This window comes from Limanda limanda, chromosome 17 (genome assembly GCF_963576545.1).
Source record: "Limanda limanda chromosome 17, fLimLim1.1, whole genome shotgun sequence".
In the NCBI taxonomy this organism is placed as follows: Eukaryota; Metazoa; Chordata; class Actinopteri; order Pleuronectiformes; family Pleuronectidae; genus Limanda; species Limanda limanda.
In genome coordinates this window covers 12,339,456-12,480,850 of record NC_083652.1, presented here as the reverse complement: position 1 = coordinate 12,480,850, position 141,395 = coordinate 12,339,456, and the positions used below count along the sequence as shown (strand labels likewise).

At 46.3% G+C, this 141,395-nt stretch overlaps 10 protein-coding genes and 1 pseudogene across 11 annotated transcripts in view; 3 read left to right on the top strand and 8 right to left on the bottom strand.

Annotated features, from left to right (window-relative positions):
- ddx39ab (DEAD (Asp-Glu-Ala-Asp) box polypeptide 39Ab) overlaps positions 1–5,302 on the bottom strand; it is a 5,428-nt gene extending 126 nt beyond the window's left edge. Inside the window, exons 1-10 of one of the 2 annotated variants that reach the window (XM_061089464.1) lie at positions 5,239–5,302; positions 3,825–4,041; positions 3,050–3,177; positions 2,122–2,398; positions 1,917–2,035; positions 1,688–1,819; positions 1,372–1,481; positions 1,087–1,231; positions 852–999; positions 1–541 (exon numbers count right to left, since the gene is read on the bottom strand). The exon at positions 1–541 is cut by the window's left edge and continues 126 nt beyond it. In XM_061089464.1, the coding sequence (XP_060945447.1) occupies positions 525–541; positions 852–999; positions 1,087–1,231; positions 1,372–1,481; positions 1,688–1,819; positions 1,917–2,035; positions 2,122–2,398; positions 3,050–3,177; positions 3,825–4,041; positions 5,239–5,286 (1,341 nt within the window). In that variant the 5' untranslated portion in view covers positions 5,287–5,302 and the 3' untranslated portion in view covers positions 1–524. The remainder of the gene's footprint in view (positions 542–851; positions 1,000–1,086; positions 1,232–1,371; positions 1,482–1,687; positions 1,820–1,916; positions 2,036–2,121; positions 2,399–3,049; positions 3,178–3,824; positions 4,042–5,238) is intronic. The other variant, XM_061089465.1, reaches the window with a different exon arrangement.
- A 976-nt stretch (positions 5,303–6,278) lies between these two features.
- si:ch211-106h11.1 (volume-regulated anion channel subunit LRRC8D) lies at positions 6,279–9,356 on the bottom strand. Its single transcript, XM_061089353.1, has 5 exons — positions 9,015–9,356; positions 8,350–8,928; positions 8,011–8,261; positions 7,543–7,920; positions 6,279–7,401 (listed from the first exon to the last, which is right to left on the bottom strand). Exons 1-5 carry the CDS (start codon positions 9,354–9,356, stop codon positions 6,279–6,281), a joined length of 2,673 nt encoding a protein of 890 aa, XP_060945336.1.
- Positions 9,357–15,444: 6,088 nt separating this feature from the next.
- Positions 15,445–17,605, top strand: LOC133023656 (zinc finger protein Gfi-1b-like). The gene is made up of 5 exons (XM_061090730.1): positions 15,445–15,691; positions 15,900–16,057; positions 16,775–16,897; positions 16,992–17,157; positions 17,409–17,605. Exons 1-5 carry the CDS (start codon positions 15,445–15,447, stop codon positions 17,603–17,605), a joined length of 891 nt encoding a protein of 296 aa, XP_060946713.1.
- A 2,344-nt stretch (positions 17,606–19,949) lies between these two features.
- engl (endoglin, like) lies at positions 19,950–32,703 on the bottom strand. The gene is given in 16 exon segments (XM_061090729.1): positions 19,950–20,062; positions 21,198–21,299; positions 21,376–21,520; positions 21,915–22,409; positions 22,528–22,767; positions 22,882–22,965; positions 23,908–24,063; positions 24,181–24,347; positions 24,544–24,736; positions 25,216–25,360; positions 25,452–25,623; positions 25,710–25,884; positions 26,040–26,177; positions 26,459–26,670; positions 32,224–32,330; positions 32,624–32,703. Coding segments are annotated over 16 exon segments (2,724 nt in total).
- Positions 31,993–44,646, bottom strand: pkn1b (protein kinase N1b). Its single transcript, XM_061089723.1, has 22 exons — positions 44,274–44,646; positions 41,840–42,140; positions 40,852–40,997; positions 40,628–40,748; positions 39,806–39,951; positions 39,498–39,711; positions 39,222–39,416; positions 38,992–39,101; positions 38,464–38,607; positions 38,134–38,209; positions 37,850–37,985; positions 37,513–37,603; positions 36,434–36,519; positions 35,923–35,995; positions 34,682–34,773; positions 34,404–34,580; positions 34,198–34,260; positions 34,031–34,107; positions 33,730–33,872; positions 33,538–33,645; positions 33,324–33,404; positions 31,993–33,075 (listed from the first exon to the last, which is right to left on the bottom strand). Exons 1-22 carry the CDS (start codon positions 44,361–44,363, stop codon positions 32,872–32,874), a joined length of 2,874 nt encoding a protein of 957 aa, XP_060945706.1. The 5' UTR covers positions 44,364–44,646; the 3' UTR covers positions 31,993–32,871.
- An 18,408-nt stretch (positions 44,647–63,054) lies between these two features.
- On the bottom strand, positions 63,055–93,366 carry prr36b (proline rich 36b). Its single transcript, XM_061089979.1, has 5 exons — positions 93,249–93,366; positions 76,859–77,598; positions 76,429–76,510; positions 67,513–67,736; positions 63,055–67,307 (listed from the first exon to the last, which is right to left on the bottom strand). The coding sequence occupies exons 2-5, from the start codon at positions 77,490–77,492 to the stop codon at positions 64,327–64,329; spliced, it is 3,921 nt and encodes a 1,306-aa protein (XP_060945962.1). The 5' UTR covers positions 77,493–77,598; positions 93,249–93,366; the 3' UTR covers positions 63,055–64,326.
- LOC133022992 (uridine-cytidine kinase-like 1) lies at positions 85,087–87,075 on the bottom strand (annotated as a pseudogene).
- A 5,663-nt stretch (positions 93,367–99,029) lies between the features above and the next one.
- On the bottom strand, positions 99,030–107,046 carry LOC133023152 (mucolipin-1-like). Its single transcript, XM_061090112.1, has 14 exons — positions 106,904–107,046; positions 105,405–105,658; positions 105,119–105,280; positions 104,403–104,559; positions 103,894–103,969; positions 103,699–103,795; positions 103,292–103,391; positions 103,060–103,166; positions 102,500–102,649; positions 102,285–102,386; positions 102,066–102,188; positions 101,530–101,736; positions 101,096–101,237; positions 99,030–100,999 (listed from the first exon to the last, which is right to left on the bottom strand). The coding sequence occupies exons 1-13, from the start codon at positions 106,944–106,946 to the stop codon at positions 101,103–101,105; spliced, it is 1,713 nt and encodes a 570-aa protein (XP_060946095.1). The 5' UTR covers positions 106,947–107,046; the 3' UTR covers positions 99,030–100,999; positions 101,096–101,102.
- Positions 107,047–108,071: 1,025 nt separating this feature from the next.
- On the bottom strand, positions 108,072–109,651 carry trappc5 (trafficking protein particle complex subunit 5). Its single transcript, XM_061089728.1, has 3 exons — positions 109,587–109,651; positions 108,821–109,096; positions 108,072–108,734 (listed from the first exon to the last, which is right to left on the bottom strand). The coding sequence occupies exons 2-3, from the start codon at positions 109,088–109,090 to the stop codon at positions 108,438–108,440; spliced, it is 567 nt and encodes a 188-aa protein (XP_060945711.1). The 5' UTR covers positions 109,091–109,096; positions 109,587–109,651; the 3' UTR covers positions 108,072–108,437.
- A 1,638-nt stretch (positions 109,652–111,289) lies between these two features.
- On the top strand, positions 111,290–114,685 carry pglyrp6 (peptidoglycan recognition protein 6). The gene is made up of 5 exons (XM_061090216.1): positions 111,290–111,390; positions 112,308–113,120; positions 113,198–113,408; positions 113,937–114,231; positions 114,602–114,685. The coding sequence occupies exons 1-5, from the start codon at positions 111,321–111,323 to the stop codon at positions 114,617–114,619; spliced, it is 1,407 nt and encodes a 468-aa protein (XP_060946199.1). The 5' UTR covers positions 111,290–111,320; the 3' UTR covers positions 114,620–114,685.
- A 1,398-nt stretch (positions 114,686–116,083) lies between these two features.
- wizb (WIZ zinc finger b) lies at positions 116,084–133,161 on the top strand. Its single transcript, XM_061090215.1, has 16 exons — positions 116,084–116,173; positions 116,254–116,446; positions 116,649–116,724; positions 117,361–117,506; positions 117,618–119,090; positions 120,262–120,696; positions 121,705–122,100; positions 124,836–124,991; positions 125,616–126,155; positions 126,248–126,700; positions 127,060–127,566; positions 128,225–128,782; positions 128,862–129,073; positions 130,665–130,914; positions 131,945–132,110; positions 132,807–133,161. The coding sequence occupies exons 1-16, from the start codon at positions 116,084–116,086 to the stop codon at positions 133,159–133,161; spliced, it is 6,006 nt and encodes a 2,001-aa protein (XP_060946198.1).
- The last annotated feature ends 8,234 nt before the right edge of the window (positions 133,162–141,395 follow it).

Here is a 141,395-nt window from a genome sequence, read left to right as displayed (position 1 = left end):
TGATAACTTAGTCGGAGGCATTAAATTGGGAAGTCAGAGAGCGAGCTGCCATATGAGCCATAAATGTGTCGTGGTCCTATGTTACCTACAGGACTACTGGGTTCTTTTCTAAATCTCATTTTGTGTTTCAATGGGGAGAAAAAGGAAACGACTCTATACAGTCTAGTCTTTTACATTGAAAGGGGGGGGGGCTGAAATTGCTTTTATGTTCCTTTGAACTTCTCGAACTGCTCCAGACTAAGATCGATGAAAATGTGGTAGAGTCAAGAATAGCCTCGCAAGAGACCACAATAGTAAAAATGGCGTTTTATAAAAAGTTTTAATTTCATCGAGCATAAAACAAACAATAAAAGACAAATTAAAAATCGACCATACCCCCCCCCCCTCCCCAAAACTGACAGTAAAAACAAAATGTTTGGTGAACAAGGGAACGCATAAAACGTTCAAATCAACAGTGAAGAACGACGAATTCCAAATCAACCTCAGGATCCATGGAGAGAAGACGTGCCGCTGGGCTGGAGGACTCATCTGGACTGCTCGACTGCGGGGGGGGGGGGGCAGAGGAAAGACACCGAGTGAACACGTGAGACAGAGAGACAGCTGAGCATACCGACGCTTCACCGGCAGGTTTAACATGTAGGGGATTGGATTTGATGAGGGCAGCTGTTACATGGCAGCACCAACTGCCTTCGCTAGCTGCCAAATGACTCTTTAAAGTTTTATTGGACCAGCTGATTATCTGTGGCGGCTTTGAACTCACTTAATCCACAAATCAAATCCCTTAAAAGTTCAACTACAATCAAGTCATCAAGCATCGCTGCAATTCAGCAGCCATTTGGAAGTGGACTTACTGTAAGAGGAGATGTCGATCTCCTCCGGCAGCTCGGCCACGTTGACCTCGAAGCGGTCCTGCACGTCGTTCAGAATCTTGGCGTCGGTCTCGTCGGACACGAAGGTGATGGCCAGGCCTTTGGTTCCGAACCTACCAGCACGGGCGACCTACGGGGTAGAGAGTTAACACGTTAGACTATAACGTCCCTCGGGATGGGACAGATAGAGGGGACCGAAAGTGCAGCGATGTCTCACCCTGTGCAAATAGGTGTCGGAGTCCTCGGGCATGTCGTAGTTGAAGACGATGTTGACTCGCTCGATGTCCATCCCTCGTCCGAACAGGTTAGTTGCCACCAAGATCCGCCTCTGGAAGTCCTTGAATTGCTGATAGCGAGACAGCCTGAGTGTGGAGAGGAAGGGGGGGGGGGGGGGGGCAGAGTCAGAGAGGGGATCATCAACAGCTGCTCTGGCTTTACTGAAACATTGATTTGTCCAGTTCACTTGTGAAGCCGTGTGCCATCAGAGCACTGGGGGTCTCACCTCTCCTCCTGAGCCATTCCCCTGTGGATGGCGATGGCCGGGAAATTCTGTTCCACCAGAAGCTGAGAGAGAGCGATGCACCGCTGGACTGACTTGACAAAGATCACCACCTAGAGGCCAAGCAAGGGTATTATAATGTGCCACTTGAGAGTACGCAACTTTTATCAATATACAACATTTATAGTTCCATTGTAGAGAACTATGTGTAAATCTTTCAAAGCACAAGCCAACAACTGGGATTCCTTCAGACTTTGAAGTTGGGATTTTACACCAGTCTTATAATTTATGGCAGATTGAAATGATCCAACTCTGTTACCTGGTTGAACTCCAACACGTCGAGGAGGTCGAAGAGCTTTCGGTTCTTCTCACTGTCCTTCAGCTTGCAGTAGTACTGTTGCAGGCCGTGAAGTGTGAGTTTGGTCTCGTCGTCCACAAACACTTCCATGGGCTGCACAGGAGGTGGAGGTTCAGTCATTAGTCAAAACACATAATAAAAAGTGGAATTAAACATGAACAGTGGCTTTGATGCTTCATCTTTTACTTACATCCTGCATGAATTTGCGGCACACTGGTCGGATCTCCTTGCTCAGAGTTGCACTGAACATCATGACCTGCTTCTCGTGGGGTGTGATCCTGAAGATGTCCTGAACGTCACGCCTCATGTCTGCCACACAAAAAGACGACAGATTCAATAACGACTTCGAAAGAACACCCCAGTAAAACCAAGATGAAAAGGTCTTAAGAACACACCTAGCTGCTCCAGCATTTTGTCGCACTCATCCAGGACAAAATGTTTCACGTTCTTCAGGTTGAGGGTCTTGTTGCGGATGAGAGCGAGGATGCGACCGGGCGTTCCGACCACGATGTGAGGGCAGTTCTTCTTCAGGACATCCTCGTCCTTCTTGATGGCCATGCCGCCGAAGAACACCGCTGCTTTAACCGTGGGCATGTACTTGGAGAAGCGCTCATACTCTTTGCTGATCTGGAAGGCCAGCTCTCGGGTGTGGCACATGACTAACACAGACACCTGGGGATCACAAACAAAAAAACTCAGCATCTAAATACATTTTCTTTACAAGAAAGTCAATTTCAAATAATTCAATGAAATGGAAAGATTTGGACCATCTAAAAATGCCACAAGATTCAAAATCAAACAGTCTAACATTTGATCTGTGCTTTCTAGGGCTGCCACTAAGGACAATTTTTCCATCGATTAATCGGTCGACTATTTTATCGATTAGTCGATGAATCTAAACGACTAATTTTCCTTCGAAAAAAAATCAAATTGACCATTTCATTTCAGTTAATTTTATTTTGACAACAAACTGTATGTCATCGTATAATGCAGCACTAAACAAAGGCTCATATATTAAAGTACCAAACTGTAGGTTTAAACTAGCAACTCCAACGTGATAAAATAAAAAAGAGGGCTTGTAAGTTAAGTCAGCAGTGAAACTCTTAAAAAAAAAAAATCAAAGTTTCTATTTAACCCCTTATCAAAATAACAAAGTAAGGTCTGCATATTAAACAAAGTGCAACATGTTTAAAGTATAAGAAACAATGGTGTCCAGCTCAAAATCCGACTGAAACGTCAGTTAGACATGTGTGTTGTAATGTAAGAATGTCCACATGTTCTGGACTCAGGCTATGACCAGGCTTGATGATGTCTTGAACTAACCTGTCCGTCGACAGGCTCAATCTGCTGCAGCGTGGCGAGCACAAACACGGCTGTCTTGCCCATACCAGACTTGGCTTGACACAGGATGTCCATGCCCAGTATGGCTTGTGGGATGCACTCATGCTGGACTGTATGGAAAAAAGAACAGATTTAGGAAGGTTCCCTCTCATGGACAAAGCAGGAAGGATTTCAAGCAACAAGAAAAACATTGTGCTTGTTTTGAAACAGTTTGCATTTGACGAGACAGGAGGTCCAAATGCAAACAGTCAATGAAGCCAACAACAATGGCGACATTTACAGAAAATAAATACATCATATGAGCTATTACTGTACACTAAGCCTTCTAATAAGGGCAGAAACTATGATACATTATAGTCATCCAGTACTTGTGTCCTCATTAAATAGCTTATAGCTGTATATTTTGTTAGCCTTCTCTCTAACTGTGTATGTACACCGAGTGCAATTAACACTGGAGTCAAATTCCTAGTACGTGTGCATATACATGACAAATACAGCTGAGCCTTCAAATAACCACAAGAGTGAAAAGGTCGGCATCAGGAGGTTCATATGAAACACGGGTCCCACTGAGCAGTTCACAGTTAAATGATTTATACTAAACATTAATGCAAAGATTTCAGTCTGGGACTTCTGCGAGTGTGCGATATCGCTTCAGTCCTACTTCTAAAAAACACAGAAGCCGTACATCTCCCCAGCTGGACAACCGGGGGGGCTCAAAGGTCAGGGACTCAAACCCATGCCACCATGTTCCTCTCACCTTCAGATGGATGCTCAAACCCACAGTCGATGATGGCTCGCAGCAGCTCTGGCTTGAGCAGGAAGTCCCTGAAGCCGGAGCTGTGGATGGAGACGTAGGAGCCCTTCACCTCCTTCTTGCCGACGGGGGCGGCGCTCTCAGGCGCTCCTTGTGGCTCCTCATCCTCCTCGTAGTCGAGCAGCTCGTTGTCAACGTCGTTCTCTGCCATTTTATCTGTCTGGTACACAAGACAAAAAGTCAGGGTTTGAACTTTAGCAGTGATTATACATCAGCTGCATAACTACTCCGGTTCCACTGTGTACTTTAAACACATTTATACAAGTGGTTTGAGCAAAGGGTCAAAGTGATGAGTAAGTTCAAAGATAAGGATAAATATGGAAGTTAACACGTCTGCTCCCGAAACTAAGTTTTAAAATAAAATGGTGGATCGTAAAGCGTGATCAAGGACAATAGAACTTGTCAAAACAAGAGTGTTCACTTACTAGTACTAAAAATAACTTCCTGATTCATTCATCACTGCTCCTCCTTAATTTCTTTAAGACTATTATGTACACATACTTTAATCATTGACACACCTTCAGATCTTACAAAGTTTCTTATCAATGTAGTTACACTTGTTTCGCTGATGTTCTCGGTTTCACTTTGTCCTTAGAAACGATCACATGTAACTCTGAGGTTTAAAGTTTGTTTTTATCCTGTAAGTAGTTTGTTGTTGGTAGTTTCTCATGTTTAATGTTAGCGAACAAAGGAGCTCGAGCCTGATTAAGTCCCTTGACACAAATTATGTTTTGTCTCACGGGCTACACAACAAATCGTCATCGATTGATAAACCGATGAAAAACAGCGTTGTGCGCATCAGATCAATGATCATTAGCTAGCTAAGCACAAATCTAGCGGGAGAAACGAACGTAGCCAAGTCTGAGTTACGGTGAGTTTTCTGTGAGTGAAATGTAAAAACACACAAAGCTTGGATGGACCTAGCATAACCGGTTAGCTGAATCCCTATTGTGTTGCGTAACGGATGCTAACGTGGCATGCTAACGTGCGCATCATCTCCGGGAACCTACTGATGCTAACGAGTTATTACTAAGAACAATAGAAATACAATTTAGACGGATATTTGATAGGATGCGTCGGTGGGAATACGACAAAGCTGCAAATTTACCGAGTGAATGCGAAGAAGAAGAAGAACAGTCGCTTGGCTAAGCTAGCGGATCCTAAGCTATCGGATGCTAATCTACAAAACGCTAGCTAGCTCCCGGTAGCAGCCGCACAGGGAAACAATGGAGGAAGCTACTTCCTTGTGGAGAAGCTGCTTTGTTAACGAATATAAGATCAAAGCTCGAGGTGACGAAACAAAACTTCTTCAAAGTCCCTGGATGTAAGAATTCAAATCGCGGTTCGACGCGCTCACCTTGTCGGCGTTAGCTTGTCCTGCAGCAGCTTCAGATCCGAACCGCATGCGAGGCCTCACTTGGTTTATACCAGCGGCCGGAAGTCCCGCCTCCGCCGCCTTCCGCCCTCCTGATTGGTGGACTCGCGTGACGATTTGAAAGCACGCCCGGCGATTGGTCAGAACCGGTTCCGCAGTCCGGAAAAAAGCGGGACGCGTCGGTGTGACGCTGTACGGCAGCCCGCGATGGTCAAATGTCGATTAATAATCCAGGATATAAATGAAATGTCTGATGTTTTTTGCTGAAACACACAGAAACAAAATACTGGAAACTGGAATCAGCTGAGGCAATAAAGAAAGTAAATTGTTTATTCTAATGCAGTGTGCCCAACTTCTTTTAACTGGTTATTCCACTTTATGCTCATCAGGACAACCCGTTAAAAAATATTAATCAATGATAACAAATCAGTTTCTCACATTTTACTGAAACAATTTGCTGAGTCAATAATACAAATATATACATATATATTCTAATGCATTGAATCACTGCAAACTGGTTATTCCACTTCATGCTCATCAGGACAACCCCTTAACAAATATTAATCAATAAAAAAAAGTCAAAGTCGTTAAGTTTCCGATATTTTTGCTGAAACACACAGAACAAAAATAGTTGGAAGCAGCTAAATCAAAAATGTAAAGACAAAAATCATATTCATTGTACGCAGCTTCCTTGAATCGCTGTAAACTGGTTATTCTACCTCAGGCGTAAACCAGGACAAACCCTTTAAACATATTCTGGTGTGGAACCTGTCTTTTGTCTTCTAGTGAAAAGACAGCAGCTCATTTCTGTCCAGGCTCCAAAATTCATGACCTTCTTTGTAAAGTGGCCTGAGATAATGTTTATTATGATTTGGCGCTACAAGGCTATTGTGTTAGATGAACCAGGACAGGAAAACTGTGCAATCAAAAGCAATGTGATGGTAAATATAAATTATATAACTACAGAAAGACGCCTGACAGAAGATTAACAGTGTTAGGATACTATTAAGGACCAATTAAACTTATATCTGTGATTCCAGAGCGGAAGAGAAGCTCCACTGTGTGGGACAGAAATATGGGAAGCTGTCCGACTCTGGACGGGAACGATCCCCAGAGTGTTCATCGGAGGTGGAGCAGGAACGGCTCAGGAAGTCCCTGACACTGGGAGGCAACGAAAGAAACAGCCAGTCCTCCACCAGTAGACCCCCTCTGTGCAGGCCGGTGCAGCAGCCCAGTTCAGCAGGCAGCTCCTGCAGAATGTTGGTACGCAAGTCCAACCTGCACAGCTTATTTAAACCCGCAATCCCACAAGGTAAAGAACTAAGACAATTGCGAGCCACGTTTAGGATGCGCAGCTCCAGACAACCGCTGAAGAGCTCAGGGGGAAGGTTCTCCAGCCGGTTCCCACTGAGATCCAGCTCTGTGAGCAGCTGCAGGGACTTTATCTCTGCAGGCAGCCCCTCCAGTAGGTTGCCTGCCAACAGGAGCCTGCGAAGGAGGCGCAGAGTGAAGAGGGCTGAGGGAAGGCTCTGGAGCTGGTTGTTAGACAGGTCCAGGAGCTCAAGGCCCCGGAGCACACCGACACTAGCCGGCAGCACCACAACACGGTTATAGGCAAGTCTGAGGCAAGAGAGACGCCGTAGATGAGCCAGACTGAGCAGCTCCTCCAGAGTCCTCAGGTTATTGTGCTGCAGGTCGAGTGTCCGCAGCTTGGTCAGAGACAGAAGTGCAGAGGGCAAACGCTGCAGCTGGCAGTCCTGCAGCAGCAGCTCCGTCAGGTCGAGCATTCGCTTCAGGCCTGTGAGAACCAGCAGCCTGGTGCCCTCGTTGTGGATCTCCAGCCTCACCAAGCTGCCTGCCACCTCACACACCTCCGCAGGGATCCGCTGCAGCATGCCTCGAATCACCAGCACACGGAGGTGACGCAGCCGGCAGAGGCTGCCCAGTGCCCAGCTGCGGCCGACCCCACCTTCACTGCTCAGGCGACCCGAGAGGTGGAGCTCGTGCAGGCTGCGGAGGGAGAAGACCCAGCTGGGGATCTCTGAGGCCTGAGTGAAGGTGAGGTGGAAGCTCTCCAGACGTTCCTGGAGGACTCCAAGTGCACTGGGATCCACAGCTGCTGTGCAGTGGTAGAGGTGGAGCTCTCTGTCGTGGGAACAGCAATATAAAGTATGTCATGACACAGAAATACTTGTTTGTACTGTTAAACTGCTTTAGAAATAACTTTTGATTTGCTGTGCATTGTTTAAAATTTGTGAAGCCCGACTACACCACTGCACATCTCACCTGAGGGACGTCATGTTGGCTACCTGGGCAGTGAACCTGGCCTCCTTGATGAGCTCCAGTTTGAGAACCTGGAGCTGGCTGAGGGTAAAGAGGGCTGGAGGAAGGCGAGGAAGAGCCACCAGCTGCAGCCTGGAGCAGCCGTCTTCATCCACGCTCGTCATGGCTCGAAGCTTCTCCTCCCCCCAACGCTGCTCCAAGCTCTCCTCCAGCAGCCGGCTCTCACCGACCGGCGACAGAAACATGGAGAGACGCTGGACCAGCAAAGAGTCATACTGGTCCAGCATGTGTAACAGAAAGGCCAGGTCGTTCCTCAGGTCCGGGACGTCTCTCAGGGAGCACAGCTCTTTCAGGGAGTGGAAGGAGTACTGTCGTAAAGAGCTCAAAAGGCACAGACAGAAACATGATAAGAACCATACTATGGTTTGTAGACTCACATCACACAGCTTTAAGGGTTTTATATCTGCTCACCTGTGTAAGATCCAGATGAGGGTGTAGACGCTGAGAAGGCCGTACAGCCCCAGCAGAGCCAGGTAGGCCACCAGCAGCTTGCGTAGAAGTGAGGAGAGCACGTGGATACAGTCGAAGGCAGCGTAGCCTACCAGCTCCTGCTCCTCAGGGCGACACGTGTGCGTGAAGGACAAGTTGCCGAGAAGAGGGATTGTGTAACTCAAGATCAGAGTCACCATCAGCAGTTTGAACATCGTCTGAGCCAAGTAGACCTGAAAGAGAGAAGAAGGTCACAGATAAAGAAGAACGTATATGATCTATAGATCTACTACAGATCATCCAGACTAGAGGATCTCTCACCTTGTAGATGACAGCTGAGCTTTCACAGTGGGACCGGAATTTCCTGACCCGTTCGAACAGCGCCCTGGCCTGTTCCCCATCACTCTTATCCAGACTGATCTCCTGCCGGGGACTGTCAACCACGACCGACGGCTTGGGACCAGGAGAGCCCCCCCGGGAGGGGAGGGACCCTGACGACATGGTGGAGGCACAGGAGAGCGTGGAGGGACACGGAGAGGGAGGGACGGCCGAGGACACGCTCTCTGACCTCCTCAGCGTTGGGCTGTCTGTGCCTGAGTCTGTGATGGAGCGTCTCGTGCGGGTCACTGGAGTCGAGGATGAAGAGGGAGGAGGTCGGGGAGGCTGTCTCTCCGCCTCCTTTTCCCAGACGTTCTCCTGCCGGGCGGCGTGCGACAGGGCTTGAGACGTCCAGGGCGACTCGCAGCACTTTGCCAGTATGGCCAGGAAGTGCTCGATGCGGGCGGAGGTGCGGGGGAAGTGGAGCCAGAAGGAGCCGCTGGCGAGCAGCACCAGAGACTGCAGCAGGGCCATGTAGGGGAAGAAGCGGGAGCACAACGGCAAGGCCTCGTGGTAGCACACCTGGACATAAGGTAGGTTATTATTAAATCTTCTCATCAGACGTGTGCAGTTACACACACAATACGTGTTAATGAGTGTTACAGTACCTGGCTGATGTACACGTACTGCTGATAGACCAGATGAGTGCTTCGACCTCTGGGTGCAGAGTGAAGGTCGTCAGGTTCGATCTCCATCGGCTGCTCTGACGATGGAGTCGTAGCCACGGTGTCGCGAGTTGAGAAACTGCGACTGCTGGTGTTTGCAGGGACAGACGGATCCACGGGAAGGCACACCACTCGGTCCCTGGACAGCTGCTCGGTGCAGGTCAGGACAGACGTCATCAGCATCAGCACCACCAGGTAATCCATGAAGACCTCCCACCAGGGCTTCAGCAGCTTGGAGCGGTTCTGCTGCTGGTTGAGAGGAACCAGCTCCGACAGGGAGAACATGGCGACCTCTGGTTCTTTCAGAGACGACTTGAGGAGATGGTGAAGAAAAGTCTGAGCCGTGCACATAGAGTACTGACGTATAAATATAAGTTTAATGCAAGAGCAATTATCAACATGTTAATATTCTGTTTCACATGTGATACTAGTTATCGAATAGGTGATCTACAAAGCAGAGTTTTCTCATTTTAAAGGCCCCAAAAGATTCTTATTCGTATTTTCTTATTAATATTTATGAACATTTTGGTCCTGCACACGTCATTTGTTTCATTTATTTCACAAAAGATTTCTGTATTTGTGTTCAGTCCTTTCTTTTGAACAATGTCACGTTAACAGGGTTTATCAATAAGAAACTGAACTGAAGTGAGTGGTTGAAAGACTGGAAAAGTGTGTATGTATGTATATGTATTTAATTACCATTAATATTTCGAGTTTAACCAAAAGACAGCTCTGGGGTTGTTTGCACCCACACAGCCTTGATGACAGGAAGAGTTTCAGCTGGGATTTAGATTATTAAACTCTTTTAAACTCTTAAATCAATATTTACTGTTCAATAGAAACACTTCACTACTTGGCTAAAATGTTAATGTGAAAAAAAGCCCAGTTGGATTTTCACCTACCTCGAGGAAATCACTTTTCTCCCCCGAGCAGCTCAGTTCATTCCAGCGCCGTCCGGTTCCTCTGTGAAGAACTTCTCCGGTCAACACTCAGCTTTCTGAGGGTTGCCATGGCAATGGAGGATGTGTGGCCCAGGAATCTAATTCAGCACGAGAGGCCCGTTCGAGACCCAGCGAGGGAACGTGTGCAGCATTTAACTCCTTCACAACTGAATCACTGGAAAACAAGAATCACATTCACAGGAAAAATTTAATAAATACTTACTATGCAGAAAGTCACTGGAGCTCATTATACCTTATTTTCATAATATAATAAATATAATAAATTTGCTGCTAAATTGTATTTTGGTTCCACTGCTTTTACTTCTCTCTCGTGCAAGATGATTGGGTTTTCCCACGCACACAAATGACTTCGCTATGTCCAATAATGTCCAGCAGGGGTCGCTGGAGTTTAAGTTTTGTGTTACTCTGCATAGCAATGAGGGGATGTGTGTGTCTGCAGGAAACAAGGTTTGTTTCCCTAGAGGTTAAAGATGCAGAGATTGGTATAAAAAATTTTAAATGAAAAAGGTGTCGTTACTCAATGTGTGTGTGTGTGTGTGTGTGTGTGTGTGTGTGTGTGTGTGTGTGTGTGTGTGTGTGTGTGTGTGTTTTCGTGTGTGTGTTAGGGTCATATGTCAGTGTCAATGTTTATTTTCTTGTGTATCTGGGTCAAAAAGAATCTGGAGCAAAGACTCAAACTGACAGTGAACCACAGAGTGATCCTCACTGCACAGCTGGTGTGTGTAGTCATTGTGCGTTTGGTGGTCTATTGTCCCAGAAGAAGAAATTCAGTTTCACAACATCGTACTTTCACGTTCACGCCGACAAACAAACAGAGCAACAGGTGACAGGTGAATCTCAGCAGCAACGCAAACAGTCAAATCGATCTTTACAACTTAAAGATTCATTTGAAAGTAAATAAGATGAAGATGTGCTTGTGATCGTTGCTCTTCACCAAGTTTTTTTTTCAAGTTGGCATCACAGTTTCTCGATGTCACTGCAAGGAGTGAAACTTGATTGAACTGTTTGCAAACACTTTCAGGGAAATAATGTGACTTTATATTTAGACAGCGTGGCTGTGGTGGGGCTCGGCATTACGAGAGGCCAATATCTTATCTTCAACCTCGGTGTCAAGGTTCTGCTGCGAAAAGGCCTGCGGCTTCACACCTTCTCAACTGCTACACACACACACACACACACACACACACGCTAACACCATGGCCATAGGCAGGGATGTTCAGGGTGGGGCGGTGTTATGTGACAGGATTCACACGTTGATGTCGAGATAAAACTTCCCCACCTTGTCACAGACCTCAGCGCATGAAATTTGGAACCTCTGAGGAGCCGGGTTAGAAGATGCATACCCACGTTCGGTGCTACCGATGCAACTTTCTGATTTACGCTATAAAAGACTGTAAAATGTTCGCAGAAGAGAAGTTAGCAGTTTGTTCACTTCGGAGAAAGACGTCAGACGAGAAATTTGTGTGAAATCAGTCACGTGTTTAAATCTAGTTGTGCTTGTTTAGACTCTATGAATATGGATGACTCGACAGATCCCCAAAAGTGAAGCCAAAGCGTTTTTGATCGCCCCCTGGTGGCTGGCTGCAGGGTAGATCCTAAACCTCGTCTCCTCCCTGTTAACGGACGGAACCTGAACCAAACTAAAAAGTCAAAGTACATTATACGTCACTCTAATGTATGTTGGAGTTTCCAGTAGAGACATTTCAGACATGAACTCGGCACAATGGGGTCGGGAGTTTCTCTGGGAATTTGACTTTCATATAGGAGGAACGCAGCAGCAGGAGATCTGGGGTAAGATCAGGGCTTTAGTCTGGTTTGATTGTTGATCTTAAGGCATCTGACTGGACATTAAGGTAAATACAACCACTACAGTGTCACATATTGAACATTTGTTTACTATTGAGGCTTCTTCTTACATATTCAGACTCTCACGACATATGCCACCACCACTAATGTTGCCAGGCAGTTGCCGTCCTGGGTACTGTGTCACTCTGTGGTTCTCACGCCCGCTTACCTTTCTCTAACCCCACGTTCTCAAAATGTTACAGATCTGGCTGCGTGTTTGTGCATGACCACCAATATCTCTCTCTGTCTCTCTGTCTCTCTCTCTCTCTCGCTATATATACGAAGATAACTTTGATGGAAAACCCTGCAGGTTGGTTTGAATCTGTGAATGATTGAAAAGAGAAGGCGGAAGTGATAAGACGTAACACGAAGAGAAAAACCCTGGCTTCCTGTTCAGTTGGAGGCTCAGGCCGAGCGGAGAGAGCTTGTGGCTTTGCTTTTGAACATGACCCTGTGATACAGAGAGCAGGTACAGTCCACAGTTCCCACGGCGATAGATGGTTGTAATTATTAAATTGTGCCTTTCTTCTCTGCTGCCACCGTTTCTCCTTTGCTATATTGGGAAATCTAGATGTGCAAACTAAACATGACCAACATACAAATCTCACTACGCCCTCAGACTTGATTCCCTTTGCCTCAGCGGCCGTGTGCCGTCCGTAAACTTTGCTCTTCTGCCAACCACAGTGACACAACTGGGTGGGTGGGGGCAGACTGGTGAAGACAGATAGAGAAGTTGGCCGTGAGAAAGTGGCTTCATCTGTCGAGTTCCCAAACTGAAACCACTGCACCTCTGCCGCTACACAGATAAACAGCAGAGAGCAGAGGCTGCGGCCTGATAATGTGTAGTCTCTCATTACCTGGTCATTGGATGATGTAATCGGACGTGCTGTGAAACACCTACATGGTCACGAAAACACACACGCACACCGAGAAAGTATACTAAAAGGTAGATATTCAGCAGGATGTCAGTAAATGTCACCCAGATGTTCATTTAATTTCAAGTCCTCCCTGGTTAGGTGTGATTTCAACGCAAGACTCAAACCAGAACTAATACCCCCCCCCCCCCCCCCACACACACACACACACACACACACACACACACTCCTGAGTTTCAGGTTCCTAGAAAGACACCTTTCTGTCACCAGGAGGGAACAAGAAGCCCCTGAACCCCCCGGAATACAAGTGAAGCCCAAAGCCACCGAAGCCACGAGCCCGTCTCGGCTCCCTGCTCTTGTCTCGGCTGCTCTCCCTGACAGACCCTGGAAAAGGTTGCGAGCCCCCCACCACATCGACCACAGGCCCCCCCGACGCTCCTCTCCTCGTGCACATCAAGGCGAACGCAGCTCCGTCTCATGCAGCTTTTACCAGGAGTCAAATGACATGTCTGCGAACATACAGCCACATTGAGAGATGCCTTGGTTTCAGTTTGTACGGTTTGATTTCAATCTGAATTCAGATTCTCGCCCGTTTGTATGAAAACAGCTGCAAAACAACCGATTCCTGAAGAAATAGTTTATCCCTCTTAGTTCCTCCCATGAGGAAAAGTGTCAGTGGAATCCTCTTGATGAGGTTTCTGTGATTTCACTGGACTCCGTTGTCCTCACATCAAAATATGACCCCATGAGTTGTCGAAGCAGCAAATTGTGATCAAATAACTACAATTAATGTTCTATCCTATGTTCTAAGTTGTTGTCACATCCTGCAATTACTTCAGTTCATCAGAGTTTTGTGTTTTATGGTTACATAGAGGTATGATTACTTCAAACAAAGTAATGTTGAGCTTTTAATGACTGATTTTGAATGGATGCAGTTAGACTTCATGTCTTTTTAGAATGATTCTGTACTTTTATTTTTTATCTGTGTATTTTGTTTGAGGTTTTAGGATTAAAATCGATTCCTGATCTCAATAAAGGCTGAAGATGATTTATCAGTAGCTTTACGTGTGTTGTTAGTTAATAAAATATTAATTTATACATAGTTAAAAGGATTAGGGACAATGGAAACGGTATGACAAACATTCTGTAAAACACATATAAATAAAATCTATTAAATCATCTACAGATTGTTGGTAAAAGTTTTAAAGGACCATTACGTGATTAATGACTTTTTCTGTCGACACTCGAAGTTTAGGGAAGTCATGAATCATCGCAACACTCTGTCCTGTTTTCTTTACAAATGACTGAATACTTGAAGTTGAATAATTTCAGAATACAAATTAATTCTTGGTTAAAATAATTCTAGATGGTTTATTTTCATAAGAACTGGTAATTATAAGAAATACTATAAAAATCGATCATTTAAATTATTTTAAAAGAACATAGAGGATTGAACAGTTAATATTTAGACTTGTAACAGATTTTTATTATCAAACTACTACTCTTGACTTCAGATTTATATCTTCCTTTTTTCCGAGCTTGTATTGTAAATAAAATACTGTTGATATGAATATTTTCAGCCTCTTCCTGGTTAAAAGTTCGACGGGTTGTAATTTGAGGTGAAATGTGGTGAAAAGGTCACTCACGCAGATGTAGATGTGTAGGATGGTTGGTACCACGTGAAATTCAAAATTTCCGACTGATGCTCAGTGTGTGTATGTGTGTGTCCACCTACACAGGCAGTCACCAGAGTAGTGAACACAGCAGTGACACAGGCATTTTAACCTCTCACTCAATAACCTGAACATCGGTGATGTGACACTTTTTTTCAAAGTGGGTCCGGAACTGAAAATATAGAGTCGACCATATATCTCCTCCCATGCCTCAAGTCCCACAATCCTCAGCACCCGCTCGAAATCAAATCAAATCTCTTTGTGTCATGTCATCAGTCGATGGGTGTGAGAAAGAGAAAAGAGGACGTTGTCGGCAGCAAAGACCCAAGAAACACCGAGGTAAGAGGACCAAGGCAGCTGGAGTCCAACTGTTTATCATGATTACATTTAATTTATATGTTTTTCAGACTTTTCTATGTCTTATGTAACTAAAATGTGGGAAATTGTCTTAACTTTAACTTGACACCATGAAGGAAATCATCTCAGAGAAGGAGATTCATGAATGAATCATCTTAATTTGTAAGAAAGTCTGAGATACATTTGGGAAAATTTAACTTTTCATCTGAAGCGTAGTTTATTCTCTCGTGTATTCAATTTCCTTTCTTGATGATTTAATATCATGTCAATCAAAGAATCTTTATGCTAGCACTTAATATTTAAATACTAAACAACTCTTAATAAATACTTTATTTACTCGCTGGCAATGTGGAAATAAAGATTTTAATTTTGTATTATTATGCCACTGCTCTAATCTGATTGTTTAGAATGAAATTGAAGTTTAGAAAGCAGTTGAGTTGACAGCCCCCCATCAGGGTGGTCCTCAGTGAAACCCTCAGTCTGCAGGTGTCAGGCTGCATTTGTTCAGGAAACCTCAAGCTTTGGCATCGTAACTGAACATGAACCTGCAGGTGTGTGGAGCTCAGTGAGCTGCATGAGAGACGCCTCTGGCTCCTGCAGGTTTCTGTTCTCTGGAGGGTTTTCACCTCCTCTCCCTCTCTCCAGTCGCCCTCCTGCTGAGATGCCGCGGTCCTTCCTCGTCAGGAGCAAACGGACTCATGTCCTCAGCTCGTACAGGGTCAGACATCAGTCCCAGTCCTGGTCCCACACTGATGATCAGGCCCTGCAGCCAGTAGGGGGACAGGACAGGGGGCGTCCTGCCAGTCCCTCCACCTCAGGGGTCACAGACTTTGTGGCTGATGCTTCACCGTTGGATGGGATGGACGTCCAGTTCCACGGTGGCTCCACACACGATTCCTCTACTGCAGGTACCAGACAATCTCCTTTACAATGTTTGTTATAATGACATTTATCTGAGACCACAGGAAGTGTGCAGTTATGATGTTAGGAAGACAGAGGCCTCGAGTTATCTGAGGAATCAGTTTAGTAAATAAGGGTGCAACTTAAATTTCTTCTTTTACATTAAATATCTCAAAAGGCAGAGAAAACAGATCTTGTTATCATGTGTTATTCCAGCGAAAGTCCCCGAAGGGACAAGAGACGCCGCTCATCCCGTCTCCATGTGGCCGTCTGAGAGAGAGAGGGAGCTGGAGAAACTGGTCTTCATGCTCCTCAGCCACACGGCACACGTTGACCTGAAATCCCCCGTCAGCCAGTGTCCGCTCTGTGAAAAGGTACGACTCCGTCTATATCCACTCAAACCTCAACAACTACAAATGGAACATGCATGAGTGAAATCTATCAGAAAGTTCAGATTCAAAAGGAGGACAAGTGCAAATGTGTGTTTTAACAAGATAAAGAAATAAGAAAGTTCATTAAAAGTTAAATCTAGCTTCATTAAACTGCTGAAGTGTTGTAATTTGTATTGATGCATCTTAACATATTATCTTAGTGTTTTTAATGACCGACTGTCTCAAGGTTGTGTACTTCCGATTTATTATAAAATGTTATATATGTAACTGTCCTGCCTGACTCACGATGGAATTTTAAAACAAACATTAAAAACGTTTTAAGAACTATTATTAAGACTTAAGACTTAACTTTAGAGCTTTATTTAATAAAAAACAAAGCTGTTTCACTTAAATGTGTTAAATCAAGATATGTGACCACAACATGTTGAAAAATATATAAAATATTGTATATTTTTATCAAATATAAAATAAATATGAGAAATCTAAATATCCTCCATGTTCCTCTTAAGTTTTGGATATCATCAACATGTTTTCTACGTCCACATTAAAAAATAAAGTTGAAAATGGTTGTCTTAGTTAACTCTACTGCCCCCAAGAGGCCAACGATAACTTATAACTGCTTTAAACAAACAATATATTTGTTTATGTGAGCTTTTATATAACAAATATTGAACTGTTTTGTTCCTTTTCTCTCCTCAGCCTCTTTCAGAACTTCACCTTCGCAACATCTTCTCGTTCCCGTTGACATCATCCCCCATGACCTCTGACCTCAGCCACGTGCCCTTTGGGTTCACTGCACTCAGCAGCTATGGTCGAGCGAAGGTACAGTGAGAGAGAGATAGAGGATGATCCATGGTTGTTTTTTCAGCTCAAACAATGTCTAAGTCTGTGTGTGTGTCTGTGTGTGAATATCCAGGAGCGTAGCTTTGGCTGCAAGGTGTGTGGCAAAGTGTTCAAGCGCTCGTCCACGCTCTCCACGCACCTCCTCATCCACTGGGACACGCGGCCTTACCCGTGCCAGTACTGTGGAAAACGCTTCCACCAGAAGTCCGACATGAAGAAACACACCTTCATTCACACGGGTGAGTCAACGCAACGGCAGACACACAAACAACAACGTAGGCGGTGTGGCCAGGGGGGTAGAGTGGTCGTTCAATCCCCACTTTTCCCCATCTGCATGCCGAAGTGTCCTTGGCAAGATACTGAACCCCTAAATGGCCCCTAAGAGATGTTGAGTTTACTAATTGTAAGTCGTTTTGGACATGTAATGTAACAACGCAAACAGCGACACACAACAGCTAACGTGCCCCTGGTCCTCCTCCTCCTCCTGCAGGTGAGAAGCCACACGTGTGCAAGGTGTGTGGTAAAGGATTCAGCCAGAGCTCCAACCTCATCACCCACAGCAGGAAGCACAGCAGCCAGCAGCCGTTCAGCTGCAGCCGCTGCAGCAGCAGCTTCCAGCGCAGGGTGGACCTGCAGCGCCACCAGGAGGCGCAGTGCGGATATGACAACATGTACAGCTTGAGCTGAGGCTGGGTGGAGAGGAGACTGTAAATAATATCTCTATCGTTTATGAACCGTAGAAGCCAAGATAACACACTGACTGGGAATGTGCACGATTAAAAACTGTTCTGTAAAACTGCTCTGGTTTGTTTGACTTCTTTAAATCAGAGCTTTTCGCTCGAAAACTACATGACAATAATAAGAAGACTGTCAAACACAGGGTCTATATGAATAATCTTGGTATATATTTGTAAATGAAAGATTTCATGTCCGCTTACAAACTGTAATTTGAGGTTGAATATCCCTATTAATGAATGTGATTGACCAACGTCTCATCTGTTCATCTCTCAAACCAATTTGTGCCAAAGAAATTCCCACAAGGTATTTATAAGATTGAGACAGATGTGATATCACAGTGACCTTTGACCTTTGACCACCACCTCTCAGCTGGTCATTGAGTCCATGTGATGGACGGACGGGCGGACAGCGTGGAGGCGTTGAAATAATGTCATGTCCCAGGAAACTCATAACTCATAAATGGATTATTTCCCCAGTATGTTTCTGGGCAACAGAGCTTTAAGATCAAATGCCATCCAGTGTAATTTGCAGAAACAATTTTCCTCAGAAAGTTGGGCAAGAGCGATTGTGTGAGTGTGTGTCTGTGTGTGTGTCTGTGATAAATGTCAGCCGGGCTCCAAACAGAGTTCACTAATGATGACTGTTCAGACTGATGCTCAGAACAAGAGGCTTATTTTAAAAAATTATTTCAAGAAACAGAAGGTTTCCGACCGTGGACGTGTGAACTCTCAGTTCTGTTTCTATAGAGCATTCAGTGGATGTGACATCACAGATCAAATATGCACTGAGCAGGATTTTGGGCTTGAAGGAGACAATCACACTTTTAGCATCTTTCTGATATTTTTCCATTTTGAAAAGGCCAAATCATAATTTACTATAAATACAACAGATGTACCTCCTTTGTTTTACTTGAGTCGTGTGATTTGCGGGTGAAAGACAAAGTGGATTCACGGCTCCGAGTTCAAAACCTTTTATTTGACACATCAACACAAAGACGTGGTTTTGATTTCCAGCTGATTCACGGTTATAACACAAATATTTCAAAAGACTCTTCTTGACACAGTCACCTCTCGAGTCCTGTGAGTGTTCCTCCTCTGAAGCTGGTGACTCTGTGGTTTGTGTTAGAATCGAGTCCCCCCCCCCCCCCCCCCCCTCGCTGCCACTCTCTAAATGACTCGCTGCAGAAAACCGCGCACAATCTTTCACTCTGAATAAAACACTTGACTTGTCATGAAGCTGCTGCAGGATGGTTTCGGTCTTTGTGTGTTTCTGCTGCACAGACGCACTGTTCACACCTCTGTCCCAGTTCCCCCCCCCCCCCCCCCTCCGACTTGCAGGAGGAAAACCTGAGACGGAAATAAAAGAATCAAACTGCTCTGAGCTGCAGTATCTGGTTCATCGGGGGGGAAATCTGCAGGTGCACGATTCGCGCTGATAGATTTTCTGGAGCCGTTTGTTGTGCATGTGACCACAACTGTTTATTTTAATGCACAGCTTTAACATCCTGGTGGCAGATATTGTTTAGTTTCACTCTGCAAGCTGATGTGTGTAGTTTAAAGAAGCAGCAGATTTACTTTGACAGAAACTTTACAAGCATTTTGCCGATTTAACCAACAACAAAATGTTTTTCGTTCTACTCAAAACTTATTTCAGCAGCAGAGTCACAAACAGAATTGGAACAAAAATATAAAAATACACAAGATATTAACCACATACACCAACACACAAGTCATTAAGAATATTACGTATTGCACATCAAATACTTTTAAGTAACAGTATCATAACAAACACACAAGTAAGACATGTAAACATAAACTGGTTTGAATGAAGCATCACTAAAATGCTTTGATCTCCAGTTTCATACTCAAGGTTTTTGTTGCAACAAAGAATTCTAAAGAGCATCTGTCGGGTAAAATGTGAAAGTTTATAAAACTGAAACTGTTGGGTGCAGTTTGACGTTTGGCCTCCAGGTTCCTGCTCGTCGGTCAAAACCTATAACCTGCTTTAGAACGAGTGAAATATTTTACCCTGCTTGGTCTCACCAGTGTTCAGGAACCCTTCTTCTTCATCTTTGTTCAGTCCATCTCCTGTGTCCTCCTCTTCCTCTTCAACTAGGGTCCATCTCTCCTTCTTCTTCCTAATCCCACAGAGCACTTAAGAACATAAAGTCCTCACTCCATCATCTTACCTTTCAAGCTCTTTGGGCTATTAAATCATTATGAATATTGTAATAATGGCTGAACTGTGTGTTTTAAAAAGGGAGATATGACAGATGTGATGCAGCTTCTCACCTCTACACGGAGCTGGAGGACTGATCAGACGGCAGCGGTGGATTCCAGGTGTTGTGATCTCCGTGAGTCTGGTCTGTTAATGGACCTTCTCCTCCAAGTGAGGTCGGAGCTTTGGCTTCAGTAAACACACAAATGTAAAGTATCATGTATATTATTCATGTAGATTATGTGGATCGGTGGATAAGATAAATTCCCAAATTGCCCCAAAACCTCAACGATTCCTCTAAAACAGGGGTGTCCAAACTACGGCCCGCGGGCCAACTGCGGCCCGCCATCCATTTTTAATTGGCCCGCATCAATGTCTAAAAATATAATGTATAAAAAAATAAAAAAAATATATTTATTTTTTTTTGAAACTCAAAATTTAGTAGTGCTCAAATGGCACTTACTTAAAGCACTTCGTTTTGCTTTATGGGGACAGGCTTTGTCGACAGGGGAGAGGCGGGTGCATGCTTCTGCGTTTTCAGAGACACGCAAGAAGGGGCACGCAAGAGCCCCTTGCGTGCTTGCGTGCCCCTTCTTTCATGCTTGCGTGCGTTCACCAATTTTTGTAACTATACGACAAAGCTACGCAAGCCTCACGCAGCCCTCAAGGCTGTGATTGGTCCGCTAACTACATCCTTTCCAGAGTAATATTTCCGGTTTCATGCCCCATAATACCGGCAGAAACCAAGGAAGATTTAGAAGAACGGATATGGACCAAATAGAAGAGCACTTGGCAGAAGAGATCTGAAAGTATGACCACTTGTTTAACCCGTCACTGACTAAATACAAGGACACGCAGATGACCTGCAATTCCTGGAAGGAGATCTCGGCTGATGTCGGTTTGCAGGTCGACGAGTGTACGAAGCTGTGTAGAAAGATCAGGGACAAATTTGTCCTCCAGAAAAAGTAATAAACAGTCGACAAAGACTGCCACACACAAAGAAGGTGTCTCTAAGGTTGTCTTTGACAAAAAACGTTACTCCACGTAGTGGTCTGGCGGTGAATTGCTTTGCTGACTTGCTAGCTGTCCCTCAGAACGCCACCATGCCACGCCGCCCTGAGCAACGCAACTGTAAACAGTCCACTCCAGGGCAGGGGGGCGTGGCGGCGTGAGTGGCCCAGTCCTTGGTATTTTTTTCTGTATGTGGCCCTCGGGACAAAAAGTTTGGACACCCCTGCTCTAAAATTTCAAGTGCCACAGTTTTAATAAAAAAGTTTCATGGGTTCAGTCACTACATGAATCCGAAGGAAGCTGATTTCATTACCTCTGTAGTTGTAGATGCACCACAGCCCCCCCATCAGGCTGACCCCCATCACAAAGGCTGCGAACACGACGCCCATCACTGGTCCCGTCTGCACCATAGAGTCTACACGGGGGGGTCAGAGCTGATAAACCATCTGAACAGGAAAAAGGAGGACGGAATCAACCTGGAAGACACTCACTGCTGTCCTCGGGCCCCGGACTCGCCACAGGGGACACACTCAGTCTCTTGGTCCTCGGGCCAGCAGGGGGTCTCAGCTGCTTGGGGACCAGCGAGCTGATGGACTGGGTGACGACCATCGGCCGGGACAAGGTCCTGATCTCACACTGAGCAGGAGGAGAGAGAGGTGAATGAATTCTGGGATCCATAACACCAGTGGCACCAGTTGCAGGGATGGACTGGGAAAGGGCCACATTTTAAGGGATCAGGGGTCGGATCCAGATGTTTTACTTTCTTTAACATTGCGTGATTGGACATTTTTCAAATAATTTGTCGTTTTTCTCTGAGAATAATTAATGGATCTTTATGAATAAAATCTTATTTAGAGGACTGATATTTATGAATCAATAAAAATACAGATCTAATGAATTTAAAAGAGGTTTCACGAGGAGAGTGTTGCCTCCTGGTGGAGGTTTGTTCTCGTTTCTCTTCCTGCATTTGATATGAATCTTGATCCTGTGACTGTTTTTTGAGATATAAGTGTGCGATGTGTTTGTGTACCTGGTGTTTGGGGGCCTTGGACACCAGAGCAGGAATACGCAGTCCGTCCTGACACACCCTCTCTGCCGGTTCCTTCACGGCTTCACCCCTGGTGGAGTCGGAGCTGCACATGTTCAGGCTGCAGTGGAGGAACTGGATGGAGTCGTTGTGAACCGGTCGCAGGATGAAGCTGAACCTCAGCGGCCGTGTCTCCTCCTCTGCTGCCGTGTCGCTGCCGCTCTCCTCCCACCTCCCCGGAGCTTCTCTTCTCCGTCTCTCAGATTCGTGCCGGGTCGAGCTCTTCTTCATCCTCTCCATCTCTTCCAGTTCTCCCGCATCACCCTCTTCCTCCTCCTCCTCTTCATCTCTTGCCTCTGCGCTGAGGGTGAGCGAGGGGTCGGAGGAGCAGCCCTCGCTGATGATGGTCCAGAAAGGGGATTTTTTGGGGTCTGACAGAGGAGAGACGATACACGACCTCACCTCCACAGCGTCTGGGAGGGGCCCTTTAGCTGAAATCTGCAGAATGACAAACAACCAAACACAGACGAAGATTTTCCTGATGTTGGGAACGCATCTGAGTCGTATTAGTGTCTGAAAACGGCTTGTGATGGTTATTACTCGAACATTTACCGACCTCCACATAGACGCGGTGGCCTGCCGTGACGACACAGGGGCCGATCCGCTTCTGATCGTAATCCTCAGTGACAAAAAGTCTCAGAGTCAGTACCGGCCCAGGTCTGTGTCTGGGGACCGGGAGGAGGCCCAGAGCTGGATCCGGCCCTCCTGGTTCCCCCGGTGCCCAGTGGACGAGTCCGGCTTGAGGAGTGTTTGCCTCCGGACCAGCGACACTGGGAACAGCAGCCAGACAGCTGAACTGAGGAGAAACACAGGATATCAGATGCTGAAAAACATAGAAACAAGAATAATAGAGATGTTTATGAGATTTATGAGGCAGATCTACACTCAAACATGCACAGGGATGTCTCACGTGGATGCCCAGTGGACCTTTGGACTTCCTCTCCGTGTCATTGAGGGCAACAAGCGTCTGAGGTTGGTCCCTCCACAGGATCATCTGGGCAGGAACGAGGGGAAAGATTCAAATAAGGATTCATCATGTGGAAATAGGTTCAGATTAAAGGTTAAAATGAAAAGCAGCGTTCTCTATTACACCTGGTGGAGGTGGGAAGAGACAAGGTTCAGATACTTTGTTACTGTACTTTTTTCCGGTATCTGTACTTTACTTGAGTATTTGTTCTACTTTCTGCTCTTCAAAACAGGCTTGTTACTTTTGTTTTAATGCATTTTATCAGTTTGTTTTGATTTTTGCATCCTTGAGTGCCGGCTGGTGTTTCATCACATTCACCTGTTGTTCGCACACTTTGCCTTTTCTCCGAATCCTTCCTGTAATATCCAGCCTCTGACTCACTTGATTTGCTTTGTGCAGGTTCCTGTATTCAGGCCCGAGTGGAGCAGTGTGACGGTCGTGATGACCTGGGTCACAGGTCTCCGCCCGGGAAACTTTCACTCAGCACAGTTTTAAGTGTCCATTATGTGCCGCCTGGTTTTCTCTTTTCTCTCGCCGCCGTCAGATGAAAGTGTGAACTTGTTAGGATTCAGATGATTTTCCATCTTAAAGCTACATTCACTCTGTTCCTGTCGTTTCCTTCTTGTCATGCAGCTTCTCTTAGTCTCTCTGCCTCGGTTTGTTTTTGGGTAAATATTAATTAACTACTGGAAGGATTTCCACTAAACTTGGTGGAAAGAGGTGGAGACAGAGAAGAATATACATATTCACCATATTTACAGGGAATATTTAATGGATCTAAATTAAATAAATATCTAGGCGACTAAATTCTATGAGTGAGCAGCTTGATTCAATTTAGGAGATAGTTGGTTTGTGGTCGCCTTACATATGAACTGCTAGAATAACATTTGGATGAAAAGTCATAAGTAGTAAGATATAGAAAGAACTATGAGCCCGATACTGTGTTTGTGCTCAAAGATCTGCTCTCACCATGTTGGTGTACTGCACCCCTCTGGGATGTCCCAGGAACAGACCCTCAGTCCCACAGGAAATGACTGGGAACACCAACAGGAAATGACTCCCGTTGGACTGAGCCTGGCACGTCGGGTCCTGCAGAGTCACGGTTGCCACGGGGACGGACAAGGTCTGAAAACACAGAGCTAACGTCAGAGCTTCAAACTCAATAAATCGTCGGCATCACAAGAGACTTGCATCAATCAGTGACTAATGAAAACCACTGAAACTGATCCTGAGTGCGAGGACCTGCAGGATGCGTCGGTCCACGGTCACACTGAGGCGTCCATCCTCACACTGCACCGTGAAACTCTCTCGTCCTCCTGCTCCGTCTCCACCGTTCAGCCACTGCCTCAGCCTGCGCTCCCTGGCCCAGGGAGGCCTCATCACCAGGGGAGTCCTCACTGCAAGGACGTCTGTGGACGCAGAGACACGCAGAGACAATAAACACTTCACTACGCTTCATTCAACATGTACTTTATCTGTGCATGGACATATTCTGCTCTCATGTCTCACAGGGGACAAAGGGAATCTGAAGGAAAGTGGGTTAGAACACAAACGATCAGTCGACTCACACTGCGACGGAAACAAGAGACACAACGGGGTCCTGACCTGTCCCGCCCCCAGCCAGCTGGACCACAAAGCGATTGGCCAGGTCAGCCTCCGTGAAGGAGGTCACATGGGTGTAGCCGCTCTCATTGGCCCAGACGAGAAGGTCGGACACGATGGACAGGTCAGAGTTCAGGGTGCTGGACAGGGTCAGGTTCGGCTCGGGGGGGAACGGTGGGGACACACTGTTGGACGACTGGGGAGAGACACAGAGGACGGACAAAAACAAGATGTGTGACATGGGAAAAACATGAAGAAGACATCACTGTCTGGTGATGATCTCAGGACAAATATAAGTTAAGTCTTTTAAATGGGTCATGAGCACATACTTTTATTTTTAAAAGTCCTTCCTTAAACAGGAGAGTTCACGAAACAGAAGTAAATGACTTATTTGCTGGGAACTATTTTAAAACATGGGTTTTTATAATAATGTGTTTAACTCTTGAGTATTTACAGCAGCAGGACAGGACCTTAGGGACTGAGTCAAACAAACTGTCATGAAGGAACTCGTCACCCAGTGAAAGAAAGAGGCTCGAGATGTGTTTCTATATTTTTGGACAACAATAGAGTTTATTGCACAAAGGAATAATCAGTATGTGGTAGAATCACACCAGCCAGTAGTTAGTTAAAGTATATTTTGGTACTGGAATAGCATTTTAGAGATATGATCCCTACATGAACGGAGATGTGACCCTGGACACCACGAGCAGCGATGGCCCAGTGGACGGGAACCGAGCTGCTGAGGATCAGCACAATGTCCTGCGCCCTGCTGTTGGCCACCGGGGGCAGGAGCGAGACGACCACCTCCACCTGCAGAGACCTGGAGGAGATGAAGAGAGGCAACGAGATGGAACTTCTAATTTATCTTGGTCATACACATCCGCTATGAGCAGGAAGCTGCAGGTTCTCACCCACAGAGTCCTGATCCTGCCGAGTGGAGCTTGATCACGTGGACCGCAGGGTTGATGCCAGCGGCTGGAGGGGGGGAGCAGCCCTGCACCTCCTGAGGCTGCAGGTCAGAGGTCAGGTAGTTGGGTGAGAGGAACGTGGACTGGAGCTGGCACACGGGAGGTAAAGTTAGATCTGTGATTCGCACACAAAAGCAAAAGAGGTGAGTGGTAACGTTCAGGACTTCTACTGCAGGTGTGTTCCCAGTGATGGAGGCTCACCCTCTCCCAGGCGGATGTAGACCCGGTTGCCTTGTGTTGTGTGCGTTAGAGATGACACGTTGCCGTGGTGCGTCAGGGCCCAGCGGTGCAGCGCACCCGGACGGAACGGTAACGGATGCACCACGTGGACGAGCAGATGCAGCGAGCGGGACTGAACGCTGGAGTTTGCGGACACCTAGCAGACGAGGTGGAAGGAAGGATCTGAAGACTTTAACTGAACAGCAGCTGTTAGCAAAGACAACAGGATCAGTGACACTTGATTCTCCTCGTTGTGTTCTACACCGGCAGCTGAGGCTTAGGCCCGTGGTTTTCACCTGGAAGGAGACTGACCTGCACGTGCACGGGCAGATCGGTCGGGAGTCTCTCGGCCTCCAGCCACCAGCAGACCGGCAGCTTGGAGCTGAGCAGCAGGTGCAGAGTTCTGACAGGTGACGGAGACAGAGACAAAGGCTTCAGCAGCACCGTCACCTGGAAACACCAGAGGAGAGATGGGCAGTGCGGTTGAAATCACATCTATTTACATAGGTCATAGGTCAGATGAGGACATTTAAGTGCTCATTTAACTGGGTCCACACCAGAATGTAATGGTTTCTTCTCACAAACTGTAAATAAAGACAATGCGTCCAGAACTGAAGCCGAAACATCTCTGACACAAACGTTGCCATCTTCCACTCAGCTGTCAATCATGATGCTTGACCTTGTTTTTATAGCATCAAATAACTAATTAAAACCAAACTTAATGGAAAAGCACGTTAGCGTGTTGATGTTTCTGGACTCTGGCTCGTTACCTTGTTTCCAGGGCTGTTGCTCGACCTCCTCACTGCGACCACATGAGTCTCCTTGTCTCCTCGCTCTCGAGCAGCACAACCTGGACCCGCCTCAAACGTCTCCAGCAGACCCTGAACAGGGTGCAGCCCCCCCACCGGGCCGGCCGCGTAGCAGCGCAGCTCTGCAGCCTGAGCTGAGGAGCAAACAGCAGAGGTTTCATGAAACATCAGCACAGGAAGACACTCTGAGAAAAGCTGCTGTGTTCCTTTATACAAGTGGAGTTTAGGATCAATGCTCTGCTTCAAGATAGAGACACAAACATGTGTGTGTTCACTGTCTCCTCCTCTGTCTGAGCTGCAGGTTACACAACAGTCTGATGGGAGCAGACTAATCCCTGCCCGAGGACACGGAGACAAATCTTTGTCATATGTTTCCACTTTCGTTCTGACAGTTTTAAACTCGTCGTCTTCCCTCTTGAAAGACACTCCTCGCTTTTCTGAAATGATAAAACTGGTGTTGACCTGATGTTCTGGTCGAGAGCAGAAGCAGAAAGCACAGAATCCGTCCAGTCGCTGACATCATGACCATCTCAGCACCAGACCCAACGGGACAGGATCCACTGCAGCAGTGAGACAGACACACTATCAGAAAATCACTTAAATATTCAGCTCATTAAAGCTGCAACAGTAAGTTGATTATTCCTCCTTAATTTATAACAAGTTGTAAATACTGTATTTTTACATATTTTCTTATCCAGCTTCTTTTTATATATTCTATTACAATAGCAATTTATAGGTTAATAAGGTAGTTAAACATTAGTTGAGATTGAAGCTTGGAAAAAGAAAAAAATAGAGGTGATGTTGATAAACAAATGTCTTCATAAAGAAAATATTATGACATAAACAGTCCAAACAATAACATCCACAGTGTTGTAGGTCCGAAAGCATCTGTCTCTTTTAACTATGAAAATAACATATATATATATAATTCAAACAGAGTTAAATCATGCACCATAATATATTTACAGCCTATTGAAATAAGACATGCAAAAAGAAAACAGAAGGCAACTTTATAATAAGGAATATTCAACCATAAAGTACATAATCATATACTTATTATCTGTATAATTACATAAATGTAGAGCGGAAAGTTTCCTCTGATTCACACGAGTGTAGATTTGTCTGAGTGGAGATATTCTGAGGAAACATTGAACTCACCTCAGAGGAAACTCGCTGCTCCAGCTGTGGCTCCAGATTCAAACATCACTTCCTAAACTCTCTCACACGCACGAACACGCACGGTGATCAATCTGAACCACGCAGAAAAGAAACACGCAACCCTCCGCTGCGTGTCTCCTCCATCCAGTGCTGAGAGGTTTTCCTTTAAATTCACTTTTACGCACGGAGCGACTGCGGGGGTAGGAGGTGGGGGGGAGTAAAGGGGCAATTAAAGGGGGCGAGGGGAGGGACTGAGGGATGGTGTGACACAGTGGAGAGAGAGAGGAGAAATAAAAGACCCGCAGGCGGAGGAGGAGGGAAATATTCACCCCACTCACCTCAACAGACATTATAGTGACGTAGATGAAAGATAATGATAAATGAAAACTCATTAAACAACAAAAGATATTTATTGATACATATTTTAGTTATTTTGACTACAGAAGTTGACATAACTTTGAAGTTATAATGAAAAGTATCACTCTTTCAACACACGTGCAGTGTTATTCAGCCTCCAGCTTAAGGACTTTTTGAAGCATCCATTAGCTTTTATAACTTTTAATAAAAGTTTTCGGTAAGTGCTGACAAGCTTCTTACACGTCTCGATCGGAAATGATCTTTGCCCATTCTTCACGTGCAAAAACCTCGAGCTCAGTGATACTTGATGGATTCCGTGCTGCAGCTGCCTTATTTAAATCCCACCAAAGACTTTCAATTGGATTTAAATCTAGTGACTGAAAAGGTCACTCCAGGACGTTCCAGGATCTTTTTCTCAACCAAGCTTTGGTGGACTGGGAGGTGGGCTTGGGATCATTGTCTTGTTGGAAAGTCCAATGATCACCAAGGTTTAATTTTTCAACAGAAGGCATCACATTCCTCTTTAAACTGGCCTGGTATTTCCGGGAATCCATGATGCCATGTACACCATCCAAACTCTGTCGTCTTATCCAGATTCCTCCTGGCATATTCTAGTCATCTTTCGATGTTCCTTGTTGGTCAAGAGCTGAGTGCGTCTTGGAGTCCGGCCATGGAGTCCTTGTTTATTCAGTGCACGTCTTATAGTTGCCACTGACGCACTTGTACCAGCCTTCATCAGGTCGTCCTGTAGGTGCCTTGCAGTCACACAGGGTTTCTCTGAGTTTTTTTGACTAAGTTGCTGAAGGCCCTTGATGAAATGTTGGGCTTTCTTCCCCGGCCAGGCTCCATAAGTTTTAAACTTCCTTATAATGCTACCAATGGTGCCTCTTGGAATATTACATTATATACTCAAGGCCCTTCAGTTGTGATGAAATAATCTCCCCTCTCAGCTTTGGTGGAAGGCCCTTTGTCTTTCCCATGATGCAACTCACCTTGAATACAGAAACTTTTTTGCCGTTTACGCTTATTCACATTTTCCTGTTTAACGAATAGTAACAATCTGTAGTTATGGAGCAACACCATCATTCAGTCTGAGTCATATTTGTGTCCATCAGACAAATTAAGGTCCAGTATTCACATTCTCTGTTAATAAGGACGGACGACTTCCTGCCACTGTGCAGAAACGAAGCCGCCACAGGCCCTCGACCAATCAGGAGTCAGTCTCAGCTGTCAATCAAGACGTTTCTCCACATTTCTATGACATCAAATAACGGAAAAATCGATTTGATGTGTGTTTTACATTTTAGTTTAGTCCATGTCCCATCTACTAATATGGAGGAGGTGGGTTTTACGACATGTACCGCAGCCAGCCACCAGGGGGTGAACGAGACACTGCTAGGTAACTGTCTCACCTCAAAATGTTCGATGATCAGCTTTAAACAGTTTAATCACGACGAGATGTGATATCGTGAACGTTTGTTATAATTCAGACGGTTTCCTGTGAACGTGCAGGACAGAAAACCAGATGAAGGTTTGGACCTGGACACATTAGATTTATCTGAGTGGAGATATTCTGAGGAAACATTGAACTCACCTCAGAGGAAACTCGCTGCTCCAGCTGTGGCTCCAGATTCAAAACCCAACATCACTTCCTAAACTCTCTCACACGCACCAACACGCACCGTGATCATCCTGAACCACGCAGGAAAGAAAAGAAAAGTGTCTCCTCCATCCAGTGGTGAGAGGTTTTCCTTTAAATTCACTTTTACGCACGGAGCGGCTGCGGGGGCAGGGGATGGAGGGAGAGTGGGGGGAGTAAAGGGGCAATTAAAGGGGGCGAGGGGAGGGACTGAGGGATGGTGTGACACAGTGGAGAGAGAGAGAGAGGAGGAATAAAAGACTCTGGAAACGTCTCCAACTGTAGATGGCTGCAGGCGGAGGAGGAGGAGGGATGGAGGAGGAGGGATGGAGGAGGAGGAGGAGGAGGAGGAGGAGGAGGAGGAGGAGGAGGAGGAGGAGGAGGAGGAGGAGGAGGAGGAGGGTGGAGCTCAGGGGTTTGATTGACTGGTGAAATGAGGATGAAGATCATCATCATCTTCTCCATGTTTGAGCCCTTGAGTTTATAAGTATGCAACAGATGAGACATGAAGAAAATCAATAAAACCAAGTTACAAAGGGTTTTCTCATTTTAAACCTCCTTGCTGTTTACGTTTATTTACGATTTCCTGTTTATCGAAACGTAACATTCTGTAGTTATGGAGCAACACCATCATTCAGTCGGAGTCATATTTGTGTCCATCTGGCAAATTTAGGTCCAGTATTCACATTCTCTGTTGACAAGGACCGACGACTTCCTGCCACTGTGCAGAGATGAAGCCGCCATAGGCCCTCGACCAATCAGGAGTCAGTCTCAGCTTTCAATCAGGACGTTTCTCCATGTTGTATGACATCAAATAACAAATTAAAACGAAACTAACGGAAAAAATAGCACTTGATCATACATCTGTGGGACGAGAAAGAATTAAAGTGCGAAAAAATAGTTTTGATGTTTGCTTTTACATTTTAGTTTTGTCCATGTCCCGTCTACTAATATGGAGAATGAGGGGTTTACGACATGTACCACAGCCAGCCACCAGGGGGTGAACGAGACACTGCTGGGTAGCTGTCTCTCCTCAAGAAGTCCGATGATCAGCTTTAAACAGTTTAATCACAATGAGATGTGATATCGTGAACGTTTGTTATAATTCAGACGGTTTCCTGTGAACGTGCAGGACAGAAAACCAGATGAAGATTTGGACCTGGACAAGTTCTCCAAGGAAAGATGATGGGGAAATGCAGGACGTAGGATTTTTAGGAGATTGAATTACGAAGTCAGGACGTCTCAGTTTGGACCTTTTTGTCTGTGTCAGTGCATCAAGTTCGACCCCCCCCCTGTGCGCAGTGATTCAGAGAAAATTGTTTTTCCTTTTAGACAGAGAGCGATTTGAAACATTTTGCTGATGGAACCAAATTGCACTCCTGTTTTTTCTGTAAAGCACATCTGCTTTTTTAAATGAAAAATTACCACTCATCATTTCTGCACAATCATGCTTTTAAAGACTATTTTTAGTGTGTGTGTTTTGTGCATGCTTTACTTCTTCATATCTTAATTGCCAGATTCCCTCCATAAATATTTCCAATAATCCTTTCAGCCATGAACGGTTCAGGACGTCATTATCAACAGCAGCTGGGACCAGACCTGCTCTGCATGACTCTTCATTCTCAAGCACTTTCCCGAACATCATCGACCTCCTGCTGCAGAACCAGTGGTTTGAATCCCTCCTGTTAAATATAACCTGTTTGCCTGAGTTCGGAGAAACCACATGAGGCAGCGGCTGCAGCTCCGGCCTGAGCTCGGTGATCTGGGGTCAGTGGAACCGTCTGTAGCTCCACACCGGTCACGTGTGTTGTTAAAGGTCAAATTAAGTGCAGCGTTGAATTTGGTGCGATTTAGACATGAGATAAATTCAATTTGAACTCTGTGGACTGAGCAGCTCACTTCCTGAAGGTCACTTTTATAATTTCAGATAGAAAACTGCACCTGGCATCACCACAGGATCAGGAACCAGCTCATTCAGACACTTTGAATCTGCCAGAGCGAGAAGGAGAATAAAAGATTTGCTTCCGCTCGAGTCTGAGGACATTTGCAGATTTTTAACTTTTGGTCCTGATGATGCAAAACCACACATTTCCCAATCGTCTGTCCTCCAGACTCACAATCAGATCAACTCACAAAACACATCATTCACTTCCTGTGGAAGAAAAATGATTTTCAGACGTCGGCCACGTCACAGTTTCTGCTCTGAAATGGTCCTGAACGTGAAAATACAGATTTAAATAATAATAAATAAATAAAGCAACCAATGACGAGAGAGGCTCACCGCCTGTGTGTTGGTTTCACATCTTTACTGAGTCACAGTTCCAACACGTTTCACCAGCAAATGACAGATGGAGAAAACAGACGAGGGACAAAACAAAAAAAACCAAGAATCACAAAAACAGAACAAAATCTGTAAAAGCTTGTTGTCATTGAAAAATGTAACTGTTTAAAAATCAGTGTTGTGCTGAAAGACAGAAAGAGACGAGGACGATGGCGTTGTAAGTCAGATCCAGACGCACAAACGTGAACCCACACAGGAAGCGTCTCTCTGTCCTCTGGCTCCCCCGTGTGCTCAGGACCAGGCGATGCACGAGTGCGGCTGACACGTTCATGACGGAGACGAGGACACAGCGAGACACACTGAGCAGCAACACACAGCAGAGACAAGGGGACAAGGGAATATGGGAAAGACACAAACTGCTTCCTGTCAGAATCCTTGTGTGGTTCCGAGGCTCGTGAAGCGTTTCAGTACAATCACCGCTCCACCGTGTCCCAGCGTCCTTCATCTCATCTTCCATTTTTTTTTTTACATAATCTGGATTATCTCCTGTCATCATCGCGACTTCCTCCTCCTCTAAAAGCCACTCCAGATAATCTGGAGGTCAGCAGATCCGTGACACCGCGAATGTGTGTGACAAACGACCAGACTCCACTGATCCTCGTTCTCACTCGGCCCGTCCTCCATCCCGTCCTCCATCCCGTCCTCAATCCCGTCCTCCATCCCGTCCTCCATCCCCTCGCAAACACAGACACAGAGAGAGAGAGAGAGAGAGAAAGAGAGAGGAGTGTTCCTCGCCGCCATCCAGCTCCACTCCACAGAGTCGGCCTTCACGTCTCCTCTCAGAGTCTGTGGGCGCCGGCAGTGGGCAGCTCCTCACCCGACGACCCCTGACCCCTGAATTTAACAGAGGTCGGAGATGTAATCAAAGTCCTTGAAGAAGTCCTGTTCTTTGCGGGACAGCGTGCGGCGCTCTCTGGGCGGCGTGAGGGTTGGAGGCTCGGCCGTGAACTCCGCGTCGAAATTGCTGACGTCTTCTTTTCCCGCGATGGTCGGGACGAACGGCGGCGGGACTTTCCTGTGAAGAAGAGCGTCCCAGTCCAGACCCTGGAGGACAGATTCAGATTAGTATTAATATTAAAGGAGCAACATGTGAGAACTGCTCAACTCTAATATATTAGATAATAAAATTCACTCAGGCTTTTATCAAGATGTAGATTTCCTCAATTTTAAAGAAGAAAATGGTTGTTTCTCCACATTATGTTCATATATATATATATAAAATAAGTTTTATCATTAACCTTGAACTCAGTTTCCTTTAACAATTAGAAAAGCTTCACAAAGTTCACACTCACCCTGAAAAAAGGTTGTTTCTTCACATCTTCAGCATCTTTTTCTCCGGAGCCCAGACGCCTCTCAGGATTCCTCCTCAACAACTGGGAGCAGAGAAACAAGCACAAGCTGCAGAAAACAGGTTTCAACTCAAATAAACAACTTCCATTCTCACGTTTCTAACATATGAAGGATGTGAAAACGGAAGGAAACCAGGAGCCCAGAGTCGAGTCTCACCCGTCTCATGACCCCAATGGCCTCGGTGGAGAGGAAGCGTGGGTAACGCACTTCATCGTTCACTATGCTGTCGAAAACCTCCTCCTCATCGTCACCGGGGAACGGAGACTGAGACAAAGAGACACGTTACAAAATAAAATAAAACAAAGGCCACTGTGACCTTGACCTTCGATGAACAGCATCTCCTCTCACCTCTCCGACCAGCATCTCGTAGACCAGCACCCCGAGGCCCCACCAGTCCACTGCTCTGGTGTAGGACGTGTCCGTCAGCACCTCAGGGGCCAGGAACTCAGGGGTCCCACAGAAGGTGCTGGTCCTGTCCCCAAATCCCATACCTCAGAAAGACAAAGACAAAGGAGGACAAGGTGAGCTGAAGTGTGAGGACGGAGGATTATTGACCGAGCGGCTGATGAGAGACGTATAATGAATAATGCAAAGCAAGAAAGTTTGTTAATGTACAGAACCTGGTGTTGAATAAATAATGGACACTCACCTTCTTTGCAGAGCCCAAAGTCTGCGATCTTCACAAAACCCTCGGTGTCCAGCAGCAGGTTGTCCAGCTTCAGATCCCTGAGGAGGACAAGAAAACCGGTTTCACACCAGATCCGGAGTCTAGAGAAAAGTGTGTGTGTGTGAGTTGGAGACGGTGCGACGACTCACCGATACACAATCTTATGGTCGTGAAGGAACTGAAGACCCAGCACCACACAGGCCGAGTAGAACCTGTCACACACACGACCAGCGGAGACACACGCTGTTAAATAGTCACGCTTAAGACACCAAATAGATTGTGTGAGCATAAACACAAGTGTGGAGCTTTCCAAGAAAACACACACACACACAGACAACTGTGTGAGACAACTCACACAGCACGCGGCTCAGAAAAGACGTCAGCATGTATGTGCATCATGAGGTCTCCTCCTGCCGTGTACTCCATGACAAAACACACATGTTCTGGTGTCTGGAAACATGCAAACAGGTTGACCAGGAAGGGATGGTGCGAGCCGTTGACGGCCTCAAAGATCCGCTTCTCACACATCAGACTGGAGACAGACAGAGGGGGGGGACGATGAGACAGGAAGTTTACAGAACGTGAATGAACTGTGCAGCGGAGACTGGAGGTCACAGAGTGTCGGGACGTCACCTTTCGACCTCGTCCCGAGCAACGATGTCTCCCTTCTTCAGGGCTTTGATGGCGTAGAGGCCGCTGGTCCGTCTGTACTCCGACAGCAGCACCTGCAGAGTCGGGCCAACGGCGAAGTTAGTAAAATGTAAAGGGAGGAATCACGACAAAAGATAATGACCCTCCTCTATCCAGCCATCTTCTATCTCTCCCAACTGACGGCCGATTTATAGTCGTATTTTACGCAGGCACGCAAGCCGCAAGAGCCCCTTGCGTGTCTCTTGCGGCTTAAGTGCGTCCGCCAATTTTTCTTACTATACGACAAAGCTACGTAAGCCTCACGCAGCCCGCAAGGCTGTGATTGGTCTGCTAACTACATCCTTTCCGGAGTCGCATTTCCGGTTTCATGCCCGGAACCGGCGGAAACCACGGAAGATTTAGAAGAACGAATATGGACCAAATAGAAGAGCGCTTGGCAGAAGAGATCTGAAACTATGACAACTAGTATAACCCATCACTGACTGGCGGATTTGTCCGGCAGAAAAAGGCTATGAGAAGAAGCCGTGGCGATGTTAATAAACAGTCGACGACGACTGCCACAAACGAAGAAGACGTCTCTAAGGCCGTCTTTGACAAAAAACGTTACTCCGCCTAGTGTTCTGGCGGCGAATTGCCTTGCAACACGCGCAACCCTTGGGAAACAAACCAAAACGAGTCCGTCGATGCAACAGCTTGGCCAGCCGCAGTTGCAGTCGCAGTACTATAATTCGGCCTTAAAACGACCTTTTCATATCTTATTCTGCAGAATGGGTTTATTAATGTTTTCTCGAGGCAAAACACTGTCATCACTGTTTTCCTGCTGATCTCCTGAGGTCAACATTTGCCTCTTTAGCTGCTCAACGCTCCTCTGAGCTCAGCAGCTCGTCTGAACCTGACTCTGTTTGGTGCTGAGACCAGTAAATCGCTCTGAACCTGGGGTTGAGATTGTGTGTGAAATCAGAGACGATGATGTAACTGTATCTGAGGCGACTCCAGCCCACAGAGAAGCTGAAAGGTTCCGGAGCACTCACTCGGTTAACTCTGGTTGAAAAGAGGAAACTCTGGGTTTATCAGAACTTCCTCAAAAACAACAGCAGCTAAAAGCCCTCGGAGAAAATCACATCACAATCATGTGATTTTTAAACATTTTGCTGAGAAGAAGAGAGTTGTGAGGAAGCAGAGCTGCTTTTTATCATCTTGTGAGGACAATAGAAGACGGATACCTTTCCAAAGTGTCCCCTGCCGAGCACGGCCATCAGCTTGAAGTCCTGCAGGCCGACCGGGCCTCTGCTGGCTCTGAGCAGCAAAGATTACAGACAGATTAGTGCAACGCAACATAAGAGGCCGGAGAAAAGCACATTCTGTCCGTGTGGGACAAATCCACAACCTCTGAAAGGTCGGGTTCTGCTATGATTAAAGTTCATCGTCTTTTATTTGTGTTTCTGCACCAAAGATTTCTCGCCATCTGCCACATTAATGAATTCACGACTAGAAAAACAGGTTCTACCACAGGAGCATGTGTGTGCGTGGGAGTGTTTCTGGTGTCAAGCTGTGTCGGCCATATTGCAAAAAGAAGAGCTCAGGTGTGTCTGCATGTGTGTGTGTGTTACAGTGTGTGTGTGTGTGTGTGTTACTGTGTGTGTGTTACAGTGTGTGTGTGTGTGTGTGTGTGTGTTACTGTGTGTGTGTGTGTGTGTGTGTTACAGTGTGTGTGTGTGAGACGGATCCGTGCACCTGCGTAAAGAATTCTGTGACAGCGATCTGCTCCGCTGCTCGTGCACAGGGACATCCTGTGGGGGCGTGGCCTCGATGACCTGTTCCTGTGGGGGGGGAGTTAGAACATCAGTAACATGGAGGAGAAACAACAACAGACACGAGGACAAAAACATTTGTCAACATCTGGAACGACCTTCAGTAAAAGCAGTAAAGCAGACACTGAAGCTCATCAGCTGACCCCCCCCGAGCCTCGCCCCCCCCCCCCCCTGTTCCCTCCTCACTGCTAATTAGTTCTCTAAAAAACATCATCAGTAATTAATCCCATAATACTTCAACCCAGTCAGACCATCTGCCACAGGCCGCCCCCCCCCCCCCCATGCTCCAGTTCTCTGTCTCCAAAATTCAAATGTGCTTTATTGGCATGAACAGAATTAAACAGTGTTCAGCTGCAGCTTGTTGCACGTGTGAGGATTCATTATGTGTTTTTATTTTATTAAAAAATAATAGATTTAGTGTTGAATTCTGTTTCTTCCACTTCTATAACCTCTAAATAAAATATTCATTGTCCATGAACTAATAAGTTTTTTTATCTTTATATATTTCACCCAAAACAAATCTTCTAACTTGCATTGATTTCTAAAATACGATTTCTAAATAATTTTTTAAAATGTTCTTTATCCCACATTTCTTTGTCAGTTTCACTCGTCTCCTCATTTCCTCCTCCTCTTTTTCCCTCTCTCTCTTTTAACGACACCTCTCTCTCTCCATTGCAGATTGTGTGATTCACACTCGGTAACAAACAAGGATTTGCTCTCGACTAAATTAAATCTCTCCTCCATCCACTTAAGTCTCTAAATCTGTCTCCCTGAGTTTTCACTTCTCTAATTATTCTTCCTCCTCTTCTGTCTCTCTCTCCGGCTGTCCGGCTCGTCTTAGATTTCCCTGCAGCTCACAGAGCGGTGGCCTGTGAGCACAGAGGCTGCAGGTAGGAAGTGAGCCGAGCGGTAACATGATCCTGTAGAGATGCTCATCTCTCCCCCCCACCGCCCGCCCCCCCGGCCTCTGTCTGCTCTCCTTCCTGTTCCCATCCCACTCACCGAGGTGGCTGGGGCGTCCACCACGTCTCCCCTGGTCTCGGGTTTGGGAGGCGAGTCGCTGCCCAGAGTCAGCTTCTCCACGGAGATTTCTCTGCAAAGCAAACAAAGACTAAACTGAGAGAAGAGAATAGGAGTCTGTGTCGCTGCAGAGAAACAAATAAGATGCTGACATGAAGAAAAAGGACTCGGGCCATGGAAGAGGAATGTGAATGAAGGGAAACTAGGGAATGTTCTGTATTTATAAAACACTTTCTGCACATAAATACTACTCGTAGGTTTGTGGGTCCTGAATGTACGACTATACAGTAAACACTTGAATGTTCTTCAGGTCACATACCCAGAGCTTCGTGTGTTGCTGGAGAAACTGGGCGTGTAGGCCGGGGCGTTGCTTCCACTGGGGATGGCGTTCCTCAGCAGGCGGACCCAGGTGGCGATGTCCACGTTCATCTGCCGAGCGCGGAGGAAGGCGTTGCCTGCAACACACACACAACACACAGACACACACACAACACACACAGAGAGGACTGTAATGTACAGATTGAAACCAGGAGGTGACTTGTTCATGTTTGCAGGGAGGACTGGGAATGGATCTCTATTTGCGTCTTCTCCTGGTGAACATACCGTGTTGTTTGGAGAAAACCTTCTTCTGCCTCTGGAGCCGTCGGCCTCTCTCTATTACTGGGTTGAAGAAAATCACCTGAAACAAAAATCACAAATATGTTGAATTGACAAAACTGAAACAGAAGTAAATGTAGATCTGAGATGAAAAATATACATAGTCTCTGTTCTATCTGTGGATAAACAGACTATCAGGAGCTAAGAATGATTCCTGATGTATTATTATTATTATCAAACAACACTATTAGAAGCCCCTTGTGTTGCCTGTGTGTGTGTGCGTGTGTGTGTGTGTGTGTGTGTGCGTGTGTGTGTGTGTGTGTGTGTGTCCTGCACCTCGGCCAGCAGCAGCCCCTGAGGCTCCAGCTCCAGCTGAACTCGGTGTTTTTGGTTGTCCAGGAAGTCTTCCAGCTTCAGGTACTTCAGAGCGCACAGGGAGCGATAATCTCTCCAGTACACAGCGATCTCCATCTCTCTGGACTAATTACACACAACATGGTATACTCACTGGTCACAGCATCAATCTTTGAGGTTTTAAAACTGGAAGTAGTTTAGTTTCAGGGTTATAATAACAGAAAGAGTTTTAGAAAACATATATACTTTAAAGGACAACTCTTATTGACGTACATTATCATTAACATTATGAACAATATCCACATTTGTGTGATTAGTAAACAAACTCACACAGTATGTAGTTTAGACATTTCCTGAATATTTACTTTTTTACAGGGACTTGGTGCTTTTTCTCTTCTCTTTTCACAATAAAGCAGCTCATTACTCTGGTGTTCTGTGTGTTAATGTTTCGTTCTCACGTGCAGAACCTCAGGAACATTTCAGGAAACAACCTGGACTTAAGAATCTTACCCTCTCCAGCTCTACAGTGAAGGTATGATCCCAGGCCTGTTCTCCAACCGTTCTCCAAGCTGTCTGACCCACCACTGTGTTCTCCAGCTTCAGCACCGCGCTCACCTCCGCTGTAAAACACACACACACACACACACACACACACACACACACACACACACATCAGAAATGAGCCTCTTTATGGATGAAATGTAATATCAGAACAGTCCATTGAGGGTGTGTGTACACACTGGAGAGCTCGTCGGTCTTGCCCGGGATCTTGAGGCTCATGCTGCTGGTGCTGCGGCTGTAGAGGCCGCTCAGTTTGAAGGAGGAACGTCCGTCTCCAAGAGAGTGAGACGGGAGAACCACCGGGTTCCCTCTGCTGCGCCCGGGGATGACCTCCAGCAGCCCGACCACGCCCAGGAGATGCACCTGAAGAGTTCCTGGAAAGAACCAAAGTAAAGATATTAAAGCTGATGCTTGGTGGTCAAGGACGGAGACATGTGGAGGTTTCTCTGTCGAACCTGTGAGAGGCGACGGCTTCATCAGGGTGCTGTACTGGTTGTGGACGTAGGGGGTGCTGTGCCGGGAGCTGAAGGCCGAGGACGACGCCAGCACCAGCTCCTCCTTGATGAGGCAGGCCTTGGGATGATCCTCCGGCAGCTCCTGCAGCCGCTGCTCCAGAGAACACCGGAGCAGGTCGAGCCGCTGGGACGACTCGCTCAGACCACACTGAGCCTAAAGGAATCACACACACACACATAATGATGGAAGAATCAGAAACAGAAGACTTATCATATCTTAAATATCTGCCACATCTCCGAGCTCGCACCTCAGCCATGGCCTTCTTGTCCTGGACCTTCCCTGCACCCAGCAGCCGCAGCATGTTCTTGGCGCCCTCGGCCATGGCGTGGTCGACCCGGTAGTGATGCCACAGCTCCTCCACACGGAGCTCCACCCCGCACATGTCCGGCTTACCTGGTAAACAGAGACGGTTTTAGTCATGTGACATGCGAGCGACAGCAGCAGAGAAGATGTAAAGAGAAGATATGTGAACCACAGTGATACAAAAATACTGATTATAGTGGTTTTAAAGCACGGGGTGATGGGAGGACGTGTGGAGAATAACATGAACATTATCCGTACATCGCTTAAATCAGTAAGTTCTGTTGCTGCAGCTCTTTCTCTGAGCTCTTGTTCTCCCTCGCTGCTTATTCTCTCTTTCATCTCCGTCTCCGTCCGTCCTCTCTCTTCTCTCTGTCTCAGTCCTCTCAGTCTCACTCCCTTCCTGGCTCCCCGCATCTGACCTGCCTCCTCTCTAACCTCTGGTAAATGAGCCGTGGCTTTTAGTTGTTGGGCAACATCAAGGGGAAGCAGGAACATCAATACAACTCTAACCTGGTCTGTAATGGACAATGTGTGTGTGTGTGTGTGTGTGTGTGTGTGTGTGTGTGTGTGTGTGTGTGTGTGTGTGTGTGTGTGTGTGTGTGTGTGTGTGTGTGTGTGTGTGACTGGAAGCCTCTACACTGTTAAGTTCTAAAGAAAAATTGATCCATCACCACCTGCATCATAAAATATGCAGTGTTTAGAGGATGAGAGTGGCAGGTGGGATGAAAGAGAGGGAGAGCATGAAACACAAAGGAACGAGTGATACTCTGGTTGTCCTCCGACTGCTCCGTGGCCTGCATGGCCTTCCGGACCTGCATGCGGATGATGTCGATCTTTGTCTTGCTGTCCTGCAGCATCTGCTGAGCCGTCTGGAGGAACTTCTTGTCCTGGAGAACAGGAGGAGACGAGGGGAAGAGTGAAGCAGGACAGATCGAATGTTACAGAATCAGCCGATGGAGTAATGTGGAAGTGCTGTTGGGAGCCGAGTACCTTAGTTCCTCCATTCAAATAGATTGGAATCATGTTTTCCGCCCCTTGTTTGACCTTCAGCTCGATGTTGAGCTGCCGCTCCAGGGCTGCGATGCGGTGCTGGGTGGCCGACGTGCGACTGACCGAGCCCGGGGACCGAGGGGAATCTGGGGGAGAGGAGTCAGGGGTTGGTCAGAGAACAGGATACAGATTCTCAGGTGGATCATAAAGCTCATGACCAGTGATTTTAAATCGATAAAACATGAGTGTGTCGGTGCGCGCGGCGACCGTCACCGCAATAATGAACTGTCCTGTTGACACGTGTTATCTGTATAAATGTTGTCTGTGTGTGTTACGTGTCTGTGGTATGTATACAATCTGTTGTATTATTAGTAGGCTATGCCTTCATGGAACAGCTGTGTGTAAATATGTTGCCGGTTATGTTACCAGCCATATGGAGTTTTAGTGTTTAAGCTGATTAAAGCTATGAAGCTGGCCTTACCTGGGACACCCCTGTGTTTAATGGTATATTGGAATGTTCCAATTGTAAGGGGTGTGGTTAGTCCCATTTAAGCTGGGCTGTTCATTGAGTCTGGGAGGCCGGACATGGGAAGACGAGAGTCTAGGAGAGCTGCTGTTATAGGGACGTAAGTCTGAGAGCTCTCCATTTTAAGTGTTTGCTTAAACAGTATATTGTTATTGGAATTATTTATTTTGGCCACTGTGCCTATTTATTTTCTTATTTCGAAGTGTTTGTTTTTTTGCTCTTTTGTTTTATTTTATATTTACTTTCATAATTCTGCCTTGTCGGCCTTACTTTGTGGGAATAATAAAATCCCCTCTTCTACCTGAATCCCCAAGTACTCCTGAGAGTTATTTACACCGAGCTCAGCCGCTCATATACATACCTACCTTTAACAATGAGATAAAACATGCAAAACCACTGATTTATCAATACTGTGGTGTAAACGAGCACAAGATGTCATGAAGGTGGTTGTGGATGAACTACCTTCGTTGTCATCAGGGCCTTTCACCACGATGTGTGCGTCCAGCTCCTGCAGCTGAGTGTGCAGCGACTCCAGCTTCCGCTTGGAGCTGCGGAGCTGCGAGTCCACCTGCTGGGCGTTCCTCTTGTCGGTGGTGGCTCGGCGCAGGTTCTCCGCACCCTCCTTGATCTTCAGCTCCTTGCGGATCTCCCGGCGGATCCTCTCGCGGTGCTCGTCCAGCCGCTGCTGCACACTGGAGTCGGAGAAGTCGGAGTTCTGGTCCAGACCGAGCTGCTGCAGCACCGACAGCCCACCTGGGTCGCTCTGAGGAGAGAGGAGAGAGGGCGAGAGGGTTAAAGGAGGAGGAGGAGGAATCAATGAGTAGATATTACAAATATGAAAGTTCAAATGTGTATGAAGAGAAACGGATTCAAAGGTGACACCTCCAGCTGAGAGGTTACGACCTGCCGAGCCGGGACAGGTCACCTCGCAGAGTGAAGCATTCTGGGAGGAAAACAGGAGGAAACAGCGCGTGGAAGCTGCTGAGCTGCGACTGTGAGGCAGCGTGAAGAGCTGAGTGCTCACATCAGCTCTCTGCTGATCAACACTAATCAGATCAGAGCGGATTAGAACTGCATTAATACCGACTGAAATCAATCAGGCTCCTGTCGGCCTCTGGACGGGTCACAAGGAAACACACACACACACAGACTTTATCTGAAAAAGAATCAAGTTTCATCCCAACACACTTGTGAATCCATTTATCTACAAACTGGGATTTCTGCTATAAGAAGACAAGTGAATCACAATTACAGATGTTAGGACTGCAGTTGTACTTTTTTGCTGTCTGTGTCTGTCTGTGTGTGTGAGTGTGTGTGTGTTTGTATATGCTGTGTATGTATATGTAAATGTATGCAGATCAAGTACATGGTTGGTGGAGCAGTTATCTGCTGGATGGCGATTGGCTGCCGGGCAGAGATGTTGCTGTAAGAAAGTGGAAGAGGAGGAAGAGAATAAACGTGTGGGACGAGCTGAAGTGATTAAAGCTCGTGTCTGTGTCCGATGAGTCAGAATCAGCAGTCGGTGACTTAATGGTTAAGACACATGTCGCAAAACCACAATGTCCACACCTGGATTCCTGCCTCGGGGGAACGTGTGTTACGTGTCTCTTTCTCTGCCCTTGTTTATATGAAGAATAAAAGGGAAAACGCTCAAATAAATACAGAAATAAGACCTAAAAATCACATTATCATCTCATAATAAATCACATGAAAAACTGCTTTTAGCAATAAGTCTTTCCTGATGTCACGAATAACCATCACTTGTCACGCACAACCAGACAAGGGACAAAAATAAAGTGAACCCTGACAACAGCAGCATGCAACAGGCCTTTAAAGGCACAGTACATAGATTTTACCAACAGCAACATAAGAAAAGCCCAAACTATATATTAATATCAAGCCTCTGGAGGTTTAACACGTGATTTATCGACCTCAGATCAGTGAAATGTTTATGAAAAGTTTAAAACCACAACCACTTCACTCAGGAGCAAAAATCTTGTGATATTTATTGTGATAATTATGGATAATCTTTGCCCAGATCATCCAGACGAGCAGAGAACCACATATATTCTCCACCAACTTTATTGAAAAGGCCTTGAAAGCCGACCTTAAATGTCATGCGTTCATTTAATGTTGTGACATTAGATCTAATTGAACACACACACACACACACACACACACACACACACACACACACAGACACACACACACAGGGTATAATGACGGGGGTGCTCAGGCCCTTTCACTGCAGCGTGCAGCCAGCCGTCCAGCTTAGCAGATCTGATTACAACTTCTTAGGTCTGTGTGTCCGTCCAGCGACATGCAGGCCGGGGCCACAGCTCTGCTCCCATTAAAGCCATAATCCATCTGCAACACAATACAGCACCACGCTCGGCCACGGCCCGAGCAGCCGAGCAAACGACCGACGGATCTGAACTGCTGCTTCGATTCAGTGTTATGTCAGCGCACAACTCTGAAGTAAATCAACTAAACGTGTTTCTGTGTTGTTTTCCTCAACGAAGAAACTCATCACAACATCTTTCAACAACTTGTGGAAGTCCTGAGTCGTTGATCGAGGCAGCAGAGCCCAGCAGCAGCAGCAGCGACAGGAAGGGAGAGTTTGTGCCGTGACGCACTCTCGTTCAACACAATACAACTGAATCCCGGGTGTTTTACAACAAAGAGCCTCTGGAGCAAGAGGAGTAAGACGACTCGCACCGCGGAGACAAATCACGACAGCACACGGGAATAAAACCTCACGAGTGATTCACAGCCACACAGATGTGTTCAACAGGAAGTGAACGAGGAAGCTGACAGAAAAGAGAAGGGCTGCAGTGATGGATGGGGAAGAGAAGAGGCGGCCATGTTGAGGCCTGCGTCGGCTGCAGTTTCCTACCCATGACTCAGAGTCACTCTGCTCAGTGGCTACCGGGGAATCGACTGTTCGATCCCCGGGCAGCTCCTCCAGTGCGTCCTCACTGGCCATGGTGGGCCTCCCGCTGGTGTCACGCCCGGGCCCCCTCCTTTCCTCTGTCCCCTATCTCACACAAACACACACTATCATACACACACTATCATACACACACTAACGCAGAGCGATTCTTCCTGCCTCATCAAAATCCAGGATGTCCTCTACCGCCAGGAATCAAAAGCCGGTGTAAATTCAGAGCAAGTGAACGTGGCAGAGGAAGAGAGAGCGGCGTGCACCGATCTCCACCCCGCTGCTTCCTGTTCTGCTCTCGGCCAGAGAGAGACGTCATGCGACAGACGTGCACACACATGGAGGAAGCTTCTGTAAGTGAGAGAGCTCACAGACACCAGCTTCCTGCTACCGGGTTTCCAAAGCTGTTGTGAAAGATTGTGGTGATGTAAAAGGAGATGATCAGACCAAGTACAGCAGATCAGTGTGTGTGTGTGTGTGTGTGTTTGTGTGTGCACATGCAAAACAGTGCATGTCTGCATAATTGTGCAGAATTATTTGTGTTATTAACCTGCAGGTCTGAGGTTTTATTAAAGTGCACTAAAAGTGGTGAATTGAGAAATTAGAGAAGAGGTTAAAGGTCAAACATCCTCACGATGCAGAAGTGAAACCGAAGTGTCCTGAATGTTTCCATGTTGCACATTTGAAGCCAAATTCTGCGCATGAAGCGATTGGAGGACGGAGGTTCCACTGATACACAAGCTTGACCAATCACAATCTGTCAATCGTGTCCCATACACTAACATGGTGGAGGCAGGATTTATGAGCTTTCCTGCAGCCGGCTACCAGGGTTGGTTGAGACGCCATGGATTCACATGACGTCCGTCTTTATTTACGGTCTGAAGATGCGTCTCAATTCATGGGCTGCACCCCCCCCCGAAGAAACCACACCTCCAGTGGGCGGATCCTTCCTGGTCCATCTTATCGCGGGGTGCATTTGCGTTTTGCTGACAAATGTCCAACAGGGACGAGCTGATGCTGGCCTCGTCCTCCTGGCCGTCTGTCCCCTTCCTGTCAGTGAGACACACACACGCCCACGGGGGGGTCACTGACCTCCGACCCCTCACTGTGTGGCAGATGGCTCTCGCTGGCTCCCTATCTGTATCTGTGGTGCCATGCAAACAGGATTCATGCTCGTAGACAGCGAAGCACAGCCTAGTTCTTCTAACTCACTCACACTCCTACTGGGGAATAGGAAGTGAAATAACATGAAGTTAGGCCAGCAAATGCAAAAATACAGGCAGCTGCTCGTTCTGCTCTTCGTTTTAATAAAACACAAACGCTGGGTGTATCTTTGAGCAATTAAATATTTTCCTTACCGAGCAGCTCGGCCTCGTGGAGCCTCCTGAGGGATGCAGAGCGGCGGCTGCAGAGATAACAGCCCCCATGCATCCATACTGTCGCTCACCTTCACAGATACGGGTCAGCGCTCGTCTTCATCAGCTCGAGTCTGAACGAGTCAAACGATGAAGACGGGCTGTAGCGACGCCTAGTTCACTGAGTTCAGTCAAACTGCTCTGACCACAGGATCAGGAACTAACTTCACTTCACTTTATACAAATGAGCCTTAAAGTCACAGTCTGTGCCTCATATCTGCGTAAATGTCTGCAAATATGACATTCTGCACAGTAAACAATGCAGAAAATCTTAATTTACTTTTAGATTTTACATAAAAACGTGTTTACTTTCTTAATTTAAGTTCTATATATTTGATTTGTATGCATTTCTTTTTAATTACAGTTTATTATGAAACGTCAGCTGCCTTAACAAACAGAAACCATCAATGAGAAATCTTTTTAGTTTGGTCCATGTCCCACCAGACAACATGGAGGAGGCAGGATTCATGAGCTATACTCCAACCAGCCACCAGGTGACTCATCATTAAATAATGTCACGTTGATTATTGATCTCACATCTCTTGTATAATCTCACACCCTCCATCCCCCCCCGCCCCAAGTGTATGTGCTCCTCGTTCCACATTGACACATTTCCTCTCGCTCCCTCTTTTCTGCATGATATTATCAATCCGTCACAGATCATCTGCTCGGTGTCTGGTTGTCAGACTTCAGCCCGGAGCCGGCGGCCGGTGACACAAAGCCTCAAATCCCTTTGATTGAGTTTGAACGGCCCGTCAGCTGCGCCTGGGCCTAAAAATAGAGATGGAGTCTTTTCTGCTGGGGTAGAGAGACGGTCGGGGGGGGATTTCTAACTCATCCATCCACCTACCCACTCACCAACAACTGCAAATGACACAAAGCGATAATAATGATTAATAAAGACTGGGCTGGGGACTTTTAACCTGATTGTTAACTTGCTGCCGAATATAGACGTCATTTCATGAATGTGGCCTCAGCCAGATATCGAGTGGAGGGGATTTTATCAATACTTCAGCCTGTGTAGATATGGCCCTTTTTTGTTGTTGTTGTCTTGAAGTGTCACGTTGTGTTTCAAGGTGCAGAGACAAACGTGACCCGAGGACCGAGGTCGTTAAAGGAAGTGACATCGTCAGGAGGCAGGAAAGAGACTGTGGGTTATCAGGAGAGGAAACCAAACAGAAAGGAAAAGAGAAAAAGGGAATTTAAGAGGTCACATTTCCCTTAATAGTGCCATGCATCACAATAACAACGTGTGTGTGTGTGTGTGTGTGTGTGTGTGTGTGTGTGTGTGTGTGTGCGTGTGTTACAGTGTGATACGCAGCTTGTGAAGAGAGAGAAAGAGAGAGAAGTTGGGAGAATCGATGTGAGTTTGAAATTCCCCTCACATCCTGATGTCTCCACACTCTGCACGCTGTGGACTGATCTGGGTTAAAGGGGGTGGCTTGGAGTTTGCGGCGGGTTGGGAGAAAGTGAATTCCAATTAATCTCTCTGAGCACACACTCACACACACAGGACTCGTACACATGAATTAGACAGCAGTGTAAGACTGTTGTCTGGATGTTGTGATGACTAACAGGAGGAAACGTTGCAGATCTGAGAGACGAGTTAACTCAAGATCTGCACAACACATATGTGACTCCAGCCGTCTTAGCTTAGCATAATCTTAGTTTAGCATGAAGTCTGGACACAGAAGGAGACAATTAGAATCATTTGACTCGTGTGAACTCGGACTGTAAACACGGAGGAGAGTATTCTCCTGGATATCCAAGAGGTTCATTCAACGATAGCCAATGGGCTCCCAGATCAGTTCCAAGGTAACACAACCTACACACAACACCTCCATCATTAATGAACCATCTTATATTTGCTTCGTTTAATCCGCACTTGAAACAAAGCGACAGATTCTAACAACAACCAGTCGACTCTGTCCCTCTCTGAACGAGTTAACAGTTCACACACTGTACCTTGGACTGTGTGCGTTTCCTGCTAATCCCTAAAATCCCTCATATTCCAGAGAACATTCTCTTGCCAAATCTCCTTTTGCCGTTTTCCAGTGCATCACGGCTGTATGTGCCTGCTCTGTGCAGCCAGAGCGTCATGAAGCACCACGTGCACCAGGGTAGACCATTTCTCCCAGTCTGGGTAAACAGGAGAAGGACTGTCCTGAGGGTGAGGTGAGAAAGAGTGAACTGTGTGTGTGTGTGTGTCAGTGCACATCTGTCTGGGGCAGTGTGCATGTGTGTGTGTGTGTGTGTGTGTGTGTGTGTGTGTGTTTGTGTGTGTGTGTGTCCGCTCCACAGCTGTAGGAGGAGCACATCAGCATGAATGGCATCTTTGTGAAAGGGTCGATCTTCTCAAGAGACTTCAGTAAACACTGTAAACGTGTTTGTGTTCCCAGCTTTGTCCTTTGTGAACCCGGCTGCAACAAACAGCCGCTGTGTGCCGGCTGCTGAGGAATCAGGCCAAATAAAGCCCCAGTGAGAAAAGCTCTGCTGTGCACACACTTAATCTGCCTCTGTCATGCATGTAACACCAGCTCCAGACATACGGGACAAGTGAAGGACACCGAAAGGATATTGCACGACGAGTGGGGAAAACGTTTTTTTGAAGCCAGTGCAATCACCTGCATTTTGAACTGTAAAGAGGGACTTGAATCCAGCAGACATCACCCACTGTTCTCTGAAGTGGGCCAGCACGCACCACCTGCATATATGAGCAGTGAACAAAGTTGTTGACCTACAACAGTCAACCTGGATTAGTCTGTAAGGAATGAGGCTTTTCGTGGCTTTACAGGAGAAGCCACTTTAACCAATCGCTTCCTGATGTGCTGGATTTAATGGTTCCAGTTTGGGAAGGTGGGTGCAGGAGAGGAAACATCCATCTGCTTTCTGCAGCTCATCCAGAGTTGGTTGATGGTGGCAGCAAACGCTCCCCTCGAATTGCCAGTGGTGTGTGGGTTGTGTTTTGGGATCCTGAGGTGTTTCCAGACCAAAAGAGATTCACCTCTGTTCAAATTCAAAAGCTGCTTCGTTTAGAAGCTGCATTCGAAGAGCGATCGCATTTCAAAGATCCTGTGAAACATAGGCCAGAGAACTGCGCCCTTCCTTAGTATCTACAGTAGCTATGGAACCGTAGGACAATCTGTCTACGCAAATACAGAAGACGACAAGGCCATCTTATTTTTGTTTTGGCCTTTGCAAACTACTTGATCTAACAATACCATAACTTTGTAGACCAAGCAGATCAAGCTCTCTGAAGTACTTGAGAAAATGCTCTAGTTTCTCCAGCTGTGTTTGAGTTCTACCCCCAGATGTCCAAAGGAAGGCGTCATTCAAACAGTGACTATACTCTGAGTTCTTTTTGGTTGTTTGGACGCCTCTATATCGAGGTAACTCATTCTGTTTGCAAACCACGACCCAAAAGCTCTGTGTGAGATCAGCAGGTCACCAGGGGAGGCCGGTCGTCAGGCTGCCTCACGGCCTGAGCAGATTACACAGAGTTACAAACCCTCGGCTTGGATGAAGTGGAAGTCAGGCTCAGGGAATAGCTGGAACCAAGGTGTCCCGACTCCTGGCTTTGAGAACATCACCTCCCTGGGGGAATGATGTGCAGTTCAAATCAGAAAGTAGGGTGAGCTGCATTAAGACAGAAACTTGATCGTAATCGCTGAATGTTTGATAACCAGCTTTTTTTCATGTGTCTGTTAGCAGCTTGGCAGCGTGAGGCACACGGCGCTCAGTGCGATGATGTCTGCTGAGAGCGCCGCTCTGTGAGGGAATGGTTGAGCAGCCATGGCGGTAATGGACGTGGAAAGCAGATTAAAAATGATTATGACAGAAAGGCTGAGGGGGGATAAGAGGTCCATTCCATAAAGCAGATGATTATCCCTCTTTACTGATGCCGTTGATTACGATAGCAGAGCATTAATAATCACGAAGACGAGACGAGGGAAAACACAAACGTTAACAGATTCGTGTTGTTTTTTAAAACAGTGCGAGGAAAACAGGAGGCCAGTGGGAAAGGGAAGATGTGTTCAGGTCACAGGAGGCGTGACTCGTCTGCAGATATTAAAACCAGGGGATATTATGTTCTTTTTAATTGTCTCGCTCCTCATTTAGGTTTGTGCTGCTGAATATTTCACTTGTTGTTCCAGTAAAACGCCCGAAGTCAACAACGTGTTCGGTCGTCCTTGTGTTCAGTCTGAATCTTTGTGACTTTTCCACCGTGTCTGTGAGTCCCAGCCTCGAGCTCAGTGATGCTACGGACTATATATAGATGTTTAGACGTCACATAAAAAAGGATGAAGACAAACTGTGTTAATAAAACTTCCCGTGAAGAGTCAGCAGCTGCAGGAACAACAGGTCCCGTAGCGAATGGACGAGTTGCACTGAACTCACTGAAGAAGTCTCGTCTCTCTTCTCCTCTGGACTTTCCCTCTGCAGACGCTTCATCCCGTCTCATTAGACACTTTACACTCCTCCTGTTACAACTCTCAGAATCTCTCCCACATTGTGAACGGAGGGTGAAAAAAAACGCCACAAAACAAAGCACCAGGCTGATGCCTTCGATTCAATTCATCCACGGAGACGTTAATAACAATAGCTGCAGTTTGGGTTACGTTCGGAGGGGAGGCCTCCTCGTGGGGCTTCCCTGTTTCCATCTCTGCAGGTAACAACAATAGCTCCAGTGTCGAGGGCATTAACTGGGCCCATGAAGCTCCAGGTCTGTTCTCCCCTTAAACCCAACACCGCTGCAGAGGCACAACACGCAGGCTATCACATGACCCCTGTGCAGCGGCGGGAGGACTCATCTCCACGGCCTCAGGTTGTAAACACACTCAGGTCACATTTCTCTTGACTTAAGTTTCTCACAGAACAGCTTCACCCTCACATGCTGATATAAGGAGACTGTGGTGGAGGTATGTGCTACACCGAGTTTTGAAATCTACGATCTGTTGCACCATTTTCTCTAGCTTGTCCTTCTTAGCAACACATTCTTTCAATCCTGTAATACCAGCAATCCCTCAAAGCTCTAAAACACTCACACAACCAGCTTAGAAAAGGCCAAAACACAGATGGACACGAGGAACCAGTCGGACTCGCAGTGAGCTGGTCTCTGTGGGGTTGAGGTGGTTTCCTCCTCGGTCGTGGTATCAGTGAAGAGCTCTGGACGCCCGGTGGGTGATGGGCACGGAGCAGCTGTTCACACTGGGCAGCTGAAGGGAATCAGGCCAGTGGACTGTCCCACAAACACTAGACAGACATGGATCACCACTTGAAGGGAACTCTACATTTCTGACGTTTCAGCCTCTATCTGCTCCCTGATGAGTTGGAACCTCGGGGGTGAGACCCACCGATTGGTTTTATTGACCAGTGCCGTAGGTGCATTGAAGCTGTTAATGCAGCAGTTGCATGTTTTTCCACTGGTTTCTGTGAGAGACAGATTTCTGCAGACACAGTTTAATCCTGGATTCAAGCGGGAGGGTCTGGATGTTGGGGGCTTGTGTGTGTGTGTGTTACAATGCTTCCCTCTTAGGGGGTCAGACACACAAGTCTGCAGCCTCTTAATCCTATTATTTCCATCGCAGTGGCAGCTGGAGACACAAATTAATGTGAGTGTGATTCAAGACATCATTGTGCGTCCTCACACACGCGAGACCATCGACAGATCCTCGGCTGCTTTTAAACGAGCGTGCTCAGAAAGTCCTCAGACGCCATTAAAGAAATGGAGCGAGCTGCTTCCACTCGCCGTGGCGATCGATAAAAAAGTCATCTGCAGTTCGCCCATGCAGAGGCGGAGGCTGCTCTGACTTGCAGGACTCTCGCAGACGATAATGACAGGAAACCAACAAGAATAAAGAATTCATGAGAGGTCGGCCGCGGAGCGAGCAGCTACCTCAGAGTGGAGGTTGTGTTGTCAGCTGAGCGGAGGCTTGATTTACACACCTGAGCTCCAGAAGCAGGGCCAGAAAAATTAAACAGGCCTACAATCAATGAATTTGTCAGCAGGGAGAGAGACGACAGGAAGGGACCGACAGCTGAGCTGCATTCTACACCGATGGACTCTTTCTGTGATTATAATGATAATTACTTTTTATCAAGACGACAAGGGAGGGAGAGAAGCTCCACATCCAGAAGGTCGAGTGTCGGTGCAGCGTCGTAAAATTAAGAGAAGAGGGCGATCGAGTTCAATCCTCAGGCCGCGGTGCCTCGCTGCTCTTTGACAGGCCCCGCCCATCGTCGTTACCAACGTGACCCCTTGATCTCAATCCTCTGTCTGCTGCTCGGCTGCCGTGACGACTGAACCCTCGTCTTCATCATCAGAGGGAAGAAGAACGACCAAACTGTAGGAGTGCAGCTCAAGTGATTGCAGAGGATTTACAGATCACATCTAGTATAGCAGTAGGTTTTTGTTTGGAAACAGGAAACGCTCAAATAAAAGTTCTGTTATCAAGTGGGTCAGCAATGCTTGTGATTGATTATCGTAATAATAATAAAAGGTAACCTAACTCTCTAATGATATTATCACTCAAGCTACATCATTTTTGACTAAATCAAGGACGTCAACTAATTTTCTCTCCATTATTTCAGTTTTATATGATTGAAGATGACCCTTTTTAAAACTCAACAGGACCTGAAGCTGCAGCTCACCCACATCAGCTGTTCCTGTGGATCCTCGTGCCCCCACACACACACACACACACACACAAACACACACACACACACATCGTAGCTTTCCAGGAAACGCTTCAGGCTCATTCCCACTTCGGGGAAACTGCAAAATGTGAAAGAAGCGGTGTCACGGAGTCAAACTGGTCGTATAAAGGAGGGAGTGTGAAAAACAAACTCATATTGGACTTCACAACACTTTGTTTCATGTCCTCACGTGTGTTGCTGGAGCAACTGAAGTTAAAGTGGGAGGAGTTAGTGACCACAGAGCCATGTGCACGCTCCTGACCCGGACAGAAACCGGAACTCAAACCCTCCCACCTCCCACAACGCCGTCCATGACTCACCCGCTACGACCTGAGGGCGCCACCGAGTCTCAAATGGAAAAATTCTGTCACGTATTTAGGGGAAAACAGAGCTTTTGTCAAGGTTATTGTGGAGAAACCGTGTTTGTCTGCTTTTAGAAACATTAAAAATACCCCTGACTGTGTTTTGTCTGTATTGATTGTATTATGTATAACTCAGATTCCTGCTGCTCAGATGTGAAGAAACAACCGGGGCCTGGGTTGTAGATGCATGCAGGCGTAAATTAAAAGCCACTCCCTAGTGAGTAGAGGAACATCTCACATCAAGGAAGTCCCAAGGTCAAAATGGAGGACACGTCCAAAGGTGGTTGAGAATGAGAACTCAGATCCACACGGACATGGTGGCGGTCGGCAAACAGCAGAAGAAGACAGCTGTGACAGAGGAAGCCAACCCGAGCCACAGAAACATCAGGTCCAAGCAGCTGAGATACGAGTTCCTCAGACCTCCAGGCCTGTGGTGGAGGACCTGAGCTGGAAGCAGGAAACTGTCCACATGGCCTCAGTCCTCGCTGAGTCACAAACGTGGGAAACTCTCCGTCTGCTCAGTGCGAGCGTTCGCGGCAGCAGAGCCGACCGCACGTCTTCACGGGTCCGTGTGAGAATGTGGTGAGTGTTGAGTTTGACGGCTCCGGGCGTTTGGTCGGCTCGTGAGCTTCGATAACAAGATGCTCCTGTGTTCCTCTGTGGGAACTGCAGGACAGAGGCAGGAGATCTGAGGCCTAATGGGCAGCTTCAGTTTGCACCATCACCACACCCCCACCCACACAGCTCCATCCCACACATCCTCACCTCTGCAGACGTCCACTCACCTCAAGGTGTTTACCTCAGGGAATTCATGTGGATAAATGCACCACTTTTAATCTAAAATCGTTTGTGATCGTCTGATTTCAAATGTTGCTATGCAGCATGTTCCAGTTGTCATGGAGTCAGGTGGGAATGTTCATTTAAACCAGTCATATAAATAGATATCTCTGCATTTTTGCAAATGTTTGGTTGCACCACCAGACCTGTGTCAGGTGGTGAAGTTCAAAATACTTTAAAACATGAATTAATTTGTCGTTGACACATTTGTCACATCTTTACTTGTCAGGTGGTTAAATGTTAAAATATAAAACTTACTGTACTGATTAATTTTATTTGTGTGATTAATTATCCATCTTTAAATGTAAATTTGGAAGCTTAAGATACTGAATACCTGGACGATATAAAGCAGTAAATAGAAAACACTACATTTGGAAACGTATTAAACAAATGAGATTCAGTTAAACACACATTTTTTAATTGAAAAAAGTGTTTTAATACTTTTCTAGAACATGTATGTGTCATTGAGCCTCATCTATACTACATATAGTACTTTATACTAGACATCTGTACTACATAGAGTACTTTATACTTCATACACTCGCAGCAGTTGTTAAACTCACCTGTAGCCCGTTGTTAGCCATCAGCAGCCTGGGCTCAGCCAATCAGGAGAAGGGAGGAGGCTCCAGGTGAGTGGAGGTGTCACAGGATCATGTCCGGAGCTCAGATCCTCCGGAGGTTCTCTCACAGATCACAGGCTCCCGGAACTCGAGCTCTCTGCCGGGCTGAGTGTGGACATGGAGCCGGTGGAGCAGGTGAGCAGAGCCGGGAGGAGGAAGAGGAGGAGACCGTCACCTGGCTCCGGGAGACTGATCTTCATCCTTCACCTTCATCCTCTCGTCCTTCATCCTCTCGTCCTCATCCTCTTCTCCGCCGGGACTCAGCTCCGGTGCAGCAGCGGGACTCCGAGGACTCGTTCCCCGGCGGCAAGGCTCCTCTCTCCCGCTCGGCTCTGCGGAAAACCTCCGACTGATGGAGGAGGAAACAAGTGTCCGGATAAACCTCCGTCACTGCGGCGGGACTTCCGACTGGGACCTTCACAATAAAACTGAGCTGCAGGGAAAGAAAAACCTCCACTGTTACTATTTATGATCTGGATCCAGATGTGGTTGTTTGAAGGAATAATAATGATAATATTAAATGTATAAATTATAATAGAAATTATAACAATAATAAGAATTATTATATTAATAATAATGCTAAAGAATGACAAAATAGTTTGTTTATAGAGGACTTTTCAAAGCCCACATTACAAGGTGGTTTAAAATAATAATAATAATTGTTGATAAACTAATAGTTAAGGTTGAGGTCTTGATTTAATCTGTAATTGTGCATTTTTTTTTATTTCTCAATTATTTCAATGTTTAATGCTTTTGTTTGTTGTTTATTCTATGTTTCTTATATTTAGTTAGATATTCCTTTATGTCATTTTACACCTGTTCTGCACTTTGACCAGCGATGGTCGTTTGAAACGTATGTAAATAAACTTTGACTTGATGATGAGACCTCACTGCCTCAGCTGACATACCTGGTCGTTTCAGGGTCTCCGGTTCCAAACTGCAGAAGCTCGTTCCCCTTTGGATCTGTAGGATCTTTCAGCTGCTGGAACAGACAGAGTTCAGTCTGAGGACCTGAAGGTTTGTGCTGTTTGGTTCTAAACGGTCAGAGATGTAGTTTGCACAGAGACCATGGAGAACCTCATCAGTCAAACCTTAAAATCAGTGTGAGCCAGTGTGAAGAGACTGAAACAGGTGATGTGATTGTTGTTGCTGTGTTTAGTGTATAAGTCTGGCAGCTGAGTTCTGAATATCCAGCTCAGCGTTGGACCAGAACCTCACTGGCCCATCGAGGTTCTTGACCCTCTCCGGATGTTTTATATGAATTATCAGAATAATGTGTGCTGTGACAACTGACAAAGCCCATTCCTTTATTTGGCAGGAAAGATGCATGCTTTTATGTTGAAGCCGATGATCTTCTTCCTGTGCTGGTGCCGTGGCTTTGTACAGGAAACCAGCAGCTGCAGAGAATCCCCAGTTTGAGACCTGTTGATCCACATCCACACTTTATTCATCATGTAGATTCCCTGTGTTTAATGCAGATGCAGCTTCCTGGTGAGATGGAGACACACAGAACTATGTGTCTTCTGCACATCACATCATGAGGTGAGATAAGGTGAGATGTGTATTAATTCACTTTCCTCTGACTCTTGCATTTGTTCTGTTCTGCAGAGTCACAGAGGAAATCCAACATGCAGAGAACTGCACACACATAAATGAATGAATGAATGAATGAATGAAAGGCCTCATTGCAGCAGGAAGGATTTAGTTCTGCAGTAACAGTATCACCACTGTATCTCCAGGACTTCTCACAGATGTGATGGAGGCATGTGCAGGGAGAGCCCCCCCCCCCCCTACAAACATCTATTCATCACACTGTTAGTGAAGTCAACAGCCACAGAGCTGTTTGCAGAATTCAGACAGTGTTTGTCCCTAAGGAGCAGGGACGCTGGAGGTCAGGGTTCAAACTGAGAGGAAGTCAATAACCTCATATTGAATCCAGCTCTGAAGTAAAATGCATGAATTCTGTGTACATTTTTACACAACACTCAGCAAACCTGCTTTCAGGAAGTTAAAGAAATCCGAGAAATCTAAATGTAACCCCCTGAAATCCCTTCAGTGCATCAGAAAACATCAAGGAAATTAAACACTGAAACAAATATTGAATCAAAAAAGGCCCCACTGCTTTTTAACTCTCTAAATGTTGCTGTAAAACCTATGAAATGTTTTTTTTTAATGATTTGTTTCATCCAATATAAGTACACACGGACTAAACACTGTTTTTTGATAATGAGATGTATTTTTTAAACACTTAGACCTGCAAAAGATTAAATTATCTGCACACAAAAATGATCTTTTAGAGTAAAATTCAGACACAATAAAGAGGTAATGGTTAAAAATAGGTTCAATCTTTTTATGAATATTAGAATGTATGATAGGGTGGCACAGTGGTACAGTGGTCAGCACTGTCACAATAAGCAGGTTCTCGGTTGCTATGGAGTTCTGTGGTTCTCCCTGTGTCTGTGTGTGAGTGCTCTCTGCTGGTTCTCCAGGTTCCTCCCACAGTCCAGACACCTGCAGGTTCATGAGACTCTGACTCGTTGTTTCTCTCTCTCTTTGTGTTTTTCCTGTGATTCTCTGATGAACCTGCTCAGGACGAACCTCACCTCTGGTCCAGTTTCACCTGGAAGCAGCTGCAGCTCGTCCCACGACTCGCAGACATCATTTAATCATCTGAACGTGACCAGGAGACAATGGACGGATGCAGTAACAGCTCCGCGCCAATAGGGGGAGCTGCAGCCCTTCAACACACCTTCCTCCAGGGTCAGTGTTTAGATGTTTGATGATGTTGCATCTTTAACATGATTAAAGTTTATTATCTAATAATGATGAAGAGTTTTGTGCCTCTATCAGCCCCCCCCCCCACACACACACACCTCGTCCCTACACTATAAACAAAAATCAATGTTATCATGACTGAGGTCGTTTATCTCGGTTTTACATTGTGGATTCATGAGATTCTGTGTTTTATTGACCTCTGACCTCATAATGTCGACTCCACTGAGGCTTCATCTGAACAGAGACACATCAGAACTGATTCAGGGTCAGTTACCTGCAGCCGGATTGGATCTGAGACGACTGGCGTGAGCATGAAGAACTAGAAGTCTCCTGATGATCAATCACTGGACCTGAGGGTTTTAATGGATCTGCACTAAAACAAAGAAACTAATGAGCTCCTGGTGGAGGAGACAACACTTCAATAGCACGGATGCTTCACGTGTTATTTCTATTTCTCTTATTCCATCAATTAGCATTTTAATAAATCGGTCAAACAGCAACAGAACAGATTTCACATCCTTTTATTTGTTGAGCGCAGCAGAGATTCGTCACATTTGTTTCTAAAAACTGGTAAAAACACAACGACACCACAACAGGAGCTGCTGCAGTAAAATGGACAATAATGGTAAAACATTCATAAGACAAATATTAAAATATGAATAATTCAGACACAATATGATATGAAAATGAATGAAAAAGTTACACAAGAGTTTAATATACCAGCTAAATAAGAACATAGGTTAATATTTATAATAATAATCGCATGCAAAGTTATTGCTATAATCTGTGCTTGCATACACGAGGTTTAACCTCAGGAGAGTCTGATGCTGTAGCAGCTGCTCACACCTCAGATAGTGTGTGATAGTGTGATAGAACATGCATACAACGTGGCTGCAGTATAAACCAGGTAGAAAACTATATATTCTGTACAAGCTGCTTTCAAATGGCATAAATATTAAATAAGGATTCTCTTGATTCATATAAAAACGTGCACGTTACTGATATGAGAGCACAGGGGAGAGATTCGACCAACAGGGGGCAGTGTTGTTAGATGTTATTTTCATACAATCTCAGCCACACCTCGACTGTTCAGACACAAAGAGAAACAGGTGCTTTCTCTGTCTACACACACACACACACACACACACAGAAACACACAGACATACAGACACACACACACACACACACACACACACACACACACACTGACAGTCACAGACATACTACAGACACACTCAAACACAGACAGACACACACACACACACACACACACACACACACACAGAGTCACACACGTACAGAGACACACACACACACACACACACACAGAAACACACAGACACACACACACACACACTGACAGTCACAGACATACTACAGACCCACTAACACGCAGACAGACATACACACACACACACACACAGACACACACACTGACAGTCACAGACATACTACAGACACACTCACACACAGACAGACATACACACACACACACACACGGACACACACGTACGTACAGACACACACACATACACACACACACACACAGACACACACACACACACACACAGACACAGACACACACACACACACACACACACACACACACACACACACACACACACACACACACACACACACACACACACACACACACACACACACACACACACACACACACACACACACACACACACACACACACATTTAATCACAGTTATTGATATAAGATGATTTCCTGATATGTTCTAATCACCTGTTGTTCTGATATATTGCACAAATCACAGTATATATATAAATATGGAAGCTCTTAATTGTCGTATATGACGATGGTGAACACATATAAAGTATGACGAGCCCCCCACCCCCCCCTCCTGAACAACCTCACCCATCCAGAGCAGCACATTGTCTCACCCTCCGATGACATCACCCAGTAACCCCGGAGACTCCCTGAATACAGGCCCACCCAGGAAATGAGGTTACAACTTTGGAATGTGAGAGGGAAGACAACAACCCCCCCCCCCCCCCCCATCCACCCAGTCCAGCACCCCCCCCCCCTCTCATCTCCCTCCCCCCTTCACAGCACAACAAGGAGGGCCCTCTTCTCCCTCTTGTCCCCCCCGACCCCTCTTCTTCCCTGACTGACGTCTCTATTAAGTCCAAACCTGGAAAAGCCTCATTTATTGACTGGGTGACGTGAGCGGGTGAGGGAGGGAGGGAGGGAGGGGAGAGGGGTGAGGCTATATGGCAGCAGCAGCATCTTCCCATCAGGTTTCATCACAACACACACACACACACACACACACACACATACACACACAACATAGGTCGTTTGAAATATGCTTAACAACTCGGCCACTTACCTGTGTCAACACATGGGCCCAGACAGAAACACAGAAGAAACAACAAGTGCAATTTGTCATAGCATCGTCAGATCCCTCATGTGAGAGGGAGAGGGGGGGGGGGGCGACATGTGAAGAGTGAAAACACAGGAGCAGAGTTTCTGCAGCAGCTTCAGAGGACACGGCCTCTGGTGAGGAAACATCTGCACGTCTGGGAAACTAACCAATGACTGTGTGTTTCCTATAATAATAATAAAATAATAATAATAAGAATGTCTGTGTGGTCACGTGATGATCCCACAACAACCAGATCACTTCTCTCATTCTGTAAAGTGTCTTTAGATCCGACTGCTCTGTGTGATGTGTTGTTTTCAGTACAAACACAAAACGGTCACTAATTTCAGTCTTGGCCTCATCATTTCATTTCCATGATTAAAGGAAGAGGTCATCATTTCATCATTTAGGGAGATGTGCTCATTGGCTGCTTCTCCGGTGGAGACTTGGCAGAGAGAATCGATCCCTCGCCCACATCTGGCTGTTAGCTTAGCATAACAACTGGAAATCAAGAAACAGCTACTGTGGATCGGAAGGAAACAACAAGGTGTTATTACTGTGGACGATGTGTTTTCTTTTCAGGTTGTTTAACGTCACAATTCTTCTACATTTTTACTGATTTCTTAGAGAACAATTGTTTGAGGACTGTTATTTAAGAATTTGTGCAATTTGGTGCAGATCCAAATAAAAATCCAGATCTAGTGAATTTAAATGTGGTTTCATAAGGACTTAATCACTATGAAAACAAAAGTGTGAAAGTTACCATTTGTGTTTTATGTGTGTTAGGTGGGGTGGCCAGTATATATGTATGCTAAGCTAACTAGCTGCAAGACTAGTCCATGCAGAGCTGCATCAATCTTCTCATCCAATTCTCCACCAGAGCAAATAAGCACATTTCTCTAAATGTTCTGTGATTGATGGACTTGTTGCTTCCTCAGTGTTGAGTCTCCACCTCCACCACCGTCCAGTCTCCAGGGGGGGAGCTGCCCTGACTGTCCGGGGAGTAGCTGCTGACGGAGGTGACTGTGGCGACGGGGGGGCTGAACTGCGGCAGCATGTTGGGCCACATGCTGCTCTCCAGGGGGCTCAGGGTTCCCCCGGCCCCAACAGGCAGGAGGAGGAGAGGTGGGAGGCCTCCGTCCCCGGACAGCATCAAGGTCTGGTTGATGAGCTGCTGCACCATGTCCACCTTCTTGTTCCACTCCAGCTCCTGAGGAGGCACCGGACGCAGCTGCCGGTTGAACTCCTGGCCGGCCGGCGAGCTCCTCCCCACCACTTGCTTGTTCCGGTTGTCTCCTCTGGCCTCGTCCTCCTCGTCGCTGGTCTCCATGGCCTCATAGATGGTGCAGAGGCCCGAGGCCGGGGAGAGCATGACCCCGGTCGGGCTCCTCCTCAGCTGCTGCTGCTGCTGGACGTGTTTCTGCTGCATGCGGTACTGCTGCTCCAGCTCCAGCTGCCACTGGAGAACCTGCCGGCGCTGGCGGTGCTCCTGCTGCTGCTGCTGGAGCTGCAGCTGCAGGAGCTCCTTGCGTTGCATCTCCAGCTGCCTCTGCTGGTCCAGCCTCAGCCGCTCCTCCTCCAGCCACTGCCTCTTCTGCCTCTCCTGCTCCTGCCGGTGCTGCATCTCCCTCAGCTTCAGCTGGTGCTCCTCCAGCCTCCTCAGCTGCTCTCCACCAGCAGCTCCACTGAGGTCTATCAAAGGAGGAGGAGGCGCAATGTCGGCAAAATGTGCCGCAAGACTGGGATCGATGGGCCTCCTGTTTCCTGGGACCAAAGCCAAGTAGTGGCCGTTGGCTACAGGGCCGGGGGTCGTGTGGTTCTGGTTCTGGTTGTCTTCTAGGGAGTGGGCTCCGTCCGCTTCTTCTCTCTTCTCGTCTCCTGTGAGACAGTCAAGATCACTTGTTGCATCCAGTGGAGATGCATGCATCAACAGGGTGGAACAACAACAAGGGCCAGGAGGAGCAGGGTTCAGGAGACATCTGACAAGAGGGCGAAGAAGGTAGAACGCAAAAAGAAAAAGGGAGGGGGGGGGGTCTCAAAAATAAAGTGACATTCATGACACAGGAGCTGTAACAGGAAACAGGAACACAGCATAAGGTGCAAGGTGTTTTCTCTCTGAAGTTGCATTTCCTTTAGAAAAACATGTTTTACTGTAAATCTATTTAATAATGTAAACTACAGCACATCCATGTAAAGGTACAAGAATACTGTGGTTACCGTGCAGGACAGGAGTCGTACAGACACAGTACAGAAGAGACAACATGTACTTGAAGAGACGAATAAACACAGGGAATCAAACTCAACACAAACATCACATAGAACAGACTGAAGTTGTGTGAATGCATTGTACGATTTGTTTAACTCAAAGATCTGAAGCTGATTCTTTTTATTTTGGGCACCTCTCTATTAAACTTCATATTGTCAAATCTCCCAAAACACAAACCTGAATCAGGGCTCACACAGTCTCAGGAATTCATTCACTATCAAAGCTTCACGTTGGGAGGAGATTCAGGTTCAGGTGTGTGTGTTTGTGTCTGTGTGTGTGTCTGTGAGAGGTCAGGTGTGTTTCCATACGAGGGATTTGATGAAGAGGAGCAGGCGGGTACGAGAGGGAGAAGAGTGTCTGGTCTTCTTTGGTCAACACTGGGATGCATGGATGCGACAGAGAGGAGATGTTGCAGGATTTGTGTGTGCATGTTGGTTGAACTTTACAGATCTGAGCACGTTTCACCTCGTTATGATCACGTGTGCAGACAAATCTCAAGGAGAGAAAAGGTGTGTTAAAGATTCCCTGTGAAGCCTCTGACCACTAGAGGGGAGGAACAGTTTGTAAAATGAGCCCCTGTCTGGTTTGTGTAATGTCGGCTGCTGGTTTTACACCACACTGCGCCAAGAATGTGGAAATCTTGGAGCACATCGGCTGTCGTCTGGCACAGAATAAACCTCTGGGAGCAACGGCCAAAACTTTGGGTCTTTCAGTGCAGACAGAGGAAAAGAGGCTTTGTCTTCCACTCACTGTTTACACTCTAAACTGTTTTATCACACGAGTTTCTCCAGCCTAAACAAGCAGTGGGACTTTTTGTACAAAGTCTTGTCCCTCGCCTCCAGATTCTTCAGATTCAGATGTAGAATATGTTGATAGAGATTATCGATGTTGTAAAGGCCAACGTGAGTGTTAACAATTAATCATTTAAAATATTTGGCTTTGCAAATATACCTCAACACAAACAGTTAGACCTCAGGGATACTTTAAAAACCGAGTACACATTTGTCTGGTCATAAAAAACCTCCACAGGGCATCTTCACATGAGAGTGTGTGTTTTCAGTGTCATGTCGTTCAGCTCGTGTTGAATCTGAATATGTTGAATATGTCTTGGAAGCACAGGCATGCTGGAGTAGAACAAGGCACTGGGACGCCATCGCCTCATTGACTTTGACCAAAATTCCATTTGAGATACAACATCGTTGTACAATGTTGCATCACTTCCTGTTTACCAGTTATTCCCATGGTGGATAATGAGGAGGAACCATGGGAGATCAGTTGTGTAGACGCACGAATACACAGCGATTCAAACACAAGGACAGTAAGTTCAGGCATGCTGGAGCCACAGGGGAAATAAGAAACAGGAACAAAATGCCTTGCAAGGATGTTTTAATGGAATTTTGAAAGATAACCTAGTGTGAACCATTCATTGATGAACATGTCTAGTGTAGAATTGTTTCAAATTCAAGGTAGTACACAGTCTCTTTGTTAGTTAAACATGCAATATACTGTTGAAATAGTAAACCAAACACTGACTAGGAGAAACCTCTCAGCGAATGTAAAGCTGTGTAGGACAATGCAGGGTCTCATCACAAGTAATGGGCTAGTTGTTAGTCTCTCCTGGAACACAAATGATCAGCTAACTGAGGCCGGAAGAGAAGCCACGTAAAAACCAAAAGCCTGAAACACATACTGTACGTGACTGCACGTTATACCGTAACGACCTCCTGATGCACACATTAAAAAACTTCACCAACTGCAATCTAACACTCCCATACCTAACACATCTGCACGGGCTGGCAGCCCTGTTAATAACTAGCCTTTTATTTTGAAAAGCTAAAAGTCTTGAAACAGGAACACAACCTTTAAAAAGGAGCATGTGACTATCGCTATGGTGCTGTTGAACATGAAGCGTGTGTACACAGGGTGGGGGGGGGGACCAGGGGTCTGCACTGCGAGGAGGAATCTGCGGTTATCGAGGTAACGTCAGCGCCAACTCTGCCGGGTAAATCAAATCACCATGGTAACCGGTGCCAATTGGCTTTGAAGAACTACAAAAAGTCAAGAGTTGACGCCTCAGTTCCCTTGATAATCGTAAAATCCTGTTTCGCAGCTCAGACTCCTGGTTTCAACAGAACGGAACAAAACAAAAAACAACAAATAAGCAAATACAAAAACAAAAAAAACAAAAAATAAGTCATTGACATTTGTTCGGTAAAAACAGTAGGATAAATACACAATGAGTCCATTTCATTCCATCAATTTTTTTTTTGTCTTTTTCGGTTTAAACGCTCAGTCACATTGGACCAATCAGTCAATACCCCAGCAGGGGCTACAGGATATGCAGTGTTACTTAAAAAGAACATTCTACTAGAAAATGGTAGTAGCTATTGTACATAAAGGAGTTTAAGCCAGACACTCACAACCAGGATCATAACAGTATGAAAGAGGGAGGCTTCACTTAAAGTTTGCTACAGTCATTTTTCCTCAGCTCCTCTCTTTTGATTTTTTAAAATCATTTCCTACAATCTGGCTCTCCTCTGTTCCTCCTTCTAAGCCATCTAACCCAACTGGAGAGAAAACAGACAACAGGTAAGGGGAGGGTTGTGGGGAAAAGGTGCATTCCAGGGGTAATAGCAGGGACTTATACGTTACCTGCAAGAAAACTATCAGTCTTATCACAAATGGTTGAGTAGTACGGTGGCTGGCTATCGTCGGTGTCTCCGGGTTCCTGGGCCCCGAAGTGGAGACCGGACCCCAGTGGATCCACCTCCCCGAGGTGGTCTGCTGCAACCTTTCCACCCAGCATGTAGTGGTGCTCATCCAGGCTGGGCGCCATTCCTCCTGGAAGGCCCAGAGGCATCAGGTCCACAGGTCGACCCAGCAGGTCGTCGCCGTAGGCAGTGGCGGCCGCCGATGGCAGGGTCAGCTCCTTGATGAAGGACGGGTCCTTGGCCTCCTCGTCCAGCTGCTCCTCGTTCTCCAGGGAGAAGATCCCCGGGCTCTTTCCGCAGCTCTCGGCCATGGAGTGGGCGTTGGAGTTGGACGTGGTGCAGTCGAAGCCATAGGACGCCACAGAGTGGGCCGACTGGGGAGTGGCTCCGCCTCCGTCCTCTTCGCCGTCCCCAGCAGCTGCTGCCTCCTCATCCTCGTCAAGAGCTGGCAGATTACAGTTTGGAGTGGGGCTTTCAAATCCAGCACTGTCATCCATCATCATCGGTGCGTCTGGGTCGTTGATCTGCATCTCACCCTCCGTATCACTGGCCTCGTCTCCCGAGGTGGAGGGGGAAGAGGGGGCGGATGCTGGAGCAGTTGGGGGTCCGGTTCCTAGGACCTCGTCGGCAGGAAGCGTCTCAGCCTCCTCCTCTTCTCCATCACCTTTCTCCAAGTGGATACCCAGGTCCTGCTCCATGTCAGGCTGGACTGAAGCAGGCACCGGGGTGTGCTGCTTGTCGGAGCGCGACTCCACCCCGGAGCTGCTGTCGTAGTCCCGGAGCTCCTCTGGCGTGCTGGTGTCACTGTGAGCAGACAGACCTGTGCCGCTCTTAGACATGCCCATAGCCGGGCCAGCCAGAAGGTCCTGCACCTCCTCGGAGCTCTTCATCTCCTCGTGGGCTGACTGGAGCTGCTGGGGCTCCGGCTGAGGAACGAAGGAAGGACCACTGATGTCAAAACATGTCTGGGCAGGAGACTGAGTTGGGGTTTCAGATTCAGCTGCTCCATGGTCGGACAGCGGGCTGGGGGAGGAGACAGGGAGCAGAGAGGCTGGTTGACCCCAGGTATCAGCGAAGGGGTTGGTCTGGCCCCAGGAGGCGGCGGGGGGGATGCTGGGGGGAGGAGCAGAGCGATTGAGGTTGTCTAAATGCTCCTCCTCATTGAAGTCATCTTCATCTACGTTCCCACAGCTCTCCGTTACGCCTTCACTGTGCATCTCTACATCCTCATCGTCCTCCTCGTCATGCTCCTGCTGCTGGAACACCTTGTGACGCTCCTCTATCCTCTCTGAACTCAAGTCCATATCATCCACGCGCTCGTCCTCTTCGTCCTCGTCCTCCTCTTCTTCATTGGCCAGGGTTTCCACGTTGGGCGAACCCATGAGGTTACCATCTCCCTCAGAGCCACGGAGGCTTGAATCGATCATGGCGTCCGAGCTCTGGGTGCCCTCTAAGATGGCCGTGTGCTGGGCGCTGCTGAGGTCGGAGACTCCCTGCTGCCGGCTGCTGGTGCAGCTGCTCACGTCCTCCGAGTCCAACCCGGACAGGAGGTCATCGCCGTGCCAACCCGCGGAACCGCCAAAGCCTGAGGAGCGGACCTGGAACTCCTCAGAGGGCTGAGAAGTGCTCATGTCAGTGGTGAAGGACAAAGGCTGGTGGCCTAGTCTCCTCTGTTCCTCATCTTCATCTTCCTCCTCCTCATCATCATCCTCATTGATCTCTTCATCAGCCTTTTCCACTGCCTCCTCCTTTTCATGAGGGGAGGTCATGTCCCTGGGGGTGAAATCATCCAGGGGCGAGGCAACGAACAAGGGGGTTTGTGCCTTCATGTTAAATGCCTCTTCAGATGAACATGTGGAGGGAGGCATGAACAGGATCTTCTGTTTGTCATCTTCCTCCTCTTCCTCTTCCTCCTCCTCTTCATCCCTTGTCTCATGTGAGAATCGTTCTTTATTCTCCCTCTCCTCTTCCGTCTGGAAATTCATCGTGCCGACTGTGCTCTCTGAGGCAAAGTCAGACGAGGCCAAGTGCTGGTTCGTGTCCCAGGGGTCAGACTGGAAGTGCATGTCCAGCCCAGAGGAAGCGTTCTGTGGCTCTCTGACTGGAGACACTGGGCCGGGTGGGGAGCAAGGAGGAGACATGACAGTCGTTCCCAAGGAAGGAACCGACTCCTGGAATTTGTAAAGGTCCATCTGGGCCGACACAGGAACACTGGAGGCTTGATCATGGAAAGAATCAGCTCCTAGGTCTTCCTCTAATGACAGCTGAGACAGTGGCTCTGCAAGGGGTTCTGGAGATGGTTGTCTTACAGGTGTTGGTTCATATAGAGGCTCAGGTGTTTCCTCTCGTATGGGTTCTGGTGTTGGTTCTCGAGCGGGTTCTGGTGTTGGTTCACGTACAGGTTCTGGTGTTGGTTCTGCTGTGGGCTCGGAGATTTTCTCTTGTACTGCTTCAGGAGTTGTAGCAGTCAGCTCCACAGCTACTTCAGCGAGAGGTTCTGGTTCCTCTGGCACGGCGATGGCAGCGGCAGCCGTAGCGATAGCGGCAGCAGCAGCTACAGCGGCAGCAATCTCCACTTCAGGTTTGGCACCTGTCGTCGCTTTGGGGCCACGCTTCACCGGGGTCGGGGTGCTGCTGCCCACAGTTTTCTTAGGGGTGGGGGCCTTGGGGGCTCCTGCCGATTTGGAGACGGACGGTTTGTAAGGTGTGGGCTTACTCTCCAGTGGTTTTGGGCGGGTGGGTGTCTTTGTGTCCACACACTTGGTGGTAGCATTTGTAGGCTTTTTGGTGGTGGTGTCTGATTTTGAGGCTGATTTGGGGGTCTCCGGTTTCGCGGGCTTCGCAGCAGTTGGGGTGCGGGTAAGGGGAGAATCTGCAGACTTTTTGAATGGGGTTGCTGGTTTGGTAACATCTAGGAGGAGAACAGAGCACAGGAAATGGTTAAATAGTTTCATAATGAAACTGAAACACAGCATTTTATAATCCACATAAAAGAGGAGAACTCATTACTTAAACGTTCCGTGGTGATGTCACTGATTTTAGGTTAAGGATGAAACGTTGTGATTTTCATTGTTATGCTTACAGCTCATATCATGACATCATCTTTTTAGCTTTACCTTTCTTCACAGGGGTCGAGTTCCTGGATGTTTGTGATGTGGGAGCTTTGCCACCAGAGGGGGTCGAGGAGGTTGGTTTGGCGGCAGCCGGCTTAGCGGCGGAGGACGGGGTTCTGGGAGTGGGAGGTTTGGAGGCAGCGGGGGAGCTCCTGGTTGCACTCGCGAGGGGTTGCCGGGTTACGCCTGTGGCTGGACGAGAGGACGCTGGCGTGGTGGTTGTCGGCCTGAAGTGAAGAAGACAAAGAACGGGGTTAACAGACTTTCTTCAACAGGAGCACATGTTCTGTCTAGATCCCGATCTCTCTGCTGGTTCGCTCTTAGTTGTACAATCATTCCAAATCCCTATGAGACGGATATATGCAAATGAGCTCAACAAGATGGTGAGTTCCTTTTTTACATTAATTGAAGGTGACTCGGGCGTTTGAGTTGACAAGCCCCTCACAGCGAGTAGGAAACATCAGGTCTCACTCCGACCATGTGCTGGTCGGCGCTCAGAGGGATTGTCACAGGGAGCAACACTGTGATGTCTCACTCATTAGTCACAGCCAGGAGACAGACCCCAGGACACGGAGCAGACACCATCAAGGTTGTTTGTAAAGCTTGAAGGACTGAAACCATGCAAGGGTTTGGAGGCTTCTCACAAAGAGAGAACAGAACATCCTTAATGACCTTCATTACCTTTACAGATGGAGCATCAGCCCAAACACAATGAGTTGTTAATTAATACCTCCTCAAAGACTGGAAGACTGGAGGGAAGATGCACAACCCTCATTATGGCAGAATGTGCAGAGGACGAAAAACTGAATACTTTTAAGTCCAGAAAGGGAACAAATATCTCAGGATGAAAAAGACGATCTCCTCCTGCCTAATAAATATGTGAATGACAAACTAAGGAACATGTCCGGACCTAATTGACCATCTATACACACTTTAGCTTTCAGATATAAACAACATGCTGCACAAACTAGTTGTTTACAAGGGTGACCTTGCCTTCAGTGAATCAGCATCTGAAACAATGTTAAAAACAGGCTCAGGCCCGGCTCATTTGTCCACAACCCCAGGACAAACTCCCCTGAGAGCCTATGAAGCGATGAAGTTTGGAACGTGAGTCACATCGGACGCCGGCGAGGCGCCCGAACCCCCGGGGAACCCTGCCCCTGATCTCGTGTCCATATCCGCTGTCGACACCCGGGGCAGAATGCATCAGCCTGCCTGCCTGGCCCAGAATCTGGCTTCCCTGTCCCGTCTGAGTGAAGTAACCTACATCCAGTAGTTCTGACAGCGCTGTGGTGTGCAATCTCCCAGGCCCATGCTACACTCACTGCCTGCTTCTAAATAAAGAATCGAGTTAGCACTGGCAGAAAGAGAACAAGCGGGAGGTAGAGAGAGAGAGAGAGAGAGAGTGAAGAAGGCTGGGAGCATGTTAATCTTTAATACTAAAAGGAGAACAAAAATAACTTCTACAAATGTGACCAGTTTGAACCATGGGCTGTGTCAGAAATAGGGTTGCAAAGGGGCGGAAAGTTTCCAGTAAATTTCCGGAAACTTTCTGGAAACTTCCCCCGGGAATATTAAGCTTGGGAATTAGGAAAAAAAAAAAAAACTATGCAAATTAAACGCTGAGCAATAAAAATCTCATTCAAAACATTATTTTAAAGATGTATGGAATTCAGCACACGCTGCAGGTTGAATTTCAACCCTCCACTGTGCATTCTTCCATCACATGCACAGATAACTCCCAGCATCCTGCATACTACAGCACTATTGAGGCTTGCTGTAGTGTGCAGGACTAGTCACGTAAGTTTCGATGATATTACTGGGGAAAATATATTAGCATGCTCATTGAGGATTGTTCATCTGTTCATCTAGCCCATTTCCATTTATTTATCCATCAATTGTAAAATATTTTTATAGACTATTCCACTTGTTTGGCTAACTATTTATATCTGTGGCATTGCATTAGTGTTTTTTTACAAACTTTTTTCTCATCTTATTCTACAGAACAATGCCACGTGCACTCTCTCATGTGTGGAGACATTTCCCCCCATCCAATGTAGAAGGAAAGGCTGTGTACATTTGCAAATACTGTGCAAAGACCTATGTTAAGAATGACACAAAGATGCAGAGGTCAAGTGCCCAAAGTTTCCTCAGGGCTCAAATCAGCCTATGACACAACAAAATGTTTATATTTCTGTCTGTATATGACAAGGTTAATACAGTAAGTATAAATTACCCACAACATTTCCAGTTTATTCCCGTTAATTCCCGTATATTCCCATTAATTCCCGTTAATTACCATGGAACGTTTCCAACTTTGAATATTCCCGGAATTTTGCAACCCTAGTCAGAAACACACTCATTGTGTAGAGGCAACAAAATGGTGTGTGCCATCCGCAACCTGGCAGAGGCAGTGTAAGACTGTTTGGTAAATGAGATTAAAGCCCGAGAGCAGCGGGTGGCAACACTATCAAGGTGTGGTCGTGTTGGAAGTTCAGACCAGCATTTACACTTAATCCTCCTAATGTATAATAGGCTTGGGGCCAGTGAAAGGTGTGTTACTGATATTGGGATTGTTGGATCATGTCTGCAGCGTTTCCCTGAAAAAGCCTTTCAGGCTAAATAAAACCACAGCATCTGTGAGGCGTTGATTTGTTGTATTTGGAAGAGATTGTGTTGACTGTCAAATCAGAAAATGCTGATGTGATGTTAATGTGCTCTTGTTCTTGCAGCCCTCTTAAGATGTAAAGATTTTATTACAGAGACAGTACAAAAGATAGATCAAATGATTTTTCCGCTGGCTCAGCCATAGAATTTAAACCCTGGAGCTAATCCTTCGGAGGAAAGTTAAATTCAGTCCTTGCAAATAAATTTAATCTAAAATTTCTACTGCAACTCTATAACACGCTCGACCACAAAGCTCTATCTCCTAAGATTAAACTTGGAAATGGTCAGTGAGGTGTTAAGATTTTAAACCTCAAATTGGGAACAAGATGTTAAAAGGTTAAATGGGAAATTCTGTGCAGCCTGAATTAAAGTTAAAAAAGTATATTTTTAAACCAGACAGGAATTAAAGGATACAGAGATTGGCATTAGAGATGACGTGTGCGGAGGGTAATTCAGAGACTATTCAAAATAATCAGTGTGATAAAGGAGAACGGGTAATCCGAAAAGTCAGGAGCACTTTGGAGAGAACTAGAAATTAACCAGGCCACCGAGGAAGAAAGAGATGGAGACAAGGCAAGAGGGAGAGAGATGAGCGAGCTGAGGCAGATAATGTTCATCCCATTACACATGATCTTATATCAGTGTCTCATTGAAGATGGCCGTCTGCACTCTGGTAACATTATTGCAGGATTTAAGAGACTGGGCCACAGGAAAATTACATCTTGTGTGTTCTGGGATTAGAATGGGTTTAACAACAGTGGATGTGTTGTTAACCAACAATGTTGTGATGCTTGATTTATTCTAAGCCTCCGTCCAGTCTGTAATTACGCTGCCAGCTGAATGACTGTCGGGGTTATTGCAGCCACTTTGCACCTACATTTAATTCAATGAGCAGCATGTATCTCATGGAAGGAGAGAAGCGTGCCCCTTGTTCCCCACAGGCCGAGCTCAGAGAAACACTATAAATAACAGTATAAATTGGGGTTAAAGCAAATGTTGCACAGGAAGCTCAGAAATGCATTGGAGCGGAAACATCACATGACTCCGACAGTTACTCGCTACAGGCTGACTGACGTTCCCAGAGATGCCTTAAAGTTCACCTTAGCTTTGTTGTTATTCCTCAAACGTCGCAGCTGAGAGGGGATTGGTGAGTAGAAACAGTGTCTGCCTGCTGGTGTTGCTTTGTTGAGATACAACAGGAGTTAGGGCAGGATTTAAATCACGAGATGCATCACGGAAGGGGCGAGTGAGCGGCTGGGAGCTCAGCGAGCACGGGGGCAGACATGATGCCTGCAGAGGAGGTGACGAGCTCCAGGAGACGAGCGCCCGACTCTCACGACGAGCAGCAAATTAAAGATGATGGTTTGTTAATTAAGCAGCAGGAAGGTGGAGGCGGGAGTTTTATCTGGGTTAAAGAGGCTTCAGGCTCCTCAAGAAGGATGGAGGGCACTTTGGGGAGTTTTATTGTAAAATGATCAGATCTCAGTCAACAAGATTGTTGTTCTCCCGTTCCCAAGGTTTCTACAGGGCACGATGAAAACCTGTGGGGGGTTTATGTTTTAAATACAGACCCCAGAGCAGCATCTGCCCAAACTTCCGTGGAAATCAGATGAGCAGTTTTCATAGTAAATAGTAAAAAACAAATAGTTGTTTGAAAATAGAGCAGTAAATAACTGGTTCTGTTACAGATAAACAAGTGTCACATGTCTGCAGCATGAGTGATCACACCCATAAACACCCCGTCGCACACTTAAACCTTTGTCTCGCCCTCAGACTCACAAACGCCTCCTTCTGCCCACTTCTCTCTGACTAATTCCCACTCAATCCATTTGGTAATTGGCTCAGTGGCTTCATGGCAGCAGTGGACCGCATGGCAGCGTCACCGACCACACCCAGAACACTCCAGATGATTTACAGGCTGCGCAACACGTCCTCCGCCTCACACTGGACGACGAGGACCCGGACTGCTGCTCAGCACACACATACACACATCAGTGCTGGACCATTACATCAGCAGTCATTTGTAAGATCATGAAGAATTGTTGCAGTAAAAACGCATCATTCCCCAGGGACCATCAATGAGGAGAACTGCATGACTAATGTGGGAACACGAGAGGCTGGCAGGACAAACTGAAAACAACCTGATCGCCCGACAGCGAGCCCGTCTCCTCCGATCCTCTTTCTACAGGAGCACATACCCTTGTTGTGTCCTCTACTCTGAAAAAAAGGGCAATATTTTCTTGTGTTTCCCGCAGAGAAACCCGCTGGTCCTCCTCGCCACCTCTGCCTGTCTCTCCCCCTCACACACACACACACACACACACACCCACCTCACACTCTCTGCACGCACCACCCTCTCACTCTGTATGTTTCTCTGGCAGCTGTGATGGGAGCCCAGCAGGGACACATGACTTATTCAACCATGTAGCTTCCATACTCCACCGCCGCCATTTTTTCGTTTTCACCTCACTCTGCTGCACCGGCAGGAGGAAGCAGCTCGGCGGCACATGCACACGTAACACATGTCCGGCACGCCACCGCGTACGCCTCCCATCCCCCTTTACCTCCGCATCATACTGACTAATACACCGGCAAAAGAACACATGCTCTGCATTCTAATTGCATGCTGCTCCTACTATGCAGGCGTCCAGGAGCTGCAGCACATGCCCACACTGTACATCATGTACACTGTGCATACACACAGTTTGCTGTGTGGTCCTGCGTTCTGCATACCAGTCGCTGAATTAACTACGCCAAACATGAATCATCTTTGCGGCCCGAGAGAGATGAAAACTTGTAAATATTCATGCGCACAAGCTGACACACAAACTGTTCGCATAAATTGCAGCACGCACGGACATGATGTTCACACAACCTGTAATGATTTCTACTTTTGCCATTTGCACACTAATCAGGCTGAAATGTTTCCCGTCACAAGCTGAGCGCTGTGGGCAATCTGGTTCTAACAGCAGGTGCACACACCTCATAAAGAAAGCAAGCGTGCAGATGCAAGCAGGACAGACACAATGACACATGACTCGAAAACAAAACACTAATTGACCTAAAGGGAACAAGGAGAGGCGTGATCCACACACACATACACATGCGCTGTGCACTGACGTACACACAAGCATCTCTTTAGTTGTACAAACACATTAATAACCTGCAACCTAAACAAAATATCAGCACCGACTCCGCCTCCACACGCTCACTGAAGGTGTCATTATGTTTGACTGACTGGTCGCCGACTGTGACGTCAACACAACACCTTCCCCCCCGACCCGTTACAGCTCATAAAGCCTGTTCCTTGAGTAGTTAGATGCTGAGACTGGGCAACTATGTAGGTGAGCTTTCAGATGGCTCAATGTTCTTCTTTAAAAAAGCCTGGCTGTGCAGTTCGGGTGTTTACCCAGACAAAGAGCGAGCTGTGATAGCCACTGGCAACAAACCTAATCTAATTTAGCTAAAACCCCGGCTGAAGAGAAGAATAAAACACTTGTGAGTGGCATTAACTCAGACGGAAGTCACTTACTGAACATTTGCTCTGCACTTTTTTTTATTTCTGGTAAGTGTGACCTGTTGCAGATGGAATTAAATCAAGAGAGCCACAGAGAAACACTAAGAAAATTGATAGACCCACTTTGGGATTGTTTGTGTGCGTGTTTGTGTGCGTGTTTGTGTGCGTGTGTGTGTGCGTGACAGCAACAGGGGAAGGGGGGGGGCTGTCTGCTGTGCCAGTGAATGTATCCATCTCCACCGCTCTACTGATAGCAGGCCTGGATTAAGATTTGAGTGAGGAAGGAAAAGGGCAAAATCTAATTAAAGTAGAAATTGATGGCCCCGTCAAAGCACATCACACACACAGACGCTGACGTGCACACACACACACACACACACTTAACAAGGGAATGGCTACAGGGGTACACGGTGCTGTCAGATTAGTCTATCATCAGTAATGGCTATACCTCTCTCATGGGGATTTGTATGTAGGTCTACTGCAGTAAAAAGCTCCTGTGGGCGACACACGCACCAAGTGTGACACATGTTACTGACTCACACACTGACAATGAATAATGAAACGTAGCTGCGCTTCAAAACTCACTCATACTCTGATCTTAACTTGAATACAAGGATTCCTTTGTGCTTAAAGAAACCTGAGATGAAATGCTGGGGGGGACAAAATAGTTCAAATATTCCAAAAGAAAAAGTTTTCACTGTTCCTGCAATGAAAAAGTAAGAATACAAATAAAAACTCAATGTTCCATTTAAAACCACAGCATCACATCTGTGTGAACCTGCTTTCTGAAGTTAATACATGACAATCACATTACTTCTATCTATTCTTTCTTTTGCTTCTCCATCATTCAGGGTTTGACTCATCTGCTGCAGTTGGTTACTGGAGGCTGATCAGAGAGTTAGCGTCATCAGTTGTTGATCAAGATGAACCGATTCCTCATAATTGTGTAGCTGATATCATGTGTGGGATATTTGTTTGTAAAAATATTTGCAACGAAAAGAGATAATCTGCAGAAAAGATTGCTATCATTGTTGTTTTGCCTTTTAATAGTGTTGTAATAGACAACACTGGTGCCAGTGCCGACCCGTGAAACTTGAGTCTTACATTCAGTTCACGTCACGCTTTGACTTGTGGGACTTTCCACTTGTGTGAACTGGAACTGGCAAAGCTCTGGTTAAACTACCAGAAATCCCCTTCTCTACGCTGCTCTTAAAATACCAGAAGGGATTTCCGGGGAAAAGAAAAATTGCAGTTTCATCTTGGTGAAGCTAATTCACTATAAAGACGTCCTAGCAGATTGGCACATACATTAATGTATTCACCAGGTATTTCCTGTTATACCGGAACCATACTGGTATCTACACATCTCCATTAACAACAGCACTGCGAGTGACTTCACCATCCATCGTACACCAGTGATGAGAGCAGCGCCTGATACGTGTCAAACTACTCAGAGTCAATCATTTCTCTATCACAGTCATTTATGGACTGTGTGTGTAATTATGAATGAAATCACCATGACTGTCCATGAAGTGCACACAATGAGTGTTTCTCTTCTGCCCGGGTGATTGCCTGCATGCCCCTGTGTAATACCTTTTAATGAGATGTTTGCACATCAACTGTTGAATAAAGCTGTAATCTGCGTTTAATCTCCACACACCAACTGCTACCCAGGGCACGTGCAGGGTGGAGAGGGGCTGGGGGGTTGGGGGTTGAAAACACCTTGCTCTCAGGTGGAGAAGAGCAGCTTGCAACTGTACGTGTGTCATGTTAGTGTATCGATAATAACTAGAGAAAAAGAATAGGGGAACGAGCCGAAAGGTCATATGTGTGTAATGTATGCATGTTCCCAATTGCAGACATGCCAACATGGTGACAACACATAACATCCATGGACCATAGTGGAAAAACAGTCCGGAAGAAAGAGGCGTATTGCTTGAACAAACAAACAAAGAGGAGGAAGAGGCAGCAGTGTAAGGTTCTGTTGGAAGAAGAGTCAGACTCCCCGGAGGCTGTATCTGATCAGGACCCTCACTATCTCAGACAAAGACCTCCTTCATCCTTCTTTACTGGTCTGCTGCCAAGTCTCCTCAGGACCCAACACCATGCACCCAGTGTGACTCAGGTGAGGAACACATGTCGACGCGATTGTACACAAACAGACGTTCTGGTGTACACAAACGCAGATAAGCACGCAAACGAAACATTAAGAGTGTACTCTTGTTCTCAGTTAACTCTTGAGAATGCCCTTTCTCCTATTGAAAACTTATTTTAATTAATAATGCTGTATAATACTTGCTGTGAAACCCTGCGAGGGATTTCTCTAAGGTTATTGTGACATTGGTGGATTGTTGGCCTAGTTATGCCCAGCCCCTCCACGCCTCTATGTGGGGGATCATTGTCCCTCCATCCTCCAGGGGGTTTTCTTTTAAACAGTGTGTTCTTTGAACCTGTGGTCAAGCAACTGCTTCTCACTTGGCACCGAGCGTGTGTTTAAAAGGCTGAACTCATTCCCCACAATTCCTATCTATCCGGAAAGTTATTTCAATTCGCTGCTGTTCTGGAGGAAATGTGGTGATTTGCGAGCAAATGACTGGAAAGGGTTGTAATAAAAAAGGAGCCCAGTGAGAGAAGGTCTGAGGAGAGAACCAGTTAGAGACGGCTGGTTGTGCTATCCACAGACACACAGACGACCTCTCTCAGAGGCCTCAGCTCTACACTAATGTCACACCTACCTGGTTGTCTTGGGAACAGCGGCCTTATCAGGCTTAGGTGCAGCAGCAGTGGCAGGTTTGGACGGAGGTGCAGATTTTAGACCTGGAGGAGAGAAAGACGGAGAGGATGAGGATGAGGAGAGAAAGTTAAGGATATGTGAGACCGTATGTGAGACAATAAGCTTTATAAAGCCATTTTTAGTACGTGTATAAATAGTGCATCACATATTGCTTTCATATTGTGTGTCAGATGGATCTAGGGCAAATGTATTTCTAGATCAGCAGCAGTCACTCGGGCATGTCTAATGCGTGCGCTCTATCCGCATGTAATAGCATTACAATAAATATTCCTCATTAGAGCTGTGGAAACATTTCCTGTTTACATTTAGAAAATAGAAATATACTTTAACAACGATGTCAAATTTTTGTCTTTTGATGGAATGTCACCGACCTATGGGCTTTTTCGCAGCAGCTGCGGTGGTGCTGGTTTTTACACCAACTGCATATGAGGACGGCGCCTTCCTGGCTGCGGGTGGTCCAGCCATCGGCTTTGCAGAGTTGTTGGTGGTGGTGGTGGTGGCAGCACCGGGGGGTTTCTTCTCACCCACTTTGCTCTTGGGGGCGAGCACTCCAGCCGTGCCTGTTGGTCTTTTGGCGGGCGCTGAGGTCGTGATGCCCTTTTTGTCCGGAGCGGACGTGGCTTTCTTGGCCACTCCGTTGGTCTGAGGCTTCGACGTGCCGTTGGAGATGCGGCTCTGGGATGTGTTGGGCCGTGAGCCAGCTGTGGTCTTGGTTTGGATGGTGGAGGAAGGTTTTGTCTTAGGCGTGGCCTTGTTTGGAGTCTTGGCTTTGGAGTCTCCTGAGGACTTGTTGCCGGTCGTAGCAGCTGGGGTTTCCTTGGCCTGTTCGGGCTGAGGTTCCACCTGAACCGTATCTCCTACATGCTGCTGTGGTGTCTCCTCTTCCGCAGGACTGGCTGCCTGGTTGGGCTCCTGTCCTACGGCGTGTGCTGCCTCATTTCCTTGATTGGAATCCAATGCTTCCATTGGCTCCATTGCTGCCGTGGCAACTCCATCCGGCTTCATCTCCTCTTGAGTGGTGGTGGTCCGTCTCTGCAGGACAAGACTGATGGACTTGAAGCTCACAGGATGGCCACAGGTCTACAGCTTTCTGGAGAATACAAGGTCTGGTCTGGAAAGAGACAAGATAAAGCAAAGCATAACCCAGTTAGTCAACAGCAAGACCAGGCATGAACCACAGTGAGCTGTCTCTGCTATCAGCACACAGAGCTCCAGGAATGCTGTTAGCCCTTTGAATCAGATAAACCAATGGCTTCTATCTTCTTGCAGCTTCCCCACACAAGTTATATTTTATATAAGTATTTGGAGAACTGTATAAGAATCATGTGCCATAACATTGTATAATAGACTGTTGCATAATCCCTTAGGAGACTGAATCATATGTTAGACAGTTTAACACAGAGAGAGAGACACACACAAACATGAGCGGCACTAAAAAGAAAATAGATCACAGCTTCATACAAGTCGTGCTTGAGGAAACCTGCAGATAAACCATTAGATCTACCCATGTTATGATCAGTTGAATGTGTACGACATCTCAGGGGCCACATAAAGGTGGGGTAGCGGGGTAGGGGCCACATGTCTACCGCAGGAACGACAGGCTCTACAAATAGCCTTCATTAATATCAATGCCAACTGCAGTGCAGTGGCAAATGTTTCCCTCTGTGGCACCAAAAAGCTCAGTGACACAGTTGCACGGCTTTTTTTATATTTTTCCTGTTACAAAATGGCATCAGAGTCACTAGTGTGGAAGACTAGATTTCTGGGATAGAACACGTCAGGGACTAAAAGCTTAAGCAAAAAAACTACACACACCAGTAATCATCACACAACTTCCAATGATTTGACTTGAATTAATATAAAAAGAAAAGGAAGTAGATGGCTTGGACGTATTTGGGTCAAGACATGAACAACAAGCCCAAAGACAGTTTGACTCATGGGTGAAAAACAAAGATGAGCAACTGAGGACAAGAAACGGGGACGTGAGGCATGCGAGGCCTGATGAAGGGCGACCATCTGTGTTAATTAATTGTGATTCTTCTGCAATTCTCAGACGGACGGATGACTGGAGAGAGAATAAGCGAAGTGCAGGGGGAAGAAGGGCGTGTGAGGCGTGTGTACGCAGGAAACTGCACTGTCAAAGTTTACAAACAGAGCGAGGAGCCGACTGCGCTGGAGGCTTAAGTGCTGAGACAAACTCTGAGGCAAAGCAGAGGCCGGCCCAGAGGAAGAGGCTTGGCCTGCGGAGCATGGGAACACCGAGAGGAGGTGGGACGGAGGGGGAGGAGAGAGACAGGGGGAAAAAACAAGATGTAAAATGAGCTCACTGCTGGGCTGATGATTTCTGGTCAAACTGCAGAATCCAGACATCTTTACTCATCCTAGTTTCCACTGACCTAAACTTGTATGAACACTCACTGCCCTATTTCTAGAATGGGACAGACATCATCTTTGTGGCGCTGGCTTCCTGGAAAACAATCCTCGCACAACCTTCTTCGTCTTTCTTTCCCTCTTCGGTCACTCGTCGTCTGAACTAAATCTCCTTCTTTCATTTCCCGGTGATCCTCCCTTTCTCCCCTCTCCTCGATTTCTTTCCTCCCCCATGGCTCCTGCTCTCCTTCCATCCCTCTGTTCTCTGTTTGCCTTTGCACAGATGGCTCGAGCAGCTGAGCAGGGCCAGAGGGGGAAAGAGAGGCTGAGCGAAAAAAAATAATGAATCCATGCATCCCAAACAACACATAAAACCAAATACACAGAGCCAGTGCAACAGGCCGCTGCCCAAAACAACCTTAGAGGCTGAGAGGCCACGCGTAGCCGTGAGGAGCGACTCATGCTGCCGCACCCGTCGGTCACAGGAGGCTTTTAAATGCCAGTGAGGCTACAAAATGTGGACAGTTGGTTTAATTACACAACGACCAGTCACAGCTTTTAGGAGAGAGACAGGGTGAAGCCTGGTGGGAGAGAGGGAGGAGTGGTGGAATACAGAAAATAACACGGAAAGTAAAATAACAGCCATTTTCCACATGACGGTGTCTGTAAGCAGGTCAAACTGAAGTGTATTCATTCCTATGGCAACCTCCTTGATCTGTGATGCGTTGCTCAACTCCTCCCCTACGCTATTGTTTATTTCAAAATTTGCCTCAATAATAATAATATTTGAACTTTTGCGGTGGATTTCAAACAGACTTTACGTTCTTTGTGCCACAGGAAGTCAGCAGAAAAACGAATTAGCTAAGAGGCCATTTCATTCAATTCAGTTGTGTAATTGTATGATTGAATATAAACTTGTTCAACCATGTAACCACATTTTGAATTTTACATTTGCAGTGCTGCTGAATAAATAAATAGAAGTTAAATAAATGTGGAAAGTTCATTATTACATGCATTTACTTGTATATATAAATAGATATATTGATAATAATATAATCAGCATTGAAAATATGCTTAAACAGCCATCTTAAAGCTGTGGTTGAGACTTAATGTGGTTAATCTTCAGCTGTCTTATTTCACTTCAACGTTCCAGGAAATAGAAAGTAGTTTCTGTCCCGCAATGTTAGATAACAACATATAACTTTCAGTTCAAATCGTGTGGAACAAACTTCTTCACTGCACCAGATGTTGCTTTTGAGACAAATTAGGTTTCGTCCATCTAACTCCACCCACTTGATACTTCAGACTCTTGAATAAAAGCACACTGCTGTTTGGTTAAGACCATTTATAGCCATCAACACGTATTCGACAGGCAGGTCGGGAGCTGGAGGAGGAGGAGGAGGAGGAGGAAGAGGAGGAAGAGGAGGAAGAGTAGGAGGAGGAGAAGGAGGAGGAGGAGGAAGAGGTGGTGACCGTGCAGTTAACCAGGAAATAAAACTGTGTCCAATCACCAAACTCTAGTGTTCTGCTCTTCCAACAGTAGACTTAAGCATCTGGCTAGACCGTTCATTTCACTGCTTCTCTCCACAGCACCCTACATTAAGTGTGTGTCTGCATGTGTGTGTGTGTGTGTGTGTGTGTTGGAGAGAGTGATAAATCCATATTGCACACCCACAGCCAGAGGAACATTTCTCTCTCCTGCGAGTCTCCAGACAGCTGTGAGATTGCACGTCTCTCTCTGGCCTCGATTGCTCATCTAGCCCTGCGTCACCCGGACCATCAGTCAGAGGTAAACATAAACAGGCTAAACACCACAGCAGTAAACATACTTTTTCATCCAGTCTCCACAGAAACTAAGCTGCACTGAGGCACTTTCCCCATTTCAGTAGAAAAACTAATCCCAAATATAAAATGCCAATATCTAATTTACTGAACTCTTGGCCTTCTATATTTCTATATTTTTTATTTATAGGCAACCATGTATATTTATCCATATGTAACGCTTTGGAAATATATATAATTCTTTCTTCATTGCACAGTAATTACAGCAGCTTGGTGTTGTATTGAATTCCATTCCTAATCACTGCAGCACTTCCAACTGAAACATCTTCAATGCCAATTACAGGTTTTCATTCAACCTAATTAGATTGAAGGCAGTTAATGGACTTTTGCTACGAGGGCATATATTTATAAATTAGCCTATTTTAATGGCTGTAAAATGACTGAATGTTTCAAGTGTTGCTTAACACTGAATATTGGATACGAACTAGCTTCAAAAGTTCAAGTAGCACGTGTAATTCCTTAATAATCAATTATTTCTGCCCATCTATGGATGATTTGGGTTCAAAGTACATTCTAACAGGAGTTTCAATGGAATTATAATATATTAAAAACCACTACACTGGTGTTACATTGATCCAGCACTCTCTTATGCATTTCCCCTGGCGTCTACCAAACTGACATGAATAAATCTGGCAGAATTAAGCTCATCCATTCCAAGGTAAAAATCTAGTCTCCATCCAATTGTCTCAATACTCAGGCTTTTCTCCAAGAACCAGGGGAAAAACCCAGATTGGGAAATCCTCTGTTACCAACATTGATCCTGTTAAGACTACAACCCCCACAAACAGGCATTTTCAACCCATAAGAGACCAAATTAATTCAATGACCTGAGACATAATGGTCTGAGAGTCAGTGAACACTTCTTGCAGTGGATTCCAGGCAGATGGCTTTGTCAGCCTCATTAGGTTCATTTCAAAACAGGTTTAATTTTAGGCACCCTGCACAGTGTGAAGTATTTAGAGCATAAAGGGAGCTTACATTTACAGATGATTTCTGTTCAGCCTACCTCAGACCAAGCAGCCGGACAGCATCTATCAGCTGTCCTGACCTCCTGTGGCCTGAGCAACACACACACACATACAAATGATTTGTCGCCCAAGAACTACTTCTACAGTCCGGGGTTGTTATCCCCACTGGACCCACTCTCCACCCAAAAACAACAGCTGGAGTCGGAACAGAGTCGCAGGGATGTAGTGGATTGGACATTTCACACTGGTTTCCTCTTGGTTTAAAGTAAACTTGTGAATGTCGTTGAATTTGCAAAAAATGTGCGTGTCGGCCTTCGCGGTGTCTCCAAGTCATGTGGTCGCAGCATCCCACTCCAAATTCCCTGCAAGCCTAAATGATGAGCTACACAGCAACTGAGAACAAAAGGAACCCACACAAATACTAAGTCACACAAAAACCAGAGGCAGTGGTCAGAGCACAGGGTCTACACACAGACACACACACACACAGACACACACTCACAGACACATGCCCACACACAAGTTTGCGCAACTATCCTTGTTTGGACTCTGCATTGTTTTGGTGCGACAGTCATGGACACAGACAGTCGCACAAAACCTTATTTCCAACCTTAGCCATGACTAACCCTGACCTTAACCTCAACCAGCACTCACATCCTACCCTGATCCTTAACCAGTAACCCAGAAAAGAGGCCCATGAGGTCTACTGGTCTTGACACAGTCACTGTTTGTACTGGAAAAGGTCCTGAAGTGGTAACACACACACACACACACACACACACACACACACAAACACTGTACAATAATTATTCAGTCATGCACAACTGAACTTTTATCGACTAGTTTTAATGTAACATCCTTTGTTTCTTGAGCTCACATTGTGTCTCACTTTATCTTGTACAATATGCCTTTGATTTAATGTCTCAATACAATTATGTTGGAAGACCTTTTATAAGTTGGCTCTGGCAGTTTGTTCCGGTTGTTGTTGTCATTATTATAACAGTTAATAGGCTTCAAGCGGTAAGCTAATGATGGCCGAGCAGCTCTGCTAGGTGAGATCATCCTCCTAGGCATCATCCCTTCCTAATACCCACAGTGGGGCATAAACAAGTGTGTGTGTGTGTGTCTTCAAATGTTCATCTCTCTATCCTCACTCTACCGTTCCAATACAGTCAATATCTGGAAGGCATCCAGCTCCACTGAGGGATTCAAGGTTTTCCGACTGTCTAGACAAAAACATGCTGTTCTTGAATAATCAGGTCATCAGCATATTTAAAACAGAAAACTGGTACTTTGACCCCTTTTGTGTACAATCTACTACTGTGTGAGTAGGGGGGGGGGGGTGCACAACGCACAACAATGCATGTATAGAATACAGCAGGTTCCTTTGAAGAACCGCTCTGAGGGGAAAACCGAATATCTGAAACCTGTTTTTGAAATAACGGTGCAAAGTGTAGCTGTGATTTATTATGCAGATTGAAATCAAGAAGATGCAGCGCTTGTTATGAGGCTAAATGTTAATGTGAAATCTGCTCTTGGGCTGTGATGTGTGTGTGTGTGTGTGTTCACGTCTGATGTCAGTTAGAAACAAGAGACTATTCGCCTTATCTACACAAAGACCTGAATCAAATCGGTCTCGCTCGCTCACTCACTCCCTCATTTCAGCCAACCAACCGTCTCAGAGCATCTATGAACTGCTGTGGTAGAGACTGGACTACTGCTTTCACAGGACACAACTGTGTACACACACACACACACACAAACGCACATGCATTCTGTGAGCCTTCTTCTATCCCCGGGGCCTACTCTAAATAGTAGTCAAAGAGAGGGATTGTGGGGGAAGGAGAGCCATGGTGGTGGTGGGGGTGGGGTTGGGGGAGAAGGCAGAGAAGATGCGAAAAGAAAGTGAGCTTTTGTGGCCGACGTAACCCTCGGCTAATGCCAACGTGAACTTGAGCACGCTTGATAGAATTACTTAAGACATAACTAATGCCCAAGTAAGAGGATAGAAGGTTCGAGCAGAGATTCTGCCAATGAGGTGAGAGAACGTTCGTTTGCAGGGTCTGGTTTTTGAAGACATTTTTAATGAGCATTCAGTGACCTCTGACCCTGTAATTGACACGCTTTCATCTCCACAAGCAGCAAACACAAGACACTGAGCTCTTTGACACTGCTAATAAAGGGTCCTCCCCCCCATGACACAGCACAGGTTGGATTTAGAAGGCAGAATAGTAGGAATTAATAATGAATGGTTACAGATAGTAAGTGAATGTAACCATTCACGATGTAACGGTTACAAGATATTGAATGCTGTGATAATTATCAATAAATCTAATGAGATTACATATTAGAACAGAAGGGAATTATTTACTGCTGTGTAGGGTTAGGGTTAGGGTTACCCGGGTAACAGTGAAAATAATAATAATTCATCACACACACACACAAGGACTCAAATGCTGCTTTTTGGGGTCATAGATCCCCACATTTTTATTGCCATTGTGTTTTATACCACAAATCCAGTACTGTGAATGTATTGTGATTGTTAGGCAATACATTTGTCATCTGAATTTTCAACTTCTATAAATCCAACCATGAGAGACTAAAGATGAGAAGTGTCATATGCTCTTTGTGTGAATATTAAATTCACAATAGTCTGATATCTATTGATAAAGTATTCTTTTTAGAGAATTTCTGGATTCATTGTCCTAAAATGGCACAAGAGCTCCAAACTGGTCTCTGCCACGAGCACGACTCCGCAGAGCTGCCTCAATTATTCACTGCACTCTTGCTCACGGCACCAGCGCTCATGGGTAAGTGGGCTGATGCAATCGGCCTCAGATTGGACGCAGTTTGACTTAAGACTGGAACCAAATAGATTGAAATAAATTGAATGTTTGTTACTGTGTGTGTGTGCAAGTGCGTATCACTCTTCATCTCTGCAATGGCAACAATGTCTGATCCAAGACTCCACGCGCTGGCAAGCGGCCTCTGATTGTTTATTCAATCTAAATGACAACAGTAGTCTCAGTCAACTCTCCAGCTCATTTACCGCTACTCAGACCCATTACTGGGAATGGAATGGAATTATTCAAATCTAGTTTTAACCACAGATAACAATCCAGAAGCGCGAGGTGAAGTCATCGAATGTCTTGTTTTGTGCCCACTGGAACATTGTTAAAAGGGTTTACATTAAATCCCGCTAAATGGAATAAACAGTGCCACCTGGTGTGGAGATATATACCTGCAGGGAGCGGTAAGCCCTGGGGGCAAGGGATTGTGGGTATTCCTCAGAGATATAGAGGAACAAAACTGTACAGAATGTCGTGGCCTGACCGAAGCAAAGAGCATATCCTCGTATTAGCCTCAGAGGGGCGCTGACCAGCATCACCTAACCCTTTAGCGCACAGTCAATAACGCCGTTAGTAACTAAGGTCGTCCATATCTTCATCGCTCTGGTCCGGACCCGCCTCCGTTCCAAAGTATCGATCCCCAAAGTTTCCCATACCAGGTATGATGTGGAAGAGGTCATTGATATTCTTGTCGACAGCTGTTGTGATGATTTTGACCTGTGGAAACGCGTAGGCCACGGAATGGACTCCAATTTCCGCCATTAGCAAAGACACCAGCATGATTCTGTCCTCCTGAACATCATGATCCAGCAGGACTCGTACAGCCATCATGGCAGCGGCTCCAGTGCACACAGTGCCGTCCATCAGCATCACATGATCCTCACTGATGTCTTTAGGTAGACGCAGGTAGTGAAGCTCTGGTTCTGCCGTTTCCTGGTTGGTCTGAATGAGGATCTTGCCGATGCGGACGTCTTTGCAGACGGCTCTCAGTGCCGGCTCCATGGTCTCCCCGGCTCGCAGGATGGAAATGCCCGTGATCCTATTCCCACGAACGGTCCTGCCTTCATAATCCTGTCCTTGGGGGGTCTGGACTACGTGGACCTGCGAGGGGAGGAAGGAGAGCGCTCGCTCGATCAACAGACGCATCAGTCTCTTGGAGTAGAAGATCAACTCATCGCGGCTGGTTTCCATATTTCTGATGATGGTGTGCATACCCCTGACCTGGGGTGTGCTCTCCAGGATGCTGAGGGTGTCAGGGAGTGGTTGTGCCTGGTCTGCAGATGCCAGGGCTGCCCTGACACCGAGCTCGCGCTCCTCCAGCTGACTGTGTACATGCTGCACAATCAGATCAATGGCCACCATGTTGGTGCCACCACGTGGCACCACAATGTCAGCCAGGCGCATTGAGGGCTCTATGTACTGCTCAAACGCTGGCTTCACAAACCTGTTGTATTGTTTAATGACGCGCTCGACGTCTCGCCCCCTATCTGTAATATCCCTCCTCAACCGGCGCACCAAGCGAATGTCAGAATCAGTGTCCACAAAAATCTTCATGTCCAGCAACTGTAGGAGCTCTTTATCTGTAAAGGCCATAATTCCCTCAAAGATGATAACATTGGCTCCATACAGAGTTTTCCACTCCTTCCGTCTATCATTGGTTGTAAAGTTATACACAGGGATTTTAACGCTCTTGCCTTGTTTGAGGTTGCGCAGGGTTTGTGTCATCAAACTAAAGTCGAAGGCATCAGGGTGGTCAAAGTTATAGTCGTTACTGGCGGCCAGCCTCTGCTCGTCTGGGTTGAGGACATTGTAAAAAGAGTCCATTGAAAGAAGCACAACCCAAGGCACATCTAGAGCCTCGATGATTTTCCTGGCTACTGTCGTCTTTCCTGAAGCGCTGCCGCCGCACAGACCGATGACGAAGGCGTCTTTGGACTGGGTTCCATGTTCGTTGTACCATGGCGGGCGTCCAGCGGTGTAGACGGTTCGTTTGGCGGTGCGTAGGAGAGGAGGGTCAGACTTGCACTGGCTGGTGGGTATTTTCCGAGGTGTCAGGCCTGTGCTCACTGACGGGAGGAGTCGGTCCAGCGATCCACCTCCACTGTTTGATGAAGAGGCTGTTTGCTGCTCGTTCTCCATTTTTGAGAGCCCTTTCTCCAGTCATGCATTGGCCACCGCCTTCTAACGGGACCTTGCAACGTCAACCTGCAGGAGCAGGACGACGGTCTGTGGTCAGGAACATGTTTTCTGGATAGTTTACTACTGTTTTCAAAAACTTCCTTTTATTCACATTAGTGCTTACATGTGGAAAAGTGTGGTTATCCCCGTTATAGAGCTTAGTTTATATTATAGGTTAAAACAGCATTTTTTGAGTCTATGTTGATGAGGGGTCTGGCCAATCTCTTGCTGACGTAATTCCAAGTGGAAAGTTTTGGACTGACATGAATACGATTAGTTTTATTGTATCCTAATTCAGCAGGATTTAAGGGGGGTTCATATTAAATCCCACTAAATGGGATAAACGGTGCCACCTGATACCTGCAGGGAGTGGTGAGCCATGTTTTATTCAGTTACTGTTCATCTTTTATATGTTTTATTGTTTGCAAAGATTCACGTGTGTAAGCTAGCTAACATTATATATTACATCCTTATTGCAGCACTACAGAATTGCCAGAAAGTATAATACAACAGTATCTTTATCAGCAACTAGAATGGTTGTGAGGCGGATTGCTGGCAGAGGGCCATAAATGTAAATTCAAGCACAGGAGGGCTACAGGGACTGGAAGGGAGACGGATATATCTTTGCTGCTTAGATAACTGAATCAAAAGTAAAGATGTAAAGCTTCCACTCCCCAACGCAGCATGATTCATTTACTCTCAGCCACATCTTGGCAGGACACCAGCAACACACCAGCAGCTGCATTCTACACAAGATGTTTCTGAAAGAGGGCGTTTCCATCACAAACTGTAAACAGGGACGCACGATATCACGCCGACCCAAAAGTGAAGCCAAAGCCTCGTCATCGCCCCCTGTTGATTGACTGCAATACAGGTCATAGAGACTGCCAAAACGAGAAAGTCAAAATACATATCAAATAGGTTTTTCAAAGATGGTTTCTGTCATTTTAGATCCTTCTAATTACACTCAAATAATTGATGCGATAAAAATAAATGTCTGAGCTGACACTGACTCCTGATTGGTGGAGCGTGTATAGCAGCGTGTCAATCCTGATTCAGGATATTTTGGCTTAATTATGGATAACGGGAGGAGACGGAGATGCATCGTCCATCTTTCTACACAGTCTATGGTTTCCATGGTCAGTAAACCCATTAGTATTAGACTGACGCATCCTGTCTGTAAAGTAAGCTTTTCTCATTGGGACTCCTGTCATTACTGTAAAGGACTTATGTAACAGCACTCACAGGAGTCTTTCAAAGCCAATACCACAGCTACCACTGACTCTCCCCCCCGACACTTAGTGGGAGGGTTGCTCTGCAAGTCACTGCCTCTTCCTCAGCTCCAACACACGAACACGTCTCTGCTGCTGATCCCTAAAGAAAACATCTGAGTGCCAACCGTCAGATGAGAGGTCGATTAATACCAAACAAAAAATAATGGCTTTGTGTGTGGAAGTCGGATGAGGGGTCCTGGAGGTATGTGACTGCTTGTTAAAAGCAGCTGGGGGGGGTTTACCAGTGCTGCCTTCAACTTGATGCTAATGACATCACTCACATTCCCAGAACACCCCTGACCTGTGAGGTCAGGAAACTGCCTCTGTCCTGCACACAAATAAACTCAAAACAAAGCCCACCACTCTCTCTGGGGTCCCCGCACCCCCCAAACAGTGGGAGGGTCGAGCGAGCAGGGGAGAGTGAGAGGGGAAAGAAACCAAGACAAGAGAGGCAGGTCTCAAAATGTTGTGCAACAAATTTGGCTAATACTGCAACGCTTTTCCTCAGATAGATTACATCTAAATTAGTCTAGAAATTAAGAGATTATGATGACAGAGTAAAACATTGTAATATTTTAGTATTTGTTCAAATTCAAAATACACGTAAAAACAACTGGACGGAAACTTACGTGGCGATGAAGACAGATAAAGATAAACCTTTAAGAATCTGCCAATTATCTAGACTACTCCCATCATACAGTACGGTCATATCTACCCATTGGTTTCCAGTGGGTCAGTGGGATTTCCAGTGGGTCAGTGGGATGCTCAATAAGACAAACTGAGGCGGAACAAAGGCCCCCGCTGAGAGGAAGGAACAAGTCTTTTTCTGTCTCTGTCTTGTTTACTTGGCTGCTGGTTTGCGTGAGAGCGAGCGGCAGATTGCGAGGCAGACACCTGGATCACACGGACATGTGATCAGAGAGGCTGGCACTAATCCCAAGGACTATTTGGAGATTCATACTGGAGGTTTTACAAATGAAATTAGGAGATTACAAGACTAAAAACATGTAGTATAAAAACATACCTCTTTGTTAATAAAATTTCCTGTTGCAGTGAAGAAGAAAAATACAAAAATCAGCAAAAAGCGAGTGCGACCTCCACAGATAGAGAATTCCTATGTCCTTCATAGTTAGGTGCTGTAAATTGTGTGCATTCACCCCACCACCCCCTCCTAGCAAACACCAAACAATCTGACGCGGACAACGCATACATTCAAAACGCCGTCCTTCCCATGGTGGCGTCCATGCTCGGAGAAACTCGGCCCCCTGGGGACAGCAGATTAACACATGACAGAGCTTGTTAACACTGGACAAAGAGAGATGCTAATCTGGTACAGTCGGCCTAGACTGTCCTCACACAGTTTACACACACAGCTACAGGGACGGAGAGAAAGATGAACAGAGAGAAGCCCAAGGAAGACAAGAGGGACTGATACGCGGCAGTAACAGAGGCCTCAGTATGGCCTAGAAACCAGACAATACTGTAGGGAGGCAGGGCTAGAGGGTCCACAAGCCATGAAACAATAAAGGCGGAGACAGAGCCCGACTACAAACAAGACCCCATCAGCGAGGACCCCACTCCAGCCTGGGTAAGCCCCACCGCCTGCAGGGGCGACCAGCAGGGCAGCGCGGAGCTCAACTGGGAGGATATTGATCGCCCAGGAGAGAGTGGGGAGCAGCCAGCGGCTCCACAGATGGGCAGGGTGAAGAAAGAGACAGACAAACAGACAGAGACAGAGGAAGTGCATTAGTCAAGCAGGTTCCTCTGATGCTGTTAGTCCTCTCCCCTGGGAGATAAGGGAGATGGCAGTGACAAGGTTATAGGAGAGGACAATAAAAAAGGAAGAAGGGGGAGGACAGGAAGTGAAGAGCAGCAAGGCAAAGAGGCGAGATAGAGAAACTGAGGCTAATTTGTAACTTGAAGAGCTGCTGGATCATCTCCATAATGGGCCGTCTGCCCACAAACAAGCTCCTCGCCGTGGGTAAATGAGATCAGGCCGGCCCAGGACCAGCTGGTGGCTGGGATCCCTGACACCAGATAGAGCAGATACAGAGATGGAGGAACAGGGCAGAACTGATGCATCTGGACAGGATGGCAGACCCACACCAGAGAGGCGGTGGCGCTCTCTCCAGATTTTTGCATGAGGGACACGGACACATGCACACAAAGTACAAGTGGAACAACCGTGTCCGTAAGAGGATTATGTCGTCCTGTTTGAAGTAGAACAAGGCACGTTCCAGATGGAATCTGATCCCTAGGCTGGATGGTACAAACTACAGCTTTCAAAGAATTTAAGCACACACGCCATGAAACTGGTGTTAAAACGCCACTCTTTGACATCCACAACAACCAGAACCCCATCCAGTGCAGTTGACCCTTCACATGGAGGTGTCTCTACAGCAGCAGTCGGCTGAGACAGGGCACAGCCAGATTTAAATGTCATCGGCAGAAATTGAAATGACAGAAAAACAAATTGACGCCTACAGCTGCCGATGGTAGAAAGGAGTCTGTCATTCTGTCAGCACCAGTGTCTGGCACAAATGCCTGTCATTCCACACAAGGCTATGGTGTGGGCATGCTGGGCAGCCTCTCGAATAATCGTAACCATATCAACCACTGGGCCAGACCAGCAAAAGTACAGCCATACAAATGTAGACCCGCTGACATCAATATGTGTGCCACAGGTGGTAAAGCAAACCAAATGACATTGCAAACGTCATTGTTGGCCTCATTTCACCATCTCCACGGGTGCGTTAAACCAAACAGCCGAGCACTGCTGACACACTGTGCCATGAAGATTTTGGTCTTGAGGCCTAGCAACAGGGCTGCGCACCACATCCATTAACCATCCTCCCACCAGAGGAATTCAGAGCGTCCGAAAACAGCAAATTACTGCAGCTGCTGGCAAATACAGCCTCAAAAAAACCACGCCGCCAGTTGCCAACTGCGTGTCCTGACAACTGTGACACCGCCGACCGGGGCTGCTATCACGACTGGGAGCGCAGACGACAGAAAAGTTTATCTCTGCTTTATCTTCACTCTGCAAATTCCCTGCGGTTCCCCCCCGACAGTTTCCTCAAGCCTCAATCACCCGGAGAACAGGGGTGGGGGGGATAGAGCCTGTTGGTGTTTTGATAATCTCACAACACGAAACTATTGTGCAGTTGTTGCCGCGGCTCAAAACAGAGCTAGAGTCATCTTTTGTGATGACGCTCAAAAGAGCAAGGGTCACTGGTTCAGGCTGCAAAAAGCCAGAGGATGACCAGAGGCACAGAACTGCCCTTGTCACAAAGGAGAAGTTCAGATCTGGGGAGGGGGGGGGGTTCATTCTGAGTCACACCCACCCCAACACCAGTCCTTAGGCTAAGGGCAAGCTGACACACAGGTCTATTAATGCAACAATCCACCAGGCTTGGGTCGAGCAGCCAGCCGGGGGTAAAACAGGTCATTAAAATTGAAATTAGCTGAAAATTACAATCTCGTGAAAGATTTTTCTACAGGAAATTAATTCTTCAATGTGTTCAAATGTGCAGAGAACAATCTCAACAGAAGAGGCGTGTTGCTGGTACGTCTGAATTATCAGCAGCTGCTAGAACTGAAACCAAGGACCTTTTACACATCATTAGTTTGAATATCGTCGATTTATATTGATTAGAATTGATGAATGGGTTTTCCCAGATATTGATTTACTGAATCACAGCTTCAACATCACATCCATGAAGGATTGTCTTACACCACAGTTGACAAAATGCTCCCAATTTTTTTGATATTTATCTCAATTACGATAATCGGCTTAATTTGTACGAGTATAATCTCAGTCGGATCCTCTCCACACACAGAATCCCTCTGGCAGGAATAACCTCTTTAGGATCGTCTAAAATAACTTCATAAAAAAACTGACTGTGGTTTTTAATGGCAGCTAAATTTAATTTGCCAATATTGCATTAGGCCGTGCATCTGTCCTCCATTTCCCAGCCTCATCCACCAACACTGTGAGTCAGCCGTTCTCTCATCCACGCACCGGAGGGGGGTGGGGGTGGACGAGCTGATGGCTTAGCCCACCTCCTGAAGGGTCTCCAAGCCCTGGGTGACAGAGCCCTGAAAGTGCTCATATTAGTCGCCGTGGGACGCCATTTACTCTGGATGACATGGATGCCTCCTGGTCGATCACCGCAGGTTATCGACCGACACTTGACCACCGAGGCCACAGAGCTGGAGACCACCCGTCGCCTGTCTGCAGCCCCCCAGGGGAAAGGGAGCAGAGTTGTGGGCTGAGGATAAAGATTTTTAATGCCTTGCATGTTTTGCCGTTTATTAAAACGCTCTTGGCCGGGCTTTGGGAACTGGCAGCGTTTTTCCCTCCTCCTCCTCCCCCATTGTTCTGCAAAGAGGAGTGTAATCTGTCTTGTTGCACTCACCCACCAGAAAGAGAAGAGCCGGTGACGGAACAGCCACGGCCCCCCCTCCCCTCCCTCCAGCTCCAACTCTCACACCACAATAGCTGATCACTATTGGGGGGGGGTGACATTAATCACCTCTGATTACATGCCAGCTCTGTGTCTGTGCACAACCATCTGAGATTCTCTCTCTCTCAGAAACAGGGTCTGACAGGAAATTCTTGCTTTATGCTTCATGCAATGCTTTTTAAAATATGCATAGTGGAGGAGAGGAGTGAGCAGAATGAGGAAGAGGAGGCTCTGCAACATGTCTCAGCTCTCACACACTCTCCACTTGGCTCCTCTGCAGAACAATGGGCTTCCACCATGGAGGAGGATGGAGAGGGAGGGGAGCTGAGGCTGGAAAGTTCGGGGAGGGGAGCAGCTCAGGAAAATGGTTTCACAAAGGAGAAGCAACGTGTCCTGTGCAGATTCACAGAAACCATGAATTCACACTGATTCTCATCGTGGAGCAGAGCCCATGTTAAAGATGAGTTGGGGGGGGGGGGGCGGATGGTTCCAGCTCCTGTCTGCCACCGCCCCATCAGCAAACAGGAGCCGGGGAATGAGGAGCAGGGGCGGCCCATCCTTCTGGAAAACACCGGGACCCTAAGAACCAGGTCCAGAAGGAAAATGAGACCCCACTGAACCGGGGATGAGACCCCCTAAACCGGGGATTCGACCTATAACAGAACCGTGTGACCCCGGGGGGAATCACATGCAAACACCGGGATGACACCACCGGGCGACGGACACGAGGTTGGACCGGTTCCCGGGGGATTCGACCCCACCACCCTCAGGTGTTAGCGGGCTGTTAGCATGCTAGCTGCGGCAGGAGACTTACCGGTGGGTCGGTGTGTGGCGGCAGGTTCGAGAGGAATCCTCCCCAGCTACGCCCAGTGTTCTCCCGCAAGCCCCGGCTCGATCCTCCGGTCAGAGAGGAAGAGGAGAGGCGGAGGAGGAGGAAGAGGACGGCTTCTGTAGAGAAGAACCAGGAACCAGGAAGGAGGAGGAGAAGAGAGAGAGAGCAGGGAAGCCGAGCCGAGCCGAGCCGTGCCGAGCTGAGAAACTTCTGGGTCTCGAGCGCCGTGTCCCTCAAGTGATGCGCGTTCACAGGAAGAAAGAGCAGCAAGGGGAGGGGAGGGGGGGCAGCTGGAGCTCGTACTGGCACTTCCGGTATCAACAGAAGCTGCCACTGATGTGTTGAGGCAGCTGCTTCTTCACTGGCCTCTGATACCAGTTTGTTTAAAGGCAGCTTCCTCTGAACACTGTTTAGAGGAAGCTGCCTCTGATACCTCACTGTATTGAGGCAGCCTTTAATATGATAAACCTTACATAAGCCTTGCATTCTATGTGAGATGGTGAATAACTCCATGTAGACATTTATGAATATAACTTTACCAAAGTAGATGGAAACGCCTCAAAGGAACAAAGGTTTAGTAACTGTAGGCTGAATAAATGAAATCTGTGTTTCTGTGTTACACAACAGCAAAGAGAGACTCACACAATGTTACTTTCCAATTGCGAATGAAGTTAATAAACTATTCACAGTTTTATTTACCATCTTAAGTTGACTTTGGCCCAAATGTTGTCCTTATGCAGGGATCTCATTGGCACTCTGCAAGGACTCTTAGTTCACACACTTTTCAGAGGAAGCTGCCTCTGAAGCTTCACTGCATTGAAGAAGCTGCCTTAAATGTGATGAACCAAAGAAAATATGTACATTTGTATCCTTGAGAATTCTCATAGAATTCTACATGAGATGAATAACTCCATGAGCAATGATGCAGAGATGCCACTGCTCATGTAGCAATTTATTTGATATAACTGTACCAAAGTAGATGGAAACACCTCAAAGAAACAACGTTTTAGTAACTAGGGCTTGATAAATGAAATCTGTGTTTCTGTATTACACAACAGCAAAAACACACGATGTTACTTTCCAATTGCAAATAAACCATTAACAGTTTTATTTACCATCTTAAGTTGACTTTGGCCAAAATGTCATATAAGCATTCTGCAGGGCCTCTTAGTTAAATACACTAACATCCATAAGAACATAATTTGTGAAGCGCAATACACTCCACAAATGACAAACAAAGCTTTACACAACAAACAGCTACTGACCTACCTATCTAAGTTTTATTGTCTTGTCTTCAGTATTTATATGAATTCAGTTATGTGAGAATGACTCCATGGACAGCAGCACTGTTGATACGGACTGAAATTTCCAGCTTTAATAACCAGTAATTTCCAGTTCATCTCATGGTCTCGACCATCAAGGCCCCAGAACAACAACAAGTAAGTCACTGGTCCCAGTCTCCCTGAATAAGTGACAAACAGCTGTGGAAACTGATAGCTGCCTTTACAAACCAGTGGCAGTCTCTGCTGCCACCGGAAGTGCCACTACAAGCTGCCACGATTTGAGCTGGCTGTCTCTCAGAAGGAGAGTGACGCTGCACACACACACACACACACACACACACACACACACACACACACACACACACACACACACACACACACACGGACACACACACGTACGCCGGTGAAGTGATGGATGAGGAGGAGAGGCTGCCGCTGCCTTCATGTGCTGCTACAAAACCTCGGAATAATGATCACACGTGAAGGAGCTCATGTCTCTTTCTCTTTTTATCAGATCTAATAATCACTGCGCTCTTATTATATTATTATTGTTTTGTTATCTTGTTTTATTGTTACATCTGTTTAAATGATTCTTCTTTGATTTGCTTTAAAAACCTTATTCTAGATTTTATCATTGAAATGAGTGATCACTAGAGTTTTTATATTTGTATTCATTCTATTGCGACTGTTTGTTTATTTCGTTTTTTGCTAACGTGCAATTTGTGTGTTTGTTTTGCAATATAAATAGAGTCATTATTAGATCTGTTATTTTTTGTATTATGACACGTTTGCACTGCTTCATATTTTGTACGTAATAATTAATGAAATGGATAAAAACAGTATAAATGCAACATGTAAGATATCAGGTCCCAAAAGGCATGAACTCGTTTGTGTGTGTTTGTTACTTTTACAAATGAATCTAGTAATCTACGAGTCCCTGAAGGCCACATTCTCCTGCACAGCGCGCCATGCAGAAATTGAAAGGGATGAATAGCGAATAGCAGGGGCACTGCTTTCTCAGTGATCAGCCAATCACCTCCCGGCCTGAGGGATTATTCAAACGAAGGATGATGTCACCTCTTGCAAGTCAACAGACTGTCTTGCCCAAAGTTCCTCCCGGTTGTCTGTTGCCCTCCCTCTTAGGCCCCTGGACCCCTTTTCTGTCCTCTTCAACCCCTTTTCTTCTTCACTGCATGCATGACTGCACACACACACTCACTAACAGACGACACACACACACACACACACACTTTAACGGTGCATTACTGCTGCACCACATGCATTAAAGCGGTTGCATTGTCCACTGGAGCGCTGCATCGAGAGCCTGAATATCTCTCAACACATTTCAGACCTGTTGATTGTAACATTCTTATTAAGATTGCTTTTGAGACAATTTAAAAGACACTTATTTCCATATTAGGATGTAGGATTAGAGGATTTACACAGAAAAAGCATCTTCAGAGCTGATGCAGCTTAACAAGTGAGCCTGGCTGTGAGTTTAGTCACAGAGATGAGCCAACAGTCCCAGATAGAAAGCAAGTGAATTAAAAGCAGCAGGAAATACAGCACGGAGCAGCAGAGACAGAGTGAAAACCCGGAGCTGAGCACGTTGTCTCTCAGTCACAGTGCGACACTGAGGGGCGTTGTTTCGTGGATTAAAAACCTTTTGTTTCTGTGCGCCACGTTCCTCACCAGAACAGGGCTTTTCATCAGAGATAGTGTGAGAGAGGAGGGCCTGCCGCCTGCCTGCCTGCCTGTCTGTCTGCTGCCCCCGCTGCTCAGCCCCCAGCAGCCACTTGCCTCTGTCTACATGAGCCAGGCCTTTGTGTGCTGCTCAGTCGGGGATGTGGGCTTCGGGCCTGTCAAGCCGGTGGTGCTCGCTTTCCAAATGCTGGACAGGGGAGGTTCGGATCGACTCAGGCTGCAAATATATGGCACTAAACTAAAAAAAATACACAAGCAGCTTTAACTTCTCACTGGTTTAAACACATCCTTGCTTCCATTAGCTATTTTTGCTGATCCCTTTTGAAGCACGCCGGGAATCTGACCTCCATCTACATCATATGTTGACCCCCCATGTGGTTGTTCGCAGCTTTAGATCCTCAGATGGATCCTGCTGGCTGCTCCAAAGTCCAGGCTGAAAACTCAAGGTGACCGTGCTCCTGCCATCAGGACCCCTCGGCTTTAGAACGACCTGCCTGAGGAGATAAGGATAAGAATAGGTGACCTCTTTTAAATCACCTCTTAAAACTCATTTTTATAGACCTGCTTTCATGTGATGTCGACTCCCTATCACGTTTTATTTTATATATTTTCATTTATTCATTTTACTGCTTTATGTGATCAAGTTTTTGTGGGACAGTCTTAAAAACATTTATTAGATTGAATTATACTTTGTTTTCAATCACTTCAACATTGTTGTCTGGCTTTCTTGTCACATTGCATCCTGCTGATTGTTATTTCTCTACTCTTTGCGTTTTTGCTTTGAAACAAACATATTTTAAAGGTGCTATATAAATAAATGTTATTATTAGTATTATTTTCTACAAACATTTGCCTCTTTCCTCTTTATCGCTCTTGCTCAGGTTTCAAGAGGAAGCTTCTCCTCTGAAGTGCACTGACCTCAGACTGCTCGGCCTGTCAGCTTAGAGAACTCCATCCACATCAAACCTGAAGGTCAAGTCAAGCCCACAGAAATATCTGCAGGATTCCTCAGGTTATTTTCAGGAGTTAAAAAATTAACATGTGATCGTGCAGGTGTGCGTGTGCAAGTGCATGAGAGACATGGAAGCAGAGCAGGAGGAGGGCGGTGCCTCCTGGTGCCTGCTGGCCTGGCGCTGATGGACGTATTGGCATGGTCACCCAGCCACAACAAAGAGAGGAAGGTGTTTTCTTCACACAGGCGGTGGTGAGCGGCAGCGGAGGCAGGAAGGGGCAGGGCTGTGTTCCCTGCAGCGCCGTTTCCGTCCTATTTATCTCATTGTTTTTTCCCCCCCGGCCCACAGTCCAGCTGGGGGCAGCCAGATCACACAAGCACTGGCACTCAGTCAAGCCCCAAGAACCTGGCCTCCAGTCAGGGGTCTCACCTTTGACTGGCTCACAACTCATTACCAGCAGCAGATACAGGCATGTTCCCTCTGGGCTTTGTGTTCCCCAGCGTGTACAGTCACATTGTGCACAGGTCTGAGTCTCCTTCCTGTCAACAGAGAGAGGAGCTGGCACCGCTGGGAGACACACCCACCACATCACACACAGCCGCCATGTTTCTCTGTAGAGATATTCATAAATCAAACCCCTGTTGACACAAGTGGATTCAGAAAGCACGAGCAGTGTCACACTCCACTAGCGCGAATATCATTATCTCTCAAAATGTGTGTGTGTGTGTGTGTGTGTGTGTGTGAGTAAACAGCAGGCGGCTGCAGGTTGGAACACGCCTGTGTGGCTGCTGCTCTGTGTTCACAGCACCGACTCCCCAAAGAGCACAACATGCCAGCACAGCAGATCATTACCATGCAGGATGCTCCTGCTCCCGCTGACAGGCAACATGTGAAAAGAGATGCAGAGGAACCTTATCAATGAAACTTTATTATCATGTATGTCCTCCAGAAACGTGACGATCTGACAGCAAATGCACAGATAAAGAACCTTTTAACCTGAGGACCCAGTCATTGGGTTGGACATGAGTCGCCATGTTAAGTTAACCAGCTACAAGGCCGTGTCTTGTATGTTTCTTCCATTAAATCAGCTTCACCCTGAAACCTGATGATGTCCAGAGCCGGCCAGTTCCTGTCGGTCTGATTCTAAGTGCTTTGTCTCAGCCCTGGTTGCCTCCTGGAGTAAATAATGCATGTAGGCACTAAGCATATTTGACAACTACACCACTCCAGCGCACTAAGAGGAATGAGTGAGCACGAACAGTTTGTGCCTTGACTCTCTGTCGCCTTCTCGTCCATTTGCATCTTCAGCTCACGTGCATTTCCATTTTCTTTTGGCACAACTCTTCTTTACCTTGAGTTGAGAAAATAGGTAGTTTGTGATAATGGTTCACTCGAAGGTTAAGTAGTTTAATTATACTCTCTGCATTATTCATCTTTAATGACTCCTCCTCTCCTCCTGAAAGTGCCTGAGTCAGAGCTTTGTCTCAGTTCTTTATTGCTTATGGATTGCATTGATTTCCTGTGACTGGCTGCAGACAGAGCAGACTCTCTCCCCCTAGTGGTGCCACACCACCACCAACACCACCACCACTACCACATACCAGCCTCAGCAGATTCAGACCTTGTACCACATCTACATTCCTTTATCAACCTATCATAGCATCATTAAAAATGTAAATATTCATCCTTTGTTCACATGAACATAAAGAGCCCAGTGTTTGATATATAAACAAGTATTTATTATCAAGTAAATCATGTATAGTACATATGTGAACAAAAACATTTGTGAAATAACTCATGAAATCATTAAAACTCAACTCTTTATTATGAAATGCTGTTTCATTGATCTTATTTCCCATGGTAACAGTTTTTTATTTTTTTATTTTGTTTTCTCCATTGGCATCACATTTAAGTTTAGATTTTCATTTTATAATATTACGTTGATTATATTTGGCAAGTTAGTGCATAACAATTATAACAATGATTAATAATCCATGTTCACATCCTGGTTTATCAAGGCAGCAAAAACATGCTTATTAAATATTAAAATTCCAAAATTTAACCAAAACAATTGAGGGAATCTTAAGTTTGAAAACGATAAATATTGAACTCAGTTGTGGTAGCATGATAAAATAACATTTCATTAGATTATTGGTTTATTCATTTGACACAGCTTATTCCTATGATAATAGAAGAAGAAAGAATCCTGTCAGAAAACATTCAATACAAAAGAGGATAAAAACCTGTACAACTTCCTCCGGTGCCTTAACAGATAAACTCCCTTTTAACAAGCAATAATTAAAACAGCATACTGAATACGTGTAAACAAACGTAGTGAGCAGTAAAACGGTTTCTCCTAAATCAGATTTACCTTCCGAGGAGTGTCAGGAGAACATTAACAGATGCATTTCATCCACAGTGCTGAGCTCCGTTGTGCTGTACGACTCCCAAGTGACACATTAAAATCAAGAGAAGCTGAACATCCCTCTTCATGAAGTGCACATAAACAGAAATGAACGTACCTGTAGTGACTGTAAACAAGATCCCAGAAATTAAGTAAACACGACACAACAATACAAAAGCATTTGTTCTGTTTTCTCCTGATCAGAATTTGTGCAGTGAACGTCCCTTTTCCATTTAGCGTCCTTCATTTGACCTTCCACAGCCAGCGGGACATCACCACTTCAGTAAGTTCCTGCAACAGTGACGTGTCTTTAAAAAGCATCAATGAAGAACTGCTGGTTTGTGGACGGGATCCTTGTCATTCATGGACACGATGAACGAGATAGGAACCTTCTACACATGGTTTTAATGTCAGTGTAACGACGTCGACTTGGTCTGACACTGTACCTTTAAATGAAAATGGTTAAACCATAGAAATGTGCAATTTACATGGATAAAAACAGCATGAAAACATAAAAAAATCATTAAAAATACACAAGGGAAATCAAGTTAATCAGTTGTTCCTGTTTCCTGGAGATACTGACACATCTTTGTGATTCATCTTGTTATAACAAATACAAGACGTTGGCTAAAAGGGCTGACGAGTCCGGGACAATGTGCAAATCTTAACATTTTTTTCTGTGACATTTTTTTTGCTGCCTCGTGTGCAGCACTTTAAAAAACAAACGGCGAAAATGCCCGACCTTGCAGTGCATTAGTGCACCTGGCTCTTTACAGCAGAAGCAGCTCATACATATTGATGACTGACTGGTCGGCTGCAGGGCTCGACCCTCCTCGTGCAGCCGTCATCTCAACATAGTTACAGGCGGGACTTAAATGAAAGGGACGAGGAGTGAGGAAAGGACCAAATAGATGAAAAGTGTTGCAGGAGCTAATGCACACACACGGCAGTTAATGGCCGCTCGTTTTTCTGCTTGCCTGCCTCCCTTGTGTCTATTCTACTTCTGCCATGAACGTCCAGATCTTTACATATATTTACATAATCACTGGTCACAAAAGAATGTCTCCTAAGTAGCCGTGTTGGACAGTAAAATTATAAAAACATACATCATTTAAGAGAACATTTGCTTTTTACTTGGTGGGCCGAGTCCAGTCGTGTTAACTGGCGTCAAGTGTCTCGTCATCAAAGCCTCAACAAACTAACAACTCAGAAAGAGACAATAAATTATTCATACAGTACAAAAGCAGGTAATTGGCCTTGTGACTGATAAGTGCCTTCTACTGGTCCAGAATTAATTTAAATGCAAAATTCAAACCCGGGGCGCAGAGGACATTATGTTCCAAGGTCAGTCCTTCCACTGTCAAGACATTCATCGTCCCTGCTGGGTTTCTGGAAAAGAAAGGAGTGAAATTGCAATCAGTCGTCACTGGAGTGGAAACTCTGTGGTTTTTAAGAGAAAAGCTAAATCTCTATTCTTACTCTCACCTCCTCTTCACCACTCGCAGCAGCAGAGGAAGGAGCAGGACGAGCCCTCGGGTCCACGGAACTTGCCGGAGCAGGGCGTGTCCGTGCACTCAGCGGTGAAGACGTGAAGGTCAGTGACGCGCACCTGCTCCTGTGTCTGGGCCTGTGTGGGTCAACAGACATTAACATGTGCATTTTCTTTTCCAGAGTGACTGGTTTGCAGCTCTTAATGGCAGCAATGCCTTTTCCTTTCATCACTTAAAGGCGAATTTCAAACATTTTACTGCCTCATCCAAATCTGCATCTTCTAGACACAATAAAGGTCTTAAGAGAATTGTAGAATTTAATAGTTGAGATATAACACTCTGGATCAGATCTGTAGATGGGCAGACAGACTGCCACTGCCATTAGAACCGTGACAAAACACATAAAGCACACCACAAACTGATCTGTACCATGATGGTGTCGTAGGCTCCGGTGATGAGTGCGATGAAGAGGGACAGCACCATGTAGATGAAGAGGGAGATGAAGGTGTAGAGGTAGACCTGGCTGAAGATCCACACCAGGGTGCCGCTTCGCTCCATCTCAGCGAACGTCACAAACATGTCGTCCCCGTTGATGAGAGAAAACAGGCACTCGGAAACCATGGACAGGGAGCGGAACTGGGCAGAGAGCATCAGCAGCAACAAGGTCAACTTCAAATCATCTCTTTTATCTTCCTCTCAATCTGTACATTAAGTTTTATTAGCTGCTATTTGTGCAGGATCGTCTATTTATTTCCTTCTTCCACAAAAGCACACAACACAAAACAATATAACATAATGTTTTCATAAAGGTCAATTTTCCTCTCTCATTAATAATACACAAGGTACATGGATGATATGCTTGAGGGCATTTAATTATAATAAGGCTGTGAGGATGAGCACTTCTGGTCTGAGTGACTCATGGCGCCTCCTTCCTGGTCAGAGACCTTTCTGAGTGGGTTCAGTACCTTGGCGTGATACGGGCCGAGCACGATCCACCCACAGAAGCAGTAGCCCAGGTAAATGGCAGCGGCACAGCAGCAGAAGCGGATAACGTTTGGAAAAGCAGCTCGAAGAGTCACAATCAAGATCTGTGGGCGAGAAGCAGAAGATATTTACACTTCAAAGAGAGAGCAGCCGATAAATGTGTGTGTTTGTGTGTGTGTGTGTGTGTGTCTTCCACATACATTGTACTTCTGGAAGAAGCTGAGGTAGCGGATGACTCCCACCCACACCAGCAGGGTGGAGGTTCCCAGCAGGATCGCGCACACATCATACGATGACAAACTCTGCATCACAACAGTGACATCTTTGATTATAACGAACGTTGCTGCAGAACGCTGTTATTCGTCCCTGAGGACTTCTTAAGAGCTCGTCTTACTGGTAGCATCTGCCACGTTACCTTGGACTCTATCCCAATCTTGATGAAGCTCCCGACGATGGTGAACAAGTCGCTGATGATGAGCAGAAGGTACCAGCCGTTGATGAACTCCATCCGGTCTCCCCAGCTCACGCTGCGGCAGAGTGTGTGATTGAAGAAGTGCACGTACTCCTGGGACGGGACATAAGAGACAAATATCAAACAGACTTATCCTCTGAAGGTGAGATTCTAATCCCGTAGTATGGAGGATTGTGGAATCGCTGCTAATCTCTGTTCAGCAGTGTGAGCGTAAATAAATTGGTTTTCTCCGGGTACTTGACTTTCCTCCTGCAGCCCAAAGTGTTCAGCAGCTTTAGGATAGTTTGGTACTTTTTTGGTGTATTTCCTCTGATGAAATGTGCAATAATGTGGCTGTGCAGTAATCATGTGCCATAGAGTGTTTTCCACTCTGTCAATGGTCAAGGCTACAGCAGAGTTTTAGACCAAACTTGCTACGAAGCCACAAAACAACAGAAAAGCTAATCTTATCAAACAGGGTTGAATAAGTTAGCGTTGCATTAATGTTCGGCCGGCCTTCTTACATATTGCAGGACGATGCCTCTGAGGATGGAGCGTCCACACAGCAGCAGGGACAAGAGACAAACCACCGCCACCAGCACGTCAAACATCTCCCGGGCATAGCTCTCCGCTGCCAGAGTCAAAGAGAAGAGGGACCGAAGGCCAACGAGTAAAGTTACAGATAAAAGAGTTGATATCAGGAGACAAGATGGATGAATATCTCCCATTGCAGCTTGTCCAGCACCAGTTACTCACCGTGCCCGGACACATTGGGGTCTTTACACTCGGTTATGGACACCTGGTTCAGGAGACTGATCTTCACTTTGCCACTGTGCGCTTTGTTATCCATGAGGATCTGATCACAGAGGCAGAAGAACAGTAGTTAATATACAAACTGTGGATATGGACGTCTCTGTGTGCGATACACTCTCTGTTTACAGTTCGTAACAATACACCAGGTCTATTATATTTATCTATTATCAGTATCTGCAATTTCCTCCAATAAGTGTTATAATTCTCATGTCAGTTTTAGATCTATCCATTTATTTACATATTCTCAAATTGGAAAAACTAGATTTCTGTCTGTTGTGAAACGTGAAGCCACATGGTCACTGGAAGAGGGATTATGGGGTGTGTGGGAGGGGGGGGGGGGGGGCAGTCACCGTGATGGCAAAGGTGTAGCAGTCGGGGATTTCATTGTTTATGATGGTCTGGATGTTGATAGCCTTCAGCTGGAAGTCAACTGTCACATTGATCAGCCTGGAGACACACAGAGAATTCAATGTGTTGAAACTGTAGCAGGAACAAAACACTTCTCTGTGTCTAATGATGAGAAAAAAAACATAATAACATCTTACTTGTGAAACTTGAGAGTGAAATTCTTGTAGTCACTGTTTCCAACGCTGTAACTCACAGGATCCACTCCGAGGCAAGCTGGAAAAAAAGGCAGAAAACCCGAAAATAGCATTAGAGGAACTAAACGATATCAGATGGGGAAATGTTATTTAAAAAACCATATAAATTGTCTTTTTCCACATCACATGCAGCTTGAACCACACTTCAGCAACTTCCTCTCAGCAGTTTAATCGTTTCCTCGGAGCTTAACATTGATTTTATTCATCTTAATCTTTTTCGGTCACAGGAATTTTCATTCATAGCCAAACCAGCAGGTGTATGAAAATAAAAAAAGCTTTAAAGCTGTGTTTCCTGAGAACTGGACCATGTCAAACCTCTGAAAGTATGACAAAGTGTCCGGGCTCCTCTGGACACGTGTGGAGCAGCAACAGAGTGACTCACACTGACACAGTCATTTCCTTCAGGGTCAAGAAAACACAGTCGCTGGGTAACAAAACAAGGGCTTCCCTACCGGTGACCACATGGGGGTCGATGTCGAACGTGTCATTGACCGGGTCGATGGTTCCCTTCCTGAAGAACCTCTGGCAGAGGGACAGAGCGCTCCCGTTGGCGCCGACGCCCAACACGTAGGCGTACCGTCCCAGTGAGATGTCCGGTAGAGCCAGGTACTGGGAGGGAGACCAGAACCTTTATTCAAACTGAGCTGGAGGCACGTTAATCAGAATCAGAATCAGAATTATTTTTATTGCTACGTATATTTGCATATATTGGAAATTGCCATGGTGTGGTTGGTGCACTGTACATAAAAACAAAACAACAATATATACAGTAAGACAATATATACAGTAAGAAACAAATTCTGCTTCCTCACAATAAAGCACAATTTTACTCTGGAGCTGTTTCTTGTCCGAAATATCAAAACATCTTCATCATCATTCGGCCAAAATGTTTTTTTTTAGTAGAAACTGCTTCTTTCCTGATATTTCCATCATCTGTGCTTTTTTGATTTAATTTTTTTGTATTTAACTGAGTGGTAGAAAATGTTGTGTCAGCACTTCCAGGAACAAATTATGCTTCTCCAGGTTTTCCATTTCCTCTTTTGTGTTGTATGGATTTTTGAGAATGTAAAGTTCTTAAAAAGCTAAAAGTCTCCAGTAAAGGGAGCGTCTCTGCCCGACAGAAAACACTGAAGCTCCTGAAACATCTGACGAGATGACGTGTGTTTACCTGGTCGATGGCGAAGTGGATGTGGTCGTACAGCTCCTTCTGCGTGTGCACTGCCTGAGGAGCGCTCTCCTCATAACCCTTCAGGAAAAGGTGTTTGAACGCCGCCGTGTTTTCCTCTTTAAACGTCACAACCATCTGGTTGCTGAGTCCGAACAGAACCAACTGAAAGTCAGAGTCAAAACACAAGAGAATCAAGAGCCAAGCAAACACAGGACAGATTCATCATCAGATAAAACAAACTATCTTCTCTCTGACTTCCTTCTGAGGTAACCAGATGTTTCTCCACCTGCACAGTGACGATGATGATCTTCAGCAGCTGCAGGCCCAGTTTGAACGGCTTGCGTCCTTTAGCGTGATACTTGTCACAGGGGCTCATGAAGAAGTACTTGAGTTTCCTCCTCAGCGCCTCCTCCTCCTCTTCCTCCTGATGCTGGTGGGGGGGCTCAGAGTCCTCCAGCCCAGCGGGGGGGCGTGGGCTCCCACCCCCGAGGAGGTCCTGGGACCCATAGCTGGTCGTGGAGGAGAGCAGCCGGTCCTTCTCTGGAGAACACACAGAAATGAGATGATGTGAAATTATAAACGTTCAAGTTACAGGTAATTACAGCTAAACAACACATGTGATGATGTAAACAACAGACTCATCATGGAGGTAAACAGGTCAACATCATGTGATGATGTGAACACACGTAAATAACATGTGATGATGTAAACAGGAAACAACAGAACCATCACGGAGTTAAACAGGAAACAACAGACTGATCGTGGAGGTAAAAAGGTAAACAAAATGTGATGATGTAAAGATGTAAACAACACATGTGATGATGTTAACAGGTAAACAACACATGTGATGATATGAACAACAGACTCATCATCGAGGTAAACAGGTAAACAACAGACTCATCACGGAGGTAAACAGGAAACAACAGACTGATCGTGGAGGTAAAAAGGTAAACAACATGTGATGATGTAAAGATGTAAACAACACATGTGATGATGTTAACAGGTAAACAACACATGTGATGATATGAACAACAGACTCATCATGGAGGTAAACAGGTAAACAACAGACTCATCATGGAGGTAAACAGGTAAACAACAGACTCATCACAGAGGTAAACAACAGACTCATCGCAGAGGTAAACAGGTAAACAACAGGCTCATTATGGATGCAAACAGGTAAACAACACTCATCATGGATGTCAACAGGAAACAACACATATGACAATGTAAAAAGGTAAACAACATGTGATGATGTAAAGATGTAAACAACACATGTGATGATGTTAACAGGTAAACAACACATGTGATGATATGAACAACAGGCTCATCATGGATGCAAACAGGTAAACAACACTCATCATGGATGTCAACAGGTAAACAACAGACTCATCATGGAGGTAAACAGGTAAACAACAGGCTCATCATGGATGCAAACAGGTAAACAACACTCATCATGGATGTCAACAGGTAAACAACAGATTCATCATGGAGGTAAACAGGTAAACAACAGACTCATCACGGATGTAAAAAGGAAACAACACATATGACAATGTAAACAGGTAAACAACACATGTGATGATATGAACAACAGACTCATCACGGAGGTAAACAGGTAAACAACAGACTCCTCATGGATGTAAACAGGTAAACAACAGACTCTTCATGGATGTAAACAGGTAAACAACAGACTCCTCATGGATGTAAACAGGTAAACAACAGACTCTTCATGGATGTAAACAGGTAAACAACAGACTCTTCATGGATGTAAACAGGTAAACAACAGACCTGTGTCTCTGTCCTGGATGTGGGTGAAGCCTTCAGACGCCATGTTGATGTTTTCAGTCGCTCACAGAGGAATGAAGGAGGGAATCTTCCTCTTCCTCACCGGGAGGATTCATGTCATCACAGCTGCTTCTTCTCTGCGTCGCGATGTTTGGACGACACCTACAATCACATCACCGCTTCCGGGTGAGCACGTGACTCCACCATGTGACCGCTGTCTGCAGCCATGGCAACGAGCTGCTGCTGCTGAGCAACCAAACAAATCAAGAGCTCTGATCTACAGCCTCATCTGTCTGCAGCGGGATATTATATATATATATGAGGCTGTAGATCAGAGCTCTTGTTTTGTATATACAATATATATATATAATATATAAAGTTAGTTTACTCTACAGGCTCATCTGTCTGCAGCTGGATATTAAACATGTACTGACAATATCATAATTATATCATTCTTTCTTCATTCCTACATATTCCCACATGTATGAGTATATTCAATAACCCTTTATTACCAACAGACACATAAACTGTGTTAATAATGATAAGCATTAATTGACAAATTGTTGATTGACACCACTTTTTGCTCTGGAAAATATGCTATAATGATTACTCATTCAGCTCGATACTGTTTTCTCTAACTCTTAAAAAACAAAAACAATGAAGTCATCTCAGAAAACTCTCCAAATGTTGAAGTCTTTTATTTGTGGAATGGAAACTCCAGCATGTTAAACCTTCAATTTCTGCATGCCAAACACATACATGACACAAATTATTCTAAATATGAATACAAATTTAATAATAAACAGTGACATCAGTGTCTTCAAGGATCTGCACCAGACTGTGAATTTATTTTACAGACATGAAACTTGAGAGCTTTAATTCAGATTCATCTCCAACCAACTTTGTGTCAATTGCAGCAACTAATAATCTGTTGTTTTTCTTTGATGAACTGATTCATTGACTCTTTACAGTCGTGATATTTAATTAAAGGACCAGTGTGTGGGATTTAGAATGTGAACCCTTTAGACAGATATTGAATATTATATTATATTCTCATTTGTCAGTGCTTCCCACAGAAGTCTATCTGTGGTGGTGGGGTCAGGATGATGGAGGATGGTAGAACCTTAATGGATTTTATGATGGTCCAAAGTGAAACAGGGGGGGGGGGGGGTGCACACAGATCTACAATGAAGCAACATTCATGAGAAACAGTTTCAACTGAAATTACAAACTTTTTTTTACAGCTCAAATGGAGCTACACATCAAAAGTTATGCAAGGTAAACAAATTTATGGAACTTGAGAAGGTGAAGGGTGAGATGATCCACAGAAAACTGGAAGTTTGGACCAATCAGCTGCATCTTCTCTGCTGTAGATGTGACTCAGTACGCTGCAGAGATCCATTCATCATCACATCAGTTACCACAAACAATATCATTCAGTCAGCTACACTTTAACATAAGACGGGACCTGGATGACTTATCCTCATCCTGTACTGATGAACAAAAACCAAACCCAGCCAGTGTCTCCAGTCGTGTTCTATCTGCCGTCCAGCGCCTTGTCCCTGGCGATGACCGAGTCGTTGAACTTTATCATGAGTGTGGTTCCTTTGTGCCAGTGGGCGGTGACCTTGGCCGGGAAGCCACTGTGTGTGAGGATGGCTTCCACGATGCCAGCAGTGAACGCAGCGCAGTTCAAGCTGCTGTTCTCTTTGGGCACAGATATGTAGGCGTTGATGAGTGGCTCCTTCTCGATGATGTAATAAGTCTTGTCATCATCGTTGGCCTGCTCCAGCTTATCAGCCTCTTTCCCGAATAAGGACTTCCACACGTTAACCTAAAAGGACAGAAAACAAGTTAAAAAGGTTCAAGTAGGAAGTTATCTCACTCTCAAATGAACATCAGTATTTCACACGTGTTCACCTTGATGAAGAGCAGCATGTTCAGAACCTTAGTCTCCCTCTTCCCGTTCTTCTCTCTCAGCACCAGCACGTCCAGCATGCTGGCTCCAACGCTGTGGCCCATGTCGGCCAGCCGGGTCTGCAGCTCGGACACGGAGTAGACCCGGCTCTGACAGTACTGGACCATCTCGGAGAACAGGAGGGCGAAGGCGCTCACGCTGACCTCGGTCTTGGGTCGGGTCAGGGGTCGCTCCAGGATGCTGGATTTACCTCGAGTGAACCGCGTGTCCATTTTCTCCTGAGGAGGGTCGGTTGTCACAGTTTAGTATTTATTCATATAAGGCAAGCACAGACACGGTTTATACAATATATCACATCAGATAATAAATGGTACGGAAAACAAATCAACCTGACGCAGCTAAACAACATATGCTGCCATTGAGATGTAAACAAGCTTGATAGTAAGATATCAGACGTAAAGAGAGTAGATCTTATTTCACAGTAAAAAGCAGAAACAACACATGGGATGAACTTTTAACAACATCAGCTGATCATCTGTTTAACGCTATTTTTATTATTTTGATCAGTTTCTGCATTTTAAACCCCAGTCAGCTGTTAGCCACCTAGCTACGGATGCTAACTGACGCTTCCTGTGACGATGCGAGCTCCTCCAGGAACACACAACACAATTTGCTACACAACTTAAACCCACAAACACACACAGATGTGATGTTTAATATCTATTATCGTGGTTTTGATAAAAGTGTCGCGTTCATTTATAAACAAACCTCAGTTGACAGAAGATCAGCTTATATCCTGTTTTCCTCGTTCTTCTTCTTCGTGCTCCTCTGGGGTTCAAATACTGTTAAACTCAGTTTAAAGTGTACACCGCCCCCCAGTGGACAGAAGCGGTACATGTAATATATTATATTATAGGCCTACATACTACTACTACTAATAATAATAATGTATGCATCTTTCAAAGTACTTAGGGCTTTACAGGAAAAGCAAGACAGATTTTTATTTAATAATCAAACAAACCAAGGGCAGAGAATAATAGTGGAGATGTAAACTGAGGATACACAGACTACTGGTATTTGTGAGTTTTGAGAAGTTTTATACAAGTATCCTTGGATCTGTGGAGGAGGATTTTGTAAAGGATGCAGGACTGAACAATTGAACGTTCACTTGTTTTTAATTTAACGTTCAGATCAGTAGGAAAAACACAAAAGAACCTGAGTTAACCTGCAGGATTATTTTAGATTTGCTACGTTGAAAGGTCACAAAAATAAAACCTAATGACTCAAGTAAAGCAGAGTTTTATTAATGTTATAGCTAAAGTTTTACTTGACATCTGAAGGGAAAATAAAAGTTTAATTTCAATCTACAGCGTGAGCCCTAAAAAACTGTATATATGTATATTTTAATGTTCTTGTTTTAGTCTTGTGAGCGTCAGCTTCTCTTCCCTCTCTCCTTCTTCCCCATAAAAAAATCTACATATGGTTACAGACAAAAGGAATAACTCATTTTTAACTTTGACATTTCTGCAATGTATTTTCCAGCAGAACCAAACACTGTGCACTTCCTGTTCCTGTCCTCATATGAGACCACACACATAAGGGATCCTTCCCACTATGGGGAAACTCACAATATTACAGCAGCAACAGTCAAAAATACATCAGCAAGTCATAAGTAACATGCAATACTCAAGTGAAGGGAATACAAATAAATACATAGAAACACATGAATGTCATTAAACTGGTTTATACAGTGAGACAGGGAGGAATATGTGCAGTGTGAGGATATTTACAGTGAGTGAATTGCACATGAACCGTTGATACTGCACAGACAGATGAAAACAGCCCAGTTGAGACTTGAGGTGTTAAAGGCCAGTCCATAATGGTGGTGAATGTAGTTTATACTGGGAGCAGAGCTGGTTGTATCATCTTATGTGCCTGAGGTAAACACTGATATCACCTACAACAGCCTGTGTGTCTCATATCTGCACATATAAAGTTGATATATAAATCATTAATGAAGGATCAGATATGTTTCTTTTGCTGCCAAACAAACAGCAAACATGTGATTCACGGGACTTCCTCTGTTGTGCTCTGTGTTTTCTGAACATGGACAAGAAGACACACGTTGCCTCAGAGAGGAGTGCCAGGGGTTTGTACAACAATCCTCAGAGTGCTCTTGGCTGCAATTATTCCAGGAAAGTGTGCATGTTTCACAAATAGCAGCCGCAGATTTATTACAGAAGTTGTGAATTTCTCCAAAATGTCCCAGTAGGTCACTCTGCAGAGGAAGGCCTTGAGCGGTTGGGTCCACGGACGCAGGTGCTGGTTTCTCACGCTCCTCCCTGAGCCACGGCAGCTGGTGAAAGGCGGACGTATCTCCAGCATGTGTACATGTTACATAACCTCCCACCTACTCTGCATATGGACGTCTATAAATGAGAGTGGGAGCAAACAAGGTGAGAGGCATTTGAGGCTCGGAGCTGAAGGCGTTGGAGGCTCAGGATGGATCCGACCTGCTGGAGACTCACTCTGACCCTTGTTGTGGTCATGAGCTGCATCTACAACACAGAAGGTCAGAACATATCTACAGCTGCATTGTGTGTATTGATGTTTTATTTGGACCATTACTTTGATACTTTTTCAGATCAGACTCATAATTATTGATCTATTCGGCAAATTTGACAATAATACAACCTCTGAATTCTACAAATCTACATATCTGAAGGTGGGATTGGTGCAAAGCAACTGAGCACATGTGACAATGTAATTTGTCTTCAACTCCAAAAGTGACTTCAAATTTACATATACACATGTGTGAGGTTTTTCTGTGTGTGCAAATCTCATCGTCACATGTGTTGAGTTGCTCTGTACCAATATTTCCTTCACAGTTAAATCCTGAGCACAAGACAAATCCATTGAAAAGTGTTTTCAATGTTTTTTATGAAAGTTGATCAAATAAGGATGAACTGGAATTGAAGCAGAATTAACTTCAAACAAGTGCAATGGCTGAGACAGTTTTGTTTTCAGTTAGTTTTTATTGAAATGAAAGTTTAAACAACATCAAAGTTATAAACGTGAACCTTGTGTTAATAAAACTTTATATATCAGGATGATACTAAATCCACAGTAATAAAAACACTGTGTAAACACAGCTTGTCTCTCTCTGTCACTAATCTGAGATCATCATGATGAAGCGGATTCTGTAACTGAAGGAAATGCAACTACACAATACTATATATACTTTTATGATATAATATAACAATAGGAACTTCATGTATAAAGCCCTTTTCAACACCAAGTACAACAGAGAACAAATAGTTAAAATACAAATGTACATATATGACAATAAAACATCAGAAGAGACTCATTTCCTTAGATCAGGCAGTGACAGCAGACTGTTTAAACAGGGAATTAAGAGGTCAGACACTTATGAGACCATGAAGAGGATCCATATAGACACATCACGTGCTTTTTCTATATCGTCTCCAGCTTCATTGTCCCGGCACATGGACGACTTCATCGCAGTGGTGAAGCAGCTGGAGGACCGGGTCCCCGGGGCCGAGCCGCTCGCGGTGCTGCAGCGGCTGCGCTGGGCCGCTGGTCTGAGGGATCCATTCATCCATCACTTCCTTGGAGATGTGGATTCCAGCGGTTTCGAGGTGGACGCCGGCCTCTTGGATTACATCAGGAAGTCTGTGCCGTACGGAGTGAGCGATGATGGCAGAGAGGAGGGCGTGGTCCTGACCTCTGACGGCACCACCGTGGCCCTCAGGCCTCTCCTCCTGGGCCTCGAGGCCGGCTTCCTGTCCAAGAGGAGTGAGAAGGTCCGGGGTCTGTACCAGCTCACTCTGGCCAGAGCCCTGGGCCGGTCCCTCAGCCACGGCTCTGCTCTCAGCCGGCGTCTGGGGACGGACGGCTGCTGGGACAGTTTGACCTCTCCGCACGTCTTCACCCTGTCCGACCCCCCCACTCTGCTCACCACCGCTCACGTCAACGGGGGCATGGATGGAGTGATCCTGGGGATGGAGGCCAGAACCACCAGGCTCAGCAGTCTGCTCACAGAGTACTACTGTCACCAGCTGGACCGGGAGGGACTGGACGCCGCGCCACGCCTCGTCAGCCGCCGCCGCCGGGGGAACTTCAGGGAGCTGCTGCCCCCCCCATCGCTGGCCAGACATGTGATGAAGTCAGTGCAGCTGCAGCGGAGTCTGGAGAGGAAGTCAGTGATGGAGGTGAAGGAGAAGAAGCAGCTGACGGCCGCGGTGAAGGAGGGAATGAAGGAGTTCGTCCACATGTACATGGGTGAGAGCAGCAGACCACAGACAGGAAGTGAAGTGTGGTGAGCCGCTAACCAGCTTGTGGTTTCACATCTGTTTCAGATTGCCCTCCCATCATCCCCAGGTGCATGTGGGGTGCAGAGCCGTACCGAGGAACCCCCACCAACCTGACGCTGCCGCTCTCCTTCCTGTACATCCACCACACGCACTCCCCCGGCCTGCCCTGCCTCACCTTCCAGCAGTGCTCTGCAGACATGCGCTCCATGCAGCGCTTCCACCAGGTGGACCGGGGCTGGGACGACATCGGATACAGGTAACATCTGTCTGACTGTCTCACACATCTGTATCCAACATGCTCACACAGTCTGCTCAGCCTCATACCCTCTGGAAGAAGGTATAGGAGCCTTCGTTGCCGCACCACCAGACTCATAAATAGCTTCATACACCAAGCTGTCAGGAAGCTAAATTCTCTCCCCTCACTCCCCCCAGCCATATCCTCCAGTCTGACAGGAAGCTGAACCCCCACCCCCCCCCACCCCCCAAAAAAATCACTCAGGACTCTGCAACAAACTGTCTCTTGCACTTTTTGCACTTTTAGCACTTTTATCACTTGTATTACGTTTACACTTTACAGAAACGTATGCTGCTGTACGTGAATCTGTATGTTTACTTAGTATTAGAGATGTCTTGTCTTATTCATGTTTCACCGTGGGAGAGTGGGAAACGTCCTATCGATTCCTTTGTGTGTCTGAACATGTGAAGAAATTGACAATAAAGCTAATATTACTATTACTATTATGTGAAAGTGTGACAACAACTCACAACTCTGATCCCCCTGAAGCTTCGTGGCCGGCTCAGACGGGAACATCTACCAGGGCCGGGGCTGGCACTGGAGAGGAGCTCACACCCTGGGACACAACTCCATCGGCTACGGGGTTTCTTTCATCGGAGACTACGCCAGCAGTCTGCCTTCCCAGCATTCAATGGGGCTGGTGAGAGATCAGCTGGCGTCCTGTGCGGTCGGCGGTGGGCGACTGGAGGCCGGCTTCACGCTGCAGGGCCACAGACAGGTGGTGGACACGTCCTGTCCTGGAGACGCTCTCTATAAGGAGATCACAAGCTGGGAGCACTTCGGGGTATGTAGGAGGAATATACTGATAAACTGTATTGATGCATTATGTATGAGTTATTGAAAAAGACACAGGTGCACAACCTACACGCAGGATTGAGTTAGGAAGTGAGATGACCTGTGTCTTTCTTCAAGAGAAGACACATCAACAGTTTGGTGAGGTTAAAATATTCAGTTTTGCACGGACAGCTGAGATTTAAGATGATTCCTCTGGTATTGAGAATAAATAATTCAGCTGTAGACGTCATCCTTCTCCAGAAGATTTCTCTCACATGCTCATAATATATATATATATATATAATTAACACATATAAATATATATAAAATCATATAAATGAGCTGATGTTTCACTTATTATCCTTCATATTTCATTTCAGGAGGTGAAGAAGAATTGATGATCAACTTCACAAGAAGAAGAACTTTGGACAAACCAAACTTCACACAATAAATATGTTTGTGTTATAAATGTGTAATTTCCCTTTGAACACAATAAACAATATGTCAATCAAAGCAAAATTACATTAGATTTAGTTTTAGTTAGTTTAGTTTAGCAGATTTTTCCACATTTAATAAAAAGGCCTGAACAGTGACATAGTCCCACATGTGACCAGTAGAGGGCGCTATCTGAAGGCGTAGTTATGAGCAGTGGGAGGTTTTTATTGATTTAAAGTATTTAAGGAATGTTGTCACACAAACTAATTAAACTCAACACAACAGAGCACAACACACAGCGAGGAATCAACAACATGTGGAGTTTACACCTTATTAAATACTGAGTTAACATGTGAGACAAATATAAACTGTAACTGACATATAAACAGACATAAATGACATTTAACACAGTATCTGTACACTTATAAATAATATTATTAAGTGTTATTATCACTGTGGCACAATATGTTATTACCGTGTTATTAATCAAAGATAAAAGCTTCAAATAACAAGAGAGATTTTCATCCTAATATAGAAACGTCCTGATAAAGACGTGATATTAACGTGCCTGTTCTAAAAGGTGAAAGTCAGAGTTATTAAACTTGCTTTCTGCGGGTTTGTGGAAACTCTTCTCGTCACACTCCCCGTCGACGTTACGCACGCAGCAGCCGTGGCGCGCCCGCAGCCGAATAACATGGAGTCCTGCTCGGTCCCGCATCTCCCCGGGATCCGTGCACCGGAGCCCGGGAGGCAGTGAACCCCCCCCACCCGGCGTGACAGCACCGTCTCGGGCCGTGGAAGGCTTCGGCTCCGTCCGGAGATCATGCCGAGCCCCGCCTGAGCTGCTCCTGCTTCTCCTCTGCTCCGCGATCCGCAACCACCAGGCCGACTCCGGTGAGTATCTGTGCATGAGGAGGAGGAGAAGGAGGGGGGGGGGGGGAAATGCAGTTTATGCGCGTTTAGAGTTGTTCAGACCTCCGTGCATGGATGCATTATAACACACCACTCACCTGACACACGCTGGATCGATGACAGACGCGTGTCCTCTGTGCAGAGCCCGTGGGACACCTTCATCCACCCGGACGTTTTCCTGGTTTTGTAGAGGGGCAGCAGGGGAGGATATGGGCCTGAATATAAAGGCCACTTATTTATGTAACCATCTGGGCGCCAGTACGTTCTTTAAGAGCAGAGAAAATAGGTCAGACTCCCAGAAAACCTGCAGCTGGCTCCACCGCCTCTGCAGGTCGGACTCTGCTTCGGCTTCTTCAGGAACGTGTCTGTGTCCTGCAGCTCCAGGGTCTGTGAAACTTTTGATTTGTGTTTGCAGTGTGTGTTCATGTGTGAATGTTTCCTGAAGAAGAGGAGGTGGCTGCACAATGTAGGCCGCCTGCTCTCCGGTGGGACTCCACACTGCTCTCTGGGGGACCATGGAGCCAGAAGGACCCCTCGCCCCAGGGACCAGCTATGGACCCCCTCCCTTCAACTCAGCACAAACCTTCCTCAGCTGCACCTTACAGGTAAAACACCTCACCCACACGTGAACTCTCATTCCCATCATGCAACTGTGAAACCCTCTTATTGGAACTATGTCTTCTAGTCCTCGTGTTCTCCGAATGTGAGCGATGGTCTGAAGGGCTCGTGGGCTCGAGCCGGGGATGAGGGCTCCACGCCGGCCGAGGACCCCCAGCCCGGCGCCGACCCAGGGAGGAACGCACAGAGGAGACTCAAGTCCTCGGCCTTCCCTTCCTCCCTGAGCTGGGACTCGGACTCAGAGAAGGAAACACAAGATGGTAACACCTGGTTTAATATCTCCTGGAAACCTGTTGCACGCTTTCTCAGGAGTGTTCACGAGGAGCAGCACTCGTCACTGTTGTCCCCTTACTGCTTTACATGTAGTCTGATCTATGCACTGTATTTTTAAATGTGGATTTTAACTGTTGGGCCGCGGTGATGTTTCTGTCGTTGTGTGTTTTGTGTGGCGTCGCGTGTCAGAGGAGGAGCTACAGCACTTTTCTAACCCTCATGGTCTGGCTGCTCACAGCCCAGGATCTCCTTCTTCTGGACTCAGGTGAGGAGGAGGAGGAGGCGGAGGAGACGAGGGAGGAAGAGTAGTTTTCTGACGTGAACTCTGGAGATTGTCCAATTCAGGCACATTCACAACATCAGGAATAGGAGAGGGGTGGAGCCCTAGCCCGACATTGGCCCTTATCCCCCAAAAGCTCCTCGTCTTTCCAAGTTGAATCTTCGTTGGCATCTTCTCCTCTTTTATATTTCGGTGTTTGGTGATAACAACCAACGCTGAGCTTCCTGAGGCTGAATCCCGTCCTCTTACCCCTCGCCTGAATTTCCCTGTTGTTGTGTCCTGGACAATCTCCTGCTGCATGTGAAGGACAAACTGGAGAATGTTTGGACCCGATGCTCCAGATAGTTTCCAGAGCTTGAGTCTGCAAACAGTTTTAAATAGAGAGACTCTAAAACTTGTGTTATCACTGTAAAACATTCATATTATGTGTATGTTCATATTTACATGACACCCAGTTCACTTAAACCCACTTAATTCACAGCAGAATGATCAAGGTCATGACCTCATTGTCCTCAATAGTAGTTATTGCACAGAGAATAAGAAATAAGAGCTCACACGTCATCTGTCGACTCTAAAGCTTCACTAGTTCAAAGCGGAATTTAATGTTTTATTTCCTTCCAGACTTGATAGTGAGGACGACCCAGAACCAGACAAACTGCAGCACTTGCAGAGTAAAATGGATCCGTTTCCCCCGGAGGAGCACGGTGACACCGACGAGAGCACAAAGACAGAAGAGTCGAACGCGGCTCAGCTTGGCCGAGCAGAATGTGAGCGCCACTCGGGAGAAACTGAATCCGCCTGCACACTTGCTATCTCCTCTTTTTTTTCATTATCTCAAGGCTCCTTTCATTCACAATTCCTCTGTTTTCTCTTCACAGTGGCAGACAGCAAAGTCTGGAATGTATCTGAGGGAGCTGAGCTGTTCCTCTCCAAAGTAAAACCAAAGGGAAGTTGCCAAATGGAGGGGGAGGAGGAGGGTGAGGAAGACGAGGGAGACAAGAGGCCCATGGGAAAAGAAGCCAAGGAGTCTGAGAGAGATGTGTACACGTTCCCCGGGGACTCGGACCCTGAGAGCCCCCCGCCTGCCCCCTGGGCCCATTGCACTTTCATTCAGCGGTGCAGGAAGAAGAGGGTTCTGCTCAGGCCTTTCTCCGGACTCGGGACCTTGAAGCGCACGGTGCCGGAGACGGGTCGCCAGGGAGGGCGAGCGAGTCTCCGGAAGTCCACGTCCTCAGAGATGGCACCGTCGGATCCAGGTGGAGGGCGGTACGAGTTTGAGGAGGTCGTCTTCGGAGAGGGACGAGGGAAGAGACACGACGAAGAGGAAGAAGAAGAAGAGAGTGGGGTGGGGCTCGGTAAAGAGATCTTCACCTGTGTGGAATGTAGCATTTATTTCAAGAAGCAGGTCCATCTGCAGGAGCACATGGTGGAGCACTGTCAGAGCGGGTCGGGGGGCGGCCGGCGTCTGGGGAAGAGCGTTCGATTCCGGTGCACCGAGTGTGGATGGAACCTGCCGAGTCGACCGGCGCTGGCAGACCACCGCAAGAGGCACCAGGAGTCCCGTGAGAAGATCCTGGAGGAGATCGAAAAGCTGAATGAGAATGGAAAAGGGTTGGACGGCAACGTGGTGAAGAACATTAGTCCAGACCCGGTTTTGATTCCAGACCCAGAAACCATCACATCTCCACCTCGATCCCCAGCTCCAGCACCAGAGGCCGACTCAGCTGTTGTTTCCTCCGATGCAACTCTTCCAAACTCACTTCGATCCCCGGCTCAAGCTCGAGCCGTCTCTGCCAACCGCCGTCGCTTCGTCTGCCCCAAGTGTAACTTCATCACCAGAACGTCCCAGGCACTGGCCAATCACTCCAAGACCCACAACAGGAAGAGAAGCGTCCTCCAGGCGGACTCGCCGTCTCCTGCGTCCCCGTCACGTCTCACGTCCTCCTCCCTGGCCTGTGGTCATTGTGCCTTCCAGACCTCCAGTGACACTGTCCTGAGGGAACACCACAAACTTGCACACCCGGGACAGTTCTCCGACGAGGAGACTGGCCGCCGCTCAAAGACTGACGTGGTCGCTCGAGTTTCTAAACCTGTCGCTGTGTCTGAGGACAACGCTGCCGCCGCTCGGCCCACAAGCCTGGTGGGCGGGAACAGGAGGTTCAGCCGGAGAGGGAAGACCTGGACGGATCCGGCTAAGTTTTCTCACAGGTTGGATGAGGACACGCAGCCCAGGAGTGAAGAAGACGAACCGAATGAATGTCAGAACACAGAGCTCGACACCGAAGCGTCCGGGCGAGAGGTCGGCTCACCTGCAGGAGGGAAGCGTTCCACTAGGGGGCGATCGGACACAGGTGAGGTTCTCTGACTAAAAACTCTGGAGAATGTCTGATTGAGCTCATGTGAGTAAACAGCAGGAGATGCTGAGACGCAAAATGAAAAAACACAAAGAATACAAATATCTCTGGATGAAAAGGTGGAGATGTACACGTAGAAGATGCAGACGTAGATGTCAAGAGAGCTTTTGGTGTTGTGGGCCAGAGTCAACGTGCTGGAGACAAACACATGTGATCTCCGCAGCTGAATATATACATATATGCTGAAACATCCTTCAGCTGAATTCTCTGGAGATTTGTGTGTTGTTGTAAACGCGTCTGAGCGGAGAATCTCCTGCTGTGTTGTTTGTGTGAAGGACAAACCTGCGGATATTCTCCTGAGTTCACGTCTGAAAACTCTTTAAAACGGCTGAGTCAAAGAACCTGAGAGAGAAAATGTTCAGGAGTTGTTTGTTCTCTTTTTTCAGACAATAATCTTAAACATAAAATCGGATATGGATTTTTTAAATTTTTTTACTAGGAAAATCCCAATCATGCTCCATATACACTTATTGAAATAAAACTGTAAATTAACTGACTAAGACAAACTGGTACATCACTGTCTTGAAGGAAGGTAAAAGTCCCTACATCATTTTCATTCTGAAGATCTCAGTTGATGACATTTCCACAAACTCCCTAACCCTTTGAACCTTGTGCTGACAACAGCCATTTAACCGATTCATTTAACTTTGAATGGAAATCAAAGCGCTTCCAGATTGAAACTTCCACTGATCAAAAGGTCTTCAGGAGGTTTCAGTTCAGGGGAATCGTTGAGGTCGAGACCTGATCTGGACTTTTCACTGCAGCGTCGATGCACAAACATGGAAGAGTCATCAGAAGGAAACTTTATCTGCAGCCACATCACAAGAGTCCACATCTGAAGTCTGCAACGTAACACCTGGCTTATCCAGATGTGGCTTTGGAAGCCAAGTGAACAAAGTTGGAAGAATGAACTGAATCTCAGTGAGTTCTGGACATAAACCGTCACTGGTTTATCCAGATGTTGCTCTGCAGACTTCAGGCAATGATGATGGTTTGTCAAGATGATTCCATGAAGACTGTGAATCAACACCTTCCTGCAGCTTCTCTACAGTCATGTCAGGTTTTCTGATGCCCAGACGTTTAATCTTATTATTCTCTTTCTCTGTAGACGACAGTTCAACACAGCAGAGTCCGACATTCTCTCCTCCGCCTAAGAAGAATGTGAAGGATGAAGACGAGCAGGAAGCAGAGGAAGAGGGACGGGTCATCACACTGAGGAGGAGCAGCCGGGTCACTGGTGCACCTGCAGAGAGCGACAGTGACGATGACACCGAGGAGGAGGAGCGAGTCCGACGCCTCCTGGCCGAGGGAATCCTGGACGAGGAGAACAACGAGCTGGACGAGGACTTGGAGGCGCTGAAGAGCGTGGAGAGGAAGTGCCCGTACTGCCCCGATCGCTTCCACAACGGCATCGGGCTGGCCAATCACGTGAGAGGCCACCTGAACCGAGTGGGCGTCAGCTACAACGTGCGTCACTTCATCTCCCCCGAGGAGGTCAACGCCATTGAGAGGAAGTTCTCATATCAGAAGAAGAAGAAAAAAGGTCAGCGGCTTGTTGCAGGTGTTTCTTTCTTTCTTTCACGTCGATGTTGTCTGAGCTCATTTTGCAACACAAGCAGAAAATGCCTTAAAATATACTTTGAATAATGACCCTGATCTTAGTTTGTGTGTGGGAACAACTCGGGCCAAGCTGAAAAAGATCCTGCACATCTGCTGATCACCTACTTTTAGAAGTGGTTACTACAGGGGGGGGGGGGGGGGGGGGGCAGTGGTTCCCAACGTGGGGGTCCGGTCCTGCTGAAGGGAACCACAACGACTGAGGGTCAAAGTTTCTGCTACACAAACTATGAAGTTAAATCAATCTCTTCACTTTACTTTCATTTTACTTTTCCGTCTGGGTTACTTAACTTCTTTAGGACTCCTTAAATTTATTAAAATAGCAAAAGATGAAAGCTTCACTTGGCTTTGATCTAAATGCAAACAACCCTCTGACTTCCACAGACTTTATTTGACTCTTAAAAGGTTCGATGACCAATGCTAACATTTGTTGATTGGCACCAAATACAATTTAGAGGATTGTAAGCTTTAAAGCAGAGGTCTTCAACAGGGGGTCCACGGAGGTACCGGAGGGGGGTCGCGAAATTGTTGTCTGTTTAGAATTTAAATATTTTATAAATTTAAATTTTTGTTTTGACAAATTTAAATGTATTTAAATACACATTAACATGAATCCAACATATTGTAGCGAACGGATAAATGGAGGCAGAAGACGTCATCTTTCATTCAACGACACACAATAAAAACATGAATATATGAACCTGTGTATTATTTGAATAGCTCAGTATTGAATGCACAATAAGAGGGTAGCTATGTTTAATATAAAACACAATTTTTTACAATATAGTAGGGGGTCCCTGCTCCGTCTCTCCATCAGTTTGGGGTCCTTGAACTGAAAAACGTTGAAGACCCCTGGTTTATAGGATTATAAGCTTTTAAGTATCTGCACATTCAGTCACACGTCTTCTTCTTGTATCGTCCGTCTTCTCCTCAGTTGCTAACTTCGACCCGGACACGTTCAGTGTGATGCACTGTGAGTTCTGCAGCGCCGGCTTCGACACCCGCGCCGGCCTCTCCAGCCACGCCCGCGCCCATCTCCGAGACTTCGGCATCACCAACTGGGACGTCACCATCTCGCCCATCCACATCCTGAGGGAGCTGTTCTCCAGCAGGCCCGACCTGGTGATCCCCACGGCGCCCCCCCGCAGCCTGGTCTCCCCACAGGAGGAGGACGAGGAGGACGAGGAGGAGGACGAGGAGGAGGAGGAGGAGGAGGAGGAATGGGAGGGAATCACTCAGGTGAAGCTGGAGGGGGAGGAGAGTGAGATCTGTGATGTGGAGCCTTCGGGATCTCCTTCAGCCTGGAAGACAGAGGACGGAGCAGAGGAGTGTGACGGTAAGTTTCCATTATTGATTCACAGTGTGTAATAATCCACCTGTAATAACCAGTGTGTTGGTCACTGGTGGGTTTGACCTGGTGACCCTGTTGTGGTATAAAGACCCAGCTAGAGACCATCACCAGTACATACAGCAGTGCTGGTTTGAATCTTTCACTCTGAATAATTTTCACTGTGGAATAGATCATTTCAGTATACTTCAAAGTACTGTAAAAACACTTTGCTCAATAAGTTCGGGTGACATCCCTGCATCGTTGTGTAGTGTTGACCCACAATGGGGATGGAGGGTTGTGTGTTTGTTTATGTGTGTGTTTGCTTGTTGTGTTTGCTTGTTCTTGTGATTGACTTTATTGGACTGAGGACAGTTTGGTGAAGTGAGAGTGAAACACCTTCAAATGGCTGTTTAACGGTTAAGACCTGGGTTTAAAGGTTAGGGAGAGAAATGGGGGGTTATTTTTTTTGTGGCTTAGACAGTAGAGCGGGTTGTCCACTAATGAGAAGGTTGGTGGTTCGATCCCAGTTTCCCCCATTCCACCTGCCTACGTGTGTGAGTGAAGTGCTGCAGGTAGATGTGATGGGTTCAGGGTGTTTTTGTATTGCGTCAGTCAGTGTCCTCACTAAGATAGAGGTGAGTGTTTTGGGTAAGAACCAGGGCCGGGTCTAGACAGGCATGTATGAGGGGGCAGCCACAAATCTTGAGGGGGCATTGTGCTTTATTATATTATTATTATTATAAATTGGGATTTAGTTTGAGGGGGCACAACATTTATTTGAGGGGGCCAGGCCCCCTCTTGCCCCTGCCTAGACCCGGCCCTGGTAAGAACTAAGGTTAGACATTAAGGTTATATCAGTCTTCACCAAGATGAGATATGTGTGTGTGTGTGTGTGTGTGTGTTAAGGTGTTTCACTAAAATAGAATCGGTGTTTGTTAAGAAGTTTTAACTAAGACATAGGTGTTTGTGTGTGTGTGTGTTTTAATAAGATTTCACTAAGATATAGGTGTGTATACCTATATCTTAATATACCTTAGAATAGGTATGTACTACTATAATGTCTATAAACCTGTCTTTGTGGGGACCAGTGAACTTGTTGACCTTATGAGGACATCCTGGTCGGTCCATGTATCTGTCAGAGCGTTCAAGACTGATGGAGTTAGAATCAGGTTCAGATCAGTGAAACAATGAGGTTCTTTAGTCTGGATGGATAAAGAGCTCCAGCGTTTATTTTTATATATAAATATATATATATATATATATAAATATATATATATATATATTTATATATATCTATGTCAGTGTGTGTACTTATACTTGTACCTTTGTCAGGACCATTTTAGACATAGAGGGTTAAGACCTGGGTTTATGTTCAGGCATTTAGTGTGTGTGTGTGCATGAGTGTACATGTGTCTGAGTGTGTGTGTGTCTGAGAGAGAGAGAGAGTGGCTCTCCCTGGTGCCGGTGGTAGATGTGGCACTCGGCGCATTCATCCCAACCTCCGCCTCCACTCGATTGGTCACGCCTTAGCTTAGCGGTGCATATGGGGGCAAAATGGCTGCTTCCAGCTCCCCGCAGACCCAAACAATAGCGGAGGAAGCGTCGGGCTGCGGCCGCCGGGAGTCGGATGCACTGCGGCTGCGGACCGGTGAGTACCGCGAGACCCCCCCACCCCCTTCCCCCCCCACCCGGGTCAGACGGCTGCGCGTGCTGCGCCGCATCCGCTGTCACCTCGCGCCCCCCCCCCCCCCCCCAGACACTCAAAGTCTGGGGTCGTGCACATGCAGGTACGCGTGCACGTCAACCCCAAAAAAATATAAGAAAGGAGAAATGCTTGGTTGTTGTTGTTTGCGCTGCCTGACATCCCCCCCCCCCCCCGGTCATGTCATGCACGCGCGCTGGTGTCGGTGTGTGTACCCGTGCGTGTGCGGGGTGACGTCCGAACCCCCCCCCCCCCGTGCTGCTGCAGGATCCGTGGATTTACCTCCACTTGCCCAATCCTCGCCATTTTCCTCTCCTTTGATCTCCGGCAGGGGACACGCTGTGCTTTCATGTGTTTTGCACCATTGTAACTTTTTGGTCGCATCTCGCTACAACTCATCCGCTCCTTTAAAGGAAGTGTATCCGTGTCCCCAGGGTGGGGGGGGGGGGTCCGCGTCTCTCTGTGAGTCAACTTATCGCCTCATCCACTGTGTCCCCAGAATCCCTCTGATCCCTCCTGATTCCTCCTGATTCCTCCTGATTCCCCAGCATCGTCTCCTCTTTGTGACTCTCGGTGCTTTTCACGCCCGAGGTGTCACATCTCTTACAGTCGGAAGATGAAGTGACACGCGCAGATCCGCCCACCAGACAAAAACCATTGTCTGACTCCACGTCGCTTTTTTGATTTAACGATTTGTCGCAGAAAATGGCACTTTGGTCCCCGGAATGTGTGACTGCAGGTAGCCGTCCGCTCTCTGCTGGTTTCCCGCTGTGGAGCAGTTCATACTTTTCTTCCATCAGCTACTTGAACTGTTTTCCTCACAGCTTTTGTTGCAGGGACTGAGAAATGAATAGGGACTGAGCATCCGTCTTTTTATTTCCATCTCAGAAACACAATCTTTACACGAGTGACTCGAATCTGATCCGGAGAGCGAGTCCTCAGACGACATTGTTTCCTTCGAGGTGATTTATCGTCTCGGGCGCTTTATTTGGTGTAATTAACGTGACCCACTCATGTGGATGTTGTGTTGTAGGGGATGAGGAGGAGGAGGAGGCTGCTGATGAAGAGGACGAGGAGGAGCTGCAGCCGTCGGCTCTGGACGCTCTGAGCTCCAGCCCGGCGAGGACGGGGGGGCTGTGCGGCGCCGAGACGGACGGCATCTCTCCCGCCGAGGATGCAGACACCAAGGGTGAGAGAGAAATACGGGAACGCCGACCCCCAGGGTGTTCGCTACGCTCCGAATCTTATCTTATCGGGAAATTGTACAACTGACCCTCGGGTCGGCGTCACAAAGCTCCCGCCAGGCAGCGGCGTCCCCAGGGAAATCCTGAGAGGGAGACAGATGTTAATCAGAGCAGCTCTCACACCGGTCCTGCAGACTGGAGGGAGACCGGGGGGGTAAGTGAGGTCACGTGTCCTCTGGGACTCCTGTGGCCTCGGAAGCAACCTGAGCCACCTGCTGATGCTTTGCAAACTTTGTGTTATTGCTGCATCGACAGAATAGTTAATAGTCGTTTTGAGAGATGAACTCCGGGGAACTATCGGGTCCAGACCTTCTCCAGAGGCCTTCATCACCTAAAGCTCTCTTTGACGTCTTCCTCGGTGTCTTCTTCGTGTGAGGCATCGATTCTTCATCCTGAGATATTTAAATTGTTTATATTGCCGACACATCCACTCGCGGTGAAACCTCGGTTCTCTCAGCCCGTCTGGAGAACGTCTGGAGGTTCAGCTCATATCTGAAAGCAGCTTGTGATAACAGATGTTTCTAAGTTTCCTCTCGAGTCTCATCAGCTGCTCTTTGCCTCCGTCTCAGATCACAGCCTGAAGTGTGAGGTGTGCGGCGCTCAGTTCGGGACCCGGCGCGGCCTCTCCAGCCACGCTCGCTCTCACCTGCGGCAGCTGGGCATCAGCGTGTCGGAGAGCAGCGGCGCTCCCATCGACCTCCTGTACCAAATCGCCAAGGAGCGCCACATCCACGGCCAAATAAGCTCCTCCCTCTCGGCCAAGGGCCCCTCCGCTCCCGCTCCTCGGAAAGATGAGGATTTAGACGACATGGACGAGAAACCCATCCCTCTCTCCCTCCTGGCCAAAGCAGCGAAAGCAGCGCCGCGCTCTTCCTCCTCCTCCTCCTCCACGCCGACACCTTCTCCCGGTGCCTCGCCGGCGCCGCCTCACTCCGGCTCAGTGGTGAGAAAAGCTCCCATTTCCTCTCTGCTGCCGGTGTCTTCCCCCCTGCGCTCGCCTGAGCACAAGGCCGGGGGGATGAAGAGCTTGACCTCTGCCCTCTCCTCCACCGCCACCGCAGCCAAACCGATCTGGGCGCCACAGGAGAACGACGCCCCCCTCAACCTCAGTAAGTGTCGCCGCCCTGGCTCCGCCTCCCTGGCTCCGCCTCCCTGATGACCCTGTAGAGATCTCACTGTTTTGTTTCTCCTCCCCGTGCAGCGCTGGAGGTCGACCCCAACAAGGACATCGTGTGCCAGCTGTGCGGCGCCTGGTTCGAGACGAGGAAGGGTCTGTCCAGCCACGCCCGGGCCCACCTGCGGCACTTTGGCGTGGAGTACTCCGAGTCCAAGGGCTCACCCATCGACCTCCTGAACCGCCTCATCCACAGCGACGACTTCAAGCACAAAGCCAGCACGCTGACGCTCGACGGCCTCACCGAGTCGCGGCGCCACGCCACCACGCTCTCCTCCTCCCCCAAGCTGTCCATGCTGAGCCTCTCCTCCTCCTTCCCCCCGGCATCGCTCCTCTACAAGGTGACCACGGCGAGAGGAGGGTCGGCGTCCAAAGCTACCTCGTCCTCGTCCTTACTCGGCCCGCCTGCCAAGCGTCACAAGTCTTCTTCCATGCAGCTCTTCCGCCTGAGCAGTGGCGAGCTCATGGCGCTTCCACACAGTAAGTGCTGCCATGACGACACATTTAAGAACACAGAAATAGATGAAGAGAAGAGATGAAGAGATATCTTAAATATCAGGTGAGAGGTGGTAACATATCATTCTGCTGCGGAGATCACGTGTTTTTCTTTACAGATCTTTGACACGAGCATCGACTTATATCACTTTGTGTGTATCTCCTCTTTATCATTCTGAGATAAATTGCATTATTTTCTTTCCTTTTCGTGTCCATCACATGTTAGAAACGTCATCCACTCGCTCGAATCCTCCAGATAATCTCCAGCTGTTTTATCCTCCCTCTTCCGGAGAAGGTCTGGAGATTATGTGATGAGGTGTGTAATTGTTTTATCAATTTCCCAGGTGACCCTCCGAAGGAAATAGGCTGTGAGTTCTGCGGGGAGTATTTTGAGAATCGCAAAGGCCTCTCCAGCCACGCCCGCTCCCACCTGCGCCAGATGGGCATCACCGAGTGGTCGGTGAACGGCTCGCCCATCGACACCCTGAGGGAGATCATCACCCGGCGAGGCCTCCCCTGCGCCCTTCCTCTCAAACCGCTCAAGACTCCGCCTCCATCCTCGCCGGGACCCCCTCGCTCTCCTCTGTCCACCTCCTCCTCTCCCTCGGCCACGCTCCTCAGCCGCCTGCCCTTCACCTTCGCCCGCCCCTCCAGTCCCGCCCAGCCCACCGTATCTAAATCGGGCTCGGCTCCACCGGCGTCTTCCGGCGGGCTGATCCTCAAGCTGAAGCCGGAGCCGGTGCAGCTGGAGGTCACCACGCCGGGAGCGGTGGGCAGATCCGGGAGCTTCTCCTCTGAACCTCTGGGCTGCAGCTGGAGCAGCGCAGACAACTCCTTCCCTCTCAACTTGGGTAACATTACGTTTTGTCTTTTAGCCATTTCAGAATCAGAATCAGAATCAGAAGGTATTTATTGCCAAGTAGGTTTACACCTACCTGGAATTTGCTCTGGTTATTGGTGCATACAATGAACATAGAAACATAAAATACTGACATGTCTTCCATTAAAAACAAAAAAATGTCTACACTGGTTTAGTTTAACACTTCTTGGCCACGAATTTTACAAGTTAAAAAAAAAAAAAAAATGGTAAAACATTAGTTTTAAAATGATGCATTTCGAGAACAATGCGGGCTGAACATAAATTACAATGAAAAGCAAACATCTTCAAAGTGACGTCACTCTGGCCAATAGGTAAGTACAACACACATAAGAAAAACAATAAAACAAAATATATTTAATCACTTTTTACTTATTATTCACTCACTTTTTCTAATATTTATACAAAGTAACATTTATTTAGACATTAACATATCTACATAAAAATATATAAAAGATAAAAAGATATAAAAAGTGAATCAAAAAGCAAAATGCAAAACAGTAGAACAGTGAACTAGTTTAAGGGAATAGTTGACATGTTTTCTGTTTGGCTAAGAGTTAGATGAGAGTATTGATGTGGTCAGACCTGTGTTGTTGTGTTTGTACATTCAACATGTTCTCTTTCTTCCTCAGCCATGGCCCACGAGGTCGAGCCAACGAGGGATATCCGCTGTGAGTTCTGTGGGGAATATTTTGAAAACCGTAAAGGCCTTTCCAGCCACGCCCGCTCCCACCTGCGCCAGATGGGCATCACCGAGTGGTCGGTCAACGGCTCGCCCATCGACACCCTCAAGGAGGTCATGCACAAGAGAGGGGTGAGCTCCTCCTCCTCCGACCTGGGAGTGAAGAAGGAGTCGAGCCAGGGAGCCAGCCGGTGGGAGGGCGCCGGCGGCTCGGAGGGTTTGGGTGTTTCGGGCTTTCACTCGTCCAAGTACCGTAAATCTCCTCTGAGTTTGCTGCAGTCGGGCTCGAGACTCCACAAGCAGGGCCTCGGCTCCGGGGGCTCCTCTGGGACGCCCCCTGCTGGGAAGCTCTTCAGGATGACCCCCCTGGGCAAGAGGCCCGTGTCACAGGAGGCCCAGTCGGCTGAGAGCTCCCTCTCTCCTCCACGGCAGCTGAAGACCTTCTCACCTCTGCCACACGATTTCTCCTACAAAAGAAAAGCCTCCCCGGACAAGCACGGACACCAGGGTGAGCAGCCGTCAGGACTTTGTCTTTTCTCATTTCACTCATCATCACGTTTATACTGACTCTTCTTCCTCCGCTTCAGATCCCAGCTGTGAGCTGTGTGGCTTCTACTTTGAGAACCGTAAGGCTCTGGCCAGCCACGCTCGGGCCCACCTGAGGCAGTTTGGCGTGACGGAGTGGTGTGTGAACGGATCCCCCATCGAGACGCTCAGCGCCTGGATGCGCAGCCGGCCCCAGAAGGTTCTGGAGATGCACCGGAGCTACATGCAGGGCAGCCGCTCCTCCCTCAAGAAGGTGAGGAGCTTCACTAACTCACTGGTTCACTCCAGCAACTAAGTTCTCAGGCATCACTTGGGTTTAATCTGCTCTCCAGCTGAATCCACTGTGGCAAATGTGACTCTTTCCTTTCAGAGAGAAAATGTGAAATATGTGCGAAAGATAAAAACCCACTGTGCCCCCCCCCCTCCCTCTCCTCCCAGCGTCTGTGAGCAGGCGTCATGTTTGGAGATCTAACATTCCTCAGCCGGTGGCTCGACAGACATTTTGTGTCTTGGAAAGCTTCAGACGTGTTGTCTCACAGCTTTGAGCCTCACTGTAGATCCTGTGTCTTTACACCCTGCGAAAAAAAAAAAAAGAAGCAGCACCACTGTGGGGACAGATGCCAGAACAACTCAGCTATTGGCCTGATAGTTGCCATAGTAACCCGGGAGCCTGGCAGCTTATGTTTCATCTTCAGATAAATTATGGTTTGCTGCTGATAGAAGAAAAATGTACGTGTGTTATTATTCCTTTTTCTTTTTTTTCTCCCCCCTCCTGAATTAGTTTCTGGTGCATTTGCGTCACTGTCACACCTTCTCCCTGAGCTGCGATGTGACACACATACAGAACACATTACCTTTTAAACGTCCTTGTAATCATATTGTGCGTTTCTTTTCATACTGGGAAAATTGGGCGGCTTGTACTGGAAGGTTACACGTATGTCTGAGGTCCCAGTCGAGACCGATGGCACCATTAGAAATGTATTCATCCATTTACAGAGAATATAAATAGAATAATTGATCAGTGGGTTGATGGAAATTAATCTGATCTAATTATGTTTCAAGCAATTGTGCAAAAACAGAAAAAGAAATGGTTCCAGTTTCTCAGGGAAAAGGTCGAGCTACTTTTAGCTTTTGGACTTTTGGGAAATATTAATATATTAAGCAATTTTTCACAATTTTATTAACAGAACCAAAAATTCATTTTAACCCTTTAATTACCCAACTGAGAAAAAACCTAAGTCTTTTTGTTTCCTTTTCCTTTCGGGCAAGGATTTCTTATATATTTATTTCTTATAATAAAGATTTCTACCAAATGCTTGAGATATCATGCTAAAAGTACCATAATACATATAAATACAAAAAATGATATAGAAAGTCAACTTTATTGCTATTAAATACTTCATTTCTGGTTTTCAAACACAGGAAAATATTTCTGGTTTTCATTTCAAGAAAGGAAAATATTTCACTGCTAACGTTTCAGCTACTGGAGCAACGATGAAAGTAATTATTAGTTGTCTTGCTGCAACGAATCATTCTCCTGAATCCATTGTCTCTAGAAGTCTTGGATGATTTTCCTTGACCAACAAACCAAAACCCAAAGAGTCAGTTTACCATTAAACAGACACAAGTTTGTAGTTTTGTGCTGAGCTAAGCAAACTGGTTTCTAGCTGCAGCTTCATGTTTAGACTCCAGACTGATCAGTGTTGACTGTAGAATCATGTGTTCAGGATGATAATTGCTGTCTGAGCTTTATCATAATAACAAGGCAGCGTTACAACGTCACCAGCTCTGTGTCGTGAGGTGAAAGCTGATGAGGACTCTTCTCTTTCTTCCTCTCGCAGCAGAAAGCCTCCTCCACCTCCTCCTCTTCCTCTCAGTGGTCTTCTTCTCTGGCCGTGAGCCTGGTGCGATCTCAGAGCCGTGACGTCACCCAGGGATCCTCCAAGGCCACGGAGGGCGTCGAAGCCGGGTCCGACTTCCGGGCCGCCGTCTCCAGGCCCGGCTGCAGTGGCCCCTCCCCCTCGCGGCTCGCCGGCGGCCTCCCGCTCCAAGCACAGGTGGCACGGAGCGAGCTGAACGTCCGTCTGCCCAGAGGTACGTGAGGGTCACATGTACAAATACACTTCAACCTAACAGCTGCTAATCCTTAAAGTTTAGTGGTTTTGGTCTTTTATTTATTCCGTTAGGACAGTTTTATATTTGTTTTTATGTTATTTTTACTTGTGTGTCTTTTGTGTGGGAAGCACATAGTGTTAAAGAGTGTAAACGATATTATTATTATATTTATATAATAATTCAAGAGTGAACAGGAGGACTGAAGACTCGCAGCCACACGATAGCAGTTTTAACTTTGTAACAACTTTGGACTTGTTGGACAAATAATCAGTTTGAGACATAACTTAACACTAACTTGGGGAAGACAGCTTTCTGTTATAAGGCGCCCTACATTTGGAATGAGTTCCAAAAATCTTTAAGGTTGTGCTCATTTATTTCATTAAGGGAATTCTCGAATCTTATCTCATGTACAACTGACTTCTCCTGCGGTGATTGAAACTGTTAGTTGACTTAACCATAGTATTTTATTGAATCGTCAAAAATGATTGTTTATGACCTCCTCCCTTGTATTACTGTATATATATATATATATATATATATATATATATGAATATTTATTTCATTCTTATTTATTTATTTTTTCTTTCAATGTTTTAACTCTTCATTGTACCCTCGGCATCATTGTAAATGAGGGTCTTATTCCTCAATGTGTTTTCCGAGGCTTAAATAAATAATCAATCAATCAATCAGTTTGAAACATTGAAATCAAAGTGTTTCATCAGGAGAACGAACTGAAAGGTTCTCACTGTGCCGGCCTTTGTCTCCAGTGACTCGTTCTTATCTTTACACGTTTCTACCGTCAATTTCAGTTTCCAGATACTAAACTACTGACAGTTTCAACATTATCTTGCAAAGCCAGCAGTCAAGAGCACCTCGTGATTCTAGATTAAATACGCTTCTACCTCCATTTACTTCAGACGCTTAATCTTTGCTACAGACTAAAAAACTAAGTATCTGCAGCAGCTCCATCCTGATGCACTTAAGTGTTTCAAGTCCTCCCTCTGTGAAGGTTTCGAGCGGCGGCCCCTGAAGCACCCGTCGTGTCCAGATGGAACGGAGAGAGACAGCGGCCCTCCGAAGCCCCCCCGCACAGGCACCGTCCCCGCCCTGGTGCCCAAACCCCCCTCCTACCCACTGGTCAAACTGGTGGGCAAGTTCTACACCCTGAAGTGCCGGTGAGTGAAACCTGCGAAGAAAACATTTAACAGTAGAGAAATTGCGAGACAGTGACAGTAATGGATGTTGGGTGGAGATTTGAAATGGTCCCTTAATCCCCGAGCAGCAATCACCAGCCACACACCCCCCCAACCCCCTTGAACCATACAGGACTAATGCACTACACTGAGACCAGTGGACCATTCGGTTGAGTTCTTATGTTCTTGATAATCAAAAACAGTTTCTTCCCCCTCGCCCTCTAACTTCTGAACAGCCAACCCACTGTGCAATAACCATGGATCTTTATACCGATGTAAAATTACTCCCAGAATTATATTATATTATAATTATATTTAATTATATTTATTTACTTCAACCCTACTGTATCATACTGTTTAATATCTATCCCTGCACTTCTTTTCTTTCTTTTTCCTAGACCATCGTACTGTTTGTATTGTTTTGTTTTTGTGATGTGTGTTCTGTGCAAACCCACTGAGAGCCACTTCACCAAGTCAAATTCCTTGTTTGTGTAAACTTACTTGGCCAAAAAAACCTGATTCTGATAACTGCAGCACAAAAGTTTTTTTAACGGACCCGCTCGCTCCCGAGGGAGACGGCGAATCATCAGATTTCATTTAGTGTCTCTGTGAGGGAACTTTGCAGGAGCCGTGATGGCGGCTGCCGGTTAATCCACCGTGTGTCTCCGTCTCCGTCAGGTTCTGCGAGGTGGAGTTCCACGGGCCCCTGTCGGTGCAGGAGGACTGGATCCGACACCTCCAGCAGCACATCCTCAAGATGAACTACAACAAGCCTGCGGCTCCCAGAGCGGCGTCCGCTGAACCCCCGGCGCCGGCCGACGACCCGGCCCCGGCCTCCACCTCTACCTCCTCCACCACGCCGGCCCTCACCTCCACCTCCCCCCCGACCCGCACCACGGCGCCTACCAGCCGCTCCACTACGCCCGTAGCCGAGTGCGCCCGCACCGCCACTGCCACGGAGGTCGTGAAGGTCACGGAGGAGCAGCCCGCCCTTTCTCTGACTCCTCCCCCCGTCCCCCCCCAGGTGGTGTAAGCTCAAAGCTCTAAGTCACCGCCCACTGTCGGTTTCGACCCCGTCTTGTTGTCTCCGGCCTTCACGCCTTCTTTTCGTCCATCTGTCTCTTTTCCGTTGGCCGTCACAAAGTGTTGTTGTGGACGAGTGTCTCCAAAGAGCCCTCGCCCCCCCGAGCACCTTCTGAAGGAGCTTCCTGCTCCTGAGACCTGTTACCGTGGGAACCAAGCCCTCCTGGCTTTATCCGCACGCTGGGGATTGTGGGAAATGTCCAAGGTCAGAAGGAGAGACAAACTTATGTCTTGTGTTTTTTGTTTATCTTATATGTCAAGGTATTGATTCGGACCCTCAGTCCCCCCCCCCCCCCCCCCCCCCTCCTCTCGCTAACAAAGCGAATCAGGGGTTAATCAAACTTTACCCTCCCCAGGCCACCCCCCCCCCGGACTGAGATTAAAAGACATTAACTCTAATCTTGTGGTTGAGATTTAAAACATGTGGTAACACTTGGTGTTAAAAAGGCACTTTTTACCGTTGAGGTCACTCAGCACTTACTGAAACAACTAATTCTGATTGGTTAAAGGAGCAAGAAGTGGAAGCACAGCCAAAAAGGGAAGATCCCCGAGTTAACTTTCTAATGTATTAACTTCCCCCAAATATACATTTTGCTTGAATGTAGCTTGAAGCACCTATTGAGACCTTACCTGCACACGAACAGACACACAATCGACCATTTGCCCCGTTTTACTGAACCGTTGAAGTTTTGCCTTCCGTGATGTCGCTGCTCAAACTCAGTTTTCTGTTTCCAGCTCCGAGCTGCTGTCCTGTCAGAGACACGGACACGTTCTTATCTCTGAGACGTGGGGCCATAGAGAATGTTCAACGCCACACAAAGTTTGTTCCGTTCACAGTGTTCTGAGATTTTTCTTCCTGCCATTTTCAGTGTCGCCCAAATTCTTGTTTATTTATTATGATTACCATGCATCTGAATGTGGTAAAACTAGGTCATTTTAAAGCTTAAGTAGATCTTTGGAATGTTTGAAAAATAGGTCAGCGTTGCACTTTTACTCCCGCGCGCAGTCTGGGTGTGTGTCTTAGTTTGTATGTTTGTGTACATACATAGCAAAACGTGCATTTGTTTCCCATTCGAAAGAGAAGGACAGAAGTAAACCTGCTTGATCAGACGCCTCCCTCCCGCGCTCTGAGAGAACTCCAGTGGGGGGGGGCCTGAAGTCTGATCAGGACTTTAATGCATCCATCACCGTGTCGGATGTGCCAAAGAGTCTGTTTACTTCCTGGTCTTGCCTCTGGAACAGCTGTTTACATGGGACCTCAAGGTGGAGGAAGCTCTGCACAGATCTCCAGGCTCCACACCGAACAATGGACTGAACCAGCGGCGGTTTGCGTCCTCTACCGGCGCCGCCGAGGCCCCCGGGCTCTGAAAGCCTCGGGGCCCCTGGGCTCCTGTTGTTACTATAGAGTTTGAGTTATTACAAGTAAACACCAATCAAGCTTCAGCCCTCGTTCCGACCACAGAACCGTTCTGTCTCTTTCTACGCTGCGTCAGAAAGTGAGTTCACATCAACGTGGCGCTGAGGCAATAACTGAAGGGTCCATGTATGCTGACGACCGTTTAAAACTTTGTTCCAGTGTTTGAAACATGACTGTTCAAATCCAAATGATACCCCGACCCTTTTATGGAGTATAGATACATACTATATAACTACATGTACTTAAGAAGCTGTGGATGCTAGTAGAGCCGTCCGCAGCTCTAATAGCAAAGGTAGTTTAAAAAGAAAATTAAGTGATCTTAATTCCTCTGGTGTGATTTGATTTCAACCTTCGATCTATGTATTTTTTATTGCTCTGTGCATTTCTGTATTTGCAGTACTGCAAGGTGAATCTTAGAGTATTTTTTATTTGTATCTGTTAGTCTCTCCAAGCTGAAACCTTGGTGCTGGTGAGAATGTTCCCGAGACGGAGAGCGAGCGACTGAGCGCGAGGAAAACATTGAAATGTGATTGTCACGTCCTGGTAACAAAGGACTCTAATAAACAAGGGGGACGACTACTTTGCACGTCGAGATGATGATGATGATGATGAAGCTCTCCCTGCAGCCACAGAGCACCAGACGCCTCTCAGCTCTGTGGCTGCATTATGGGATGTAAACGATGAGGTCCTTGCGTTGGATCCCTTTTTAAAAAATTGCCTGAAAAAGCCTCAGCTGGTGAAACTGGCTGCTTGGTGTGTGTGTGAATGTGTGTGAGAGTATGAGTGTGTGTGTGAGAAGACGAGTGACATGACGATGACTTCGAAGAAAAAGATTCAGTTGAGGAAAGTACTGTAAACAAAGGGGCAAGTTTTAAGTGAATCGACTCCAGAACAAACAATAAATGTGATTTCAATTTCAGACGCGGCCTCAGACTCATTATTGAAACATCTCTGGATGCTGGAGGTAGAGGTGTCCTTTCACCACCAGGAGGCGCTACACAACAAGCTTCATGTTTAAATGTTCATGTCAGAACAAGTTAATTAACTTCATTGAAATTTGCTCAACCACACAGCAGAACCCACAATGGTTTCACTTCCTTCATCTGTGTTGCATGTGTGAAGGCCTCATATTTTATTGGCTGTATGTTTTTTTAATTTATTCCTAATATTATGGTTTTAATACCACATAACACAGTTAGAAAGTAATAACAAAGATATGATACCAGATGTTTATATACAACTGTTAACATTGGCTACACAACGTTTTCAAGCTCTAATACTCAATATTTTTACATTTAAAAACAGGTTTATTAACTGATTGTAAAGGCTAAAGATCAATTCTTATTAATCTTCCTTCTAATCAATGAGGTTAATGAATTTCTCCAAACCGACTCCTAAGTCACCTGCATATTTGAAGACCTGAGTTTTGGCAGGGAGTCCGATGACCTCACGACCTCCAGGCTTTCACGACTCATGTCATGTGATGAGTCCACGTAGCGGCTTCACAACACAAGATGATTCCTGTGAAACACTCACTTAATTGTTCTCTGTCTCTTGTTTTATTGGCCGAGCAGCTCCCACATCTGTGAGGATCACACTCTTTTGTTATTGTATTCCCTCAGTTCATTCAGTGATGGGAAACTCGCTCAGATAATGAGTGTGTGGGAGGAAGAGGAGGAAGAGGAGGCTCTGACTGAGATCAAGCACTGAACCAACAACAACACCCCTCTGTTGTGCACCTGAGCAAACACTGTGGAGCAAATCTCCAGCTTCCTGTCAGGGTTTTCACAGTTTGTCATCAGAATTCATTCTAAACTCAGGACACTTCTCTGATCTTCATCGTGGCTCTCGTACGTTGGATGAACACGAGGGTTCACACACACACACTGTGATGAGCTGTTTAGTTTGGATTCAGTTCTTCACATTGTTCTGAAGCAGCAGATGTTTGACTCTTTGTTCTCTGACCGTCGCCAACACACAGACACCACGAGAGCACACACGTATCAAAAAGCTGCCAGTTGAGAAAAGAGTAATAAATCACTTCTTCAACTGCAGTTACACACAGATCGTTATAATTGCAAAGCAGTTATCTGCTCTATGGTAAAATTAACAGATTCAGAGACATTTAAATGAAATTAAGTAGTAGACGTTTAGAATTAACACCAGTATAATCAGAATCAGAAGTCTTTTATTTGCCAAGTATATTTGCACATACAGGAAATTGCCTTGGTGTGGTTGGTGCACTGTACATTAAAAACATAAAACAACAATTGGACATACAACAATATATACAGTAAGAAAGAATAAGTTATGTGCAGTATTTGCATAAAGCATAAACACTTTAAATCCTTAAGTTGAGCAGCAGCTCCTTTACATCCTGTAATGAAACAAACACGACTCAGGACGTGAGTTTACATGAGAGCAGATGGAAATGAAGCTTGAAGTCTTATCGGGAGATTTTCTTCTGGCGGAGCTTCATCTCCTGATCAGCCTCGGCTTCCTGATGTTCATCACAGTAACTGACTCCAGCTTTTTCATCCCAATCTTCAGTCTTATCACACGCCCAGCAGGCAGCACAGGTTATCTGCACATTCTCACATGTTCCTACAGTGTGTGTTTGTGTGTGTCTGTGTGTGTGTGTGTGTCACTGAAACATGTGATCACCAGCTCTCTCACACCTCTGGGTTTGGTCCGGCACACTGGGCCTCTCTCTCCACCACCGTCATTAGAAACCCAAATGATGATGAAGTGGGTGAAACTGTCTTGAGGAAGAAAGATGTCCTGTTGCTCCAGTTAAATTTAGACACTTGTACAATCGACACTACTGTAAAATGTGTGAGGTTATAAAAATGGAGGGTCCAGAAAGTCCAGGCCTGGTTGTATTTTGTGTTTTTTTGTACTACAGAAGTAAAAACTTTCCGTCGTATGTAAAGAACTAAAATGTTGAGATGTGTTCACGGGTTAATCTTCCGTTATGAGCCGAGCTCTCCGTCCATTTCACTTCCATGTAAGGTGCGAGAGTGAAAGTTAATCCCAGTGTGCGATCGGTGACCTGCATGGAGGGGATTAAGTGTCTGGACGGGCGGATCCAAATATTTTTAAAAAGTTAATCTCTATACAGATGCATTCTGGCCCTATCAGCGTCTCTGCATCTCGATACTTCCACTTTTCCTTCTGGACATTTCTTTTGGGTCTGCAGAGACGCTAATTTGGAGGGAAACTGAGAAGGAAAACAGGAAAGTTCGTATCTCGCGATTAGATCTGGACCCGGAGGTTCCGCTTGAACCTCCCAACGGGACCAAGTGCAGCCCCACGAGAACCAGAGGTAAACAGAGTTCAGAGAAGGGCAGGAAACGCTGGTACTTTGGTCAGATATAGTTTGTGTAAACATACGCAACAATACTTCACAAACACAAGTTTCCTTCTGTATCAGGACAGAACTAACACGTCTCACTTGGTGAAAACCCGTCAGTCAGACGTGTCAGCTGATTGGTCGGCTTCAGAACGATGAGCTGACAGATGAGTGTAATGGATGAGGATTGGTTCAGACACCCGGAGGCTTCTCTGGGTTCATGTTCGCACAAACTCTGGAATCTGAAGAGTTCAAGGCCTACAGAATTTTTAAGTAACGTTTTAAAAACTGATTTACAGCAATATTTGTAAACCTTCTCACATTTACTTCTTTCATAAAATACATATATATCCAAGATAATGTAAATGTTAAATCTAAGTGTTACATCCAAGTCTTATCATTTTAAATCTAATTCATGACTTTTTAATCTAAACCTCCGCACACACACATGGCTGGAGGCCTCATCCTTCAGGTTTGAATATGATCAATGTGAATCTCCTTTTCTTAGAAACCATTCCAAAGTAATCCCAATTAAAATGTTGGATTGGAAACTTTACAGCACTACACCCAGATTTGTATTTTGATACGTGTGAAAGTTCACAATGAAACAAACACACAAACAAATGATCCGGGGTGAAAACATAACTTATTTTGCATAACCCTCATGAAGACCATAATTCTTAGTCTTACATCAAAGAAAATGTTGCCTTATGTCAAATAAAGTGGACAGAAGTTAACGCTGGATCGGACCCTGATCCGGATCCACACCGAAGTTTCAGGGTTTCCTTCCTGACCCAAACTTCAACTTCCATGTTTCATGGAAATCCGTCCAATAGTTTTTTCGTATTCCTGCGAACAAGCGAACACTAAACAAAGAAACGCAGATGAAAACCTCCTTGTCGGTGGTAACTTGAGTTTTATAAGGACATTTGTTTCCTGAGGATTTCGTGCCACCATGAGGTCGAGACCATCAAAATTAATCTGGTGTTCTTCTGAGAGTTCATCTAATTCACGTAATCAGAAGAGTCAAGTTCTGGAAGCTTCTTCAAATCAGCCTCACATCTGGATATGGATCCAAACACAAACATGTTACAGTGCATTAAAATTGTTTTTCATACACAGCATGTTTGTGTTTCACACATCTGCAGCAAATTAGCACATTTTACGCTGAAGATGCGAAAGAGTCAAAATAACGATGAATAAAAACGTTTTTATTTGTTTTGGTAATTTAGAATTTCATGTCTTAAAGTAATGTTTGCATTGAGTTAATCATGTGGTTTCTAGTCTCTGACAGGAAGAAGTTTTGGAATCATCTTGTGACATTTGCCTAACATGTGCATGGTTCCACTTACGTGAACATGGAAGATGTTGTGGCCTCGACGGAGAAAAGGAGGAAAACATTTCCAGCCTCTTCACTTATTCCACTTCTTCGTGGGATTCGCTTCAAAAGATGTTTAATGTAATTTATCATATGACAAAATGTAAACCTTTCCGTGGCAGCAGAGTGAACGGACACTTCCGACCAGACGTAGCCGTTCAGGCTGCAGGTTGAGCACACATGTGTGAAACTGGAATGTGAAGCATGGGTCGAATCTTAGATTATATTCGGATTAAAGTGCATTTGCAATTCTAATAGAATAATCTGGTTTATGTCTCTGGATCCCATGAATATTAAACTATGACTGAAAATGTCTCCAATTGTTTTTTAGAACCAGACTAAATACGGACTGACGACATGCAGCAAGTCTCAAGATCACCGCCTGGTGGCTGGATGCAGTATAGGTCATTATCGCTACCTCCTCCATGTTAGTATATGGGACTTTGACCAAATACAAAAACTCAAAGTACACGTTCTGGGTAGTTCTTGTCACACTGGTGTTAAATTTTCAAGTAAGTTTGAGTTGTTTGATGATCTCGGAAATAGACATAACATCAGTAAATCATTGAAACATGTGTATAATCCAAGAACGTGAACAATAATAAAGAAAAGTCAGTTTATCATTAGATGAAGAAGGTTGACCATGATATCTTCAGTGCAGATAAACCAGGTAGGATGAACACAGTTTTCTAACTTCACTCTGCATCCTACTCTGTTTATAAAAAAGCTCCCATTAACAAAAGAGAGAACATTACAGCTACTACACGACTCAAAATTTTAAAAGTGTATAGATTTGTTTCGTAAGCGTATTTTTTCTTGTAGTTACAGCCCCTCGCCATCCAGGGGGCGCTGCAGCCCTCAGCACCTCCAGCGTCTTCGCTCCAATAGAAACAAAATCCAAATTCCAGCATTAATAAACAGTTTATTTCTTCTTTAAATCTTTAATTTTACATTAAAACCAAACTATAAAAAGCGTTGCCTCCGCCTACTTCCTGACCGGAATGTGACTTTGTCCTGGAGCGAGGAGAAGATGCACAAGTGAGTCAAGAAGTTCACCAAATTCCGGCCTGACACTGACTCAAGATATTTTAAATAAACTGTAATTCTGGACGAGGCAGGTTGACTATTTATAGATTTTCCTTCCCGTGCTGTCGTCTGATCTGTCACCTTTTTATTTCACAGACTCAGAGGATGTTGGGACACTGAGCAGAGGCTCGACCGTCAACCTCCAGGGAACCGTGCATCACCAGGAGCTGTGTGGGGGGGCGGTCTGCACACATTCACCTTCCAGCCTTTTTTAAATCTCTTCAGCCACAAGGCCTGAAGTGCAAACGAGGAAAAAACACTCTGAGATGCTCATTTATATCATCACTCGGTCTTTTAAAACCCAGAGAGAGAGGAAGAAATACCTCAGTCAAAACCTTATCTACAAATATACATCACAAACAGTCTTCTCTGTGTGTGTGTGTGTGTGTGTGTGTGTGTGGAGACGGTGGGGGGGGGGCTTTGTTTATCCTGGCTTCATGCTGCGTCTGTGACTGCAGCTGAAAACACCAATTTTGTTCACAGAGAAACACTCTGCTGTGAAATGTTTGTCTTTCACGTCCCGGAGGAGTTCTGGTGTTTATACTGGATATTTCAGATTTTTAAACACAAATCCTAAATTTACGCTTCCTCACTTTGTCCAGATTCACATAGAGGCGGTTTCCTCCGAAGACGGGGACACGACTCGGGGGTGCAGGTGACTTTTTATTATATTTGTATTTATTCTCCCGGGAGAATTACGACGGAAAATACTGTCACAACAGAAGTTTGGTGAAGTTTGTTAGGATAAACAAGTTTGTAGCTTTTAGCTGGAAAAGGAAGAACTGACTGAAATAACATAGAAAAATAAAATGGACGTGAAGAAAGTTCTCACGAAAAATAGATTGGATCCATCCAGTCCTGGGATGTAACAAAGTACATTTACTTTACTGTACTTAAGTACATTTTCTTATGTTTATGTACTTAACTTACGTAGATTTATATTCAGATACT

Coding starts and splice junctions, on each gene's coding strand:
- wizb (XM_061090215.1), top strand. CDS start 116,084: ATGGAGCCAGAAGGACCCCTCGCCCCAGGGACCAGCTATGGACCCCCT. Junction 116,447..116,648: donor AGAGAAGGAAACACAAGATG/GTAACACCTGGT, acceptor GTCGCGTGTCAG/AGGAGGAGCTACAGCACTTT. Junction 124,992..125,615: donor CGAGGATGCAGACACCAAGG/GTGAGAGAGAAA, acceptor CCTCCGTCTCAG/ATCACAGCCTGAAGTGTGAG.
- pkn1b (XM_061089723.1), bottom strand. CDS start 44,363: ATGGCCAGTGAGGACGCACTGGAGGAGCTGCCCGGGGATCGAACAGTC. Junction 40,998..41,839: donor AGGCCCTGATGACAACGAAG/GTAGTTCATCCA, acceptor CCTCTCCCCCAG/ATTCCCCTCGGTCCCCGGGC. Junction 34,774..35,922: donor GCAGGGGACACTTTGGAAAG/GTATCCGTCTTC, acceptor CCGACTCTGCAG/GTGCTGCTGTCGGAGTACAG.
- LOC133023152 (XM_061090112.1), bottom strand. CDS start 106,946: ATGGCGTCTGAAGGCTTCACCCACATCCAGGACAGAGACACAG. Junction 105,281..105,404: donor TCATCATCGTCACTGTGCAG/GTGGAGAAACAT, acceptor TCTGACTTTCAG/TTGGTTCTGTTCGGACTCAG. Junction 102,650..103,059: donor GAGGCATCGTCCTGCAATAT/GTAAGAAGGCCG, acceptor GTCCCGTCCCAG/GAGTACGTGCACTTCTTCAA.
- pglyrp6 (XM_061090216.1), top strand. CDS start 111,321: ATGGATCCGACCTGCTGGAGACTCACTCTGACCCTTGTTGTGGTCATG. Junction 111,391..112,307: donor CTGCATCTACAACACAGAAG/GTCAGAACATAT, acceptor TATCGTCTCCAG/CTTCATTGTCCCGGCACATG. Junction 113,121..113,197: donor GTTCGTCCACATGTACATGG/GTGAGAGCAGCA, acceptor CATCTGTTTCAG/ATTGCCCTCCCATCATCCCC.
- prr36b (XM_061089979.1), bottom strand. CDS start 77,492: ATGAAGCCGGATGGAGTTGCCACGGCAGCAATGGAGCCAATGGAAGCA. Junction 67,737..76,428: donor GCTGTTCCCAAGACAACCAG/GTAGGTGTGACA, acceptor TCTTCACTTCAG/GCCGACAACCACCACGCCAG. Junction 67,308..67,512: donor CTCGACCCCTGTGAAGAAAG/GTAAAGCTAAAA, acceptor TTCTCCTCCTAG/ATGTTACCAAACCAGCAACC.
- LOC133023656 (XM_061090730.1), top strand. CDS start 15,445: ATGCCGCGGTCCTTCCTCGTCAGGAGCAAACGGACTCATGTCCTCAGC. Junction 15,692..15,899: donor ACACGATTCCTCTACTGCAG/GTACCAGACAAT, acceptor GTGTTATTCCAG/CGAAAGTCCCCGAAGGGACA. Junction 16,058..16,774: donor AGTGTCCGCTCTGTGAAAAG/GTACGACTCCGT, acceptor TTCTCTCCTCAG/CCTCTTTCAGAACTTCACCT.
- trappc5 (XM_061089728.1), bottom strand. CDS start 109,090: ATGGACACGCGGTTCACTCGAGGTAAATCCAGCATCCTGGAGCGACCC. Junction 108,735..108,820: donor ACATGCTGCTCTTCATCAAG/GTGAACACGTGT, acceptor CTGTCCTTTTAG/GTTAACGTGTGGAAGTCCTT.
- si:ch211-106h11.1 (XM_061089353.1), bottom strand. CDS start 9,356: ATGTTCTCCCTGTCGGAGCTGGTTCCTCTCAACCAGCAGCAGAACCGC. Junction 8,929..9,014: donor AGTACGTGTACATCAGCCAG/GTACTGTAACAC, acceptor CCTTATGTCCAG/GTGTGCTACCACGAGGCCTT. Junction 7,921..8,010: donor CTCATCTGGATCTTACACAG/GTGAGCAGATAT, acceptor GTGCCTTTTGAG/CTCTTTACGACAGTACTCCT.